Genomic DNA, 120,786 nt, shown 5'->3' on the forward strand with positions numbered 1-120,786 from the left:
TTTAATATCAATTTCTTGATTCCCTGTTGCTCATCCTCCTAATTGTTGCTGCCATGACTGTAACTATCTTCTAGGCCTCATATAATACTTCTTTTTATCTTCATGTGTCTTTGGGATTCACAACATTTTTCAGAAAACCTCATCTCATTGTTTGGCGAACTTACTTTTTCTTGGTCAATATGCACCAATAGCCCCATATCTAGAAGCGCCCCTTTGCCTACTGTCTTCATCCAACTGAAGTATATGCTTGACTTCACCCTTGAGAATAGCTTTAATCACTTCATAAGACTAATAATTTTTTATCATGCTCCAGTGGGTGAAGTGCTTAATGTTATTTTTATAGGAATCTTAATTAGTGTCTTCTGGTGAGTTCAGATGAAAGCTCTAATAGACTAATGTGTTGCTTCAGCTAAAACCAAGATAGTATTCCTCATGTACCTTATCACTGTTAGGGCTACAAGATTGTGTGAGGGCCAAGTGGACTTTAGAGATGACACAAACTAGATTTGGAATTAAGATTTAGATCCGCAACCAACCGATTATCTCGATAGACTGCAGCAGGTTAGATCACTCTCTTGGTTGAAACTAATTAAAGTGGCTCTAAGTAGCATTTATGCTGTTCTAGTATTCATACAAGAGCAAATAGATGAAGATCGACAAGTCTCTGTAACAATTGGTGTGATCTTATAACGCTAGAGGAAATGATGATTAAACTTGTTCGCATATTTGTCATACAAGAAAATAAGCATCATTGAAACTCTTGATGGATTTGCCTATTCTTTTTTTATTACGTATTACTTTTCTCTTAAGGTTGTTTTACAATGATACTGTATTCTTATTAAGAGTTGATTTATAGACAAGGAGGCCTCTTGCTCAAGTCAATCAGATGAAAAGAAAGGTCAGTTCATAAATTTAATCATCAAATCCATCAGAGAAAGTAAAGATAGTTTGACATCCTGGAATTCCTCTGGAATTCCATGAGGGAGCATGCAAGAAAGTTGAATAATATGCTGATTCCATGAAAAGCTTGACCCGTAGGGTGCTATAAAATTCGGCATCAGCTATGAACCAAGGATGATTTTATAGCAAAGGAGCCAATATATGCAATAAAAAATGATTTAGTCTCATGAAATATAATATCTCAAATGAGGAATCATGGTATATTGGAAGACATAGAGTTACCAATCATATGTCTTCAGGTCTATGTGGACATGTTTTGAAAATTTATGAAATTCACCGACTATCATGTTGACAACACCAGATAAGCCTTCACATAAGATCATCTATTGGATTGGTCTAGACATAATTATACCTTCTGTGATGGTAGATAATCAAAAAGATGATTTCTGATTTTGAAGAAATATTTGATTTATTTGCAAGATTTATGTGATAGGTTTCAAGTAGGATATCATAACGAAAGCAAATATTCTTGTTAATTCAATGATAAAAGAAGATATATATAAAGAAGAGGAGAAGAGAAAGAGGGGAGATGGAAGATTGCTTTAAGAGGTTTTAGAAAAAGTAATCGATCATTTGTCATGGTAAACATATATTGTAAGTTATCTTTTCTGATAAATATGTATGTTGCCTATTGATTTATTCTTTTGGTTTCCTTAAAAAAAAGGAAGGGATTAACTGTTCAAAAGTGGTTTGGATGCTAAAGGTCTTTTAGTTATCTTGATATATAAGACTATCTCTAAGAGTATATATAGTGAGCATAATCTCAGTGGTTACTAATTCTTCCATATCTTTCTATCATTCATATTCTAATAACTCCTCCAAGTGATTTGTACTACAGCGATGAGATCAATATATGCACCTTGCTGGTTATGATGACATAACTATATTTGTGTGCAAATGGATATTGTGGGAATGCCTTTTTCTGAGTTCAAACCTGGAATATCTAACTAGCACTTGCACTGAATAGAGGTGCTGCTCGGTACACCTAAGTCTTGCTGACAGCAAATCACTCATGTAGATTCTGGTAGAAAGCCTTTAAACTGATATGTAGAGAATATTGATATACAATTTTAAGTTGCAACACTTGATTGCTCCCTTATAAAGATCGTATTGTAGTTGCTGTTTGTAATGTTTTATATGTAAAATAGCATCTTATACGTGTTCTCTAACTTTCTCCATTTGAAAAATAAGATTTTGTCACAAAATTTCATGATTTAGGGAAATCCACTAAGTATCTTGATATTAGATCTCTAACACTCTATAACACTTAGAAGGATTTACCAATGCTTAGCACCTCTAGAAGGAATTACCAACACAGTTGAAGTTAACCCCTGCTAGTTCTTTTTCACTCTGTGTTTGTTCTTGTTTTTACCACTCTTTTGTTTTATCTTCTGTTCCTGATCCTGTGTTCGGTCTGTTGTATATATTCCACCTTCTAATAAATCTTGTGGCTAAGGGAGTTCTTATCTTCTTAGACTCCATTCTCCTCAGAAAAAAAAAATGTTTTGCACAATCATTGACCTATCTGTGATGAACTTGAATTCTTTTCTAGATATCTACTCTATCATATTGCTTTTGATCATCTTCTTATCTCAAGAAACGTAAATGTAAACTCAATACACGGCAGTGGAGCACTGGTGCTTGTATGTATGCTTGCTGCATATATTTATCCTTCACATATGTAACTTTCCCTGGAGTGTGGGATTAGATGTGTCGAAATATTGCGTTGGTGTTATTAGGTTGTCTTGTGACAGTTAATCAAAGACAGTTTGATGAATGTGGTTGGGTCCGTCTTGCTGTGGGTAACCTTATGTCGATAGGAGCATATCAGCCCCTTCAGCTGCATAGCATGCAACAAAAGCCGCTTAATTCTGTCAAAGTTTCTGTGTACAGATATTAAGATTCAATCTTATCTTACATATTTGAGGCTGGATTTTTGGAACATCATCAAGGATCGATTATTATGAACATGGAAATATCTTCTATGCTCTTCTTGCCACTTCAATGGCAGTATGCGAAAAAAATACTCAATGTTTGTGCAATACCAACATACAAGAGTATTTCATTTGTCATTTCCCCTATGAAACGAAACGATGAAAATTGCCCCATCTTTCTTCAGATAATAAAGCATGTTGCATCAGACAGACAGAGAGAGAGAGAGCTGCCACTGATTAATGGAATCATGCTTCAGACACTGTTTTGAGCGTTGAACACTCACATGATGGGGAGGGTTTATTAGGTTGCAATTAATTATATGGATTCTAACATGTCCTTGCGATTCGTTTCTCTTATATAGGTCCTTTCTTAATGTTCTAATTTCCAGATGCTGCAATATAAAGAATTGCCATATGGAGATGCTATGAAAATATTTGAAACATAGATTGAAGATCATGCTTTATCTTTTCACAAAGAAAAAAGAAACAGAAGAATATGGTCCTGCATATACTATATATGATTAAACTTAAGATTTTGTATCAAATTATTGGAAACAAGTTCTGCAGAACCAATAGAAAGTTATTTGTGGAGTAGTTCCCAAGGTATAAAGTTAATTATCCAACAATGTTTAGTGCAATAAATTCAGTGTGGAGCAATAAAGAGACACAATATGATTAATAGAAGAGTAAACAAATTGAGATTACATTACTCTTCAATTTCTTATTTTAGAAATTAATATAGAATGGCTCTTGAAAATAAGGCTACTAGTTGAGCTTTTGACCCTCCAGCAACACTTCTTATAGAAAACCTACCTGTTCTCACCTTTGATTTTCTCCATGCAGCATCTCATTTTTTATTTTCTGGACTCCGTGATCTTGGCAAGCTCTACGCCACTCTGTTGGCTAAAGCAAATAATTTTATTTCAATTGTGTCCTCATTAATGTAATTACTCCATCAAAATCACCTAATCCACCTATCATGCATCCAATTTACAAGAGAAGACTAATTGAGAGTACGAGTCTCTTGCATTAGGCGAGACCCCCAACGAGTGAAGCAAGCCTTCTTTTTAGAAATATAACGGGTTTCCAGCAAGAGATCGCTTAGCAAAATTTTAAGTCCTGTACCTAATGAAGGAAAGCCTTCAATCCCGCCCTTGGAACTACTTGCATTGCACTGCATGATGAAATACCTTATACGTAATCGATCCTTCTAAGTTTCCATTGCCGTCAGATAGTGATCATCACAAGCATCATAGCAGCAGTTTTCATGCATCATTATTATCCTTGTCGTTTCTGTTGCTCCCAGTTGCGTCATAGCCGGTAAGCAGCAAATTGGCATCAGTCTTCTGCGTTTAGAAACACTTCAACGTCAAATCAAGATTTGCCACATGATGTCTCTCAATAATTTAGGTTGGAGAATAAAAGCTTAGAAATGCCACTAGAAACGCTTGTACATTGTAATCAGCAAGAATCGAATGCTGTATCAATCAATACCCCACCTCACTAGTACGGTATTAAACAACCTCGGTACCAACATATGGTACGTAGGTCGGGTTCTAATGGCATGTTAAAGCGCTTAAGAGATACTCGGCCTGCAACAGCAGTTATTTATTCAATTGCAAAACTAGGGAAGCAAGTTCACCAATTGGGTCTTCTTCTTTTTTTCGTTTTTTTTTTTAGGTGCTAGTTACGTATCAAACTCATCCAACTACGAAAGGAGTATTAGAAATGTAATTTTCTCTTCTATGATTGTTATCCTGCCCCTTTTCCTTAGATGGTGCTATTTATTGTGCTATCAGGATTTACCTGTCATTTTTTTGGACGCATTCTCCTTGCTCCATGACAGGACACCAGGGAACTTCAAGTGGGCTTATGCGTGGGTAAAGTTCCCCCAAGTTTCGCACCTATCTCCCTTTCTCTCTGTAATATTTGTGGTGTAAGATTATTTTGGAGTTGGTCTTTAATTCAACGACCGACGGTACGAGGAGATTCCCTTGCCTGCGGTCCATCATCTTCCGGAAGATGGCCTCGTACTCCTTCTGCCATTTAAAAAATAGTAAAATAATAGTTTAACAGGAAAGGAAATCGATCAAAAATAAATAATATATCGGTGAAGGGCCGGGGGGTGCATGTTGAGAAAGAGGGAGTGGATATATCGAAGCGGTCGCTGATTTGATTTGATTGGACCCTGAGCTGGGCCCCGCCAGTCGTGCCGCCTCATGTGCCTCCCTGTCCTCCCTGCTGGCGCGGCTCCCGAGCCAATGGAACGTTTGCACGTGGCTTCGTAGGAGAGGTCAAGTACGACGTGCGGAAGGCGGTGATGGGCCCGGCTCTGCGAAGCGCTCAGCGTTCAGCGTTCAGCGCTCAGCGCGCATGTATGATCGTGCGCGCGCGCGCGCGCGCGTGCGTGTTGGGGCTTGCGTGGTGGGATCCTTTGCGTCACTCTCGTGTCATTCTGCAAAAAAGACGACACTTATTTCTGGGTAGATGGCGACCTAATTTTACTTTAAAATTAAAAAAATCAAAGCCCAAAGTTTCCGAATCTTTTTTTAATATTTGTATCATATATAGAATAATATTTTTATTTTCTGTGCGAGAAGGACTTGAAGTCGCTGACATCTGCAGCTGGAAATCTAACACGCGTTGGTTCTGTTATGATAGAACTTATGATGCCGGAATTGGTTTCATTATATGCGCATATCAGTGCTATTAAATCTTGTTTCACAGGAACCCCTCACCGCTAAAATAAACTGTTTATATCAGAATGGGGATACAGCTTTATGAGCTGAAATAATAGTTCTTTGTTCATCGTTCCTATTAATGATAAATTGGTAATTAATTAGATTTTTAGTCGCCCATAGTTGAAAGAGACCTGACCATAATTAAAGACTGGATTCGAGAGTCCGATTTTATTTACCATCCTGTAACGATCTTATCCAAAAGACCAATTGAAAAAATATTATTCAATATCTACTCAGCGAATAGCTGATGTAGGACTAAACACACGTTTGTACGGATCCTAATATACTTCCTCTGTTTAAACCATCGTGTTCTCGCTTGGCTAAGGATCCAAATCCATTTAAATTTAATCACAAATATTACAATCAGCTCATGGTCAGCTCAAATATACTTGTGTTGTATGTCTCCTAATCCATGTAGTTCATGGGTCGGATCCGCTCTGATACTATTTATAACAACTTAAAATCTCATCCAAAAAAACTAGTCGAAATGTATTATTTAGATTTTTTGATCTTGTATAAGTATCCAAGATCTACCTAACGAATAACCAATATACAACTAAATACATGCCGACATGAGTCCTCATACATCTTGTCTATTGTGCAATATTTAGGAATATAAAGCTTCAACCGGGGAGTGGTTTGAATGGCCTGCGGCTTCTGCTGCTTTGGTTGTTTGGTCCTCGCCACCGGAGTTCCATAACGAGCTGCCCAAATAAGCTCGATGTGATGCTTTAGATATTTTCTTATTTCCGGTTGTGAACTGTGCCTTCGCCCTCTTTGCTTGTTATCAAAGAAAGAAAAACCAGCAGCAGCTTGTTTGGGCTTTCAAGGTAAACCGTGTCCGAGCAAAGATGGCTAAGCCGCTCTTGTTTTCCTCCTAATCCTGCACTACGTTTATATTAAGAGAAAAAAGCCTCTCCTATGACTACTAAACCATTCACACTTCCTAAATCAATCACGAAGTGAGCACGCTAATATTAAGCAAGAGCCTGTAAATATTGCAAATGGTAGCATGGAGTCTCTTCTATGGTACGTTCGTTTCAATACAGACGTCAATTGGTCCACAAATTAAATGGCAAAGTTCTTTACAAATTGCAGTACTAGTTTCAGAGCACATAAATTACGGACTTAATTGGGATAGAGACAGGTTTGCATTCCTTCCACATCTTGCCCTTATTGACAATATTCCCATATTCTATAGATAATCACCACTAGTTCACGAGCAAGGTCTAACATAACTTATTCGTTGTATACATATACACACATACACATTTTATATGTTATTTTTTTAAAAAAATAAACTAATAATTAAAAATCAATGATTGCATGATACTATATTTTAGCATGATATAATTATTAAAATCTAGTGAATATATATATATATATATATATATTAAGATATTTAGATTGCAATATATGACACACCTTTTATTTTTTTATCGACTTGATGTATAAATTAGAAACATTAAAATACATGAATTTTTATTTTTTTGGCATAGTGTAGATCATGTTTGACAGTTTAGATCTTCAACTTAGATGGTTTATCATTGATTTAGAATTCATTACCCCTTTTTTAAGATGTTAATGTAAAGTCTATCGAATGTTATACATGTTCATTTCGAGAGGAAAGGTATCAACAATTCTCGATTCAAAATTTATAACAAAGAATCCAAGTTGAAGATCCACATCGTTTATTATAATTTATATCACTAAAAATATCTCAAAACAAGAATTCGATATTTTAGTGATCTCTAATCTATGCATTATATAGACGTAAAAATAGATGGTTTTCATCTATACATATTAAAATATGTATAGATTGAAAAATAATAAATATTAATACTTAAATCATAACAAAACATAGTCTCATATCATTTTAACCATATATTTTTTCATCCATTAGTTAAAGGCCATTAAAATTTATGATTTCTAATTTTTAATTATTTCTAGTGATATAGATTATGATCGACCTTCATTATTTATTTGGGAATTAAATACTACAAGTATAACCCTTTGTCTATGTGTCTCTCTAGGAATCAGGATGTCTATGACAAATTCAATCATTTTACAATAAACATTTGCCATGAACATTCTAATAAAAATAAAAATTACAAAATATTTTGCGAACGTTCCTCCTTGGCGGACTACAACCAACCAAAACTTTTAATAACTATGTCACCTAGATCTTTTAATTTTCACCTTATAGCCTGCTAGGTTTGTTTAATTGATGTAGAATTGTTATCTTAAAGGAGATCTTCTATACTTTCGCACATAAGGGCTCTTACATCTTAACTCCTTCATCAAGTTGCACTCCATTAGAAAAAGTACTTCCACAAGTCGGATGAAAGTCACATCGTCTACACTTATTTAGTATAGTCAAACTCAAGATACGAAGAGGCTCCTCAAGAAAAGGGAAGGTGGCGTACTTCCTAATCATAAAACTAACAAAGGATCCTATATTACGTAAGGCATCACGGAGCATTTGTACACGGTCGGTCCTCCCTTGAGATGCTTGGCCAATAGCTGCTTCGATCTAATCAAGATCCATGGTGCCTGCCATGGGGATTGTTCTTCACGGACTTTGGTGCACACTTCCAATGGCCGATTTGCCTCCATTTTGCTGCCCCTGATAAGCACTGATCGATATAATTTTTCTTTTTGTTACAATAACGTGTATGAGTGCAATAAAAAAAAAAAAAAAAAAAAAAAGGCGGATAGAAGGACGGCAGCTTGGTCCTCCCAAAGAAAACCTTCTCAATATGAGATTCCTTCGCCACGATGCCCGAGGGCGCAAAAAGACAAGCTTCCTCGGCCAAGCCATGACAATCGAACCAGTGGCCTGCGAGGTTGGAGCCCAGCACGTCGTCATCCACATCGGCCCTCGCCATGGCGGCTCGCATGGCCTCCGTGGGCTTGGTGTCTTTGACCCAAATTTTGGAGGTTTCTCTCTCTCTCAAAGAACAGGTTCCAGTCTTGCCAAAATTAGGAAGAAAATGTTACGGACCCGATCTCAAGCCGTGCAACCACGGACTACTGACCTCACGCCGCACCATTGAGAAAATCTCCATCAATGGTCCGGAGAGGAGGAGAAGAAGGCCAACGATCCAATGGCTCGAGAGCTGCAGATTGGTCTAATTATGCAGCTTCACTTCTTTAGTTCAACCAGTTGGCATCCCTCTCCAATTGGATTGTTTGGTTGCTTGGATTTGAGTTTTCTGCCTCTCTCCTTTTCTTCCTACTTTCACCTGTCCGAGCTTGCCAGTGGTATATTCTGTTTATCAACGAAATATTATGGTGAATTTCCATTGTTCATCCAGCTGCCTAATTTGAAAGCTGAGCTCTTGAACTTGGCTCAGCATGGTTAAATTCAGCAATTAAAGGGCCCAGCGTGCGTCAGGAACTGGCATTCACTTTAAAGAAGAATAATTTCGATACAAACTGATTTCAGAAATTCTAGTTTTGAGCAATGCAGAAAGAATATTGAAGATCCGAGCTACATTTTATGTATAGCTGAAACAGCAATCGAGATCACCACGGCAACAGGCTTGAACAAACATCATCACTATCCTAAGTGGCAAATGCAAGATGGTCTCAAGTTCTTACAAACATCCTGCTTCGAGCCTTGAAATTCAAAGGTCTCCAGAACTTTCAAGCTATAGACTGCAGGCACCATCGAGGTAAGATTTCTAGCAGTCAACAGCCAGCCACATATTTACTCCGCACCCAAGAATCATTTACGAATTGGTAATGAGCGAACAATTTGAAATGCTTAAATGGCCACACTCTTTAATTCTGCACTACCACCCAAAAAATAAAATAAAACAAATCAGAATAAGATTGAATGTAATATAAACTTTGGTAGGCATTTACTTGATTTAAACTGTGTAATGTAAAATGCATCAGGAGTGCTCCTCATGAGCTAATGTCTGCTTCCACAGCCAGCTACCGAGCTAAACAAGATCGCTCCATGACCAAACAGGGACAAGTGCAGGCACATCTGGCACAAAAGAGAGGAAAGATAGCAACAAATTTCGGCCATTCATTTCTTATTCACCAGACAACTAGAACAAGAGACACTTGTGAAGAGGACTTGATTATAAGATCATAGAGCATGCCTACAAAATTAAAGATAAAGAGTAAAGATGGAGTCTCAGTTGAATATTGCACACAACTTCTCACCTTTTGCCTCCAGAATGCAGCATACCAATTGCTAATACATTTCAGCAATCACTTTGTAGCAAAGGTGAGGCACGCATGTAATACAATTGTCCTTTTGGAACAATAAGACTCCGTCATTAATGTTGTCCACAATAACAACATTACAGACTGTTTATATACAACATTACCTTACTTCAGGCACATGAATGCATGACACCAACACAATCTTCTTACTGACAGAAACTGCAGCATATACAAATTATATTACTATATCTTGACCTTCACTGGAAATTCAAGAACAATCCATAGATGTCATTGACTTATTCATAGGGTCACAAAATTTAGGACATCATGACAGCACCCAAGATCTGTCATCCTCATCAACTGTTCAGCTCCAGATTGACCAGTCAAACGGCATAGAGCTTTATGACCTGATCTATTTTGGCACGGCAAACAGGGCATCCCCAATTCTTCGTTTTGATCTCCTTCAAGCATGGCATACATCCAGCCATGTGGCCGCACGGAATGCATGCCCCCTCCGCTGGGGCATCCAAACAGATAACACAAAACCCAGAAGTACTATCATTGCCTTCTTTAACTTCACTGTTCCCAGGTTTGGAAAAGCTTGAAGTACTTGCACGATCTTCTTTAACTTCGTTAGTTGCAGGTTTTATCTCTACAGTTGGCATGCTTATATCAACAGGACTGGCATCTATCGACGGATAGTGAATGGGTCCATCATAAAATATCTCCTCAACAATTGGTGGAGCAGAAGGAACCAAAACTGTGGGAGGTGTCTCATTGGATGGAACAATAATTGGAGTGTCAGGTTGGCTGGTAGTAGGCTGTGATGCACCATTACTTGGACTAACTTCAGGAGCAGCCCATCCATTGTATGCACTGGTATTTGGCTCGTTCAGATGTGCTTGGGCATTCATTTTTGAAGGTGCAGCAGCATCTGGTGAACCCCAGCCATTGTGAGTAGAACTATCAGATGCACTCCCCCAGCCATTAGTGTTGCTGGTCTGAGTAACTGTTTGGACATCAGGCACTCCCTCTGCTATAGCTGACTGAATAGAGGCATTAATGGCCATGGCTAACTCTACATCTTCCTGGTTCGATGTATGTGTGCCTGTTAATGCTGCTGATGCATATGAGCTTATTTGTGATGGGGGCGGCATGGGTCCACCTACTGGTGTTACTGGAATGTTATTATTCATCTGCAAAAAAAATTTTGCTGAACATCAAGCAAAGTAAAGGTAGTAATGCTACTAAAATGTAACAGAAAAAGAATAAACCTTTTAAAGACCTTATTATGGAAGCAATCAATCAGCAGTGACTAGAGAAGCTTCAAGCCAACCCCTACCTACATACCCTGTTTGCAACATATTTTCTGGTTCTGAGTGAAATTCCAAGATTAGTTCTTAGTCCCCATATGTTCTCTCTATTCTCGCAAGCTTAGTTGGAACAAAGTCCATCACATAATGAATTTACACTTTATGCCAGAATTTAATTGGAGACAAAAGCATCCAGTAATACTAATTCTTGGTCTGTACCAGAATTGCCCTCCTGAAATTCCTATTAGATTCTTACACTATCATTCACTTGTATCCTTAGCAGAACAATCACAAGATGTAATTACCTGAGGAATTCCTCGGCATGCATTATAGAACCACTGTAGTTGTTGCTTGTCACCTTCATTTGCTGATAAAAACTTGTACCGTGTTCCTGTGAAGAAAGAGCAAATTAAAGTTCAGAAGAACCCAAATGTCACTAAATTGCAGACAACTTTAACCAGAATAACAAACCAAATTCAGAATTAGTGCTAAAAAACAGTAAAGAAAGGTCATCTGGGCTTTATCTAGCCTTATTCTCTGTTATAATGGTATTATTAAAGAAATCACAACTAATGACTGTTAGTAGCAACTCTTATATTTGCAGAGGAAAGGTTTAGCCAACCTCAAGCTTAATAGTCAATGTTTCTGCCAAAAAGGAAGTATATGAAATAAAAAAAAATTATAAACTAAGTTGCATATACAATGAAAGCAAGATAAGTAGCGACTCTTTAAATTTCACATATTGAAACTGGCAGGTCTGAAAAGCACTAAATAGAGCATGCCCTCATGAAAACAATTGGGGTACCTAGTGTTACGCTACATTCAAGTCATGAAGACTAAGAAAAATATATCATACTAGTTACAGATGGAGATAGGTTAAGATACGTTGCAAGAAAATCCTGCTAAGAACAGGATTATTGTCAAGGAGGGTATAATCAGCCGGATAGGACTCATTGTTCAACTTCACAAATTTGCCCAACTACCTTCTCTAAGATTTATTAATAAATTCATTTTACAGTCTACCACCAACAACTTGATGGAATCCTATCACGACTACCTACACAATAATTGTATATCAGAAGATTTGCATCTTTGGTGACATAAACTAATGCAAGCAACCAGCATAGAACAGACATATTGCACTTACAACAGAGGAGAGGGGATGGATAGCGGCCCTGAATAAGTTCAAGTAGAAATATCTCTAGGGTAGGAAGAGGGGAATGGGTGGGATGTACTTTTCACCCATTTTAAATGCATATATTTGGTTCAAATTATATATTTGGTTCAAAGAGAACGCTTGAAAAAAAAATCATCTTCATAAATGTACGTTGTTAACCACCTAAGCTATTCATAACATGATCTAGTATCGTTTAATATCTTCAGGAACATGTTATGAACACCAAAATAGCTAACAAAGGGCAGATTGCTGGACGGCTGTCACAGGATGGATGATGAACACCAAATATGGATGACGATGATCCAGAGTCTTTGAAAGACTCTAATAAATACCTCCAAGGTTTACTAGATAGCAAATATGTGAAGAAAGATAGCTGAAATTTAAAGTGATAAATAATAACATAAATAGGAGCCCACTGTGTAAAGAAACAGCACATAGCCAGTGAAGTGCCTGCCTAGGCACCAACCTAGGTGCCCACTGCCCAGATCGCCACCTCACCTAGCGGGCAGGTGCCTGTGCAATGGGGTTGCCCAGGCGACCAGGCTGCTGCCTATGACAACCTTGGGGCATCATTTAGCAAAATTTAAGAAAAACAACAAGTTTAATGTAGAGACATACTAGTGGCCTTGTCAACAACAACCACAGAAGGATCTGGCTGGTTAAACTTTGGTTCTTCGATATGAGTTTTCCAAAGTGAAATAACAATGCGTGGCTTCGCAACCTGTTTGCCAATAAAAACCTTAGCAATGGAACATTAATTGTTTAAGTCATTGCATATCCTGTCGTAACTGTAGAAAAAATTAATATGGACAAACAAAAGAAAAAGTCAGTTGCGGAAAATGAGTTGCACATGTTGAACTCATGCAAATTAAACATCAAGTGAAAATTTTGTGAGCTATACGTGGTCCGGTATCAAGCAAAGTTGAGTCACACATCAATTTACGAACGGTTACTCTTAAGGCATTCTGACTCTGCTCTTATCCTACATCAGCTTCTTCTTAGGATTGAACCACAAACAACGAGCAATACTACAGAATTACACATTCTAGTTTTTTAAGGAGGAAAAAATGCAAACTGAACCACAAGAATACTGAGAGACCCCCCAAAAATGCAAATATGATTTTGAGAACATCCTGAACTCAAGACTTAATTAGCTAATTCTAGCCAAACAGAGACAACAGGGCCAATCTCATTATAGCATACTATACAGACAAACAACACTTAAGATTTGGATAGAAAATTTTGTTCCATACATAGTGGTCGATTCTGCCACACAGCATCTCTCTTAGAGTATTTGGCAATAAAAAGAACAATTCTCCAACTTATAATATCACTAAAATCCAGGCAACAAAAAGAACCTGATAGTCTAGTAGTGCTATTGTGAGATGCCTTGCTATCTTGCTGGAATCGAGGCTTCTATTATTTTTGTGATCATAGTAAACGAGAAGCTGCTGCCAGTGGACCTATACTCAGTCTAACTTGATGGTCCTAAAACCTTTGCATATTTCTTCATAAGAAGTTTCATTTGTAGGTTTGAAATGCTTGGACTTGCAAAAGTTAATTTACCTAGCTGAAGCATATGTTGATCCATGTCCAAATTTTATATAGAAGATAAGATTAAACAAAACTCCAACAGAAGTTCACTTTCCTTCAAGAAGTTGATGTTAAGAACAAACAGAAAATCAAGCAAATGAGATTCCAACAATGGAATTTCCCTAAGAGTTGAATCCCCCCCCCCCCTTCTTCCCAGCAAGTCCAATGAATTATCTGCATTTCAAGCACATTGCTGAAACTTTTCACCTATTCAAAAGGCAATATCCTAGATCTCCTTCCTCCCCACAGCATTTCCAATCCACATTTTCATCTCCTGATAAAGTTTAATTTCTCTTCCTTAATAGTTGCAATAAGGAATTTGGTCTTGTTACCTTCTTCAACACAGAATATCCAGCTTATAGCAGACCTCCTTGTGCTTTAATATTCCTGTATCAGATTCAACATTTCTTTCTAATCCCTTTCATTTAAAATCACAGAAAATCTCCTCTTTTTTAAGAAGTCCATTGTTTTTCAATTCCATTTTTTGATATTCAACTTTCTAAGTTGTGAGATAAAGTTGCAAGTATGGACTAACATAGTCATCTCAGTCATCAACCAAGAACAAATTAGGCCTTGAATAATACTGCATTAAATGGTCCTGAACCGAATTTCAGTGCTTACGAGAGGATGGTTAAATGATCTGAACAATGCTAACCAAGGGGATCGACAATGTTTTGCTACCCTTGAAAGATAAAATAATAAGCATAAGCAGAGGATCAATATGTAAGCTCATAGAAAATGTGTGAAGCAGCTAACTTGAGAGACACGCGCTCAAATGCGCAAAATGCTTAAAGCAATTTCAGGATAGAATTTTCTGCATTACTTAAACTTTGGAGTTAATTTTGCACAAACACCCAGCAAAAACAAAATAACAACCCACTTCTTCTCTAACAAAGATTAACGTATACTCCTCTTCTTTCTTTTTTAGTGGCAGATAAACTTTTAAATTGTAATTCCTCTTTCCATCCCCCTATGTATGTGGAAGATATGTACAATGCATTAGAAATGACAAGGTAGAAAGGCACCCCTTTTCCATCACCAAATAAATTTAAAATGATGTCCTCTTTTACGTCAATAAAAGCGTAAAATTTCCAGTTGTCCATATATTAAACCAAAACCACAAAGGAAAAAAATGTTTCAAGATGCACTAGACAGAACCAATAGGACTGGTGCTACTAAGCTATTGTCTCATCATCAAAGTGGCATGCATGCTACTAAGCTATTTATCTTCTCATGTACTTATACGATTACTAGAATTTTTTCCCAAGCAAAATGGTGGCAAGGAACCTCACAATAGCACTAGACTATCAGATTGAAGAAGTTCTGAATACATTAACTAAGATATGGCATCATGTACTAGTGATGCTTCAGCTATGATTTCATAAAAAATTAGTTAAACTTTGGTATAGTTCTAGTTAAACTAAAGTGTGACAGTGAGGACTTATTCTAATAGGTGTCATTTATTGGATAATGCTGATCAAGTCATGCATGTGTACTATAAGTTAAAAAAAAATTCCTTAGGCATAAACCCCTTTACATGTAGGTTCTTTTGCACATATAGCAGTAAACAGGTCCTTCTGTAATAATGAAATGGTGTAAAACAAAACCAGAACAAGTTCTAGTTCACTGAGATCAATTATACTAGGTATGTTTTTCTTAAACCCAAAACCAAGTTTCTTGCAAGTTGGAACTGATCATATATTTTAATAGAAAGATGTTTTAGGAAAATAAACAATCACTTACAGACTTTGGTAGGGGTACTCACTAAAACGTATAAATAGAGCCTAACATGGTTCGCCATAAAAATGGGTGAGAAACCAAACCCTCCCTCTAAAATTAAATAATTCAAACTCTCAAACATAATATACCTTTTATTCCATGCAACAAACAATAATATCAGGCACATCCACTATAGTAACTAAATAAAGGTGCTCATGGATGCATGTAATTTAACAAGATAAATGGAAATTTATCATTTTGTAATTTATGTTTACACAACAAGTTTCATTGGGGTATATTTGCTTCCTTTTTCATGCATACCTTGAGTACAAACCTAAAATTGCAACGTTTTGTTTGCTAATTCTCAGGCAATGAGGAGCTAACCCTAGATAGTAAAATCATGAGTAGTTATAATAGAAGAACATTTATCAGATAAAGAAAGAAGAACATCGTTTACAATATGAAATGATGAAAAGTAAATCATAAGCTGGTGCTTCTTTGTTATACCTGCAGGTCAGGATATATAGCTAACTCAAACTTCAGAGGCCTTGTCGGATTACGGGAATCGCAAGGTAAAACCACAGCCCAACTGTAAAATAAATGCAATTATGATCAGCATGTATGTTGAGCCTTTCAACGGAAGCAAAGAATTCAAATACAATGTAAACTGTAAGTTAACACAGTCCAAAATCTGGACAGCTGTCTACAATTTTTAAATTAAAAATAGATCGCATTCAAAAAGGAAACTTAAAATATATAATTGAAATATGTACAGACATTTTTCTTGACATCAGCTGTCGAGCAAATGCTTCCAAAAAGCCCGGCCCATAATGCTCCCGCAGCCAGCCAGAGAAAAGGCATATTCGACTCTGAACACAAGATACCACATATAATGTATAAACAGCATAAAACAAGAGAATGAATGATACCATACACCTAGGTTAAAATTCAAAAAGTGTCTACCAAGCATACCTCAATGGCACGGACAACATTGCAGTGCCCCTTCTCTCTAGCCAAATCAAGTGCACTGTGACAATCATCATTCATGATGAAAGGATTTGCTGAAAAAAGGTTAAGCAGGGATTCAGTATCACAAAGAATCAGCAGATAACGCAAGTTTGCTATAGAAAAATTTAAACATAATGTTTAACTAGATATACCTCCATGAGAGAGAAGTAAATGAACAGTTTGCTCGAGGCCTTTTTTTGCAGCATGATGCAGTGGTGTTCCTGCATGAGACCCTACAGTGCACAAAAGAAGCACAAGACTTTTATGCCCCATGACAAATGATCAACTGTTCCATAACTAAATAATCATATATGAGTACAATGTTTTGCTGAAGCAGAACCACTAAATACACTCTTAAAATATAATAAGGTGTCAGAGTCAGAACCTATCTGCTAACAGGCTGGCTTAATGCCTTAACATACAGAGTTAAAAAAAAAAAACTCCATAAAGTGGATCTTTAGCTTTCCTAATGTCAATAGACTAGATTTGTGGCATAATGTTTTCATATAATTAAAGCATAGATAACATATAGAGAAAGCACCTAAGTATATGTCTAATATTTACATAGAAAAAATAAACCTTAGGCAAAGTTATGTTGAACCCCAAGGTTCAAATATGCATGGACAGAACAGAAGGGAGAGAGACAAAGCCTAGAGAATAAGAATCCACAAAAATTTCTCTCCAACTATGCTCATTTCTATCACCATCTAGCTGTGCATTTTTCTGAATTCAACTAAACACTTCATGTACTTTCATCCCCTATGTTTCTTACGAAACAAAGTCCAAAATTTCATAAGACAATAAACTTTAACTAGACAATTATACTCTAACCAAAGCAACTTAGGTAAGTCCAGACTAAATTCCAACATCCTCCTTAATTCGGATGATCAATTCCATCGTATGGTAATATGGGCAGTGCTATTTTCATCACATAATACTGAACCAGTGATTGTCTCATGAAAGAATCTGCGCCATCCATGCTTCTGAAAACTTCAGAAACTTCTTTTAACAGCTGCCCACCTCTGATATAACACGTTGTGCAACCAAACTTTTGACTTGATCCAGTGTCTCGTTCCCCAGCTTATCCTGATCACGTACACTAAATCTTCTCATGTCTTTCATGTTGAAAACACTTTGGATGCATGCCTCTTCATTTAAAGAGGTTTTCCAACCACAACACATCGACCTTCTGCAATAGGATCCTTGAACTTGTCAACCAAGCTGTCATGCATTACTCCCAGTCTTAATGCATGCATAATTTATAGAATCACATTCATCATCAACAAGGAAAATATAAGGATAAAATGCATCTTCTCATAATTACTAGATGATTCACATGCACAACTGCAGTGGTCACCATTTTCATGAACCAATCTGGCTTCTCTTCTTCCTCCCTGGATCTCGTCATTCATCTTCTCCAGATATTTTCAGGCTTTTTGCTGTTTCAACCTTGAGATCTTGTCGACAACCTCATCCAGTGCTTCGTAGATCTAGGACCAGGCTACTTTGTCCTTCCAGTTTTATTGCAACACCTCCTATGGTCGAGAGAGCATTGGCACTCTAGCTCATCGACCATCTCAGCATAGCCATTCTCCACCAGATCCACTAGCTCCTCAGATTCAAGCAGGCATATCACATCTTGATGATTCATTGTGCAAGAGTTTCTTCCATTGCACTTTGGCAGCTTCCCCCAGACAATCCAATCCGTCATGATAATCTGCCTTTGACATCCAACTTGCATGTTTGACTTCACTCAACCTATCAAGCACCGCTCACTCAATCAATCATCATTGTTGTGCTGGCTAGCCCCTGGAATCTGACCAGTGGTTGAACCTGCAAGTTTAAATATGCATGCAGCAAAAAAAGAGGAAGCATACAATCCCCAAAAAAAAAATCACCTCTAGCTAGCCATGTTTGGTTCTATCAATATATGTATATATAACAGTCACTCCTCAACACAGCAGGCCAAGGCCTTCCCGCTCAAACATGAACACCATTCGGCTATGCACCTTAGATTCATCTAGAACACTTTACATACTACATACTAAATCCCTATTTTTCTTTAAATTAGGTTAGTACTTAACAATATCCTTGAACTCACAAAATGTTAAACCTCGTCCCAACAACCAAACATCAACCCAATCACCTTAGACTAACTCTAAGTTGCACTCCATCTACTTGTATGAGCTAAAAAAAGTCAAGCAATTCGAAAGTTACTTTATTTTCCTCAAGCATAGAAAAGTCACATGCACATCTTAGACACCAAGCACACTTAATGGAAAATAATTTAATTTCTTATTTTCCAATCACGAGGACCCATAGAATATCAATCGTTTTTATCTTGCACCTATAATTCAAAATAGCTTCGGTCACTAATTTGCCTCAATGAATTTCTCAATAGTTGTATAAATCTAACCAACATGTTCGACATCTCGTACCAATGCTAGACCATGAAAAATGAGTTCAAGGCAAAATGATTCACAAGCATTCAACTATTTCCTCTACACTACAATAGTGAAACCGATGCATGTATGTCCCTTCTTCTTGAAGTTGTCAATCCATCAACCCAGAAGTAAATGGCCATAGAATCACAAAGTGAGAACGAGAATAAGTCTCTTACCAGGCCGATAAGCATTCACATTGGCACCCATCTCGATTAGCGCTTTTGCAACATGCAAGAGATCATGCCTCATGCATGCAAGGATCAACGGGGTCTTCCCTTCTTTGTCTATCCACTGCAAAAAAGATTCCATCATCCAATCCAGAACTAACGCCACCCATAATTCCAAAAATATCAAAGAATCCAACATCCAAGTCCTCCAATAGAAAATACGAGTAAGCTTACCTCCAATCCGGCACCTTGGTTGCGAAGAGCCCTGATCCCTTCAATGTTGCCATAATTGACCTGCTGGTAGAGCAGCTCATCCTTGGATTGCCGCGCTCCCATCAATAATTTTCCTCGAGAACCTTAATTATGCACCAAAACAAGAGAGAAACCCCAGGAGTGGGCGCTCCCAAGGCTATCAGTAGCAAAATAACCGCTCCAAAATCCCTAATTTAGATCTTTGCGCCCTTCCAAGATTCAGCAAATTGGACCGTCCGCTGGGGTTAAGGAATCAGAAGCCAAAAGTTCCTCGAAGCTGCGAAAGATTCGAACTTTCTTCGATAGATCCTCTCCGCTTCCAAGAGAGCACCGCAGTCCCAAAATTGGAACGCTTTTCCGCAAAAATTCAGCAGATAGGTCCCTCTCTAGGGATTCCGGAGGAATCAGAACGTCGAAATTCCTTGCAACTTCGAAAGATTCGAACGCACTTCGAAACGAAACGGATGGATTTATATTTTGGGTGACGGAGGAAATTGGGGAGGAAGAAACGGAGACATCGTTCCTTAGAGATGAAGCGATCGGTCTCCTCCCAGGAAGCGAGTCCAACGGTGCGATAAGTCTATTCTTTTGAGTTTTGACCTTTCATTTTTTTCGAAACGCGGTTCTTTTGGTGTATTATATTTATACAGACTCGCCGCGTTGACGCAATTAGGGAGTTGGGCTCCGACTTAAGGCAGGCCCGGTCCATGACAAATTGTCTCGAACCTTCGGTTCCCTTGCCTGTCACCCTCGTTTCTTGTTCGGCTATGCCTCCTTCCCCCGCCTCGCTTGAAGCTCCAGAAAAGAAACCCTAGAAACGTAGGCGGCGTTGGCGGCGGCGAAGATGGTGTGCATCCGTCAGGCGACGGTGGAGGATCTGCTGGCGATGCAGGCGTGCAACCTGCTCTGCCTCCCAGAGAACTATCAGATGAAGTACTATCTGTATCACATCCTGTCGTGGCCGCAGCTCCTCTTCGTCGCCGAGGACTACGGCAGCAAGATCGTGGGCTACGTCCTGGCCAAGATGGAGGAGGACGCCTCCGAGCCGTGCCACGGCCACATCACCTCCCTCGCCGTCCTCCGCACCCACCGCAAACTCGGCCTCGCCACCAAGCTCATGACCGCCGCCCAGAACGCCATGGACTCCGTCTTCGGCGCCGAGTACGTTTCCCTCCACGTCCGTCGCAGCAACCGCGCCGCCATCAACCTCTACACCTCCACCCTCGGATACAAGATCCACGACGTCGAGGCCAAGTATTACGCCGACGGCGAAGACGCCTACGACATGCGGAAGCAGCTCAAGGTCCGCACCGCCCATCATCACGGTCATGGCCACCACCACCACCCCGGCGGTGCCTGCTGTTCCGGGGATGCGGCGAAGCCGGTGGAGGCTGATGCTGGTACTGGCGCCTCTGCCTCTGCCTCTGCTTCAGCTAATGCGGGAGAGCGAAGGGCTGGTGGCGTTCAATCGAGGTAATTACGTGGATCTTGCCGCCCATAGTTAGGGTTCTGTTCTCCTTGCTGAATTGCTGTTGCTAGTTGTCTGTATACTACTGGGAGAGCTACAACTTCTTGTTAGTATGTTCTTGATTTGGAGTTGATTCTTGGATGACTGAACCAGGAAGAAAAGACAAGTTTTCTGAAAATTTAATATGGTCCTGTATCCGATTATGTATATGATTATGCTTGTGCAAGAAGAAACTTAAATGCTTGAATATGGGTCTGGATGTTATCCTGTGTTTTTTGATATTTGGAGAATGGTTGGTTGCTAATGATTGAGCATGCTGGTACTTGTCTGTTTTCTCTGGGCGTTGATGTTCTATTAGGCTTGATGTGTTTTTCTGTACTAGATGGTTATTCTTCTTGCACTTGTTGAGTTAGGAACCAGTATAATGTTTGTTGCTATTTGTTTGTTTGGATGAAGGCTGTTGAAATTCCATTGCTGTTGGATTTTTCATGTCGACCACTTTAGCTAGGCAACACACATTAGAAAAGGATTGCATATAAATGGATTATTGAGAGATCATAGGTATTTGAAACTAGAATAACCTCAAAAATTTGAGTGAGAATAAACTTGATCCACATGGTTTGTCTCATCATCGAGAAATCAAACCTGTGAGCTTTATAACAAAGGCAGTAGAGTCAAAAAAATAAACTGGCAATGGACATTTTTAACAAATTAATTTGATTCTGTGTTATGGATTGACCATCTAAGTGGTTTTCCTTCTTAATGGTATCTAGAAAGATTCATGAAGGATGAGAGAAACATAAATATCATTTAAAATAGTTTACAAGTTACATTGTCAAATAGACTGAAGTTCATGCAACCAACTTTGTGTAAAATGAGTTCTAATCCTGTCCCAATCATCGGTCATTCATGAAATGGAATGACACCCTACATTGATTCAACTTCCTTTCCAAAGATAATTTGGAATTATTTGGCTCATAATAATCGATTTATACATAGGACCATTTATAGCATAGGAGGTTAGGTCCACTCATGTCATTGGATTAGTGTAAGCTGATCCTAACGGTCGGATTGTATGTATGCTAGCTGGTGCCATTAGATAGGGATTATCTTCTTAAACATGTCATAGCCCATTCTCAATAGGGTTGGAATTAGGCTGGGCTAGGCAACACCTTTACCCAAATAGGGCCTGAAAATTTTTTCGAGCATTGAGCTGGGCATAAGCCTGAATTTTTTTTCCCAAATCCTGGCTCGAGTTCGGGCCTGACCCGAAGTCCAATTGGGTCTGAACTGCATAAGCCTCAAAAAGTTGGGCTTGACCTGAATCGGCCTAGTTGACCCAATTTTTTTGGCTTGATTGGCCTTAAATGATGGACCTGACCTGAAAGACTCTTGGCTAAAGGTCCTAATAATGAATTTTGGAGAGGATCGGGCTGGGTTTTGGGATCGGCCATGGGTCAGAAGTCGAGCTCGAGCTTTCGGACATGCCGGAGCCATACCAAGCATCGACCCAAGCCCGGCCCAAAACTTATTCAAGCTTCATTTTTATGCTCAAGCTCGACCCAAACAATCTCGGGCTTGGGTCAATACACGACTTGAGCTAGCTCATCCCAACGAACCTCAGGCCAGCCTTAGCCCATTTCATGCCCTAATTTTCAACCCTTAGATTGTACAAGAAACTACTTTTCATTGTTTGATGGATGTGGTTCTTGATCATCATATTGTTCATGAAGTAGATATATATGGTTGGTTCATTAAGACTCTTTACCTCTAATTTTGAGATTAGATTTTAATTTTGATTGCTTATTTGTTCATGGGACCAATTTTAGCCATCATATGATCAAGATCCTTATAGTTTAAGAATCTCAAGTTGTTTATGAATATCTTATAACGTAATTGTCTACTAGGGGAAATTCCTGTTTTGTTTTCTCCTTATGTTGGCTCATCAGGACCTTTGAATTGTTGGATTATCATTTGTATTGTTGTTAAAGAAGGATCATTTATACTCCTTAAACAATCTTTAGTTAAAACTAGAGTTGGGCGGATGAAGTTGAAAGGATTTTCTAGGTGGCTGTGTGACAGGCCCATGTGCTAGAAAAGAATTTTTTTGTATAAATGGTTTTAAGGCTTGCTATGCTATGTTTCTAAATGTCAAGCAATAAAGAAGGATAAAACCAATATGGAATATACTGCAGACATGTGAATACTATGGCAAATGTTCTTTAAAACTAGGAAAGAAGTGAGGAATGAGAAGTTGAAGGTGCATGACTTGCAGTGGTTTATGATGAAATGATGGACAATGAATTGAAATCATGTGTATGCGCAACAAAGATGTGGAGAAGTCCTGGCAAGTAGTGGTGCCAAATTAGTCATTAATAATCAAGAAAGTGGACGGAACTAGGAAGGACTCGAGCTAAAATGAAAGTTGTGGGAGAATATGCAATAACACCAAAGGTGGCCCATTGATTATATGAATCTTAATAGAGCACCAGGATTTGAGGGCGAGCTTTAGTGCAATCGTACAGTTGCTCCATTGTGATCTAGATGTCGTGGGCTCAGAGCACCGAAATAGCTTCTTCGCATATGGGGATAAAACTGTGTACGTTTGACCCTCTCCATACCCCGCAGTGGCGGAGGCCTCGTGCGCTAGGACGCCATTTTAATGGGGATCAAGAATTCATAAATTGATGCTAAATAGTTGGAAGAAGGCTTGATGGTCATGGTATGTTCATGCTATTGTTCTTATATCAAAGTGAAAAAAAAATAGAGTTTCCATATCCTAAATTCAACGATTGTTCAATGCATGGTTGTTGCTTTAACTGGCTTTCATCTTAGTAAATCTTTCAACATAGCATTATTCTACTCTTTCTCTCTCATGTTCATTATGTGCAAGCTTGCTGTTACAAAAATCAATCTAATTCTTAACCATTTCAAAGCAACTTTGTATAGTTGAGCAAAGTGTTCTATGGTTTCCATTTCATATGGAGGAAAAGATTTTCCATATTGTACATGATGTTTGTGGAACTCTAGGTTCTACACAATATTTTTTTTTTTTTTTGATTTCTGAAAGATTCTCTATCTCCCTCCCCACCTCCCTACCCCCTCCTGCTGCTGCTTTTAAATGATTGTGTGCTTGGGCATTTCATCAAATTTGTGCCCTACTGGCCATTGCGAAATTTAATATCTTAGTTATTATCTCCAAGGCAGTTTGTGGATAAGATTTGATTGAAATATACTTAGTCATGAAAATCTTTGCATGGAAGGTTCTTTTGGTGCACTTAATCTAATGCCAACCTGCATATTGTCTGGTGAGATGTGATTTCCAATTGGATCCTGCAGTCGCTAGGTGTATTGTGAATTTGTGACACTTGGAAGATATAATGCAGCACTCTCAATGGGATTACTGATCTGAAGGAGATGTATGACTTCCACTTTCTTGTTCGCCGATGGGTACCCCTTGTGGCTAGTCTCTCAGCCTACCACCACTATGACAACGTCATTACCATGTAACTCTCGTTTGGAGAGATTAAAAGAGTTTGAAAAGAGAATAAAGGTGTTCATTTAGAATTCGGTGCTGTTGGTCAGGATTTGTGTATGTTCTGACAGTCCATTACATGCAGAATTGCTTATTGAATAACATGGATGCTTCGACCTCTGCAATAGGCATCATATGGTTCTAGTCATAACTGGTCTAATGAAGGAATTTGTGAAGAAACAATGCCGGACAATTTTCCATTCCTTTGAAAAAGAAAATGACATCAATGAGAAGATAATAATTGCAACGCGACATATTTATGTTGAGCTTATGGCAATTCTATATTGCTGATTAAGGTTGTGTTCCATTAGCGCATGTAATCTGATCCTAGAAATTAGATTGATGAATTGGTATGTTAAAATTTTAAATGCCAGAAATTATAAAGCTGGTTTTGGTTTTCAATTTAAAACTTGTTAAGTTTAATTTGGATTAATAGAGTGCCTAACATCTGTTAGCCCGCATCCCTAGCTCGTGCATATCAGATAGGATTAAGTCATCTGTAAGACCATCTAATCTGTATCAAAAGCAAGCCTAAAATTCATAGCACCCAAAATTCAAAGCATGGTCCAAGTGGTTTCCTAATTGTTGAAAAATATTTAACTTGTATGCTTTCATCTAACTTCCTTCAATAATTTTATTTACCTTTACGTCTTCTGTTAGCCTTTTTAAAAATGAAAAATAACATAAAAATTTGCAATGGTCGCTGACCACGTTTAAGATACTGAATTATTACAAGTGCATCACATAGGTACACATGCCATCTCAGGAAAAGGTTTGGCATGATTACATGGACTATGATGGTTAATAGCAGCAAATGAGCCTATTTCTGTCACCCTCTCCCTCTTATGCATACATGCTATCATATATTCCTATAAAAGAAATCTCCAAAATCTTTAATATGTGTCTACTGGTGGAGCCTTAAATGTTTAGAACATAATAACATCAACCTCCATATTCTATATCTAGCGCTGCTTTTTTCTCTAAGCTATAATACCTGGTGATATCTGTTTCTTGATAGTTTGATGATTCACCGAGCAATCTCTCAATCTCTTCAGGTTCATGCTGTGCCTGTGGATGCAGTTTGACTTTTCTTAGCCAAATTAGCCTTTCTGCCACTTCATTCATTGAAGGCCTTTCTTGCCCCCTAACATTCAAGCATTCGTTTGCAAGCTGAGCAGCTTCTTGAATCACATCCATGTCCCCTTCATTCTTAATTTGACTATGGGTAAGCCCTAGAAGTTGATTCTCCTTAGAGGCAGATATGAAAGTTGATGCTAGGCTTCTCTCTTCTTCAGATCCTTCAAAATAAAGTGCCTTCTTGCTGGTAAGGAGCTCCAGAAGAACAACACCAAAGCTATAAACATCGCTTTTATCTGTTAGATGGTATGTTAGTAAGTACTCAGGATCTAAGTAACCACAAGTACCTTGAACTAACGTAGCACATTGAGTTTCATCCATTGGAACTAGCATTGAAGCTCCGAAATCAGATACCTTCGCCGTGTAGTTGTCATCTAAAAGTATGTTGGAAGGCTTCGCATCTCCGTGAAGGATTGGAGCGGAAGCTGATGCATGTAAATATGCAAGTGCCTCTGCCAACTCTGAAGCAAACTTTAGATGCAGATCCAAGGAAATGGGGACTTTGTGACTCTTTTCATGGATGAATTGGAATAAAGTCCCATTGGAGGCAAATTCATAAACTATCATGGGAACTTCGACCTCCAAACAACATCCCAGGAGCTTAACCACATTCTTATGGTTGATCTGGGAAAGTATAATCATCTCCTTTCCAAATGCCTTCTTCTGCCTCTCATCAATTATCTATGATTTTTTTTATGGCAACTGTACGGTTATCTTTCAAAATTCCTTTATAAACAGTTCCACAGCCTCCATGCCCTAGGACACTGTTTTTGTCAAACTGGTTTGTTGCCTGTTCTAATTCTTCTTTTGTAAAAATCTTAAATGCTAGGCCTTGGTTTGACTTGATCTCATGAAGCAGCTGCCAGCCTCCATTTTGCTGAAAATATCTCTTTTTAACCCTCATAAGATTTCTTCTTTCATGGACCATATAAATGCAAAAGCAAATGGATAATAGAATGACTAGGCTGATGCTAATGCCTGCGTATACACAAGCAGACATTGTCAGTAGATGGAGGAAAAAGTTACATAAATAGATCAAATGTAAGTAGAAACATGAATTCATGAAACGTTTCATTGTAATAATTTTTAATAATTTTGTAATGATTACAACATTTAAGAAGTGATGTGTACCAAAGAAGGTTGTGTTCCCCGTCAAACTAACTCAATCAGTAGAAAATAGGATTTCTTTCCAAGTTTTTGAATACTAGTTCTGAAAAATTGAAAAGACATCATTCTTCTAATTTTGTAAGTGCATTTATTCAAATCCTAGATATGCAGCAATTTTAGTTTCTAGTTGGGCCAATCATTGAAATAGGGTGGAAAATCGAATGTTAAAAATACTAAATAAATAGACCTCGAAGTAAAAATAATTAATTGAACCTGAAATGGTGTTGTCCTTTCATATGAAGCATATAAGTGTTCAACTTTGTGTCACATGGACAATCCCCTCAACGAGTAAAATTGACCTGAATTTCAGGCAGCTGAATAAGATTTATGTTTACAGAGTCGTCGGAGATGACAAGCTTGTGAGGCCATATAAAATTTATCCACACGTCCTTGCTGGTGACTTAGCGTGAGTTATGTTTGGCAAGATACGATTATTTGCATTACTGTTAGTATAGAAGGAAACAGGACCGTTACATTTATTTATGATGTTAATATCTGATAATCAAACTCAAAAGTTTGCTTATGGAATGTAGAAGGTGGAGTCCAAAATTGTCAGGGACAATAAGATTACAGGTGGTGGAAAAGCCAAAATTGTATTAGTGCTTGATTGAAATACACTGAAAAAGCAGATTTAAATCACCTTTTGCAGGCAGCTAAGATGTTGCTTGGTTTTGTGAAGGGTTACTTTACAGTGTTCCTTGTTGATGGGAATGGTGGTAAAGCCTTGGTCATCTGGGTGAGCTAAAGGGTGGTGTAGGCTCTATTGAGAATGTCTGTCTTCTAGAGGTGGAAACCTGCTAGAAAACAGAGTCAAGAAGACACAGGTACGAGGATGGTTCTAATGAAGCCATATGTTTGCAGGAAGTTTATTACCACATAGTTGTGAGCTGGATAAAAGGAAAAATTGAAATGGTATACTCGGTGGCATAATACTTTCAGGTACCTGAAGATCTTTAAGACTTTGGAGACCAGATATTTTGTCATACCTGGCAGGAGACCAATCAAATAGCTGATCGACTGATAACCAGAGTAAGCACCTAAATTTATTATATAAGAGATACCTTAATATGCTATACATTAGATTTACGTAGATATCTGTTGAAGAAAGCAAGCAAAAATATTTTTCTGTGCAGATGGTTCAGAGGATGAGTTTGATTTTTGTGGTAGATAAGGCACGAAATCCTTCGGCTATACTGATGTTTTTTCATATCAGCATATCAGTATGCCTGTACTGTCATTGTAAAATAATGACAGTGCCTTGAAACCTTCATGCATTGTGATATGATGGTAGAGTATATTCGATAGAACTACAAAAAATTTGATTTTTACATTCATCATGGTAACATCAGAGTGGCCTACTGCATACAGCTGCACAGAAAATTTGGTGAATGGTGCGAGTTTGAGGTTTGAATCTGGCCTATTATCAGCCGTCCCCATGAACACCACGGAGAAGACCACGCAGAAACCAATGCTGGCCAGAAGCAAGGCACCAGAGAATTCTGACTGAGGTTAATTCTAATTTATAATACATAATATCGAGGATAAATTCTAATTAATGCCTAGTGGTGTTTCACAAAAAATAAAATAAAATAAAAGACCACCTAGTTGTGATTTAGGTTAAAAATGACTGTGGTTACTTGGTGGCAATGTATCTGCAAAAGCTAATGGCTTCAAAGATCAAATATATTATAATCCCTGACAAAAGATCAATGAAACAGCATATTGGCTGGTGACGAGACTAAACAAGTCCTTTCTCTGCGTATTGAAATCCCTAAACATTCGAATTATATTAGATAAAGAAGTCTTTTAGTTTGCTGTATATTAAACTTAACGACTTGTCAAGATGTCTGCTGAAGGGAGCACAATTGCCTTCTGGGGGCAGGTTGATTGTGTAGAGAATGAATTTGAGTTTTGTGGGAGATAAGTCATGAACTCCTCCCTTTGCTATGGCAATCTTTCTCGGGTCAATATATGAGGTTACTGGTACGCACAATTAACAATCCATCATGATACCTAGTTATATCAGAGATGTATGAGGATCCGTGTGGGCGTGTATTTAGTCCTACATTGATTATTCGCTGAGTAAATTTTTCGTCTTTATATAGAATCATAGAACCTAAATAATATTTTTCGGTTGGATTGTTGCAAATGGTATTAGAGCAGACTTGATACATAGCCTATGTGGACTAAGGGATACTGCAGCATGGGTTCATGAAGGCTGACCACGAGTCTATCGTGGTGCTTGTGATTAAATTTGAATGAATTTGAATTCTTAGCCTGATGAGAATGTTAGGGCTTAAACAGGAGGAGTATGTGAGGACCTGTGCGAGCGTGTATTTAGTTCCGCATCGGTTATTCGCTTGGTAGATCTTGAGTAGTTATACAGGATCAAGAAATCTAAATAATACTTTTCGGGTAGCTATTTTAGGTGACGTCCTGGGTTGTTACAAGATGTACATCAGAATGATCTACTGCAAAAGAGTTTCTCAAGTTTCTTTTGACTCAGCCATGCCAAAAAGAATCTTGAATTGTCTGCCTCTACTTCACAGTTTTGAGCGCGATATGTGGCCACAGCGCTACTTTTTGTGTTCTTATTCTCCCTCTTTCGAGGAAAAGATTAAGCCCGAAGATCTAATCACCTTTAATCATCGAGGAAACAAAAGATGCACCACAGAAACCCAGCTGAAGGTGCAGCGAGGAAAGGAAGAAAAGAAGAAAAAAGACATTGCAAAGCAGAAGAAGGGGCAGTGTGTGCCATCAGTATTGCTGTTTGTCTCATGGTGGAGGAGAGGAATTACCTATTACCAGCTTCACTGTCAGGGAAAGTATGTCTTTTGGGTAGCAAGTTCCACCTTTTTGAGGGTTGCCGAGCATGCCTGGTGGGCACGAACAGAAAAAATTCCCTACCGTGTTCGTGCACTCCGCAGACTCGGAGCATGGCCGCTTTTCAGTGCACTCGTCAATGTCTGCCATCCCATAATTCACGCCGTGAGAGCAGGTAATCAGTTGCTAAGAAAGGATATTAAGTTACTGCATGAGAATGAGAGTGAGAGTGAGAGAGAGAGCTGCCCACAGACCTTGGCATCCATCGGCACCGCGAGCGTAGGGATTTCCCTTGTAGCCTTCTGAGCAGTTGCAGAGATAGCCACCATTGGAGGATCCAACACAGTAACTATGCTTACTGATGCAAGCGTAGGACAGGTTGAGTTGGGCTTGCTCGCATGTCTCCTTTCCTATGGCCCAGTCCAGCACCACGGGTGCTTCCCCCTCCGGCCATCTGTTTCTATAGTAGAAATCAAGCGTAGTGACGTAAGTCGACCGGAACTCGAACCGGTCTTCCTCGAGCAGAACCGCAAAGCTGCAAGGGTTGAACTCCCGGACGTTGGAGTAGTTGAAATTGCCATCGAACCAGACGTTGTAGTAGCCGAGCCCCGTGGGAATGGAAGTCTGGCAGCAGCCAACGCCGGCGGAATGTCTTGTTCCGGCACATCGACACGCAGCCGCTCTGGTACAGATCGGTTTCGTTTTTATAACCTCCAATGTAGGCGAGGGTCTCGCAGCCGATGACGGTGAACTTGTTTCTGGTGTTGCTGAACCTGAACGACGTCTCAGTGAGGTCCAGACTCCAATCGTCGTAGCTCAAGTTGTCGCGGTTGCATTGCCAATATATGCTATTGTACATGCGAGCTTGGCCCAAGGGCAGTAATATGTCGATGACCTCGAGAGGGCCGAAGAAAGGCTTGTGGCCGCTATCATTGGTCTTGCTGCAATTTAGTTCGAAGCCTTCCCTTGAATCCTCACTTGGTTTTTTCTTCTTTTTATCGAGCATATGATGGGTCCGAAGAATGATCGAGTTATGTGGAAATTACATGGTTAGAAAATCTGTAATGAAAACTATAAACAACAGGAATTAATACATCTCTTAACCCAGAGTCCCAGTTTTACTCCTTTCTATTTGAGGTAGTTATGGTACGGTCATTAGAGGTTTAACTGCGAAATTCTAAACGATGGCTACAGTAATCTATTGATTGCTGAGACCGGGGTCTGAGGTTGTTTCCTTTTTAGCATATCAGAAAAGGACAGATGTACAAATCATATGATGGTTCCAAATTTTGTTTTTGCCAAGTGTTCGATTGCTCTAATTGATCATAGGGATGGCAAAATTTTGTCTACTTGTCCGACCCAATTGAGACAAATAATGTCAAGATAATACATCCTTGACTGAAAATAAGAGCAAGTCCAGCTCCAGGTCTGTAATTTTGGATAGTGTGGATCCAATTTTGGATTCTAAATTTTTGTAAATTCAAACAATTAATGTTCTTACCACAGTACCCTGAACCTAGTTCAAAACTGGATCAAGATTCAGATTCCCATGAAAAAAAAATAATCAAGATAATACACCCTCATCTAAAATTAAGACCAAGTCCATCTGAGCTAGGTCTCTAAATTTGGACAGTATGGATCCAGTTTGGATCCTCCATTTCAATAAATTCAAACAATCCATTCGCTTACATGGTGCCCTCGAACAGGTTCAAACTGGATCAGATTCAGACTCACAAATCCAGACAACATAATGAATAAAAATACCACGGTACTCTGCCATTTGGATCCCATTAAAAATTAATAATTTGACTAACATTTTATTAAATTATAAATTAAAATATTAAATAAAAATAAACAAAAATTACCAATTTGTCTAACATTCTATTAAATTATAAATTAAAATAAACTTTAAAAAGTTAAGCACAGATTTTTCATACTATTGAGTATAAATATAATTTATCTCTAATCTTAAAAAAAAAAATATAATTTACTCAATAATTTACGGGTTCATCCAATGCCAGAAACATGCAAAGATGGAACACAACCTGTTTAATAATATTTTTGTTTCAGATATGTGGTCATTCCCTCAACAAAGAACTATCACTGCAACGCCCTCAATCATGATCGGATCATCATAGATCATAAGCCAATAAGCAAACCATATTTACTGTAGAACCATGATTCCCAGGGTCCTGTTCATAATCATAAGCAACACAGAGAACTATAGATTTATCTCTGAACAATAACCAATACCAAGGAAAAGAAAAGGGACTCACAGATCACCTTCGCAATTGTCTAATCTTTACACATTAACACCCAATCCTCATAAAAACATACATCATCGATGCTTGCCCAACAGCCTCCTAAGCTCCATGATTTTAGTGGTTATATACAACAACAGGAGTTAGCCGAGGAAATCTTTCATTGGATCATCATGATGGATCTTCTTCATTCGGTAGGCTTCCATGTCTTCAGGAGTGACCTGTATGGTAAAATAATAAAAGAATCATGCAAGGAACCACCTCTTTACAAGAAATAGGAAATACAGAAAGACAAGAAAATACCTCATCATTCCATTTCACATTGTATTTCCGCTTTCTTTCATCCTTTTCTTCCTTCCTTCTTTCATCCTCCTGCCAAATTTGAAACACTTTCAGCATCCATAGATTAATAAAAAAAACAGAGAGCTAGATAAAAGCAAAACTCGCACTTACCTTCTTTAGAGCTTCTGCAAGCAATTTTTTATCAAGAACCAGATCATCAGGGACATCAGTTCCCCATGTAGCAAGCCTCTGCTCCTCATGCTGCACAGGTTTCTCTGTATTGCACATATATATCAGAAAGTAAGAAGAAACTTTGACCAAAATAATCACAATATCATAGTTTCGCACATATTACAAAACATATAGCATTGTAATGAAGCGGGTTTGTACCAATAGCAGCCATTTTTTAGGTCAGTTTACCCTATTGAAGAAAAAGGCCGGTCTCAGCATATAACTTCCATTCAGCTAAATCCACCTAAATTGCAGCATTATGCTAACTTAAGTTCAAACCCAAATTTTTACAGGAACAAATCTCTCCAAAGCCATATTTTAAAACCCAAAAGATTCAAACCATAGGAACAGATCAGCCAGGATAATGAAGACTTCTCTCCTTTTTTTTTCTCTTCTTCCAACATGCAACTATTATTTATTTCATGATCAAATATATAAATGTGGATGATAACATGATGTGCACTAAGGCAAATTTAATAGTATGCCAGAATATAGAGATGTCAAAGAAAATGAAACCATCTAAAGAAAGCAAAACAAAGGAACAGGTGAAAATTCCTTCTGCACCAGGAATTGATAAGGATTAATGTCTAGGAACTAACACTAAACTAGGACAGAGTATCGCGATATCAGGGCACTTCAAATCAAGGAAACAGGATGAAAGCATACAAATCTTATTTTTGAAAAAAAAAAAAAAAAAGAGAGGGGGAAAAAAGATACAAAGCTTGCTGGTGGAAAAGCAAATTATTGTGGAAGGAGGAAAGGATGGTCAGCTCCACAAGCAGTTATGATATATTGGGAACATAATGAGTTCCAAATAAGATAGTAAATTAACAAGAAAGGGAAACTAGAGGAGACTTTCATGGTATCCATGGAAAGAGAATTTCTAATGAAAGATCCGTTAAAATATAAAAGAGCATTGAAGCTGTATGGAACTAGTGCCTATAGGAGAGATTAGTTAGCAGAGGAAATGGACCCCATCAAATTGCAGACGAAACACTAGAAATTAAATATAAGAGAATGACAGGTTATCTCAAGATGTAAGAGCACCCTAGGCTTCATGATTGAAAGGAAATACAGAAACAGTGAAAATATTTTATCAAAAATAAACACCTAAGCAGCCTTGCACAATCAACATGAATTAAGACCCTCATTTGCTACTAACAGATTGAGGCAATATACATACATATATATATATATATATATATATATATATATATATATATATATATATATATATATATATATATATATATATATATATATATATATTTGGCACATTCAACACTAAGGCATTCCTCTAAAGACCTTATTAATAAATTTAAGACATCTGGCCTAATTATTTCATATCGTTATTCAAAAATTTTAAATGAGAAAAAAAAATAGACTAATCCGAGTGCATGATGTTTAAAGCAGGTCTTCTGAACTTTAAGCAATGAGTCTAAAGAAGCTAAAGGCTTTTAAAGGGAGCTTTAACTATGACAACTTGCCAGAATTAAACATTTCTGAAGGATTTTGCAACATCTCTGAAGGTTTGTCACGGAAAACTTGATACAACAATGTATTCATGGAAATTAAGACCAAGTTCAGATTTTATAGCAGAATTCCAAGTTATAGCCTTAAAGGATAGATGTCATTACCAAATATTTTTTGCTTGCCAATTCATGAAGAAATTCTAGCGAGTTAAAAAGGGTGAATGCTTCGTATGTGGGCAAATTTCAGATCATCGAGAGGCTTGATCCAAGAAAATAGACATGCTTATTATAAAGGAAAGAAGTTAAATCACATATATGTTTTGGATATTTGAAAGTTGAGAAATGAAAATATTTGAAAGGAATATGCATGCCAACCTGCGTTGACATGGTTTGTGACATGCTGGTCCCTGCCTACTTGCTGCATATCAACTTGTTTGTGCACCAATGCGAGTTGATATCAAATTATTTAGGCATGTATTCCATTTTCCCATTTTAGATTTGTTAAAAAGATCATGAAGTTTGGAACGGTAAATAGCTTTTTCCTCGTTTGGCTTTGTTTGATTAGAAATGCAATGTTGCAAGAGTATCATATTTTGTGGCTATGAAATCATGATGATAGTCTTGGTTAATCAGAAATTCCAGATGTTTTTGATTTGGTAACTCTTCTACCGACCTTCTGCGGCCTCCTTACGAGCCATGTTTGCTTTCATCAGCTCTGCAGAAGCTTCAGCAGCCTCAATTCCAGCAGACCCTGTGCAGTAGCTGTTACGAATAGTCTGTTTGCAGCATTTGTAACCCCACTGATGATCCTTCCACCATGAACCCCAAACACTGGTATGGTTATTTATGTAGACATCTTCTTCATACTTGCTCCTTGGAAGTGAGGTCTCCTGGAATATGTCATTGACATGTGATGATATGGATTAGTCACAATACGAACAAAGTTCTCAATTTTCAAAGTAAAAAGACCACGAGAATGACACATTGCAACCCAAACAAGATGGTGAAACTATTTTCAAAATGTGTCGTAACACAGATATTATAATTCTAGCAATATATCTACTATGAAAGAGCACCTTGCCTACTCTTTAAATTCAAGAAAATGGAAGAATGAAGGAAACATACAGATAGATAATCATACCTGGCCTTTTATTATTCGACCAGCACGGTCATACTCAATCTCTCTCTCACTTTGCCCAAGAAGAAGTTCCCGCGGAAGTGCCTCTTCGGATGCTGCATTTCCATATTTCTCCATGATGGTATCCTTCAATTTTGATTTCAAGTTCTCCTTGATAACCTTGTAATTCTTAAACAGTAATTCTGCTTGGGATGGGGCAGCTTGCAAATGGATATCCTGCCCCTTGTCAAAAGCTTCCCAAGCATGGACATTGAGCTGCTTGAAGTCAAGTGCTTGTCCGCTAATTCTGTTTTGGTTATCACCCTACATTACAATACAGGAATCAATGAAAAAAATGTACAATGATATACTTCTGATAACCATTAAATGGCATCAGATAAGCCAGTTTTAGAATTATTTGATACTCACTCCATAGAATTTTTCATTTGGATCAGCATCTGGTAAAGGATCCTCACGCATGGAACGGGTTTTTGGATCATAGAGGGCAGAATTGACATCTAGATTCAAAAGGTACTTTGCAGTATCCTCCCTAATACGCAAATTCCTGGAAAAAAAAATCATCAAGGCTATTAGTATATGCAACAGCTCGATTAATATAATGAAAGAAAACCAATAAATTCAAGGAACAAGAGTAGAATATGACCATTAAAAAAGCATCCTAACTAATTCTACAAAAGAGTAATGGTGCTTAATTTACCTGACTGTTCCAGTGCTTCCACCACCTGTTGTGCGTACACGTTTCTCCACTTTTGCAAAGTCCATCTGTTTGCTCTCATCGACCTTTGCCTCATCTACCTTTAGCCCATCATCTTCTTCATCCTCATCGCTAACTGCATCTTCGCCATTCTGCTTGTTGTTCTTCTCCTCTAGCTTTTTCAATTGCTGTTCTTTCAGATATTTCCGCCTGGCTTCCTCCCTAGCCTCATATTGCTCAATTACACGAGCATAAGTTGATGGATCATATCCATTCCAACGGTCGCGTTTTCCATCATAATCAAGTTCAAATGTCTCCACTTTCTCATCCGGGGCTATATGCATGTTAGTCCACTTCGCACCCACTCTCCGTGGTCTCTCCATGCATGACTTCTTATCATGAGTCACTGCCCCACAACTACAATATGAGCCAAAAAAAGGGTCAAATCTCTTCATCCAAAATAGCACTGGCAACAGTCACATGATCTAAAATAAAAACAATCATTATTTTGACAGAGTAAAGTCAAAACAATTGGCACACATTATAAGTAACTAATTATTTATGAACCTATTTCACAATGCAAATATTGATCCCAATACTGATTCCAACACATTGAAGGCAGATAAGTATAGTCAACCAAAAACCTTAACTACAATATGAGATGAAAAAAATTGTCAAATCTCTTCATCCAAAATAGCATTGGACAACAGTCACAAGATCATAAACAAAAACCAATCAACATTTTGACATAACAGCATCAAACAATTGACACGCATTATGAATAACTAACCATTCATGAACCTGTTTCCCAATGCAACATTAATCAATACCGATCCCAACATATTGAAGGCAGAGATATGTTGGTTGGGTTACTCTTAGCTCCTACCAGCTTAAAAGTTCATAATCAAGCATAGCATTAGAATAGTATTTTGTAGTCAATTGTGGTATAGCATTCCACAAAGAAGAGAATTTAAAAAAAGAAAAAAAAATCCGCCCCCACCCCCCGGAAAAAAAAAAAGCTCCCCGAACAGCTTTAAACCAAACTTTTTTTAGGAATCACCAATAGTGAACTTGGCATCTTGACCACAAGAGAGTGAAAGAGAGACTACTCACTTTTCACAAGCACCCTTTCTATATTTATCAGCCTGATAAATTTTTGCACCTCTATCATACCACGCTTTCGTGTAATTTGGATCTGACTTCCATTTCCTCTGATGCTTCAAACTCTATTGAAGAGGAAAACAATTGCAACTGATATTAAAACTCTATCAAGTAATATTTGGACATAAGCCAAATCGCACTACAGTTTTGGCAAACAAACTTACAGGCCTCTCAGCATTAAGATACCAAGGGGCAGATGACATGTACTGAGGAATATGCGGATTAATTTCCTTCCCATCTTCATCAACCTCAGCTGGGGCAAGCCCAGCCTTACGTGCTTCCTCTAGTTCAAGTTGTTTTCGATGGTCTTCTCGAGATTTAAAAGATGCTGCAATAAAGAGAACAATATATGAAGAACCTCACAGAAAGAATAAAAGATTAACAATAGATAAAAAATAAAAGATTAATAACAGACATGTTCTTATGTAATACATATCATCTCTGAATGCTCAATATTGCACCACACCACAGTGTCTTGATTGGTACATTTACATAGACGGTGACATGGACTATCGTAGTCTATATACATATGAATGATCCACACTAGACCCTGATTCCTCAAATTCATTTTGAAAGACCTGTCTTCCTAAACAACATAAATCTAATATTACTCAAGCTCAAGATAATTTTTACTCAAAAAATAAATCAAGGATTTAACTTTATATCATGTATTATGCCTGTACCAATAACAGGACAACAAAGTACAATATATAGCACCATAACATTTTGAAATATGGCAAAACAAATAAAAGAAGAGGATAAATTGCTTCAGCAAGGTTAACAGTGTCGATCATATCAGCATGTATCACAGTATATAGATGCACAAAGATACAGTGAGGTAGCGAAATTTCACACATGAAAAAGATATTAAAATGTACCGGCCAACATATATGCACTATATCTCTACAAAAGGGGAACAGCACACGTCACGAGCATTTGTAAAATAATTCTAGAAAGATCAAAGATATCAACATTTATTTATCATAGTATAGCCAACCAAGATAATCTATATTGTCCAGAAACTAATTTCTAATACCCTGAACGGCAAAATCAAGAAACAACCAGCAAAACTTTTGATTTTCAGCTTTATTCAGGGAAATGTAACCTAAAAATGTAACTTTCTCGCTTTGTTCAAGCAATCCAATTGGAGATGCGACAATTCAATACAAAATAGGCGTCAAATCCAAAGAGCTCATAACATATAAAGAATCTCTTTGCATTGTCAAATCTCTCAGAACCCACATATCTAGATAGCATTGAGCATCTCACGGATAATATGAGCAGCAATTAACCAAGACACTTGCCCTTCCAGTTGGTGGACGGATCGGGGTTGGAAAGGAAGAGCAATATTTTTTTTTCCATAAAGATGAAACATTTAGGAAGCCATCATGGTGAAGAACTATAGCATATTGGGTTTGTCAATTATTTTAACTAACATAAACCCTCAACTATCATCGTTGCATCCAAAACGAGAAGAAGGAAAAGAAACCAGAATCAAAAAAACAAAAAAACCCTAAAAATAAAGAAGTTTCCCCAATCTCAGAATATCATTTAAATCAAAGAACCCTAATTGCGCACTCTCATCATATCAGCCAACCCAAAACCATCACCATATGATAATCTCATCCACATCCAATTGTTAACAATTTAATTTCCCGAAACACGAAAGGGATTGGAGAGAAGCTTACCTGAAGCCGTCGCCATATTGGGCGTCTAACGGTGGAGCAGAAAGGAATCAAGGACAGCGAAGGAATCCGAGAAGAGGACGAGATCTGGATCGGCTGTAGCGGCGCTCTCGCAAAACCCTAGTCGCTCGTCGCCAACGGAACTCGGACCAGAACGGGAGAGATACAGAGGGGGCGATAGAGAAGAGAGGTAAGCTCTCTCTGACGCATAGAAGGCTTATAAATCGTGTATCTTTTCTCTGCTTCCGCCTCTCAACAGGCTGCGCGCAATCAGGACCGTTGACGCGTTCAATGATTGGACCTGATCTGATGATTCCGCCGCCCGCATCTCTTTTGCTCAGCACGTGCGACGCATATGGCTAGTCCGAGAGAGCACGACGATGCCTATGTGCGACGCAGACGATTTAAGCTAGGCAACATAGAGGACATCTCCTATGCGAGGTAGGTGCTAGGGGTCAGGCACCTCAATCTTGAGGGGGACTTAGCAGCAGTCGTAGAATAAATTCTATAGAAAGACCGGTGGAGAGCAGAGAACTCGCTTTTTGGCGGCATTCGATGGTCACCTCTGTTGTGGGATGGGGTTCCCAGTTTAGTCCCACATCGGGTAATCAGCGGAAAGGTCTGTGCCTTAAATGGGGGGTGCAAACACCTCTTCTCACCGAGGGCCCTTTTGTAGGACAAAACCGTGAGGGTAGGGGGCAACCTCCGCGGACCCCGCGCCGTCAGGGCTTGGGACTGTCATGGGGCCACAGCCCTGGGCGACCTCCCGCAGACCCGAAGCGGCAATCCCAGAGCGGACAATACCTCGGGGAGGACGCGGATGCTTTCCCTGCTCGCCCGGTGTGCGGGCTGGTGTCGGGGTTCCGACCCCACATCAGATGGCGCTAGAGGAAGGGCCCCGGTCACGCACAGACCTTCCCGCTGGGGGGGCTGTGTTGTGGGATGGGGTTCCCAGTTTAGTCCCACATCGGGTAATCAGCGGAAAGGTCTGTGCCTTAAATGGGGGTGCAAACACCTCTTCTCACCGAGGGCCCTTTTGTAGGACAAAACCGTGAGGGTAAGGGGCAACCTCCGCGGACCCCCGCGCCGTCAGGGCTCGGGACTGTCATTGGGCCACAGCCCTGGGCGACCTCCCGCAGACCCGAAGCGGCAATCCCAGAGCGGACAATACCTCGGAGAGGACGCGGATGCTTTCCCTGCTCGCCCGGTGTGCGGGCTGGTGTCGGGGTTCCGACCCCACATCAACCTCCTACGCTACTCAGCACATCGGAAAGATTTTTTAGGCTCAGAAGTCGAATATTGCTTCATTATTGAGTAATCTACTTTTTCTGAACAGCATTGGCTATGCTCATGCAAGATTAGTGTAAGATGTCGATGTAGCAAGAAAAGAAAAAAAAACTTTCCTCACAAAAAAAAGAGGAAAAAAAAAAACTTGACTCGGGTTTGATTCGAAGTTAAATAAATTAAGCTTGAATAGTGACGTAAACTCGAAATTAATTTGAAGGCTAAGTCAAAAAAAACTTATCCAACTTGATCAAGCATGGCTTGATTAAGCATGAAAATATATATTTTAAGTTTAGGTAGAATTAATGAATCTTGGATCTAATAGTCTATAGTCTATAGTATAGAGATTGTTACATACTTGAATATTTACTTAATTTTTGAATCCATTAATACTAATTGAGATTTATACCAAGTTTAACATAAAACTTGATTCAAGCTTTACCTAAAGATTGAAACGAGCTCATCCAAGCTTGGGTTGATTTCAAGCTTGATATCGAATTTTTAAGCTAATAAATTAGGCTGTTGCTCAGTTCGAAATAGTAATGAACAATTGAAACTTACTCTCAGATAGAAGCTCAACCAAGCATGATCCAGTCGTACCCGCATGTTTCTAAGATCTTATTATCCGATATAAGTTTTTACACTTTGGTTCAGACCATCCGGTATTTTGCACCGCAGAAAGTTGTAGAACACGGTATTATCCAAAAGAAGGGGTATGTTGCACCATAGAAAGGCGTATGTTTTTTTTATTTTTCCGGTAACAAAAGAAGGGGTATGTGTTGTACCTAAAAACAAAAAGAAAAGAAAAAAAAGAAGGGTTATGTTTAAATGCCTTATTGGCCCAGAACCTAGTCAAATTGGTTTGGAACGGTCTAAATTTTGTCGGAGGGAAATTCATACATGACCCGTTTGGTTCGCAGGAAGCATTTTTTTCTTCTAAAAATATGATTAATGGGAAGTATATTTCTAGGAAGAGAATACCTAGAAAAGTACTTTTGGCATGTTTGGTTGACTATGGAAAAGTAACAAATTTCCAAAGGGCTTATGTTTGGTTGAACATCCATCTTTCTGGAAAAGTTATCTATAATTTCTATTATACTCTTAGTAAAAATTAGATCTTTAATGCCTCTTTAATGTTTCTTTAATGCTGAAGGGCTTTTTTGAGAAAAAATAAAAATGGAGTGATTTCCGCCTAATGGGAAAGTAACTTTTCCATGTTTCTTATGGAAAAGAAATGTTGGAATCATATTTCCATTAGAATACAACTTTTCCGTTTTTCTTCTTTGAAAACTCCAATCAAATAAGAAACATCTCATTACTTTTTCGTTGAAACATGGAAAAGTTACTTTCCTATTAGGTGGAAACCACTCCATTTTTATTTTTTCCCAAAAAGGCTCTTCAGCATTAAAGAAATATTAAAGAGGCATTAAAGATCTAATTTTTACTAAGGGTATAATAGAAATTATAAATAACTTTTCCAAAAAGGTGGATGTTCAACTCTTTTGGAAATTTGTCACTTTCCCATGGTCAACCAAACATGCCAAAAGTACTTTTCTAGATATTCTCTTCTTAGGAATATACTTCGAACCAAAGAGCCCACAGCAGTACCAATTCGGTTCTCCGCCTAAATGAGTTGCGTCAGTTGGTCACCTGGTTTTCCACGCATGCTAAACCTTAAACCATGATTAGACCTTGGTAAATATTTATTAAAATCGGATAATGTTAAATGTTCTACAAAGTTTCATATAAAAAATAAATTTTTTTTCGTGTCATGCTTGATTTAGCCATTTAGGACACATAAAATTGTAATGATAAATTCACAATGTATCAGAATCATAGGAGAGGAATTAAATCCTCTCCAAATTACAGATTATTGCTCTTTGGAACTCTTTTCTCTTTCTTTACAGAGCAAACCAATACACCACCACTATAAAATTGAAAGGGGATAAAAAAATCTGAAGTTAATGTCTTCTACCCTACTTTTTTTATAAAAAAAAATCATGTGAAATCTCTCGAATCTCCATTACATGTGTTACATTTCCGGCAAAGCCTGCAAATCACCGGCTTCTAGGAATACCCTTAGCCAAAAGTCCATGTCATCGTTGTCCGAAGCCCCAAAGGAGCCGAAATGCTCGCCTAGAGGACCAGATGCTGGACCTTGTAATGCTGTGAGATCCACCGGTGCAGCACGGCTGTCCATGGATAACACCTCCGACCAGAAACTCTCATCAATCTCTGGGAATTCTTCCGAACAAAAGCTGTCTTCTTTGACAGCCACGCTGTTCGTGTTCTCTCCCGACATTGTATATGAATCGGTAGCCGTGCATGAGAAATCGCTGTATGATTGTTCTTGGGATGCCGGCAGCAGCCTTGGATCATCGAATCTTGGGTGCACCAGAGGTGTATGTTTAAATGCATCAGAATGGGTTTTTATCTTTGGTTCTTGGGCTACCTGGTTCGGCTTCACTCTCTTCTTTAGGCGTGTGTGCCACACATTCTTGATCTCGTTGTCCGTTCGCCCCGGCAATCTCGCGGCAATTGCGGACCATCTATAGATAACATGAAAAGAATTGTGTAAGACTTTTTTGTGGGGCAACAAGAATTGTACAAGACCAATTGCTTGTCAGAAGATGCAAAATTTTTGTGCAATTGGATTTTTTTTTTTTTTTTTATGAAGAGGGAGGCAAAGCCACCCAATCTTTATTAGAAAAATAAAATTTATAAAAACTATTTATAAAGGACATACTCAACAAAACTACAGGTTTGGAGTTTGATGAGCGGCCAAATACAAAACAATTTAAGATTTGTGCAGTGAGTGATCTATGGTGGACTTGCAAAGAAAGATGAATCCTTCTCGCACAAAATATACACCCCAAATTCCTATGTGTATGACAGAGCAAGAAGATAAAATATAATGCTCGAAAGTTTAACGGGCATCTACACCTATTTCTTTTGAAATATTTTAACTTGCAATTTTCGTATTCTCATGAATTATAATTAATTTTATCTTCTGCCACTACTTCTCAGTCAAAATATTTGTTAGCAGGAGAGAACAAATAAAATATTTTCCGGTCAAAATCCTATGGCTATTTGTGTCAGTCATATTTCTTGTTTTTTAAAGGAGATAATACTTTACTTGAACAGGGACAAAAGTGCTGTATTCTATGATTTCTATCTGTAAATATGCCATTGTACAAATTCCACCTTCATTAATAAAATCCGGACGGCAATTTGCCTCCCCTTACATCAAAAGAGAGAGAGAGACCTAAGCAGAGAGAGAGAGATTGAGCTGTACCTGTTCCCGATCATCTCATGCAAGCTGATGATGGTTTCCTCTTCCTCCTTTGTGAAGTTCCCTCGTTTGATATCGGGTCGCAGGTAGTTAATCCACCGAAGCCTACAACTCTTCCCACATCTCGACAAACCTACAGAATTAAAATTAAAAAGGAAAAAAGAAAGGAGCGCTGAGATCCCGTTCATCTCTAACCATAGCTCAAAACACTCACGACTCTAAAGTGACTGAAGTTTTTCAAAGACCTGCTCGCTCTCTATGAAACTCCCTCCTCTCATTCATCAAACCATCAAGGCCTCGAAAACAATTTCATGAATATTTTACGATGGTGTAAATTTCAAATCTTTTCTTAATTATATTTTCTAACGGAGCAAAATCATTTCGTAAGATTGAAGAAAAAAAAAAGCTGAAGATACCCATGCATGCATGGAAAAATATTTGCCAAATATCCCTCTCGCCAACCTCTGGACATTCTTCAATCCCTAGATAAAACCAATCAGAAATTCTGTAAGGTTCTCATCAGCGAGTTCGTAATTACCAGCTTGTTTCGGCAGCGCACGCCAGTTCGCATGGCCGTATCTCTGAATGTAAGTAATCAGTATCTGGTCTTCTTCTGAAGTCCATGGCCCCTTCTTCAGACCCATCTTCTCGCAGCAAGGAGCCCTCACCATCTTCTCTATCTTCGTGAAATCCGAGAGCTTTTGGAAAGAGCAAGAAGCCCCTGTAAGCTTGGAGCTATTTATCCTTGGATCGAACACTACGGTACAAACGTGCTCTAGTTCAAGTTCCGGCAACTTCCTTTGAAGGAGGGTCCCTCCAAACGAGCGTGCGCGCTGTTAATAATGTCTCTGTGGAATTTCTTAACTATTTATTGACACTGGTTTTGGTGGAGGGACAGCCCGGGCCATGGCATTTCTTATCGCAGCAGCCTGGGGAATGGACCAAGTCCGGATGCCGGCGGCGTCCATCATCACTATCGGTGTGCCTCCCCGTTGATCCGGGTAATCCAATCAAAGCACTCATTTGGATATTTTTTAACACTTTTGTTTGCACCAGAACGAAGAAGGATTCAGCCTCAAAATGGTTGAGATGAGGCATAGCGGCCATTTCATTTATTATTTAAATCAATCAAAACAAATCTCGTGCAGCGTATTGGCAGATCCAGGTTAAGCTACATCATTCAAATGAAGCATTAACGGTAAAATATCAAGTTAATTGTCTCGGTCAAACTTTGCGTGTAAAGAATCTTGGAAGCAAGTCGAAACTATTGTTATCACCAATCATTTAGACTTGGTCGAACCTACTGGCTTGGGTGGGTTATATAAGTTTGTACTTAAAATTCTTAGATAATTGGACATAGACTAAATCCAAATTCGTGTTTACGTCATGATTAGTTTGGTTCTATCAATCCGCTGGCACCCCTAAATGGACCTAAGCTACGAAGCTGGAAGATCCAATATTATACAATTACGAAAAGTATAAAAGACAATATAATTGCATTAGTTCCTCTTTGTAATCATTTATATACACTACAAAAAAGCAATAAGTACCGGGGAACATGTTCTAAATACAACTAGAATATTCTTTGTTTCTCAAAATACCAAAGTATATATTTTGGGAAAACAATGGTTAGGTTTTGAGTATATGATATTTGAAGTGCCATGAAGAAAAGATACAAGATAAGTGTTCCACAAAATAAAGATCAAGTTAGAAATGGAATTCATACAAAAGGGCGGGGAGGTGTTGGGTTGGAAGTGGGTCATGGAGGATGAGCTAGAATGACGTTCCAAAATAGTTTAAACTTTTGCGGCATAAGCTCGAATGGTCTCATCAATAAAACAATATCTAATATAAATCAATAAACTAGGAGGGTAGGGAGGTTGAAAATTTTGATGGAAGAATTAATAGTGACAATGTAATTGAATGGCAAGCAAGACAATATCGAAATCCATATTTTTTTTCTTTGTTCGCTAGAGAGAAAGGCTTAAGAGCATTCTTTTATGATCGAGATGCATATTATGAATTTCAAGTTGATGTTTTAACCTTGTCGTTCTTTTCTTTCTCTTTTTTTTAAAAAATATATATATATCTCCACTCTTAGCTTTCTCCTACTCGTCTTAGGTGAAATATCTTATCACTAAACCAGCTAGAGCTTGCTATACCATTTAACATAATGTCGTGAACGGGAGATGAGGCCCAGAAAATATAGAATTATTTATGATTTTTTATGCTTGTACGGTTGAGGGGTTTAAAAAACACTGGAATGAGTACTTTTCCTGTACTGACGGCTGGTTCTTGTAAAGATATTGGCATCTCCAAGCCCGGGGATTCCAAAACCTAGAACAAAAAAAAATGGTGGTCTGTGCAGGCGACGACGACATGGTCTAATGGTCAGAATAATGTGGGATGGGCCAGGATAGGTTTGGGCCTGTCAATATTTTTTTTTTCCTATTGAATAATGTAATGTAACACAAGACGGTGGGAACATTTTTTTTTTTTTTTTTTTGTTACTATTTAACAATGTAATGGAACACAAGACATTGATCAATTTGTGGGAATATTTGGGGGGCTCAATAGGAGAAACTTTACTGAAGGTAGTCGGAAGCTGCATCACCGTCACCCTTCATTAGTTGTTGCCTTCCTTTTGTGACTTAGTGCTTGTTTTCCTGGCCTTGTCAAAGATTATGACTTGGTTCTTGGTCCAACGGCACTGCCTTATTGGCTAATTTTAACCAAAAATGCCATCAGGATTTTTTGCATGCGCTGTACAGTGTCATGCTTCTCTGAATGGCTGCCATCAAAAGATAGACGCATCTAAGAATATACATTATATATGATAAGATATATATATATCATAGGGTGTTCATCTTTTTATGGTGGCCATCTATTGCTGCATAACATTTTATGGTGCAGAGAGCATCTGTGCCCTAGACAAAAAGGTAGAGATCTTTATTTGATATGAAAAGTTTAGTAATATCAGATCGAGGGTGGCGTACAGTGGTCGAAGAAAAGGGTGCTGTAGGCTTGGATTAGAACACGCCTTTGTACTGCTATTTGGTGCCCTGTGCTTGTCGTGTGGAAGGAGATACATAGGACATTGCAGCTGAGCCCCCTAGTGGCGAAGGGGGAAAACGGCTACTTAATCTTCCTCTGATCTCTCTCTCTCTCTCTCTCTCTCTCTCAGAGAGAGAGAGAGAGAGAGAGAGAGAGAGAGAGAGAGAGAGAGAGAGATGAATTATTCAAACTGGTTGAGAGAGAGAGAGAGATGAATTATTCAAACAGGTTGAGAGAAAGAGAGATAAATTATTCATTATACTGGACAATTTCTGAACTAAGCATCTGTTTTTTCTTCCCTTCGCCAATATTTTTTTTTCAGATTTTGTTGACTGCACATGCACATTTTATATAAGGCGCCATCGTACCAAAAAAAATAGGTTGAGAGAGAGAGAGAGATGAATTATTCAAACAAGTTGAGAGAGAGATGAATTATTCATCATACTGAACGATTTCTGAACTAAGTGTCTGTTCCTTCTTCTTTTTGCCAACATTTCTTTTCAAATTTAGTTGGCTGCACATGCACGTTTTGTATAAGGCGCCGTCGTACTTTAAAAAAAATAGGTTGAGAGAGAGAGAGAGGGCTGAATTATTCAAACAGGTTGAGAGAGAGATGAATTAATCAAACAGGTAGAGAGAGTAAGAGAGAGAGAGAGACAGATGAATTATTCAAATAGGTTGGATTACGTTTTGCTATCCGATAAAAGGATTGCATAACGTGTATCAGGAAAAAAAAAAAGATTGCATTATGATTATCTTGTGACGCAGATTCCGAGGATGAAAGATAATTTTTTTAATGAGTCTAATGAGTTCCATTATAATTATCATTCAAGATTCATGGAAGACTGTGTTCCAAATTTGAGGGAGTTTCCTTCGGAAGAAATCAAATTTACTCCTTCGCCATCCAAGGGCGAATATGAGAATTTCTACTCACCATTTCTCTGATGGTTCATAGCAGGATTCCGTCGTTAATTGGTGGCCGTGGGGGAGCGGCAAAGAGTCCTTCGGAATGTGCTCTGGGGAAGGAAGTATTGGTCGAGATATAAAGTCTGGTGTTTTGTGCGCATATTTCATTGGACTTCCATGATGTGGAAGCACTATAGGTAATTGAAGGCTTGAGTGGCATTTCTGCAGATATGGATCTTTTTTTTTTTTTTTGAAGTAAAGGAGCTTTCAAATTCCCATCTAGAACACCAAAAAGGTTGAGTTATGATTTAAACCACTAGTTAGACGACTTGAGGATGAAAGTTAGAGACATGAACGCATTGGAGATGCAGAAATAGACTGCAAAATCTTGCCAAGAACTGGGTTAATTGGCTAGAATCAAAGCTAGAGACCTGAATGCATTAAGGCTCGTCTTCTTTTGTTCCCTAGAATTGTCGATATTCATCTTTTGACAGTAGATTACTGTAATGGGAGTTTTTTTTTTCGTTTTTGGAAAAAAAAGGGAGAGTTGAGGTTACCCCACACCCCCACCCCCCAGATTTCATTATCTAAATGAAATCAAGTCAAGAGAGGGATTGTAAATAAAAAGAAAAAAAAATCAACAAAGGGATTGTAAATAGTAAGGTCCCTATATAAACACTTAAGATTTTTTGAGCGCACAACCAATATAAGACTAAAAACACCACTCTAGGATCATGCTAAAGATCCAAATCTAGTTAAATTTAATCACAAATACACCATGATTAGCCTATGGTCAATCCCAAATGGCCTATATCATAAATATCCTCTAATCTATATGGGCCTTTCCAGATATCATTTATAACGGCTAAGGATCGCATCCAAAAAGACCTACTAGAAAGGTTATTTGGGTTCGCTAGCTCTAGACTAATATCAAGATCTCTCCAATGCACAACTGATTTAAGACCAAACAAATACTCAGCTGGTCAGTCTTAAAGTATTTTACGGTTAGCCATAAAGTCCACCAGCAATCCCATAGTTGTTATGCTTTAGAGATGTGTAACAGAAATATATGTGCAAGTAAAATTTAAATAATATATGTGCAAGTGAAAATTAAGTAGTGTAACACTTTAAAAATGATCTGTCTCAGCTTCAACCATGCCTTGCTCTTGTCAGCTGAGTATATATATTAAATAATAGGCTTTAGGAATGAAAGCATGTGTCCATATTTGAAAATTTTGCAAGTAAACACTTTGATAACCAAACTAATCAAGGATACAGGATTATCTTCTAATATAAAAAGATCTTAAATATTATGAGCATGAAAAGTTCAAAATTCAAAGTCAAAAATGCTTATGTTCATTAGGTCGCACCCTTCTCCTTGGAACAAACACTTGGTAGAGGTTTTGGGTATACATTTGATTGCCTTATCTTTCAACTTAGGAATCCAAAAAAACAAAGATAAGAAGATTGACAAAGTTTATCTCTTGTTTAATTACACTAAATATATACAAAAAGAAATCTTAAAATGATACATCTCTGGCATGTGCTAAGTGGATACAGATACTCAAATTAGATGTTGCCCCATCAAAAGAAATGGGCCATATAGTTATTTTGAAGTTTGAGGTTGATTACCATTCAGAAGAGTTCATTCAAGCTTTTTTAGGTCCTATTTGGGATTGCTCTTGGTAGTTGAGTTTTACTTAGTAGAGTCTTTAACAGAAAAAAGTTTTTTGTTGTTTAGAAACTATATTTTCAAAGTGTGGTATGATTTATATATTTATTTGGTAATGAAACTTAGAAAGTGCTTTTTAATATGATAAAATCACAATATAAAGCATAGCATAATATTGTATAGTATAGTATAAGAAAATATAATATCATATATTATTACATAATATAATATTATTACATAATATAATATTATTATAAATGATAAAATATAATATGATATTATAATATAATATGTCATAATATTATAATATATTATAATATTAATATAATGATATAATAATATTATTATATTATATTGTATTATATATTATAGTATAACAATATAATGGTATGATATAATAATATATTATTACATATTAACATATTATTACAAAGTAAAATATTATTACAATCTAATATAATATTGTAATATAGTATTATTATAATATAATGTAGTATAATATCAATAGTGTAGTATAATAATATAATAAGAAATGATATGATATAGTTATGCATTATTATATTATTATAATAATATAATATAATAATATAATATGTTAACATGGATATTTTAGTCATTATGAAAATTTAATTAAACCAAAAACAACTGCTTGACCTCCAGGAAGAGCTTTTAGAGGGGGAGCTCTAAAATAGGTGTTTTATCCCAAGTAGATATTTTTCTGTTTAACCAAAAGTTTTCAATTTTTTACCAAACACCAGTAAATGACTCAAAAGTGCATTAGGAGAGTTGGCTTTCCAAAACATGTTCCCAAACAGGGCCTAAGACTTTGTTCGGCGCAAGTTCCTAGAGGTTCCTTCATATTAAGGGCTAATCAACTGCTTAAAATTTGAAAATGCAGTTCTTTCTCCACGATTTGGTGAATTTCTCTATTTTATCTAAGAGGGTGGCTTTGATCTTCAGTCTTGATTCAGCTATAATCTCCATAACATCATTTCAATAATTACTCATGTATTATGCAAAGATTAATTTGCTCACTCAAGTATTGCCATTTCTAACAAAATGAATAAGCCTTCAAACTGATTGTTTCATACAAATTTCATTCATTTGAGAAAGGCTAGCGGTTGCAAATGCTTGTTTCCTTCTTTCTTCTTAACTTGTCATTCAATGTATATCTTAAATCATTGAAGATATACTATTTTCATTGGTCTGAAAGAAGATTTGCTTCATTAAAATTTTGAAGTTTGATCATCTTACACTTGAATTTAGGATCAAGGTCACAAATTTGATCCCAAAGGAGAATATGTCAGAAATTGGATTCCTGAACTTTCAAGAATGCCAACTGAATGGATCCATCACCCATGGGATGCTCCAAGATCTGTAATATAAGCTGCTGGAGTTGAGCTAGGTATTAATTAGCCGAAACCCATCATAGAACTTAACACAACTCTCCAGCGCCTAGATGATGCTGTCACCATGATCTTGGAACTGGATAGAGCTGCAAGAGTTGCAAGATTAAGAGGCACTAATGAAGTTGTGGCTGACAATCTCATTGGTATGAATTATTTGGACATTCCAAAGGTTGTTGTGAAGGTGCATGGTATCTTGCGCAAGTTTATCTCTTGGTCCCATCTACTAATTAGGTGCTCATTTGTCTATAGTTTATGGACAACAATTAAAGTGCAGCTAAATCTGAGAGGATGACCTACCAACATTAGTGATCTGTGGGCCAAATAGAGAAACAGAAAATTCGAACAACTAGTGAGAAAAGTTGCGGATCAGTTGATTGCTGCTGTCTTTGGGAAATATGGAATGAGCAAAATGCTCGAATTTTTTTAAAGAAATCAAGTTCTATTTATTATGTTTTTTAGAAAATTTTATCAACCTTCTTCAATTGGAAGCATTTGTGCTCAGAGAAGTTGCTTGACCCTTATTTCAAACTTGGGAATAACCTCGCAGCATTGGCGCCAAACGTTGAGAGACGCTGTTCTATCTTTTAAAAAAGGCTGACTCACATTAGGATGCAGAGCTTATATAGTTGCACATTCAAAATATAAAGATCCTTCAAAGTACTTATGAGATTGTTAAATTTGTTGAATAGTTTAATAGGTATACTTACAGATCACTACCTTTTGTAAAAGTTTTTTATTATTTTTTTTATATTTTTTTTTTGCAAATCCTTTATAAATAGTTTTTCTGTAAACTCTATTTTTCTAATAAAGGCCGGGTGGCTTTGCCTCCCTCTCCATCAAAAAAAGGTTCATCTCTTGGTAAAAGATTTCCAGGGTGGCTTACAGCCTCCCTTATTATCAAAAAAATGAAAAAAAAAAGAGAGAGATCAAAGAGTTCCCTTTGTTCACAATCTAAAGAAGTTCATCCAACAAGGAACTGAAAAATCTAAATGGTGTGAGAGACGGAAACATGTTGACTTAAATAATCACGTGGACATGATAGACACGTCAAAAACGGACGAAGACTCGCGTTCTACAGCAGAAACATCATCTGCTAGGAATGATAGCATCATTGAGAGTATATATGTGGTCCCAAATTCATGTTTTTCTTCATCAGAAGTAAAACCTTCACATGATAGTGGTTCCTTCAACCCACGTAATTCAACTGGATCTCCTTCTGTGTGTCCATGGAAAGAAGAAGATGGCATCGGGGATGAAAAGGCAATCTCGTTTCAGAAATTGATAGGTAGAGCAATAATTAAGCGCACCTTGTTCCAGCTATAATTGCACGAGCAATACTATAAGCACTTTGCCACTCGATTAAATTCTTGTCGAATGCTATCCGGGCAGGCTCAAAACATTTTCCATAACAGTAACTTATCGGACTCATCTATCTAATTTAAAATTGTCTAATCAAGACAATGGTTGTGGTTCTCTTCCTTGAGGCAATGGTTGAATATATACATCTCAAGCAATTGTTCTTTGTGTCTACTTCTGTTCTTTGTGCGATATGATTAATTAATGGCTGTTTTTTTAGGAAGGCAACAATGTTGATGCAGCAGCATTAAGGGCTTGAGACCATGCAAGAAATCTGCTCAACGGCAAACAAATAAGACAGATCACTTCATGTCGTGTTTGTAAGCGATGCCTATTATGTTTTTAATTAGTGATTTTCTTTTATTAAGCTTATATACAAACCACTCTGTATCCCATGCATTCTCTGATTGAAACTGCGGTATGCTGTGAGTGAGATCACGAAGAAGGCCCCATTTCTCAGCTTCCTCCTGTATCTCTGAGTTTGAGATTAGTGCAGGCAACTTAATGACAACAGCTATAGCTTGACCGTCAATATATGGATTTCCGGAGCCCGGTGAAACTTTTGTGCTCCATTCAGCACAGCGACAACCCCCAGCGTTACGGTTTGGACCACATTATTATTATTATTATTATTATTATTATTATTATTATTATTGAACTGGATGAGCAGAGAGCTGGTTGAAACGGGGTGAAGACGGGACTCAATCCGTGTTGGTACCGAAATATATAGTTTTGGTTTCGGAGAAAATTAACCACATAATTTGTAAAGTTGTTGTTCTATTTATCATAGCAATTAGCATGCATGCCTTGCCCTTGAGGAGCATCATTGGAGCTTCAGCGTGGATCTTCAGAAGGTTACAGAAATGGGACTCCGAACGGCCCATGAGAGCCGTCCTTCGGACACTCGGCCCTTTTTGGGCTTGCCGGTGATGCTGAAATGAACACTAGGTTCCGAGAACTGAGGCCTGTTAGGAGAAACATCCACCTTCGCCCCTTGGGGTTCCTCGATCTCCGCCTCCTATGCTTCATCAGGCTCCCCGACGTCCGTGCGATACTCTTCTTAATTGGCAGCCGTGGCACACCGGATGGCAGTTCTAGTGATGATGGCTCGAACCACTCGATCTGCAAAGCCTAGCGCACAAATGCCTGGGATGTAGTCCTCCGGCTGAAGGTCATAAACCAGGCCTGGATCATTGGCCGCCGGTGGCTTCGCATGTCCGGCGCCCGCGGCGAAGAGGACGTTCTGGTCGGCGGACGTCGTGAACCCTTGCCATGGCTGGTTCGTCACGATCATGGCGGCCCTGACGACCTCGCCTTTCTTCTAGTTGTCGATGTACCCCGTCCCGCACGAGTCACGACAGCGTGAGCTGCGTTTTCTTGATGCCGGGGCGCTAAATACTAATGGAAAGGCGCGCAGCTTCGGCGGTCCTTGATTAAATTGAAAAGATCCAAAGTGTTACAATGTCTTATTTGGGTGCAAAGACATGGATGTTGGATGGTACATGACAGGCGACAAAATAGAATGCCGGAGAGGATCAAGCATTGGATTCTTCTCGCTGGTAAAGGCGGCTGCAGACATATCGGACTGAATGCTGTCCATGATGACGAAGGATGGCTACGTGCCTTTGGCATACGCCAAGCATGTGAGGTGAAGCTCGGACGTGGTAATTAAAAGGAGCAAAGGAATTTTGGACATCCATAAAATGAACAAGCGCGAAGATGGTGGACGCTTCTTGTGCATATATGAACAGCTCTTGCCCCGTGGGATGAGAAGTTTGGTAGCAATTTCTAAAGCTTGAACCAATTCCTATGGTGATGGATATAAGCGCAATTATTCACAATCTTTACTTCTCTATTATATTGTTCAATATGTTCACCGATAATATTACTATGAGTTCGAAATAATGTGATGCACGAGGGATGGTAGATCACCATATGAGCTATTATGTGCATGTGTGTGCACATGAAAAATTAGGAGAGATAATTAGTTATTGGATCAAAATTAATGTATAACCTGTTGTTCATTTAAGGATTTAAGGTAGGAGAAGGAATGCTCGGACCATGATCTTTCCTTCCCTCGGTGTTTATTCTCCTATCTTTCTCTTTTCCCAGTAAACCAAGCTTGAATTGACATTAAGTCGAGCTCGTCTTGATGACCTTAGTTCCATGTTGAGCTGACTTTCACTAGTTTGATAAGAGTTTGAAATTCAAATTAATTGAGCTCAATCTAGAATATCAAGACAATTGAAATAAGCACTTATTTCTCTTGATTTGAAATCAAATTCACTTGAGCTTGATCAAATGACAAATGAGCTCAGCTTTATCATCAAAGTGAAGCTTTCAAGCCAAGATTGATCAGGCCTCATTAGCCAGGCACCAAGGGCCCGTAGCACACAACAACGCCGAAAAAACATCTCCAAAAAAACCATCAGATGCTTTTTCGTTCCCAAGGATTCAAAAGAACTTAATTTTCATGAAACCCTGAAGTCATTGCCTAAGGCTTCCCATTAAGAAGACTGAGGCAAAAGCATTAACTGGCGAATTACATTTTTTAATTTGGTTAGGAGCATAAGAAGCCACCATCTTCTCCGTCAAGAATCACACCCAGAACCATGAAAATCCCAAGGTAGACAGCAGTTGTTTGGAGAATTCGACAAAACCACGAGCAAGAGAAAGTCCCATTAGCCTAATAAAGATTTCACCATTAGTGTAAACAAACATATAACCTACTAGCTGGTTATACTCCATTTCCATTAGAATCCCAAGGTAGACAGCAGTTGTTTGGAGAATTCGACAAAACCACGAGCAAGAGAAAGTCCCATTAGCCTAATAAAGATTTCACCATTAGTGTAAACAAACATATAACCTACTGGTTATACTCCATTTCCATTAGAAAGAGACTCTATGTCCAAACTTTGGATAACTACAACCAACTTGAATTTTATATATATATATATATAGTATCCTTACATTTAGGAGACTGCTATTGCAGCTCACTAGGCTCAACTGCTAACGGCAAGCCCAACCCAATCAATTAACGGGCTACAGTAATCAAAACCAGCCCAGTCCGGGCCACTAGCGTTAGCCCAAGCACCTCAAAAGCGTGCTGGCCCAACTTATTAACGCACCCAAATAATAAGAATAAAATAATCCCCACTTGACAAAGTTGCAGCCGTGACAAATCCTTCACGATGGGAACCCAGCCTATAACACCTTCGTTCAATAAAATGAGGTCATTCTTTATGCCCAACCTATATATCCTCCTCCAAGAAAATGAGGAATGTGAGACAACGAACGCATGGACCAACAGCATACAATGATGTCACAACAGTAGAAGTAACACAAGGAGATTGCCGAATTGATAAGGGGAAAAATAGCAAGGGAGAAGATGGGAAAAAGGAGAGTTAATATCACGTTTGTCCTCGGTCAACCAGCTACCATTCAATTCGTTACAATTCCCTCAAAAATGAAAAAAAAAATCCAACTCACTACAAGCTTGACCATTTTTTTACACTCGAGTGAACATTGCCCCATTTTATCTTCCTATTTTGTGGGAATTTTTTCTACCCTACTGTAACTCCTTCCTCCTCCAAGGATCTAGAAGTTTTGAACAATTCCGAGAAAGTAATATACTGCCAAAACGACCATATGCAGCGATCGATCCTGATGCATCGGTCCTCTCCATTCTCGGTCACGACGTCACGGTTGGACCACAAATAATACAAAAAAATTAAGACATTTATATAGATATGTCTACACTAACAGCCGAACCTAATTAAATACTACAATTTGTTGAGGTATCTTGGTCCAACCAAATTGAATAGCCGTATTTAAATGGAGAATATATACTCCATAATGCGCTTGAAACCTTGGACTCAAACTGCGGGCATTGCACCAGGCGTCAGGGCCTACGTATCCATGATGTTTTAAAATATAAAATGTATCAATAGTTGAATTATATGATGCTACCTTTTTCTTGCTGGAATCATAGTGCTTCGTGAATAGCGCCGTCTCGGGCACGGGGAAGATGTCACAAAAACAGAGATTAAAGTTTTCTCCAACCTGTCTTAATCGCCTGATCAAAGTCCAGAAGATGCTCAAAGCGGTTCTTTGACTGGATCACCTTATTAGTCAGAAAACAAGTTTAGACTTAGATCTCAAAAAATTACAATATAAGTATAATTTCAATATAATAAATCTGGTTCATTCTTTGGCCTCTCAAATGTTGAAGACATTAAAATGACAGTGATGATTCATTCAATTGATACAATTTTATTATGAATCTTTAATCGTGCCAAACCTCCAGGCTCCAGCTCGTAGTGTGGTATTGCTAGAGTCCATGTTACAAGGCCCTAGCCACAATTAAATAGTAAATAATGCTAATTGTTTATTCAAATTATATTATTTTATGTGCGTAGACAAAAATTATTCTGTTTCGAATATCCACATAAGGGAATCCTCTGTAGATAGCTCTGTTTATGAATCAAGGTCGCAACCTATTTTAATTTGGTTCTGGTAGAGCTTGTGGGCCTAATTAGATTTTGTTGGACCTGAAAAGAACCTAATATTAAGTTAGCTTGTGCACAAGGCAGACGGATGAGCAACCCAATCCAAACTAGAACATAGCCCGAACCCTATCCTGCATTTTGCTCTAGATGCTCCAATCCAGACGCCTTATCCTTGGCAATTTGATGTACGAAATCTAACTTGATCAAACTCTATTAAGCCTCTTTTTTTTTTGTTCCAAAGTAACCAGGTCCCATTTTTGATCCAATCAAAATTATGTTCCGCTTAGAGAATAATCACACTATGGAGCCGAGACAGGTATAAATTGGGTTGGTTAAATTGTCAATTTCAGGTTAAATAGCAAAAAACAAAGATATGTATAAATTGAACCTGACCTGGTCCGTCCGAGCTGTACTGAGTTTTAAAATAATATTTTCAAATAAAAAATATAAAATATGTAACTACTCCCGTTGATGATCTGCGAGAAGGAGAGCTCCAGGGAGCAGACCGAAATCCTGAGACGGGCTTATCAGCTACGGTTGATAGCTCCGCGGACGTATCGCGTCCCTTACACAGCTTATATTATAAATAAAGTGGCCATATAAAGTGACGCGCCGGCTCCACTTCTCCGTTAAGTACTTAATTTCCTTCACCTCGGCAAACAAAAGAGGGAGCGAGCCACCGTCACATGGGCTTGTCGTGAGAACGTGGTGGCCATCGGATGATCCGAATAAAGCTAATGCTTCCACGTGTGCTCATATCCTTCGGCTTTTCAATCTTTTCGTAGCTTTCGTCCGGAAGGTCCCCCCTCCGGGCCCACAAAACGGCCGAAACCGTCTCCTGAAGGCCGTTACGACACCGGCCTCTCACGTGCTCCTAGCTCCAATCCATGCGGGGGACAATCGGATCCAACGGTCCGTATCAAGACTGCAGCCGTAGGAGGTCATCTAACGGGAAGGCATCGCTTTCCGGAACTGCTCGCTCTCAAAAGCGAAACTAACCGGATTAATTTGCGACACATGTCCAACTCTCCTCGATAAACTCCTTTTAATTAGTTATGTTAAATAATCCATCTCGCCACTGAGAGTACAGTATTTTCGGTGGGCGATTCTGCCATACAAATTAAGCTATGCTAACCTGCTATTAACCTTTTTTTTATTATTATATTATCAGATTATGAGATTACCGAGTACTCTAAATTTAGTTCGTGCCAAATTGAATAAAAGATAGTGGCATTTTGGGAATAAAAGTAAAATCGAACTTACCTGGAAGGCGGAAGAGTCCTCCTCCAAGTCCGCCCGACGGCTGTTTTATATTTGGAGCCGTCCGATGGATGTGCCAATCACACCGAATACGCTCCTGCATAAAAGCCGGTCACCTGTCACCGTGTAACCGCAAGAGAGAAATTGTAGCTCGGTTAGAGCGATGAGCGAGGAGCTGAGGCGGGAGTACGAGATCGGACCACAGATCGGACGGGGGAGGTTCGGCACCGTGTACCGGTGCGTCTCGGCGGAGACTGGCGAGGAGTTCGCCGTGAAGTCCATCGAGAAGGCCCTCCTTGCCGACACCATCGACCGCGAGTGCGTCGAGCGGGAGGCCAAGATCGCCGAGCACGCCGCCGCCGGGAACCCGCACGCCGTCCAGGTGGAAGCCGTGTACGAAGACGAGGCGTGGCTCCACGTGGTGATGGAGCTGTGCCCCGGGCCTGACCTCTTCGACCGGATCAGCGGGCGGGAGGCGCCGCTGGCGGAGACGGAGGCGGCGGCGGTGATGGCGCCGCTGATGGAGGCGGTGGCGGTGTGCCATCGGCGGGGGGTGGCTCACCGGGACATCAAGCCGGACAACGTGCTGTTCGACGGGTGTGGGCGGCTGAAACTGGCGGACTTCGGGTCGGCGGAGTGCTTCGGGGACGGGCGGCCGATGAGGGGGCTGGTGGGGACGCCCTACTACCTGGCGCCGGAGGTGGTGGCCGGGAGGGACTACGACGAAAAGGTGGACGTCTGGAGCGCTGGTGTGGTGCTCTACATAATGCTCTCCGGGATGCCGCCCTTCTACGGCGACACGGCGGTTGAGATCTTCGAGGCGGTGCTCCGAGCCAACCTCCGGTTTCCCACGCGGATTTTCCACACCGTCTCCCCGATGGCCAAGGATCTCCTCCGCCGGATGCTCTGCAAGGACATTTCGCGAAGGTTCTCGGCGGAGCAAGTCCTCAGTATGTCTCCTCCTCCTCGCAACCCCTTTTCTTTCTTCATCTCTGCGTTCCGATCTCTCTTTTCTAGCGCTTCTTCCTTCGATTTATCCGGTTTTACTTCGCTTTCTAGGGTTTCTTCTCGGATCTCGCTCGTTCTTTGAAAACCCTGCTTCTTGGTATTGAAAAATAAATAAATAAAATATGTGCGACCATTCGTCGCTCCGATTTGTCTTGTGATTTTTCCCCTCTCTTGGTTTATTTTTACCTGCGGATTTTTTTCCTCCTCCTTTCTGTTCCCCAAGGTCTTTTTTTTTTTTCTTCTAATTGTATATTTTTGAAAAAATTGATTTGTGCTCCTCTTAATTACGTCTTGTTTTTCTTAAAATTTCAAAAATCTCAGGGCATCCGTGGATAACCAGTGGCGGGGGACTGAGAGCGACAGAGGAGCCAACCTAGAAGGAAGATTAAAGGCGGTGAGCGCGGGCTTTGCGTACAAAAAATATGCCCCATTTTTCTTTTCCAGAAGGGGCTCCGGGGTTTGAAATCTCGTCTTGATGGGAGATAAGGATGGGATTTTTTTTCTTATCTTTTCGATCTCTTTAACGTTTGAGTGTATATATTTTTTTGCTCCTAAATGAAAGAATAAAGTAAAGCATCTGTAAATTGTTTTTTTTTTTAAGTGCTGCGAGTTATGCTGGTATTGTATCATGTAAAGAGATCCAAGTACATGGAATTTTCTTTTGCTGTTATTTTTTTTTTTTTTTTTTTTTGCTGAAAAAAAGGGGTAGGGGGGAGGAAGGGACAAGCCCACCCCCGCGTAGCAGTCCCCACTGGGCCCCGCCCCGCCAGGAGAATGTTCGATGCGGGCAGAAATGGCCGTGTGTTGGGCACCCCGACCGGTTTTGCTCATACCCTCTCCACCCGTGAGTCCGGCTCAGCTACTCCTCTGAGCTTTGGCTCGAGTCCCACGTGTGAGTACATCACACCCGGCACCATCCCGGCTACTAGCAGTTCAAGAGCGGTCCTACACCACAAGTCCAAGCAGTGGCCAAAGTAGTAAGCTCCGATCCATAATTTAATCGTCGCCGCAGCGATTCAAACTTGGGACCTTGTGGTTAGAATTGCTGCCCAGTACCACTAGGCTACCACCTTGGTGGCTTTTGCTGTTATTTTCGTCAAAGGTTTTTGTTGCAATATTCGTGAATTCGCTTTTTTGCTTTAATTGTTCGACCGGCCACGGACAGGGGGGGAACGGATGGCATATTCGATGGTTTATGCTATCCTTCTCTCTCTTTGTTCCGAAGTTGCGGGACAGCGTGCAATTTACAAGCAAGATATGAAACGTGAAGAGGGAGGGGATTGCAGTTTGACCGTCCTACCTGAGTGATAGGCGTGGCTGCTTATTCTCCCTCGATCACTCGTTAGCAAGCATTTTGGACTATGTATTCCTTCTAAATTCTTGAAGAACGGCGTAAGAAATTACTAATCTGTAGCAATTCATGTATGCAAGTCCACCTAAAATAATAGTATTTGATTTCCACTGAGACCATTATGGTAGAGAGGACTCTGCATGAAGCAAATTCTTGTGACTTGGTTGGTCGTCCAAAATGCATATTCAAAGGTATGATGTTCAATGTCTCACCTACAATCCCCCGAAAAAAAAAACCCCCTAAAGTAGACTCTCAACAAGTTGAAATTTTCAAGAAAATTGCACATCAAACGATCGTCAAGAGGATGACATATAAGGGAGGAAGATTATAATGACCTTTTTGTTTAATTTAAAAAGGAGAGTAAATAAAAAAAATACTTGAATAGATAGACGGATTATGGCTATTCATACTTCTTCTTGCATAGATACCATATAATTCATGACATGATGATCGTGCCTCGTTTTATTTATATTGCACTTGTCGAAATTTCTTTTTACATATACATCGCACGTCAAAATTTAATGCTGCAGAATCCATTAGGTTATGCCAATTATATTTCAAAAACCTAATACATTGGCCAACTCTAATCCATTTTTTTTTTAATTTTAATGTTTGGTATAAAAAGAAACCCGCTAAGCATGCAACTGGCACAGAGTTCAATTTTTATTTATTTTAATTTTTAATAAAATGTGAGATAAGTTGCCACTATTTTGTTTTATAAAAGAAAATTTCTAACAATATTTTACTAAATAATAAAACATACTTGTTAGGTTATAGTACTGTAGTTCTGTTTATGCTACGGGCTGCACACCACAATCACCCACTCCATGCCCATTTGACGTGGTGCTGACGTGGCGCCCAATACCTTGTGAACTAGAGCAACTCAATCCCACGAATTAGGCTAATTACCTCCTACCACATATAACAAAGAACAGAGTAAGGAATATAGTTGTGCAGCAAATTGTTACTCTATGTCACTTATATATTACCAACGTCATGGTCCATATCACGACTGATTGGTATTGTTTTTTTTTGTGGAGAAGATAGAGGGAAGAAGGTTCGAGTGGTCCAAATATCATTTCGTCGATGGGCTGCAGGAAAGGAGATGAGGCATGACTTTGTGCACTTTATTTTGTCGTTGCATGAAACATGCATGTCTTTATTCTTGACTCACCTTAATTTGCTTTACAAATCAACACATTTCTTGCCTTACCTATTGTGCTGCATCTAAATGGAAGTTGCCGTGGGGCAATCAAAGACTGTACGTGGCAATAGGGCCTATAATAGATCCTCCGTTGGAGACCTTGGAGGATAGCACTAAGGTTTGCTCTTGATTTACCACGCAAAGATTACTCCTTTTGTGGTCGTGTCATTTGTGCGTGGCATCCAATTACTCCGTGAGCTGATGGTGTATGAGAGGCCAATGTAGCTTGGTCCTGATGAAGACTTATTATTTGTCAATTATATCACAATTCATGACAATTATTACACCTGATCGTCTAACAAGAGAATCTTTTTTATTGCGGAAGGTGCCTACGGATAATTTGTCAAAATCATACACAATCTCATTTGATATAATAAATTTAGGTAGCCTTACTATGAGAAGAACACTCCTCCATATCTTTCCATTCCTCCTTTATAGTTTCAAAATAGACTATGTTGGTCACAAGTTCTCTATAGATTCCGTTCCAAATCTAGGAAAGCACCATGGTGTTGCAATATTGCCATGCATCAAATGTTACCGAACTTTTGTTAGGCTTTTTAAGCGAGCTATCAATAAAGCAAACTTTAGTCTTGGCTAAGATAGCAGTCTTCTTGGCATGTCCCCATAGAGGATAATTATCACCAATAAGGAGTTGAGCGACAAGGACCATAGCTGGGATATGTGAGCGATGAAGAAAGAACGGTGTCGTTACATTAATACCATGATGGCCATGATTGTCGGATGGAAAATAAATGGCTAAGGACAACAAACACCGAGTGGATGATAGGAGAACTAAAAAGAGGGGTTGATTGATCAAGAAAAAACCTGCTATGATACCATAAAAATTTGTATGAAAAATGAGATTTAAATTTTTTGTTCTATTCATGGCACTAGTGTGCTCATATACAAGTTGAGTCTATTGACTATGAGAACCATATACAGTAGAACACAACAACAAAATCTCATGCTCATGGAAAAGATACTAGGGACCCGATTTAATATAATACAATAGCAAAAGCCCATGATTTGGTGCAAGTATTAAAATTGAATATGACAATCGAATCTCATGATTTTTGAAAATTGCTCTAAGCTAACATCCTAAGATTGTGCATACAATATTTAGTAGCTATGATATCCAAGATCGTACATACTGTAATGGGCAAGATTGTGCATGATTTTGGCAATTGTAAGTAAAATTTCTCTTATTTTCCAAGAGAAGAAATAGAAGGCATTGCAAGTCAATCGATGCAAACTCTTGAAGGCACTACCATGGCTGCTTTGTGTTTTAATAAGCACAGTTCTAATCACTCCAGGAACAAACAAGGAGGTCGTGGCCATCGAAAATAACCATACTATGATTACTATAATAAACTTGGTCACATATGTGACGCTTGTTACAAATTACATGGCTGCCCAAATCGCCACGGAGGAACCAAACTTTCTACTCCTACTGCAAATCATGTAGCTAATAGTGAAATTCCTCTTAGCCTATTTATTATGGCTCATATTAGAGTAGTATGCCTAATTGCTATCTTTATTAAACACTAATAAACCACCACTTCCATCAACATGATAGGTACTTCCCATGACATGAATAATTAACACAAATGCTTCTAACCACCTGGTTTCTGGCTCTAATCTTTTTCTTTTTTTTTTTTTATCACTCGAACCTTTACCAACTCCTCAATCCGTTAAACTACCTATTGGGGATATAGTTCGAATAACCCAAAAAGGGACTATCAAATTGTCCCCTTCTCTTTGAGTTAAAAAATATTCTTTGCATACTCACTTTCAATTTAAATTTATTAGTCATTAATAAGTTTACTAAAATATATAATTACATTGCTATCTTTTTTTTCAACTTCTATATTTTTCGGAACCTGTCAACGAGAAAGCCGATTAGTCTAGGTAATGAAAAGAATGACTTTACCACTACAATGGTCTTTTCTCTCCTAGTTCTCAACTTACTGTACCTAGTTGGTTCTTTGGTACAATCGTTTGAGTCATCCGTCCACTCCAAGATTAAAAGTTTTGGTCCAAAATATTTCTGTTCCTCTTTCTATTTTTTAGAATAAAATAGATTCTTGTACTATTTGTTCTCTAGTTAAACAATTTAGGGTTCTTTTTCCTGTAAGTATTTTTGTTACTTTCTCTATTTTTGAACTTATTCAAATGGATATTTGGAGAGATTATTCTATTCCATCTCTTATTGATGCATATTATTTTTTAACAATTGTGGATGACTTTTCATATTGCACAGGAATTTTTCTCATGCGATTCAAACACGAAATATTTTATTTACTTTAAGAAATTTATTGCTCTTGTAAACAACCAATTTTGTCATAAAATTAAAATTGTTAGAAATGATAAAAGGATGGAATTTATGGATCATTGATTGCAAACATTTTTTGATTCTTTAATAATTATTTATCAAATATCTTGTGTTAGCACGCCACAGTAAAATAGTATTGTTGAGCGCATATCTCATGGTGTATAAAAAAATAATGTACAATCTCTTGCTTTATCATTAAAGCCGAATATCGATCAATGGTCTCGACTATGTATGAATTAGTCTGGCTCAAAACTTTACTCTCTGACTTGGTTATTCACCATCCTTAACCAATGTTTTTCTATTGTGATAACCATGCCTCACTTCATATTGTTGTCAAACCTATATTCCATTAGCTGACAAAACACATCAAAATATACTATGATGTTGTCCAAAAAAAACTATAAGCAGGTACAATCCAAACGAAGTTTCTTTGAAGTGACAACCAGCATACCAATATTTTTACTAAGGCTTTGGGCCATGATTAATTTTTTTATCTGCTGGATAAGTTGGGTGCTAACAGATCTATACATGCCAACTTGAGGGAAAGTGCAATTGACAAATTTATGCAGAATCTTACCTATTATAGTATGCACCATCTTGGATATCCCAGCTGCCATATATTACATGCACAATTTTGATATATCAGCTTAGAGCAATCTCCAAAAATCATGGAATCTGATTGCCATCAAATCATGGGATTTTGCTATTATATTATACTATATGTGGTTCCAGTATATTTTTCATAACCATAAAATTTTGTTGTTGTATTCTACTATATTTAGTCCTCCGAATCAAAGGGCTCAACTTGTATATAAGGCACGGCATTGTCATGAACTAAACAAGAAATTTAAATCTCATTTCCAATGCAAATTTTTCAATTATCGATCTCTGCAACGGTGGTCAAATGCATAGATGTTACAATTTCATGGCAACTAATTACATAAATTGTGACTCAAAACCATTTGTCCTACTCATAACTTACACATAAATCAATATTTGCTTCAAACAATTGTCCAGAAAATAATGTCCCTTGATCTAATCCCACAGAAATATTTCTTTCAGGCATCAATTAGGATATTAAGATTCTCCTATGGTTCCAAGGATATTAGCTTCCATATGGTGGGGTCAAATATTTAAATGGTGGAATTAAGGTTGAATCCCAGGTATTAACGCCTTCAAAAACTTGGCCCTCAATTTCAGGAACCTAGCTCTAAATGGGCGAGACAAGGATCAATAAAACCACTCTCAAATAATTGCGACAACTCGAATGATTGGGAAAATGCTAGACGAAAATGATCATTATATTATATATGCATCGGCAAAAACCTTGTAAAGAATTTGCTTTTGGTCTTTTGAGATCTTTGCTGGATATCGTTTGTGCTTTTGTCGCAGCCAGAAGGTGTGTTATAGTCCTTTTTCTTCTTCTTTTCTTTTCTTTCTTTCTTCTTTTTTTCTCCTTCTTCTTCTTCTTCTTCTTCTTTGCTGAAGCGGATGTATTATACATGGCGGGTACGGATACACCTAAAAAAGTTAAAGGTTAACAATTTTCGGAGCACTTCGGGTAAGTCCTCCTCCCCTAGTTACAGGGTTTCCTCAGAATAGTTAGCCACATAAGAGGCTACATAATCCACAGCCCCATTGATTTTATAATACACATGCTTAGCCTGAACGGCCATTCCTCCACATATCATAATTTGAATGTTTTTGAGCAGTAAGTGGCTGTCGATCCATATTATAGTCCTTCATGGCTGGACTACGTGTTTTTCATACCTTACTAACTCCAAAATAAAAAACAGGGTTCAGTTTGACCATACTACATTGTTCTGATAGGCGTGGGCTCTTATCTCTCTTCTCTCGCACACAAGTTAGGACCTCGGGGGTTGTAGTTTCTTTTTTTTTTTTAAAAAAAAAGGTATTGACTGCGGGTGTAACGCTGAAAAGCTCCTCGCCAGGATTTCGGCTGACATCTAGCATTACATGGATTCAAGGGTCAAATGACATTACATGACCAAATTAAAGGGTAGAAAAAATGATGCCGCATGACCTAGGGGACCATGAAATGTGTCTCTTTTTCATTGGGCAACCTCAACTTAGAAAAAAACTGCATCATTTAGATTGGATAATATCCATTTGGGCGCATTTTTATATTAAAATCTATTCGGATATAAATAGAAATATGAACATTCAATTAATATTTATATCCATCAAAGAAAAAAAAAATAAAAATGGATAGATAATTACTCGATCTATAGCCGAATATTCCATTTTATTAGCAATCTTATTTAATGTCATATAACATTCAAGAATTTCTAAGAAAAATATATGACCATATTAACATGCTATAAATCTGATTTACCATCAATCCAATAACACCTTTGATGCTATGGTCATAAAGTTTAATTATCCAACTTATATTCATACTTATATTCATATTTTCAGTATCCATTTAAAATACATAAAAATATTAATTTTTATATTTAATTAATATTTATATCTATATTCATATTCGTTCAATAAAATAAATATGAATATGAATATATAGATATTTAATTTGTATCCTTTTCTGTTTCAATTAAAAAAAAAAAAATTGTTAGCTAGTGAAGGGGTCGCTGTCACAATTCCCCAATACTTAAAATGCATTAAACACCCTTGTTTTAATGCATGCATGTCTCTGTCTCTTTTGCTTGATTAGAAAAGGCAAAAGGTTCTAGTACTCCAGAAAAACCCTCTAGGCGTCTTGGGGCCTTCATCTATATAGAAGGGAAGATGAGGTGTGACATTGAGTACCTGATTTTTTTCCTTGCATTAAACATTCATATGGAGGGGTGCGAGATTATCCTTTGCTTAAAAATTCAGAGTCTTTGCCTTAACGTACCAGTCCCAAACCTATTATTAGATATGCCCTCCTTCGACTTGCATCAAAGTGATACTTGCCTGATGGCTTTCAAGGATAACTGGAACACCCAAAGTATACAGATTTCAAAGCCTGACATGTTCTCAACATGTTACACCCGATTAATGCATCACAATCATTAAAACCAATCAACTAACTATAAAACTTTATTATGGAAATTGTTCGGAAATCTACTTATGTCACCCAAAGTATATCCTTTTCTGTAAAGCTCTTGGCGGTTTGAACCATGATGGTGGTGCTCTCAAGTATTTGAGCTAGACAACTTTAACAGCTGCTGCTATTTTTAAAAATAAAAATTAAAAAATAAAAGTGACCAATTACACGCAGAAGACCCCAAATTATTATCAGGATGTAATGTATTTTAACTCTATGATTGCTTCCACAAGTCACGCAATCCGTCCATGTCCATTTGTCGCACGTCAGGATCGAATTTGCCCCCATCACGCCCCATGCGTCCTTACGTACCATCTTTGTAGCTTCTGATGTTCGTCCGCTAGCGTGATCTCAGATTACCAAGGGAAAAAAAGAACTTCAGCATGCTATAAAGTTTAAGCAGCATGAACCATCAAAATTATCATGATAGATGCTTGAAAGGTACTTCAAGAGGTAAAGAAACACCTCATGTGACGTGTTCTTATCAATGAGTGCCGCGAAAGCGTTCTTTCACCGACTTTGGCAAGGAACTTGATGAGCATGTTAGGACTCGATGGAGACAGATGGGGAGGGGTAGTTCTAAATACACCCCCCCGATTGCTCAGGACACCCCCCAAAAATTAAAAAAAAATTAAATACTCTCTACACCCCCCCATTTGCTAAGGACACCCCTAAAAAATTAAAAAATCCTAAATTACCCTTCACCCTCCCCACCCCCTCACCTAAATTGCTCTCTACACCCCCCAAACCCCCCCCCCCCCCAACCCCGCTCTTCCCCTCCAAAACTCCACTCCAGCCGGCTTCTCCCTTCCCCCCAAAAAACTTCGCCTCAAGAACCTCAAGCACCTCGCCGGCGGCCAAACCCCCTCCGTCTCCCCCTTCTCCCTCGCCCAAAACCCCCCCGTTCCCCCTTCTCCCTCTCGTCGCCGGCATTCTCCCCTTCTCCCTCTCGTCGCCGGCATTCTCCCGGAACCACCTCCCCAGCCATCTCCCGAGCAACGAGCACCTCGCCGGCGCCTCCACGACCACGTCGAGGTAGCTCCCCGCCCCCCCGCCTCCAGTGCTCCGTTCGGCACTGGATCGCCGAACAGAAGGGTTCTGTTCGGCTGAACAGTGCCGAACAGAAGCCCTCTGTTCGGCAACACTCAACCGAACAGAAGCCTTCTGTTCGGCTGCACGGTGCCGAACAGAAGCCTTCTGTTCGGCTGCACGGTGCCGAACAGAAGCCTTCTGTTCGGCTGCACGGTGCCGAACAGAATGGTTCTGTCCGGCTCTGAGCAGCCGAACAGAAGCCTTCTGTTCGGCTCTGTGCAGCCGAACAGAAGCCTTCTGTTCGGCTCTGTGAAGCCGAACAGAAGGCTTCTGTTCGGCACTGTGCAGCCGAACAGAAGGGTTCTGGTGCGTGCCGTGCTGAATTTTGTGCCGAACATTTATGTATGCAATTGAATTATTTTCTTTGATATAGCCTAACATTGAATTTCTATATTTTCAGACATGGATCCCCGTCCCGCCAGAGTTAGACCTACGGCGTCAGCTAGGAGACGTCGTGCTAGGATTGCTTCTCCCGAGCCTGCTCATATGCCATCGGACTCTCCTGAGTCAGAGCATGATGATATGCCCGCTAGGGGCGAAGACGATGAGTCCGTTGGACCATGTCCAGGAGGTCCAGAGGATGAGTCCGTCCTGATCAGTTTCAGGACGCATATAGCAGCTTCCATCTGGAGGCAACAGGTATTGTTTATTTGTTATAGCATTATATTTTGTTTATTGATGTTTTATAAAGTAGTAGTAATTATACATTTATATTACAGGAACGAGCTCCACTAAAGTGCATGAACCATACTGCCAAGGTTGGTGAATGGAAGTGGTGGTCTTCAAACCAACCAAATACCAGGTTCAGAGCACTATTGAGGCAGTCGGGCCTCGTAGAGTTAGTACAGTGCTCTTATCGATTCATCGATAAGATTCTGATTTCGGGCTTCGTAGAGAGATAGCAGCCCGAGACGAACACCTTCCATATACCATTTGGCGAGATCACTATCACGTTGGATGATGTATCCGCCATTTTAGGGATTCCTGTCGCAGGTTCCTCAGTATCAGTTTCTCCTGAGAGGATGAGTGATCGGGATGCTGAGGAGCTACTTGTGGAGTTGTTGGGGGTGTCAGCTGGAGACGCGCGTCAGGAGGTACTGTCATCGCGCGGTCAGTCTGTGAGGATGGAGTGGCTGAGGACTCAGTTTCACTCTGTATCTGATAGAGACAGGCAGCAGAGGATAGAGTGTGCAGCACGAGCCTATTTGTTATTTTTGTTAGGCTGCACACTCTTTGCTGATAAGAGTGGGACCAGGGTGCCTATAGCGTATCTGTGTTTACTGCGGGATCTGGATAGGGTGAGCACATATGCCTGGGGTACAGCTGCCTTAGCATATTTGTATCGGCAGTTGGGGATTGCGTCGAGGTCATCAGTGAGACAGATCAGTGGTTATATGACGCTTCTGCAGGCATGGATTTATGAGCATTTTCCAGCACTCAGTCCTCACCCGTCGCTCGAGTATACTGATGCCAGTCCCCGCGTGCACCGCTGGATGCCCGGTACTCCATCCCGTACCACGATGGACCATTTAGTGGTTCTACGTGAGTCATTGGACCTTTTGAGCATCGATGAGGTACGTATCATATTACCATTTGCTTGTGTTTGTCAGTACATTTAATATGCGATATAGTATAAAACTGAAATGGACCTTTTGTTTTACAGGTTATTTGGGATCCCCATCATCGGCTTCGGGGAGATCGCCCATATATACCCGTCGCATTTTTTAGTGGCTCCATCAAGTGCCTTGATATCGTAGAACCCTATCATCCAGAAAGGGTTCTTAGACAGTTTGGTCGTATTCAGACCATCCCTCGAGCGCCACTAGCCCCTACGCGAGCCAACAGAGGTTCCACAGCAGGCTCGTACCGGATACATTACTCCTATATGGATCAGCTTTGGGAGCGGTGGGAGGACCACGTGCTGAGCCAGGCGAGCAGGAGCCACCCAGTTACCCGGCCATCAGACAGCGTACCGGGATACATGGAGTGGTATCTCCGTATCACGCACGTTGCAGTTCAGCCTCCTCATCTGCGCTCGAGTACTCATTCTGGAGCTAGGGGAGGTCATGATGATGCTGACATGCACCGGCGGCGTAATGCAGCTGCACTCGGTATCAGTACCGACATTGTACGGATGGGTCCCTCAGAGGCTACGTCACTAGGTGCCGGGCACCTATATGATGCTATTTCTCAGATGCATCAGGTACTTCTGGGTGATGAGCCTGGCCCGAGTACAGCACCCTCTCATTTGGATCCAGGACCCTCTCATTCGGACGTACAGCAGTACACGCGTCGACGATGGCGTCATAGGGATTGATGATGGAGCCTTTGTAATCTTTGTAAAGCCTTTGATATTAATGAAAAATATATATTTTTGGTACATTTACGTGTAATCTTTGTAAAGCCTGGCCCGTTCTATTTTACATAAATATAACAGTGCACATAACAATCAATCTAACAATGCGAAGACAGATATTTTTTGATTTATATTGATGATGGAGTTTCAAAAATTGTACATATATAAACAATCAATCTAACTCTACTGTCTTGCCTCCACCTCCCCCTGAGGAGATGGAGTCCCGTGGGGGGTTTGACCCTGAATCTGATACGACTGATGTTCTGCCTCCACCTCCCCCTGAGGTACCTCCAAATGTTGTTCCAATCAAAGCTGACCCTGGACAAAGTTCCCCTCCAAAAAAGGCAGCAAAGCCTAAGAGGGTGCCAGTGGCAAGACCTGGCCTTGCAAGGAGAGGGCAGCCGATTAACCTCTTAACCAAGAACATCACAGAGCCCTCTTTTCCAACAAATGTGTTAATCATCTGCTCAAGCTTGTCACCGTTAAGTTCTTGAACATCAGAAAGGTCTATTAGTTCCCCTGTTTGATTTGTTTGCTCCCACCAGCTCTTAAGTATGTTTCTGTTTACATCTGAAATCTCAACGGAAACAACAGTCGTCATATGTATTCCCAGCTGATGATGGAGTTTCACAGTACATGACTCTAAGAGCCCCAAAAAATTTACAACTTTCAAAAATTGTACATATATAAATAATCAATCTAACTCTACTGTCTCGCTAATTATAACATTAGGTGAGATGCTCTCTTTGAACTGTTGAATCCGTGCTTCATATGAATTTTCCCATCCGGTAGCACAAGGAAGATGATATTTTCGCCAGTTGGTCGCTACTGGCGGAACGGGATGTCCCGGCAACAAGAACACCTTCAAAATTAGAAATAAGAAAATATTAATAGCTACAAAATTATAAATAAGCAAAATTAAATAAGCAAAATTAAATATTCGCAAGTGTTGTGAACGTAGTACCTCAACAAAATGATTTCCATTTACGAATCCGATAGCGATATCTTTGCGGGATAGAAGAGGTACTGGCACAGAACGGAGAGGTAGGAAGGTCAGACATTGTTGCAACGAGAGATGGTATAGGACAACATTATAGCAGGATGCTATAAGATGACCCATGTCCGGCATAGTCATCCATCTGTCATATGGTGGACAATCATCATAATATGATAATGCATGAGTGATCTCAGCAATCGTCCCTTCCACACCATATAATGTGCGATAGTGGTCCGAATGACATTGCAACTCTTGCAATAAATCCTTCCTAACACGCACCCAGTCATCTTCTCCAAATCCCAGTAAGTCAGCTATTGCCCTAAATCCGCAATTCCCATCAGCTTTTACATCCTTGATATGCTGGATGTATGGTCTCAAGGCAGAAGGAATAGCATCAATATAGATAATGGGCGTATGTGACTGGGCTCTAGTACGAAAAATCTGCAAATAATATCAAATGATAGAAAATATGTAACAATGGCAGAACATGTCCCGTATCGGCACATCTCGGCACGGCACATCCCGTATCGGCACATCTCGGCACGGCACATCCCGTATCGACACATCTCGGCACGGCACGTCCCGACATGTCCCGTATCGGCACATCTCGGCACGGCACGTCCCGACATGTCCCGTATCGGCACATGACATACCGGCACGGCACGGACCGTCCCGTAGACGTTGTGATACCTATTGTAAGGAAATAAATATTTGGTACTTACCTTTTGCTTGGGCCGTCTCTTTTGAATCTGAGTAGATGGATTGCGGATGGTAACTTTCTCAACACCAGGTGAATAACTATCCTGTCCAGATAGAACCAACTCAAACGCAGACGGGTCACGTCGAGTAGACGTATCAACCTTCAGTGAAGCGCGCCCACGTGAACCGGTCTTCCGTTTTGCAGGCTCTAAAAGAGGTGTACTATCTGGACTTGCAATCTCTCGTAACTTCTTGATCATCTGCAATTGAGAAGCCCCATCTAACTTCTTGAATCGTAGCGCAATCAAATCTAACTCTGCATCACAACTCAACTGAATTGGCTGCACGGGGGGGGTAGGCAGAATATCAAGTTTCCTCCAATGAGGATCTATGCAGTCGAGAGGAATGGGCCGACCTTCCACCCTGTACCGCGCAATCTGGTGAGCACATGGTATACCATGTGTGCGTCGAATAGCGCACCCACAATTTGAATCATCAAACCCAACTGAATTGGCTCGTTTCGATTGGGCGAGGACATGATTTAACGCACTTATAGATATGAAACCTCGCAACTCTTTGAATTCAGCTGGCTTGAAGTTGTGCTGCACTACCAATAAACTCTTCTCCAATGAGGCTTTAACAGAGCTGTGCTGCAACTCAATCAATCCATGTATTCTAGTCCAAGATGACTCGAAACTTCCTTGGCTTGATCCAAGCTGCTTTTTGAGCTTTGCATGTGCACTCTCGACCCTAGTAAACAAATGAAAGTTAGATATAAGAATTGAGGCAAATTAAATTTAAATGAGTCTTTATTTGTGATACCTATTTGTCGTCACATTTCCGTAGTGCCTGCATGTATCAGTCCACGCCGCAACAAATCTTTCCTTGTATTTGCTCAGCCAAGTATCTGACACATACTGTAGTGCATCTGGATAGGTACCGAACTCTCTCTGTAGTGCACTCCAGCGATCATTATACTCGTCTTCCGTGGAGGACAGCACTAGTACATTCCAACTCATAATAAATTTATCCCATTTCTCCTTCAATTCGAAAATTTTTTTGCACTTGGCCAAAACATTCCTACTAATATGCCATCTACATAATAAATGTCTAGCAGTAGGAAATACTCTATGAATTGCATTCATCAAAGCCAAGTCTCTATCTGTAACAATCAACTCAGGCAAAACATCATCAGCTATGACACTGCGCAATCTCTCTAATGCCCAAGTATAGCTTTCTTCCCCCTCAGAATTTAAGTATACAAAAGCAACTGAAAATGTCATGTCAGTAGATGTCACCCCCACAATCTCTAAGAGCGGAAGACGATACCTATTCGTCTTGTACGTGCAATCCATTATCAACACACGGGGAAATGCACGGAACAAATCAATGCTGCCAGGGTGTGCCCAAAATAAGTCATGCACAACATCCGTATTAGTACAATTCCTATGCCACTCAATATATTTAGCCTCTGATAATTTACCTAATAGATGTTGCATTTCAGACCTCCCGGCTTTCTCTGCAACCTTAAACCGTTGACGTACATTGTAGATAGTCTTGATAGTCGTAACATTGAGGGCATCTCTTTCCTTCAATGTGGATAATATGTCCTTTGGACGAACCAAACTCTTCGACATATCCACTAACAATTCCGTCTCCTGCTCAGATAATCTCCCTGCATATGAGTGCCCCTCCAGATTCTCTGCAGCGGGATGATTGTGCACTCCACATACGACCAGTAATATCCAATCATCCGCAGTATCCAATTTCTTTCCTCTTAATGCAAAAGGGCATCCACACTTCTTTGTCCCACAGGCAGTCTTTATTCGCTTTTCTTTTGTGGTTCGGTACGTCCCACCCCTCTCACAACCTAACGTAATTCTGGGTTTCTTAGAAATGGTACCTGCATCGGATGATTTGATTACAACAACAAAACCATTTCGCCTCCCAGCTTCACGACACCAATTACACAAGTCCTCTCTACTCTTGAAGATCTATACATTAAACAATTTATGTAAGTACACAGTTGTAAAAATAGCTCGCTAAACTAATACAAAATTGCACAATATATTATAATACCTCGTAAGTTGTAAATTCGCTTGTGTAATCCAGTACAAATTCTGATCCAATTATACTAGATTCGGTTGTAGCATAGCCCTACATATAAAATAATTTATCATCAAGAATTAATGAATCAGAGGATCTGTTCGGCACAAAATTCAGCACGGCACGCGATTTGGCACGAGAAGGCTTCTGTTCGGCTACAGAGTGCCGAACAGAAGCCTTCTGTTCGGCTGCAGTGTGCCGGACAGAAGCCTTATGTTCGGCACTGTGCAGCCGAACAGAAGCCTTCTGTTCGGTAGAGCGTTGCCGAACAGAAGGCTTCTGTTCGGCACTATGCAGCCGAACAGAAGCCTTTTGTTCGGCGATCCAGTGCCGAACGGAGCACGAACCGTGAAAAAAAAAAACTTTCGAAACAAGGTGGAACACGTACCTTTGCGGCCGATTCTTCGTCCCAAATCACTAGTTGCTTGTCCATGCTTCGAATGGGGCTTAAATCTCCTTCAAAGATCGCCTAAACGATGTAAATGGATCGAGGGGTTTAAGGGGGGTTTGAGGGGTGGTTTTTTTTTTCCTTTTCAAAACGAAACGGAGGAGGAGATGGAGGAGGAGGAAGGGGGGTGTACTGAAAAAATTTCAAGGGCAATATGGTAATTACACTAAAGGTTAGTTTGGGTATTTTTTTTTTGGTTTTTGGGGGTGTCCTGAGCAATCGGGGGGGTGTATTTAGAACTACCCGATGGGGAGGCGTGCCACTTCTCTTCATCCATTTATTTTTGATGCGAAAAGAACCGTACGTGCCATCTTTAAGTTTGTGGGCCATCACCTGTCACTCGTGGGGAGTTTTCCAGTTTACGGGACCCCAGACCAATTGATGAACCCCGCCATCATCTTTATCTTTAAGTTGTGGGGTCCAGCTGAACTGTTGTACGTTTCGAAAGGAACGTGAACCAAAACTTCTGCCAGCGTCGCCCGTACCAGAACTTTTGCAAAATTTTCACGTCACCTTGATGTTTCTAGTAGGGAATAGAATTCCATTATCCATCTACGATCTGAGTTCCTTCTTCGACGTCTAGGGCACCGGGCTAGGTTTTAGCTGAGCCAACCCAACCACTGTAAATTAGGTCGGGTGACATGTAGAGAACATTGGCTGCATTGACTACCTAATTCACCCACATCAGCCCTAAATAAGCATCATGATTTATTAAAAAAATATAATATTCATATGTATACATCACAATGTATTATGTAAAATGGAATCAGATTAATTGAAGAACTGCAAACGCAAATAATTTGCATCACAGCCACCTTGTCCAGGTCAACGATTTAGAATGCACAACTGGTGTGAAAAATCGTCACGAGTCGGACAATTACTGATATATTTAAACACATTTACCACTTTAATTCAATAACCGAAGAGACATAACTGTGAACAATAACAGAAGAAACGCAATCGACAATAACAGTTGCATCATTCGTTTGTCCTCCGCTGCTGTTCCTTGAACAAGTATGCCAATAATTCGTGAATGACTAAAGAAATTACGCTTCTTCATATAATTCTTGATTAAATTAATCGTCTCAAATAATTCAGCGAATAATTCAGGCAAAGAAAAATAAATAACAATATAAAACTTTTGTTTATCAAAATCTAGAAAATATTTTTACTATTTCCAAATTGCCGAAGGTTTTACAGCTTACCTTCAGCTATCATTCTACTCTCTTTGTAGCTCGCCTTCATCAAATGCTCGAACATCCTAGGCCCCAACAGCATGGAGACTCATTGAATCTTGTGGTTTTCATACAAGACAACTCTCACACATTTTGGGCATGAAGATGCTTAGAGGGAGTTCCCTCGGCCTTCTTGAGGAAGCGGATGGAAAAGGGCAAAGAGTTCTTGATTTGTGCAGCCAATAAAATATCCCAGTGCTCTCTAGTCTTTTGCTCCCAAGAAAAGCAGACCATTCCAAAAGATGTTCCCAGGGGCTATATGATTGTGTATGTGGGAGAAGAATGCAAGAGGTTCACCATTAGAATCACCTTTCTTGAGCATCCGTTATTCCAGGAAGTGCTTGATCAAGCTAGGGAGGAGTATGAATTCAAGCCTGACTCGAAACACTACATATCCTGCAATGAGAACATCTTCTTTGACATTCTTCATTGTGTTGGTTCACAGCAGGACCAACGGTTCTTCTGGCCGTGTTGCTAAAGGTTTGATCTTTCTCCATTCCTCTGTTCCCCGTATAAAGGCCTACATAAGAATCTAAATGGCATAACAAACAATGCATTCATTATGTCAATACATAACATAAAATGCCAAGCAGCGACGCTCTGACTCTTGGAAGAAGAAACAATTATAAGCTGAGATTCAGACACAGGAGTTGTGAAATTTTTGATGTAACACAACAGGGGACTAGAAGAAAAGGTGCACAATAAAAGAAAAAGAGCAAATGAAAATCAAAAATGAAAATTAGTACGTGAAAAGAACTAGAATGACATGTTAAATCATCCATAAATGAGTTCTGCAAGTAACATAGCACAGAGAAGTAAAACAATAAGTTTCTATCTATTACATTATGTTCATTGATCTGATGACTTCAGAACATTATCCCACACTATCAGCTAGTTCCCATGTGTTAGTAATGATTTTGATCAAGAGTCTGCACAATGTTTTGCACTCACCTGTCTTCTCATACAATGAAAGATATATGATAATAAATCCTTGTACCCTAAGAACCATCTATCATACAGAGCTTGAAAGATTTCTCAACAGAATTACCGTTTGTATATTCTGAGACCCATTCACCATTTATACCTTGACAGATTATAAGATTTTCCCAATAAACACTTGAGATTCCCTTTTATAAAACAGCCATGTAAAGGTGTAGATTACATTACCATCCTCAAATATTCAAGGGCCTATTTGGCATCGCTGCTGTTTTCGTGCTTTTGTTTTTCTACAAATTAGTGGAAATATCAAATGGAGATTGATGTGAAGGAAAGCATTTGCTCAAACCTTCTGCCATTACTTGCTTCAATTTTCACTCTTGTTTGAAAGTAATAAATCTTTGCGACCAAAAGCTCCAAAGACGTTATCACTTGTTTCATCGTACATGTTCTTCAGTCTAATTCATTTTTCTTCTTTAGTTTTTGAAAACAAAATCAGAAAACAAAAGTAATGCCAAATGGGCCCTAAGTCACCGAGCTTCAAATTTTTTGAGTCCTTGCAATATATATTAGCTTACACATACCCCCACCCACAAAATAAAAGGAAGGAGAATAATACTTAATACCAACTCTACAGTTTCTGACATTGTGATACAAATCTCAAATTTGGAAAGCTGACAATAAGCGATCAAGGATACCTGTGAACCATTCAGAAGTAACAATTCAGTTCAGTACTTCACAAATGTCAAAGCTTGAGTTCCCTGTTAATAGCTTGCAAAATAATATATAAGATATTAAAGCTGAAACAGCTACATTTGTAGGCATCACATATTTTCTGCAGCACAGTATAAACTTACATGCTAATTATAGAAAGAGAATGGTTCCCAAACATGAAAAGATCTACTAAGATTTGTACACATTACTCCTCAATCGAAGTTTGAGAATGCTACTAGATCAAAGTAGACAGCAGGACTGTAAATACAGAACCAAGATTATTGTTTCCATTGTACGAAAATCTTCATTAATAGTAAATTTAAGATTTGTCAAATTACCACAAACAACTGAACAATGTGCTATTTGAGGTGCATGGCCATTATTGGCCATAAGATATGTTGCATTTTGAGAAAAATGTCTTTTCTCAAAAATTTACATCATAGTTATTTTATAATCAGACAAAAAAGCAAAAGGATTCCAGATAATCCAGTCAAAACCTATTTTATTGATCTGGTCAGGCCTAATTTGGCATAAAAAATAATCAGTAAAATGATCGAATGTTGCAGATGGCTAGACACATAAAGTATATTACTTCATGAGCAAGGCACATTGGTGGTCCACGTGGTTCAAGCCATCATTCATCATAAAGAATGTACAATATGGCAGGAGATGTCATATTTGTTGAAGCATGGAAGTGCGGCATCTCTCTTGCTTCTATAGAGATGCCTTGGCAAGGAACTTGTCAAGGAATCCTTCAACGCAATGGATTGTGATCCAGGCCCACAGAAATAATTTGCTCCTCTCTTTCCAGAATCCATTATTTAGATTTTTTTCTTTCACTAATAAGTGTTGGCACATAAGTTCCGCGGCCAGAAGCAGCTGTGTTGTACATGCAGAAGTCATGAAATTATTTTGCCGAAGACACTCTTCAGTTGTCCTTCTCTTGTTCCCAGTGACACTTCGAACCACAAGAAACATAAAAAAAATTTAATCAATCCATCAAATTTTGTACTAGCTCTTGATTGCCTTAGCACTTCTACACCAAAATTCTGAAATCAAAACCAAGATTTTTGGTGTTGGCTAAAACCAATATGAATTTGGTGAATACTGACTTAAGACCAAATATATTATTGTATAGATGGCCAAGTTGAGCAAACCTTTTGAGTAGAATTTCAAACTTGTTCTATTCAAATCCAAGAAGCATTCTGTTGAGATTGAACTAAGATTTGCAAGTCGTGAGATGATATAGAAGCTTTGCAATGTTGAGCTCCAAATCTACATGAAAAGTTGTGTTTTTAACATAGGTTGGGCTATCTGATGCAGGTAAGGATGGAGTCCACCTCTCTCACAATGTCAAAATACAACTAAAAGTAGGACAATATGGGAAGCTATATGAATCTAGGGGAAAAGCTGAAACTAAATAATGAATAGTAAAGGATAAATAAAGGTTGAAAGGACGTTAGGTGAATTTAATGTCCACATCGTGACATCGATGGGAAGACTAGTTGCACCTCCGGTTCCTTCCCAACCTTCAGCCTCACACATCTAATCTTCCCAAGGCTTTGATGAAGGAATCCAAACCCTCACATGCCATCCTCTTGAATCCACAACCTCACTGCCATTTTCTTCATTGCCACACATGACATGAGTGACTCAAGAGAACTCAAAGATCAATTCAAATTCACTATGAAAATTGTAAAGAGTACATGGCTCACCGTAATATCTTAGACTGCATATATAAATTAGGACTTTTGGGTGCCTTAGAACTTGATGCATTATGAAATCAAACAAAAGGAATAACTTGACTCCAACTTACAAATGGACTCTAGAGCATTCGACACTAAGCTATGGATGTTCAATGTTCGAACATAAAGATTGGAACGTCAAATGCCTCCAACTCCAATCCACCTTCAAATGTTAACGAATGGTTGACACCACGTGGATAGATCATGAGCCTAAGCTAACCCATCAGATCAATTCGATGCAAAAATTGGGGTGCAGGATCTGGATTTCTTCCTCTGGTGCCCTCACTCAGAACTCATTTACATACAGTTTGATTTTACTTTGTTATCAAACAATAAAATAATATGTGTGTGTATATATATATACTCTAGAATGAGGTCAAAATGTTTTTTAAACCTTTCAGTTTTGAAAATTTTCAATTGTTCCAGCATAAAACCACCTATACAAAGTACACTAAAGATTCTAAATATATCCAAATAAGTTCTTCACTTCATCATATTCTGATTTTACTATTATTCATATTTTTTAAAACTTTTAGACTGGTGAAAGTCAATCTAAAACTGCCAAACTGGTAAAAGTCAATCCACCTTGCTGCAAAATAGAATTATCAATGAAACTACTAGAAAGTAAGACTCCACCAAATGAAACATGCAAATACTTAACCATCATCATAAACCAACTAGTCAAATCCCCACAAACCACTATCTCCAAGCACTTGATTCAAATGGACTGACCCAGCATCACCAATATAAGATGGCATCTTTACTTCCCACATCCTGCCACAACCTCCTTACTCCTTAGGTAGTGGTCCATGTTCCACATCGATAAATCCACTGCAAACATAATGGACACTGCAGTGTTGACGATATCTCACACACAGAACATCACAAGAGTCACACAAGTTAATCAGCGCTTAAAAGAAAAACTAGAAAAAGATGATAAAAGGAAGATTGTAACAAATGTTGCACTCTAATGTGCATTCATTCTATTCCCAAATTGGTATTTGACATACCATAACACTGAGAATTCCTAACGTTTTTTATGACATACCATAACGCTAAAAATTCCTAATGATATTTACCCAAGAGACTAGACTGTCATTACTTGCATATGGATCTAGTATTGATGAATATGGTATAACCAGAGGAAATTATTTGAACATTTGTAATGATTCCACCCACAAACCTATTATGAAGCAGGGTCGCTATCATGGGATATTAATACAACATGAGACGGATACTCCAAAATGGTAAATTTTAAAACAAATAGGATATAACATAGCTGTGTTATCGTAATAAATAAATATATATTGTTCATGTATATGTGAAAAAGCATCCATAAAGCAAAATGATCTATCACAATAATGAAGTCCATATTCTATAGAATAACAACAACTACAGCAAACATGATTTAGTCATTTATTCAAATCCATGCACTATAGAATATCATCAACATCACAAACTCTAAAATCAAGCATCCATCATCGAAAGGTTAACAATCATTTAAAGAGTGAAAGCCCTTCCTCTTATTCATAGAGATATTTGGGAAGTATCCTGGTTCCATATTTTAATTTTAAAAAATAGGATGCATTGAATAAGTATGCAAGAAATCCTAGCCATATTTGACATAACAGATATGAACAGGGATGAACTTTGAGGATGTGCTTCCTAGCCTCAAAGGGAACTTTCTTGTTTATTCTTCCTTCTGTAGTAGGAATGTTCAGAAACCAACTCTTTAGCCTAGTAGAAGCGCCCAATTCCAGTTTTTGCAAACTCAACAAAGCATGATCTCCGAAAAAAGGGTTGAACAATAACTCTCAAACTCCTTATCCTTTGCCCTCAACCACTGCCAATGGTTTTAAACTTCAAATATTGCCAAAAACTCCCTATGAAATTATACTAGTTATATTTGAAAACTTATAACTATGACGAATGCCGTGCCTAATAGATAATCATATGGTGGTCCTGAATCATCAAGCACAAAATGGATATGCATGCAAAAGTCACTAAAAGTAAAGAATTTGGAAAATCTGTTAAATACAACCAAATAAAACTGAATGATGTGGCTCCCTAGTATAAAGTAAATCCTTATAGAATTTGAGACATACAATTTGGCGTACACAACCTAGAGTAGTAGCATCACATAATGCACGAGTGCACTTTCTCTATACCCAAAAATACTTATCAAAAGGTGTTCCAATTAGCAGATTGCAGTAATCAACAACTGCTGAAGTAGGAATGTCTTACATAAAGGGAAATGCCTACTTTGACATGTAATATGTAAGCGAATACCGATCAAAGATTTGAGACTTGAAAATACTGCCCCCAAACAGGCCATAGCATATCAGACAAGGACCGGTACAAGGTAAGGTACATCACGATTTAGCAAACCAAGCCTGAACTTTGCTATATCATACCCTATCTAAAAGTACCACCTTGTATTGCATTGTACTGAGGTGTATCAACCTTGCACTGGTCGATACATCTAATTTTTCTGTTCAATTGTACCAACACATACTGCTCCCATATCGCATGCCACGCCTTATTGGCATGTGATAAATATGGGCCCATACCTTGACATTTTAATCATTGGTGTCAATATTATTTGGACACTTTAGAGAAGTGCCAAGCCTCTAATTGTTCTCAAGTATTGAATGCAGCTGCCCCCAAAAATCTTAGCATGACACAACATATATATATGTATGCATCTATTTATAGATGTGTGTGTGTGTGTATCTACATGTATATGTGTATGTATATATATATATATATATATATATATATGTATGTATAACCCTATAAGCCACTGTTTCCATGCTTATCCGAAAAACATAAAATAAAAGGAGGAGAGAAGATATATGATCTCTAACAAACAATACAATAAAACAACCATGAGTGTGCAAATTGTTTAAGCTATTGCTTAGGTATATTTCAAGTTTCCAACACTTGAAACCAAGAAATTGACAAGAAGTGCCAAATGTTGGCACTCTTTTTTGATATTAACAGGCACTTCAAAGTGGAGTGTCTAGTTGTGCTCTATCAAGTCCTATTGTGTCCAAGTGTCCAAAGGTCTTGACACTTACAAAAAGTTTAAAAATTGAATGTCCAAGTGTCCATGTATCCAACATAATGACCCAATGCACTGAATCCCTACTTTGCTCTCTCTGATCATTTTTACTAGGTTTCCAGAAGTTCTCAAAATATATATAACTCTTTGATCCTTATTGGAAAACAAACCCTTGAAACAATCTATATCCCCTTTAACAAAAATCAAAGGAGCACAAATCAATTTTTAAAACATTGTCGATGGTAGATTAGCAACCAAAGGGCACCTAGCATCTAAAATCCTGATAAGTGCCTAGAGAACAAGGTGGCCCAAAAACAATAAATTGAAAAATTAATAACAAAAACCTGAAAACTTACAAGTCAAATATGAAAATATAACACATCCAAAATATGATGTATCGAGTTTTCTAATGATCAGTACCAACTTAGCAACATCTGATATTGGCTCATATATTGGTCTCATCCTCTGTAAAACATTAAAGCAAGCACCTAGGCGGCCAAAGCATGAGTAGTTTAAAACATCACATAAATATTTCCATTATTTACCCTCCAATTTTCCAAGTATAAGTTACAAATATGATGACTTTAGATGTGTTCTAAAGGGAAAATCATAAAGAGCTCTACAAAGATAAATTATATGAAGATTAGTGATGGATTCAGCATATTTGTACAGAGACGACTCTGAAGTATCATTCGCCCACCATTAGTGTACATTTCCTCATTCTAATAAATCGACAATGTGCACACAATCCATTCCTTTCAATATTGTGCATACAAGATCACATTCCCCACCTCATCATTAAAGAATCTATTACAACAGCATAAAGGAAAGAACTTAGAAGATGGCATTTCAATTGCAAATAAAATAACAAAAGAGACATTGCTGGTACCTCAAGTATTTGCCAACAGCTCCACCACCACAGTCATCTGAGGCCATTGATACATTCCTCCAAATCTTGCCTTCCAAACCTCCTACCTTCCAATTCCCCCTCCCTACACCTCGCTGCAAAATAGAATATCAGCCAGACCACGATGAAGTAAACCTCCGCCACCGAATGAAACACCTCCGCAAAGAGCCTCCCCCCAACCATCATGGCAAATGTCCTCCCAAGATTCCCACAGGCCAGTGTCTCCAAGCACTTGAGCAACAAAGCCTGGGCTGGCATCATGGATATCAAATAGCACCCTTCTCTCACCGCATCTCGCCCCCGCCTCCTCAAATTGTGGTCTATGATCACCACCCATGGAACAAGCGCAAACACAACAGAGACCACGGTGTCGAGCAGGGCCCAGACGAAGAAGAACCCCGAGAGAGCCTCATCACGGGGCCCGGACCATGGGTTCAACGGCGATAGGTAGAAAGGCATGAGTTTGACCTTCACAAAGAGCTTGAAGAGCTCGTTCTGATCCCTGACGTCGGCGAAGAACCAGATGCAGAGGAACTGGACCAGGGCGTCCCTCGCAGCCCACCGCAAGAACACGAACCCCGTGAGCCGCCAGATCCCCACTCGAGCGCCGGAATAGATGGTCCCGGTGATGGAGACCGGCTTCTGGAGGAGGGAAGCGGTGACGGCGACGAAGACGACGCCTAGGGCGCAGGTGTAGGAGAGGATGAACCCTAGGATGGCGAGGGTGTGAGTGGAGGAGAGTAGGGTGAGGAGATAGAGGATCGCCGTCGCATCTTGGCGGTCCAGGTCGAGTCCGCGTCCGAAGATCCGGAGATCGACGGCCTGGTCCCGGTCGCCAGCGGCATCGTCGGCACCGCCTTCGCCATCGGGGAAGGAGAAGAGGAAGGGGGAGGAAGGGAAGTCCGGAACCCTTATCTTGACGGATTTTGGGAATCTCGGAAACCCCAGGGAGCCGTCGACGAGGAAGAGGCGGACGGGGGCGGGGAAGGAGACGTTGGAGGAGGAGGCCGGCCGGCGGGAGGCGCGGCGGTCGCCAGCGGCGGAGTCGGAGAAGAAGTCTTCGTCGAGGGTGCCGACGCGGGTGAGCTGGAGGAAGGGGCGGCGGCGGGGAGGAGGACGAGGCGGGGGGCGGTGGCGGCGGAAGAGAGGCGGGAGAGGAGGGAGCGGACGGCGGGGTCTCGGTCGGAAACGGAGGCGAGGCGGAGAGTGCCGGCGAGGAGAGCGGAACGGAAGGAGAGGAGGAGGAGGGCGGCGAGAAGAAGAGCTGGGAGGGCGGCAAGAAGCAGAGACCAGGACCGGCGGAGCACGTGACCGGCCGTCCGGAGGTCGAGCCGCGGCGGACCGGCGTCCACCATGGCGATTACGTCGGCCGGGCGGACGCTCGTGTCGGCTTATTTCGGGAGTGGATTTCCTCCCCACTGGACCCTTATGTACCTGGAGTCGGGGAAGGAGATGAGGCTAACACCGTCAACGTGGGATACTTTCGTGGACAAGAATGTCCTTGTAACTCTGCGAACTAACCTTCGGACCGTTTGGTGGTACTAGCAAAATTTTCAGATATTTGTCGAGGGTACGCTGGGTAAATAACTTGAACTTTGGTGGTTTTCTTGATGGTTCCTATGCGATTATCGTGGGCTTCGCCGGAGGACAAGTCGTACGTTATCATGAAATTAGTACAGAGTTCCTCATATTCATTTCTACGCGGGTTCCCCCGATCTTTCCGAGCGCGATCGTAGGCGAGGTCTGCACGGTGGATTTGCCTACGTTGCCGCAAGACATCTGAGTACGACCTCATACCATCTGGGCTCAACCCTGTTGACTGTTGTACCGTCTGGCCTGATCCACCAAAACTAACTATACGGAGACATCCGAGAGAATTTTGAAAACCGTATAAATCCTCACAATAGGTTTAGTTCAATTTCATATGATTATTGCGTTTAGGATGAAGCAGAAATTAAGCCCAAACAGGTAACTTTGGAAAGAGAGAATGGACACCGGATGTTACTCGTATAAGACTCCTTGAGCGGTTATAATTCTGGTCAAGAAACACAAGGAAAATTTGGATTTGTTGTCCTGGAAGGAGAAGGCATTACTGATCAATAATTAGCAGGCTGCATCACCCTTTCAACCAAGAACCGTTGGTTGACGGGATCCACCTGAATGGACGGTAGGTTATTTAACTGGACGGAACCTAGTAGCTGTTGTATAATTCTTTCCTCTCTCTTTTTAGTTCTCGAAAAAAAACCCCGCGAACAGACAAGGACGAGGAGCCAAAGGGAAGAAAGCAAAGGGAAAAGAAACCAAGCCATGGGCGACTCGTTTGGTATTTCTCCCTTACTTCCCTCTTCCAATAAGTTTGAATGCTATTACGACTTCCATCGTGCACCGATCCGACTTCGTTCTGATGCCTGGTTTATAGGTAGGAAAACATTCAACTGGAGGAATGAGGGGATCTCTTCCCTTCGAGATCATGAAGCAGAGTATCATTGCACGGGGCTTTTCCATGCCAAGAGCTACAGATGGTAACTTCAAGTGCTTTTGCTTTTCCTTTATTAGGTGAAGCCTAACCAGTGTCCATTGAGAGAATGAAAGGATGGTAAACCTAAAACTATACAAGAGCTAGTGCAGAGATAATAAAGCAAGAAGACAATATTGAGTTTCTTCACTTAACCTCGGTCGTCGTCCAACAACTGAGAAGAATTTCGTTGCTTGTCGATGAAGACTTGAGAGTCCCTTTCTTATCAAACCTTCTACCTAATAACCAGGAGCGCCCTATCCCAACCTCTTCGGAACTTTAGCTAGAATAGGATCACTTCAACAAGTCAGGCACGGCAGAGATCCCTACCTATCTGACAAAAGCTCGATGTCCAAGTCGTACCGCCAAGATACAATGTGTAGGCGTACTCTTGTGACGGTTTATTGTACTTACAATATATCTTACACACTAAATAACCATTTTTAGTCAATTATCTGTAATGGTTGAGACGTCTTTTTGAAACCAATTCTTCCTGCCAAGGAAAAGTAGATCATTTTCAAAAAAAAAAAATTGGTAGAAAATGAAAATAAACAAATATATATTCATTTTATTCTTTTGGATATTTTTTAGAATTTTACTACTTAAAATAATCATTGGTGACGATAAATTCTATATTTTTCCCTACATTATATAGAGCATTGCTTGCAATCTTTTTAAAGATAAATGTTAGAAGATTTTAATTTATACCACAATTATAATGTAGATTCATGTGATCATAGTAGTATTTGAAGTGAAAAAATTTTCAACATATATACATACTTTCTAGATTATAATTAATTCTGAAACCGCCAACCAATGGACTACTTTGATGAACACAACGAATAGTCTAGAAAAGGCATGAAACAAATTAAGAAAAATAGCCATAATGGCAAGTGTGTGTGTGTGTGTGTGTGTGTGTGTGTGTATATATATTATAATTAATTTTTTATACTTCTTATCTTTTTGATATATTTTAACTTTGTTCTCAGGCCCAACAATCTAATTAATGATCCAGAGATCTGGCCTCTTGGCCGAGTAGTTCCCCTCGGTTAGATGACCCTATCATGGATAACCAATAAAAATTGACTCTCAACTTCCTTAGGAATTGGTGCAAACCAAAGGCGCTTGACAATATATATATATATATATATATAACCGACTTAATTGTCTCACCAAGAACTAATTCAAATTGTGGTGATCCCACATATGTTTGGATGAATTTATAGAGGTTTAAAAAGAAATTGTAGGATGATACCTTCAAGAAAGATGAAGACTTTTGAAACAATTCCATTACATTTTAGATATCTATATGTAAACATATGTATATGTATATGCATATCTATATATATACATATATCTATGCATCCATATATGTATGTGCATGTACATATAGAACGTCTTGATATTTTCTATGAAGACAATGCTTCTAGTCAATTTGATGTTAGTAGTTAACTACTGATATGGACACACCCAATATGAATTTCAATTATCAAAAGTACAATAATGCATAGAGAGACATTGTTATTCATCTTTAGGGCATTACACCTGAACTATAAGAACCTAGCTCTGGAAATTCAGAACAGGCTGCCATTGCCATACCTTGATGGCAAATAGGAATACTTAGTACACAATCAAGAAGCCTCAGAAAATAAAGCAACAATGATATCTGGATGGGAACAAAAGAGTAGGATGGTTTGGCTCTGGCATCTATGAATAGTCAAAGATGCCTACTCAAAATCAGGCTTCTCTGGGTGAGTGCAGCCTGACCTTTGAATTATAACATTTGCTGCATAGCACCCAGCTCTTACACAGTCCTCTATACTCCTCTCTTGGACCAACTGGGACAGAAATCCTCCGACAAATGCATCACCTGCCAAAGTTTTCAAGTAAGAGATAAGAAAACAGATTATCAAGCAGAAAATATGATTTAGAAACCAATAAACATAGGACAAAAAGGAACAGAAAAGGCAGCATTAGTCATGTCCGCAATTTTAAATTGTCACAAAACAATCATCTCATGCTCAAAAAGAGGGTTAGCAATTTGTCCTAGTGCAATGATGTCTGACATGTTCCTTTCAATAACAACCATGGATGCTACCTAAGATGTAGGAAATACCTGCACCATTAGTATCGACCAGCTTCTCCTTTGGTAGCACGATCACAGGAAACTTTTTCACCTGTTGCCAGGGGTTCACAAAAGGAAAGGCCATGAGAAGACATTCATAATCCCCAAAATTCCAATAATCATGACAGCAATAACCCTACACATTCTATCAGACACTCTGCAAAATCTCATCTCATAAATAACTTCACTTTCATGCCTTAGGCAAAGTATAGTAAAATATCAACAATGTCCATAATGTTGCAAGATTTAATGTGTTGGGCAAGAAAACCCAATCAAACAAGATGAACAATTGAACATGGTAGAGACAAGAATGTTGAGACAGATATTGAGTATATGAGAGGGGGATGACAAACTCATGGAGAACCAACCGAGATGGGTAGGAACATGGCAAGAGGCATCTAAGAAGCCCTGGTAATGAGAGTAACTCGAACTTGTGCTGCAACAGTCATGAGCAAGATTCAAACCAACAAAGATTGTAGTTACACAAAATACTTGGAAAGTTTACAACAAAACCAGGGTAAGCTTTATAAGAACATTATGTGAATAACGATTTGAAAAGCTTCCTGGAAATAGTTGGAAGAAGGATTGACAGTCATGGCTATGGATAGTGCTTCAGTTGTACCATGGGCAAATTTATAGGCATCGCATCCGTTTGATCATTAATAATGTATTTCTCCATACTCCTTGTTTTACTTTTTAATGCAAGTGCTTTTAAGAAAAATTAATAGCTACGCAACAAATTTGCAGGAAGGTTGAAATAAACATGCAAAATGCTAACCTTTCCATCATCAGCAACTATGACTGGATCACAACCTTGGGTGATAACAGTAATCCTCTTGTGTGTCCCAGATGCCTTGGGAAGTGCAGAAATCTTCAGAGCAATCTCCTCAACATTCTTGGTCTAAGAATGATTGATAACCTATCAGAACGTATCTCTAACAAGAAAAGTAAAGAAAATAGAAAAGCTTTTACCTCCCAACCACGAACTTTAGCAAAGGTCATTGCTTCTGTTTCATTCCCAAAGAGATAGTCAACATACCTGAGGTCATGAATAAAATAAAATGGTTGTAATGATCCTTTAACATTTTTGACCAATGTTTTAAAATCTGGTCAGTGAACACATCAGAAAGTGGCTGGTTAGCTTTACCCTAGTCCCATGCTAGTTCAGTCAGTCAGAACAGCTTGAATTTGTCAACAATAAATCAGAAAAGGAAAAGAAAGATCCAAGAAGATCTCTTTTTAAGTAACTTTCAAAACAACCATGTCTCTACTTCACCATGTGAGAAAAGATGTCTACATGTCATGCTAAATCAACAGTCAACAAAGGGATCCAGAAACTGTTTCTGACATCTGATAGTAAGGATGAGCTACTTACGGTAAAGTTTTCTCCTGGGCATCCTGGAAAAACTCACAAATAAATGTAGCAGAAAGGTTCATCATAAATACCTGCAAAAGAAAGAGCATGATGTAAGGGACTGAATGGTGTAACTCCAGTAGTAAAATACATGAGAAGCCTAATGATGAAAAAGGAAAATTACCTTGTTCTTTGCTGCAGCATGCTCAGCAACAAGTTGAATGGACTCCGGAGACACCGTCAGGAAAAAACCAGCAATATAAATATACTTTGCCTTTTCAACTGACAAAAGTAATACAATTAATGGAAAGTTGATGGAAACTAAACTAATGGGTTGGAACAATTAGCAGAAATTAATCATGTGCCCTTTCTTCAAATACAGAACCAGACTTCGAAGATGATTGAAGAACCATCTGTTACTTATGAGACTATTCAAAAGGCAGTTCAGGAATGCAGTTCAATAGGTAGGAAGGTTTCACATCAAAGGTTTGGTGTGTACCAAGTCTAGGTTCCCATCACGTTCCAAACAATATATTTTAAATAATTAAAAGCTAAAATCATCTATGCTTTACTTTGAGAAGTTTATGAACAATTACATGCTTCAAAACTTAAATCATGAACAACAAGCACTTGATGGATAAACCTTATAACAATGATTAACTTAAATTGAAAAGACAGTCAAATCCAAAAAAAAATTTTCTTTCGGTTCCATTAAGCTATAGAAGAAACTTTCATATATTAAGAGGTCAGAAGTTCAAAGGTATATAAATAAAACTATTATTATATGTATATAAATAAACCACATAATTAGTTGGATCGAATCGGATCAGGTCTAAAAATCTCAAAGCTAGACGGGACCCAAAAATTTTGATGGGTCTAAATTTGGACCCATATTCCTCAGCAGGTTAGAGTTATGTCCATGTAGGGACAGGGTCGAGTACCGAGTTTGCGGGTTGGAGCGACAACCCTATCAAAGATGGTGGCAATGGTGACAAAGAGTTTCCACAACAATGGTGGTTGCAGTAGCAGTAGTAGCTATCGCTGCTTCTGCATAAGCAAAGACCATGCTAGTGCAAGCAAAACAGTAGCTACAATGGTTGCAACAACTGGAGCAGTGTTGGCAACAACGGCAGCACCACCATTAGTACCAATAATGGTGTGACTACAAGACTGCAATGTGGTAGCGAGATGGTGGTATTGACTACAAGAAAGGTAGTAGTCATGGTAGCACAAGAAAAGTCGCAACTGTGGCAGCAATGGCAATGTGGCAAATGACGATGAAGGGGGTGATAAAGTTGATAGTTTGCAACAATGTTGGTGGCATGGGCAGAAGCATTGGTTGTAGCACTGTCGTTGGCAATAAAAACAGCGCATATAAGGACCTCAAGTTGTAGCACTTCTCCTAAAGCTGTGAAACTGAAAGTGAAGAAAACTTCTCATATCTTCAATTTTATTCCATCGATATTGTGCGCATTTTGGCAAAAAATGTAGGCAAGCTTAGAAGAAACACAATGTGATGCATATTTTCCTTTTCCTTTTTAATTATATTTGCACAACCAATTATGTAAAAAAGGTCTCAATCCCTCACCATCCCCACCCCCTCCCAACCAAAAAAAAAAGCAAAGCAAAACTAAAGATCCTCCAATTTTTTTCCTTTCCTCACTTCCCACCATAAGGCAAGGGCTAAGGGTAAGCATGCTCCATGATTCTTTCCTTTTAACAAAGCTTCAAATTGTCATGGACTATCATCAACTACAGTTCTTTGTAACCTAGTTCAGATTACTAAATTTAGATATTAGATGCCAAATGAAATGACATTGTAGGAAGAGTTGACAGACTCCCTCCTCTTGCATATAGAGGAGGAAATCACCCTTTTCCTTAATTAAGCATTTACAAAAAATCAGGGGTTATCAGCACCACAAAAGCTTTATTCAAGTGAGAAGCAGCAGGGTTCCATATTTGCTTGCAAGTGGGAAACCCCCTAAACAGCTAGGAATGACATTTACAAATCTCCTTTTTATCTTGTTTCTGCCTTAATTTCTCCATATCTTCCAAAGGCTTGATGTCCTCAAGCTATACAAGAAATTCATGCATTCATATCAGTGACACGTACTTGAAATGAATACATAAATAGATATTCTAAGGACCAGATTCAGAGAGCAGAAAGTTACCTAATGCCCAGTTTTCAGGCTTCTTTAAATGATCTGACTTATAACAATTTGCTGCAGATAAATTTGCAGCAAGAGACCTATTTATCATAAAAAGAACAATGTCATTATATATCTCGAAGACAGCAAGCACAAGCACATTCAACTACTGATATTCATAATTGCATATGTTAGAAACCAAACAAATGAATAGACCATTCAGATATTAAACTAATATTCACAATATAGCTCCTTGAACAAGAAAGAGACAGTGAATTGATATTATATAAAGTATGGATTCAGTGGGAATGTTCCTTGTGGACAACTTTGATACGTATATGGTACCTGGCAGACTAACACTAGGTCCCAATCCATGTATTTCACTGATACATGCAAAAAGGAACTAAAAACACGTGGAAGGTTTCATTTGATACCAAATCAAGGTCTACCACATGCACCATTCTTCAGTATGCAATCAATATTGTAAATGAAAATGGAATAGTGTTTAGAGCATCAGATATGGGGAAAAAATTATAACAAGATATGTATCAGAAAGAAAAATATAGCGACAAAGCTGAATTAGAGTGTTCATCTGCTGGGTAGGGTTAGAGATACAAAAAAGAGTCATTAAGGCCCGTCAGTTTTGTGGGCTGACCTAGGATTCGACCTTTTTAACCTGCTAGATAAATTGATGTCAGTATACACTTTCCTGAAACAATATTGGATTAGGTTGAGCCTTAAGTCAAAATTTGGTCACTTTAAACAAAAGCTGATGACTGGCAAGACCACCACCAGGCACAAAGATAGAGGTGATATTTGTTGGTGCAATTCATGGAGACAAAAGTTAATGATTTTAGGACCTGAGCCATAGATATGCCAGGCATATGACAAGTAGAGATATATGTCATAACCATAATCATCTAGCCTTTTCGCAACTATTTGGGGTTGGCTAAGGATATATTTACATCTACAAGAGATATCTGTCAACCTAGGAACCTGACAGAAAATCCTAACAAAAACTTACCTTTCACCACCAACAACACAAACAGCACATGTGCCAGTTGGAGCAGTCTCATCCTCATAATAGTGACCCTGTTTGATAGTCATGGAAAAAATTATTTGAGCATAATCCAGTGGCAGAAAAGAGCTGAAGAATATAAATTCATAGGTAAGAAGAAGAAGAAGAACTTACACCAACACCTGAATCTTTTGCCTTTTTCTTCATTTCCTCTCCAAACTTGTCCTTTCCAATGCAACCAATATAACTAGTTGCACCAGGAATTTGAAGCATCCACTGCAAAAGGATATGTGAACAATGATAACCCTTCAATATTAGATTTTAGTGTGTTCATGGTAAAGCATACCTGAGCAACCCTGATCGAATTCTGGGTAGCCCCTGGGCAGATACATAAAGCATAGGACTAGAATGTTAGAACATAGTACTACACATCAAACCAAACCCCATTTCCTCCCCCCCCCCAAAAAAAAGGAATAAATAAAAGGTAAAGAATGAACATTAGCAAAGCCAGAGCATTACCTCCAGCTATGTATTCGACATTGTATTTAGTAGCTAATTCATCATACCTGAGGCCAAAAGTTTAGAGCAGCAGAGAACAGGTCACAACAGAATACAGATTAAAAAACAAAAAGATAAAGCGATTCAAAACCTCTTAAATATTGTCATTTTCTAATTCCAAGGAAAAGAACAAAAGTTAAAAGCACATGGAAAGAATGTTAAAGAAACAAGAACTACAGTAAAATAAACTGAGTCAAGAATGGCATGCCTTCATCTATTGATATCACCAGAACTATGCAAAAATGCCATGTCATTTTTGACTTAGTGATTTAAAACTTACATAGGAATATGCGTTTCCTCAGCAAGAATTGCATTGTTCAACTTGATATCATATCTGGAATGGAATCAGAAATGTGAGTTCTCATAGTCATGAAAGTCATAATGCTCTGGTACATCATATAATTCTCTAATTAATGTAAAATATATTTTATATAATTAAAATTTTGTCCCTGGAAAAGGATATAGATACTTGCTAGCTCCATAACACTTAAAAAATATGCAGAAAAGGAACTTCTAAAATAATTTTCTAAAAAAAATCCTAAGAGTGATATAGAAGACAATGTAAATGGCAATAAATGCAAAGAAAGTTCAAGAATCAAGATTTTAGAAATTTAACTAAACTTATAAATGAGCTCAAAGAAACATGCATATCTAGATAACAGGAGCTCTAAGCTCTAGAGAAGAGCACAAAGAACCATAACTGTATTCAACAAATTCAGATCATAGAATATTTGAAAATAAAACGCACAAAGGAAACACAAAACAACCAACACACCACCTGATCACAAAAACACACAACCCACTAAGGTCAAGCTAATGTGGCTCACACTACAAACACATAAAATAGCATGAAGGGACTAAAATTAAAAAGGAAAGATGAGAAAACAAAGAAACGGAAGGACTGAGCTGTTCATGGAAAATTATCATAAAATGTGATTTTTTTTTTAACATGTTACTACAATAAAAGAATTCATGTAACCAGCCTTAATAACCTCAAAAAAAGCACTAATAACAGAAAAGAAAGATAAACTAAAAAGCCACATCAGTGCACCTATAGAACAACAAAATCCTCATAATAATCAGGGGAGAGAAAAACTAAAAACTATTCACTATCATTCACAAGATTTCAGATAGAATTGATATGCAGTCTGCAATACTAAAATCCAGTAATAGCTAATCAAGTAAAGCAATCTCAGCATGTAAACGACTAAAATCCAGTAATAGCTAATCAAGTAAAGCAATCTACAAACTCATCATAACAGAACGTATAAAAGATTTATAAAATAATAACCATCATACACTGTCCACAATATTTGGAACTTAAAGGAATGCCAATTAACTATCCAATTTACCCCAGATTAGTTTGAAAACCAGAAATTTCAATATCCAGACTCTCAATGAAAAAGCTCAAAGAATCAAGAATTATATATTAGAAAAACTGATGGACATAAAACAAACCATATTTACCGCGAGAGTTAAGTATACAATCAAAGTCTCCTTGTTTCCAGGAATAGGAGACAAAACAAGAGAAAGAAACAGGTTGTGCTATTACTGCTTCTAGAAACACGGACATCAGCAGAAAAGGCCAAATCTAAAGAGAATCATCAAAAAAGAAACTAAAGAAAATGCATAAAATAGAAAAGAATAAAATCAACTCGTTGGTATGCCATGACATCTTCAAAATCCATGAGACGCCTCATCCATTCGCATCACCAACACTTCAAGAAAGATCATATGATCTGACCTTCAGCTCTACAAGATAAATCCAAAGAACAAGGACAGTTCTTTACTGAAACAGATCAAGAAGCCTAGAATTTCGAACTCGTCCAACATCACGAAACCACAAGCCACAGATCTCAGAACAAGATCCATGGTTCATCACTTGCCCAATAAGCTAGGGTCTAGGATCTCGATGCACTCCTGTCGAAATCCGTGACCAAGAAGCAGATGAAAGAACCAAAAAATTACAAGGAACGCTAAAACCCATGGAGCTACGACGAACTAACGTTCAAGAAATCCGTGACCATAAATCAGATCAAGGAACCAGAAATTTCAAGAAACACACAAACCGAAGAAGTGAGCTACCAAGAACAGATCAGAGCACGAGATCTAAGATTCACCAGTTGACCGACGAGCTAAGACACATGATCTTTAAGCATGAATCCAATCAAATAACCAGACACTCCGAGAAACAGTCAAATCGACAGCATCAGCTATCAAGAACGGGTCAGAGCACGAGATCAGAGAGAGTTTGGTTACTTTTTGAGGAACTCCTCGTCGACGACCGCGGAGATGTCGAGAAGGGGATTCCCCATCCCAAGGAGAATGCCTTCGTAAGCCATTCCGGAGAGCGAGCGAGCGAACGAAAGAGATGAAGGAGGCGCAACAGGGGATCCGAGGCGCTCAGTGCGCGAGATGATCGGGTATTTAACTATTTATAGGAGGGGAGGATGAGGGGTATCTTTCTCTCATCTACCGTCTGGCTCCGCGGGAGTGGGTGGGTGGGTGACTTGGAATCTCCCGGCCATTAAAGACGTGCCGTTTGGCAGAGTTGTTGGCCGCAACGTTTCTGAAGTGCAGCTGTAAGAGATTTTATAAAAAAAAATTATTTACTGTTTAGTAATTATATTTTTAAAATATTATAAATTTTAATATATATTTAATAAATAAATTGAAAAAATATTTTTATTATGATAAAATGATAAAAAAATATTTTATAGTATTATACAATAGATGTAATAAATATAATATATATTAATATACAAATATATAATATAGTATAACATTACTATAATATAATATAATATTTATTATAATATAATAATATAATATTGTATACTATAGTATAATATTATAATAGAATATAGCATAACTTTAAACTCTAAATTCTAAATCCCAATTCAGCCTGTCCATGTAAATAATTTGTCTTTCGATTGTGTTTATAGGACTATGAGATCCTCGTTGTATTATCGGCGGATGTCATGAGTGAAATAAACAACATCATTCCCGCCATCACGTTCATCTCCGCTCTTAGTCTTCTGATTACATTATTTATGGCTTAAAAAAATCTCTAAAGAATAAGTTGACATTCGTTTTTCTTAGTTGTAACAACTTGCATAAAATTAAAGTACCCGGCTACTTTGTTACTAACAGTCTTTCAATTCTTTTCTTCACATGCTTGATAACAAATTTTTTTTTTTCCAGAAAGGAAGAGGCCATACCCCATCAAGCCATTTGGGCCTAGGTGGGATTCGAACCTAGATCATTCAGTATCACTGCCAGTAACTTAACTAAGTTTATCTTTTACTGTAGTTTGTCATTTAGACCTTCATTTGGCTAAGTTAGGATAAAGATATTATTTTACCAGCTTAATGGTGATTAACATTCACCACATGTGATAACTCATAATGTGCTTGTTTCTCTCCTTCTTTTTTTTCTTGTTTTTTTCTCTTTTTCTTAACGGGAGGCTGTAAACCAACCGAACTTCCCCTTTCAAATATGAGGCACAAGGCCCTGCAATCACTGGCTGTTGGATTGGAGGGGATTACCTGAACTCGGCAATATCCACAAGGAAGTATAAACGCTTTCCAATAGTGCTTTGCCTACAACTACTAGCATATTTAGTGCTTGTGAGAAGCATCATTTGAGGATTCATTAAGTAAGAAAATAAATCTCATATCAAATTACTTTATTTGGTTCTAAAAGATATGTGAGAGATGGTAAACTAAATGATGAATCACATGCCTATTTTATTAAGAAAACAAATAAAATAAATATAGCTAGCAGATGGAATTTTTTTTCATACTAGATTACTGAGTGCAGGTAACCTTAAATTATTATTACTTGATGAAAACATTTCTCCTTTTTCGTCAAAGTTTATAAATACCTCCATTTAATATTGTCAATCCCACACCGGTCCCAACTCTAATTTTCTATCTAACGATTTAACTTTTGTTCTAAATTAATCAGTTAATGATGTGGTTGTATTTAAATATATTTACTTAATAAGCAATTAAAAGTACTAAAATTATTTATAATACAAAATATTTTCTAAATATATATAATTAATGAAAAATATTTATTAACTCATATAGATATATTTCAGTATCCTAAATAGCATATATTTACAACTTTTATATGAATAGGCCATAAATGGCCAACAAAATATTATTATTTAAATTATTTATTTGAAAATATTGTTGAAAATTTGATAATATTTTTATATAAGATTACTTCCAAATGGATATAATAATACTTTTTTATGCCATTTTGGAGTAAATATTTGACTAACGAAATCTGATAAAATTTATTTTCTTCCTCAATTATTTTTTAAATCGATAATCTGACGCATCTCAACCAATAACTTCTGAGAGAGGTTCGAATAAAGGCATGCGGTAGATTCCGAATATTCAAAAGCACACGAAGAACATTTCAATCGAAGCACTATTATTTAGGTAATTCCAATATAAGGCATCGGTCACATAAATATTCCCATACCTCGTTCCTACTTTATAACTGTTACTTTCTGTTTTAATTGAGATAATAATAGCTGTTTTTTTTGGGCTTCCCCCTTCTCTCTCTCACTCCTTGGATTCTTCTCCCCCTTACCCTCCCTCCCCCATGGTGACTTGTTAGATGAATTCTGTATCTAATACTGGTCTCGAACTTTTATTTTCCCCTTGTTTATTTCAGCGGCCTTCAACTGCGTCTTGGAGCGTTGAAGGAGGAAGCAGTCGGACAGGATGCGGTTCTTCCATCGCGTCAAGGTACAGGATCGATCGTTTAACGGTCCATATGATTCTCTTTTTCATTTATTTTGATCATTTGTTTCTATGTCAGCATTTGATGATTGTTTCTTTTTCAGAAAGAAAAGGAAAGGAACCAAATTTTTTGTGATTTACTCACTAGATCCCTTGCTTGATGAAAACCTCTCATGGGTTTCTGGACTGTGTCGGGCTGATTTGTCGGCTGCCTTGCTTGATGAAAACCTCTTGCGAGATAGATTTTCTTTTTAACCGGCTATAGATGCATATAACTCCTGTTATTCTTAGTAGGTATGGTATTCCTGTTGGATGTAATTCTCAATGGGAGGCATGAAGTTGATTTTGTTCATTCTTCTTGTTAGAAAAGAACATGGCATTTATTGTTATATTTCTTGTCAAAGTTAGCATTTCCAGAATGCTTATATATAGTGTCCATTGATTGGTGATTTGTGTTATTTCTTGAACCATTTACTGCTGCTTCACAATTTAGGGCAAGTGTTCAGATTGACTCATGATGCACGCGTTCCTACATTAGATGGCCATTAATTTCTATCACAAACTGATCTATGGCATGTTCAGATGGACTACCTGTTACAATAATTTGCGATTCACTTTCTTTTTTCTTTGCCCAAAAGCACCTATTGAATTCAAAATGTCAATATCCATATGTTGTTTGATCATTCAAAACTTTGATCCATTCCTTCTCAAATATTATGTTTCATCCTTGATTTTATGTCTCAACCTAAAATTTAAAATCCATGTATATGAGGAATGGTTTCAAAATATTTCTGGTGGTTAACTTGTATGCATCAGGGGGGAACTAATGTATGCAACTTAGGAGTCAACATCCAGGCACAACTTTAGATGTCAGACATTTTATACCTAAGTCTGGCTTGAGTTTGATATGAGTGTGTGATATGCTTAAATCATCTGATCAAGCCATATGCTATTCTTAGGTTTTCTTTGGTCAAGCTTGCACTTTAGCTGATGTTACCTGTAAACATCATTGGAAGATCCTATTCGAGGTTACATCCCCTTATCCTATTTCATGCCAAACTTACAGGGAATTGTTAAGGATTTTGATTAGTATTTTTAGCTATATAACTCCAGTTCTTACTGTCAATAACATCTTCTACCTCATTAATTGTTTCATTTGATTTTCCTTATGTCACATTTCTTGAAGCTGTTTAAAGTGGCGGTCATGGCAGTCCAAGCACTTGGAGCTACTATGGACCTGGACCAATGCATGGCCTGTGGAGCAAGGCTGAGCATGCCTTAGAAAGAATAAGCTTTGGAACTTGGCCAGGTTTCAAATTCATGGCATGCAAGACCTTAGACTGGTCTGCCAGAAAGACTACTTGATACTTTGAAATGTGCATTTACATTTATTTTTATCGAATACATTAAACTAGAGAATCTGGGCCAACCATTCAAGGTAGATGACCCAGATTCAAAAATCGAACACCTAATCTTTATAAGCTTGCTCTTCCACTTCCTTCTCTCCCATCTCTTCAGCTGGTGCTCTCCACCACAGTGGTACCAAGTGGACCACTCACCCTGTAGCTTTCTTAACACTATCGATGATTATGGGATAAATTTAGAGGCATCATCGACATTCTCGAAAGTGATAAAATTTTCATCTTCAGTAAAATATGATCTGTATTATGTTATCATAATTTTGATTACCATGATGACCCTGTGTCTGGATCATTGGATTTTTACTTTTTTTTTTCCCCATAGCCTTGATATCAAGGAAAATCGGCAGTACATCTATTTGATTCCTGTCTACTTATTTCAGGAAAACAAGCTGCAATTTCACCAGGAGCGGGCACCATTTCAAAATGGGATATTTCAATCTGCCATTGTTGGGAATAATAGATCTTTCTTCCGAAGCATAGCAACAATACCATTTCACAATCAACCTTCCATTGTTGGGAATAGATCTTTCTTCCAAAGCATAGCAGCAATGGGTCAACCAGAGGTATCTTTGGGACAAGAGAGTTCTGCCTGCCCTGACATAGATCGGCCTCAACGCCTTAAATTCAAAAGGCTTGATTAAACAGCAAAGCACATCATGAATGTAAGCCTAACGAGGTGGATGGCAAATTGTTTTATTTTAGCATTTTGCTGTCCTTTTTGGTTCATGAAGCTCGATAATTTTCAGCTTTTACTGGTGTGTGAACGTCCAATTTAACATAATTTGAAGGCAGTGATTGGAATTATTAACCCAGTAGAAGGATATAGCTGTTCTTAGTATCTCTAACTCTTATAATTTCTGGTATTTACAGATTTTAGATAAAGAAGCAGTGGAAAAAGTATGTGCTGAAAGAAGAGAGATTCCTGATGTAAAGCCTGGATCTATCGTTCAGCTAAAAGTGGTATGACATTCTTTATTAGTTGATTCCCTTTTGTTCTCTCTATTGATCTATGATTCGAACACGAAGTGCCTGAGAACAAAAACGCCGAGTTTCAGTTTGAAAAGGCATTGTCATAGCGAGGCAGAATGCTGGTCTAAATACAACATTTAGATTGCATATACTGGTGGCTGGTGTTGGGGTTGAATCTGTTTTTCCCTTGTGAGTAAAAATTCTCAGGCATGTTTTTAGTTCTTATACTACGTATCTTAGTCACTGATATGCGTGCATTCATGTGCTAAATGGGCATTTTTTGGCAATCATTTTTGACAGATACTCTCCGAACATCAAGGAAATGAAGGTCCTAGATAAGAAGAAAGTTAAGAGGGCCAAACCTTATTACCTCAAGGACAGGATGAATGCGCTTAAGAAATAAATGATTATTTTTTGGTCATTTCTTGTATCCTATATCCTTTTTTATTTCCCAATTTGTGTTGTTCTAACAATTCTGACCTTGTGCACTGGCTGTGATCATAGAGGGATATCGCCCAACACATTTTCTAAAATGAATGTGGCATAGCAAGCTGAGGTTATCTATCATTCACCTGGCTGCAGGTTTATGTTAATGTGCAGTTAACTAGCTGCTTCTAATCACAAAACTGTTAGCTTAGCAGATTATGGATGAGGCTCAGATATCCTCCCCCCCCCCAAAAAAAAAAAAAAATTTTTTTTGCTATGAATCTATGATTTTCTTTGTTGTGTTGAGTAAATCATGATCATTCATATCCTTCATCCTAAATCAATAATACAACATGGTGAAATTGGATTGCTAACATAAACAAAAGAATAATATCAAATTGATTTCTGAAAAATACTTCTCCAAGTACATCTTGGAGGTAGAGCTAAAATTATATTAGATACAGATTGGAAATATGGATACAGATACTAATCAGATGTAAATATATAATTTATATTTATTTTAAACGAATATAGATATAAATTAAATGCTGAAAATATTTATATAAATATTGTTATAAATCATATAATTAAATTTTATGACCTTCAAAACAAAAATATTATTATTATATATATTTAAAAAAATTATGAATGCTATATAAAATTAGATTTAATTATAAATAAAATCAGATATTTAATTATTGCTCGGATAGTTATATATCAATATTTAAATCTTTTTTTTTATCATGGAGAAGAATACGGTAAGGGAGTCATCCTAACGGTCCATAAAATCCGCTGTGCGTACGGCGCCTGCCAAAGGTTTGCTTCATACGTCTGTGCAAAAAGAAAACGGAGATTAGAACGGCGGTTCCGGTGGGGTTTAGATATCGAACCCCGTCGCCTCTCTCTCTCTCCGGATCCGATGGCGAGAGAAGAGCACCCGATTCCTCGGCCGTGGATCCTGGAAGCCGTTCCCCTCCTCGTCGTCGTCCTCATAGCCGCACACGTCTTCGCCCTCGTACGTCCGCCATTCCCCCCTTCCCCAAATCCCCTAATCCCTGTCTCCTTCTTGTCATCTCTCTAACCCCTTGCCTTTCTCATCTTTTCTCGTCGTGTTGGTGTGTTAGGGCTACTGGATCTATAGATTAGCCACCGATAAGCAGCCCCAGCGAAGCAAGGCGCATTGACGAACTACAATAATTCTCACCCCGTGAGTCCCCTTTCCGTTCCTCATTTTCCCTTTTGATCGTTTCTCTCTCTATCGATTTTTTTGGTAAAGTTTTCTTCGTATTAGTCAAGCAATGCCTGATTGTCTCTTAGCAAGGAGAGTTCTCAAGGGAGCCGATGATGATCCGTTAGCTCTCGAGCAGTTGGAGTTAGAGTAAAAATCTGTACAAATATGTGGTCATCATGTTCAATTAACTGTGTAGTCCCTCGTATTTCGTTTTAGGTTAAACTTAATGGTGTGGATGTGCATTTGTTCTTTTCTGGATAATCCATGGCTTATTTGTTAACGGAAATAGTTCTGGTATTTTCTTTTTGTTCTTGTGGTAAAAAATTCTACAAATCCTTAAAAGCTTTCTTGGAGATAATCTTTTTAAAAAAAAAAAAAAGAAAAAAACTTGTTAATCTTATCAACAAAGTTCATGCATTTGATTTGCTTCTGAAAAGATGTGAACAATTTTATCATTCAGCATTATTTTTGTGGGTTTATACTAAAGTACATGAAGTAACTTCTAGTTCATTAGCATATATCATTATCAAATTGCTGTTCTGCTTATAAACAATCATATATGGCTCTTTTAAGACTTTCAATTGCTGCAAGATATATATTTATTCAGTAAATGCTAATTCAATGTTCCATGCCCTTGCAAGACTATGATGCCCAAATGGTGATGAAATACTATGCTTCACCATTAATCTAGACCAGAGAATTAGTAGTCTTTAGGTCTCTAATTTTTCTGCTTGATTGAACGATATGTATATACAATCATTGTTACGGAGCCATCAATGTTAATCCTTCACTAATATTAGACACCCTACACTTGCATAAAAAGCACGAATTTTAGCATTACAATTAAGCAATAGGAATATTTGACAACCTTGCTACACAATGAATCAATAAATGTGGCACAGTAGGTTTATCAAGAGGGTCAAGGAAGGTTGGCTTGCAAATCTGGAGATTGATGCTGCATTTTTTTGTCTCAATTATGTGCATTCAAGTGCCAATTTTACTGTCAAATATATTTCATTCATGATAGACAGTGATGGGTCTAGTAGTCCTGGTCTAACAATTCCATCACTTGGAACATTTTTGGCACGGTACGACTACAAATTCATTGTGAGTTATCCTGGATGCCTTCCTCTGATGACTTCCAAAACCAATAAACTAAAGCTGTAGACATCATATTTCTCCATTATCCTTGTATGCGACCTCTGTAAGAATGCGTCAAGTTTAGTAGATATCCTAAAGAAATTCTGAGAAACATTCAGACTAATGGCATTGTTCCTTCTTACCATGTCCAATTCCATGTCCCTTTGATGGTCGCTTATGATTGAAGACAGGCTTCTCACACCCACAAATATAGATTTTTTTTTTTTTTTTTGCTTTAAGGAAACCCATAAGTTCATAGACTAAAAACATGAATTGACTGATACCCAAAAAAACATGAATCGACTGATACCCAAAAAAACATGAATCGACCATGGGGTACTGAAACCATAGAGTTTCACAATGCTGCGGTATTGGGTTTCTGTTAGTACTCTTATCTCATTTCTAAATCCTTCATCATTGAGCATTTCTCCACTTTCCCAGGGATGAAATCTTCTCACAGCTGCTGCCTGATCTGTCTGTGACTTCATATACTCTCCTATTCCAGCACTGTGCCAATGCGATACTCATTATTGAAGTTATCTGTAGGCTTAATGATGTCTTCAAAGACAGTCGTGTACCATCATAGTTCCATATTGAAAATAAGTTTCCAATTTTAATGTTTGCAACCTGATTTTGCTTCGCTCTTCGACTTGGTTGGAGAAATGAGTGAATACTGAAGCTTGTGAATGGAAGAAACATGGGGAAATATGAATGCAGACCATCGGAATATCCCTACTCTTGCAATTTCTGTTGTTTTTGTTGGGTTTCTTTGATGAGAAAGGTCCTGTAGCTCAAAAATGAGACCTATGATCCCAGCAAAAACATCAGTGGGAAGTGTATATTGTCTCGGTGTAGCTCATCAAGAGCAAGGTTAAGCTGGCCTGAGAGCCTCTTGTGTGAGACTGGTCAGGGAGTCCAAGTTCTCAAAATATTCGGAGATCCCTCCACTTAAGGAAGTCGCTGTTGAGGTCTAAAATATCGAGCTCTGATGTGTTGCCTGGTGGTGGTGGTATTAGGCCACACAAATTAGGTTTAGAACATCGAAATCTTTCCATTTTGTCGCCCAACAGCTCTGCTATTAAGCCACTCAAGCTATCGAAAGAAATGTCTAAGGCTCTTCATTGATGGTCCTACCTGTGAGGATATTGAACCTGAGATTTTGTTCCTGGGGAGGTTTTAGAATCATCAGGTTTTCAAGGTTTCCTATCTCTGGTGAGAATTTTCCAATACATGAAGGGATCGGGCAAGATTGATGATTTCCGGACAATAATAGGCTCATTAAACCTCCCAGGTTTCCTATCTCTAAAATGATTGCAAGCTGAGAGGTTGAGGTCTCTGAGCCTTGGATGAGTACCGATGTGGGGTAGGATGTTTCAAGATACAACCGACGAGGCTGGGAAAAGAAGAGAAGCTGATGAGGTTACGACCAGTAACCTTGTAATCCCATATTGGATAAGTTTATTGTCAATATGACTTCAGAGCACCGGTTTGTTGGAGCTGGCGGAATTGGAGAGCAACCATGCATGCAGAAAAGTAAATTCATTGGAGAGGGAGGGGGGCTTCGTGCCCATTTCGGGAGAGCTGCTGCTTCTGATGTCTAAAACAGTAGCAGCAACTAGGCACGGGATTGCCAACGAATGAGCAAGGGAAAGCCAAAGCTTCTTATCCATTGTTCTATTCAATCGCTTCTAACTGTAGTGGATGAACTTCAATTCAGATTTTCAGAATTCTCACCACCTCTCTTCTCACTGGCAAGGTAGCTGAAAACTTATTCGTAGTAAATTACAAGGAAGAAGAGGTCTAGAACTCGATCTGGTTACTAATCTTTTCTAATTGTACCATTTATTATTGTTAATTATAATGCTGGATCTTTTCTAAAAGATGATTTCCAGTGTCCTAATATTTGAAGAATTTTAGGAGACAAAATCTCCTTGTTAAGAAAATAGTCCTCTCCCCTGCAAACTTCTTCCCAGTGGCTATTGTATAAGGTATATTTGGTGAAGAACTTCAACTGCCCTTAATCTGCTGTCTGTTATCACTCTTTCGAACTCATGTTCTTCTTTCCTAGTTGATGCTCCATTTTCCTTCCTTGAGGCCCCTTTTGCTTGTACTATTTTGCTCGTTATCTTTATCACATTTGATGGGTTTTCCTTTTTTTTAAATTTCAAAAGGAAAATAGTAAAAAATATGCTTCAGCAATTGACTAGATCAATCTAATGCACAGCTATATTCCGAAAAGGAAATTTTGTAAAAAAATCTAATGCAGTGCTATTTCGCTAAGGCTGTCATCGAGAGTCTCATGGCTGGCTCACTGAGGTCAACTTTCAACTTCTAGCTGTCATGAGGAAAGGTCTTTGATCAATAGTCTGAGCAAAATAATTCTTGTAAGGATTTTTGGGACTTCCATGTAACGCATATAAAAGGGAGGCAAACAACAAAGTCGTTTCTGCAGATTCTGGTCGGTGGTATATCGGATAAGAAATTTCCTTCAGAACTTTGTATATGGGAAATGCGTCCATTCAAATACAGTGCAATGCTTCCTACGCCCCGCCACCCCCCAAAACAAAAAATAAATAAAGAGGAATTGGATGTTGGATGAGTGCCTACTTATACCATAGCATTCTAGTGAGAGGAACATACAGATCAAACATACAATATTGCTCCTCAATGCTGATCATTTCAAAGCATCATCCTATTAGACATGCAGCAAGAGAGTATCAGGATCAGGCAACACACTTTCCGTTTGCAGTAAGGGGTGCGAGCATGGACAATGCTCAGGCTTCAGTTGCCAGGGGCTTGCAAGGCCCTTAGCTTAGCTACCTAGGACTGGCAAATTTTTTAGTAGGCTAAAAAGTACTTTTTGACACTCCAAAAATACTTTTTGATTTTTTTGATTGTATAGTGATGTTGGGTAAAAAATCGAAGAGTTATTTTGACTTTTCTAAAATGTCTACGTGGAAAAAGTTCTATTTTAGAACTTCTCCCCAAAAGTGCAGCCAATGTTGGAAAGTTGTTTAGGTTTTAATAATTTTTTTGATGACCAAAATGCCTACCAATATAGCTCATCATCATGTCTTATATTATATCATATCATAATATATTATTATATTATAAATATAATATAATAATAAATTAATACAATATTATATTATATTATTACATTATAATAGTATAATATATATATTATAGTAATACTAATTATAATATATTATATTTCTATATTATATTATAAGCATAATATAACATATCATTGCAATCATAATATTATATTATTATTATTATTATAGTTATTATATGATAATATCATATATAATTATTATAAATATATTATAATATACTATTAATAATATAACAAGATAATATATTAGATTATATTACATCATATTATATTTTATTATATGATTATATTACAATAATATTATATTGTTATAATATAAACATATAATATAATATAATATTATTACATTACAATAATACAATCTAATATAACAACTCTACTTTTTGAAAGTTCTATTTTTAAAAACTCTAAAAGCTCTACTGTCAATAGCAATCCCAAACATGGCTTTACTGGTCTTGGATAGCCACCAAACACTAAAAAGGCTCGAAACTTGTGTTGGTGCTGAGGATCTGTGCTCGTAAAATGGAAAAATTATTGTGTGCATTGCATACATGGCCATATTGGTGCAAGCTACCAATCATCGAGATTCATGGGCGTGGGTTCGATTCATCATGCACTTATCTTTGTCATTGGCACACTGCAATACACCATGATGATTGCTTGTGTGCACCGGTGTGGCCGTGCATACAGTATGGCTGCGCACTCGTCTTAGTGATTGGCACACCGCAGTACACCATGGTGATTGATTGTATACACCACCGTGGCCTCCCCCACCACCACCCACCAAAAGTCTAAGCGAGAATCCAGATCTCTTATATTAGGACAAGAAATTATCGACTCAAGTCAAATTGTAAACCCCCCCCCCCCCCCCCCAAAACCACACACCAAAAGCCTAAGCGAGAACCCTTATATCGACTCAAGTCAAATTGTAATCCTCCCCCACACCAAAAGTCTAAGCCAGAATCCAGATCTCTTATATCAAGACAAGAAATTATCGACCCGCCGCCACACACCAAAAGTCTAAGCGAGAATCCAGATCTCTTATATCAGAACAAGAAATTATCGGCTCAAAATCAAATTGTAAATTGTCACATAATGAACCTTCAAGTCATCTGAACAGATTTTTGGCTATATTTAAAAACCTTTAATATGGTTGAGAAGGTCCCTTCTAATCCTTTTTCATCACAGTACGAAGGCGGAATTTCAGGCAAGTGTAAATTTTTGGCTATATTAAAACTCCCTTAATATGGTTGAGAAGGTCCCTACAGATCCTTTTTCATCACAGTACGAAGGCGGGATTTCAGGCAAGCATAATTCCTAATGCCATCTTATAGTATTGGTTTGAATAGAAGGCATAAATATATCGATCATATAGGGTGTGCCTCCCGCGTACTGAGAATAATTATTGTCGCTGATCTGCCAGCGAATGCTAGCTGTATCTGTGCGAGCGACCGGAAATTTAGCAAGCGTTTTGACTTAAAAAACTCTGAAAGGAACATTGCATCCGGCATGCGCTATCATAATGAAATGCCTTCAGGCCTTTTGCTTCCAAAATTTAAATAACTCATGTCTTAAACTTCGTCATATTATTTTTCTACGAGCAAGAACCGCTAATTTCTCTCTTAACCAAGCAAGCTTGCAGGCAACAAATCATAGCTCCTATTGAACTTTGTAAATAAATTCAACAAACTGCATTTATGTATCTATATGCTACATTTGTCCTTGCATAACAAGAAGTTATGCATTCTTAAAACTCCACAGACATGATAACATTGATAAAACAGAACAAAAAGAGTTCAAATTAAAGAAAGAACATATGCTAAAAGCAATACAAGATGAGGTTCGCATGTCAAACTAGGTAAGAGCCAGAACATCTGAGAGCTCGAGGGTGAAGGACAATTCCATCCTCCCCCAGCGGCTTCTCCATCCTAATGCAAGGGGAGGGGAGCACCATCCCACCCCTTCAAACACTCGAGAAGAGGGTCGATCACCATCCCCCTGCTGATGGCCACAAACACCTTGTCGAACTCCTCTCCCGGAGACCGTACCTTCTCGCCTGTGAGATACCCGGCACCGAGCTCCTCCCTCACAAACCTATACAGAGGATATGACCTGCACTCCTTGATCCTGTTCTCGATCGGCAAGTTGCCGTTCTCAAACGCCACCCTCGTCGCCTCCACCTCCTTTGGCAGAACAGCTTTGAGCTCCTGCTCGAAGGCAGTTATCTTTTGGAAGATGGAAGTGCTTGCATCCTTTTCCTTCTCACCGTTGTTCAATGCATGCTCCACGAGCACCTGCCTTAGCTTCTCCATCAGAATGTAGGTCGAGCTGCAGGGGTCATCGGCGTAGCTAAAGACATACTCTCGATCGATAACTTTGATCAAGTCCTTCTCGCAGAACCTTGATGGGTGGAGCTCGCCGTTCACGCCCGTCGTGAGCACCCTCTTAGCCACTTGGCTCGCGGTGTTCTTCACGGTGTTCTTCAAGTTCTCCTCCAGATGCCTCAAATCGATGGCTTGGCAGATTGCTACCAGGTAGGTGGAGGACATGAGCTTCAGGATCTCCACCGCCTCTTGCGTCTTCCTTGCAGAGATCAAGCCCAGGGAGTTGACGTCCTGGTTGTGCTGCTCTGCACTCTGGACGTGGTTGGTGACCGGGTTCCCAAGGAATTGGAGCTCCGAGCAGTAGGCTGCCATCGCTATCTCCGCACCCTTGAAGCCATAGTCCAAGCTCGGGTTCCGGCCGCCGGAGAGATTGGATGGCAGCCCGTTGTTGTAGAAATCGTTGACGAGCTCGGAGAACTGGGCGAACATGAGCTTCCCGATGGCGGCGATCGCCAAGCGGGTGTTGTCCATGGAGACGCCGACGGGAGTACCCTGGAAGTTGCCTCCATGGAGGGCCTTGTTCCTGGAGACGTCGATGAGGGGGTTGTCGTTCACCGAGTTGATCTCTCTTTCGACGGACTTGGTCGACGACCGGATGACCTCGATCTGGGGGCCGAGCCACTGGGGCGAGGTCCGGAGGGCATAGCGGTCCTGCTTCGGCTTCTGGAGGGGGTCGAGCTCATGGAGCTTCTTCGCCATCTTCATGTAGGAGCTGCCGTCGAGAACATGCTCCATGATGGCCGCCGCCTCGATCTGGCCCGGGTGGTGCTTCAGTTTGTGGGTGAGGTGGTCGGTGAATTCCGGCTTCCCGTTCATTACCTCGCAGAAGATCGCCGAGAGGACCTCGGAGAGGAGTGCGAGGACGTTCGCTTCGAAGAGGACCACGGAAGCCAGGCCGGAGCCGACAGCGGTGCCATTGACAAGCGCCAGGCCTTCCTTGGGCTGCAGCTCGAAGAAGCTGTGGGGAATTCCGGCGAGGCGGAAGGCCTCCGTGGCATCGATCGGTTGCCCGGTGGGGCCGATGGCCACGGCATTGGGGCGCCCGCTGAGGATGCCGGCGATGTAGGACAGGGGCATGAGGTCGCCGGAGGCGGTGATGCTGCCCCGGAGGGGGACGCAGGGGGTGATGTTGGAATTCAGGAGGCTGCTCATGGCCTCCAAGATCTCGAACCGGATGCCGGAGTAGCCCTGGAGGAGGGTGTTGATCCGTACCAGCATCGCCGCCCTCGTCGCATAGGGGGGCAATGTGTGGCCGGATTCCGGGCCGGAGCCGAAGATTCCGGCGTTGAGGAATCTGTTTCAACAACCATTAACGTCAACGAGGCAATCAGTAACTGTTTAAAGGATTCTAAAACAGACAATAAACACATATATATGTATTATTATTATTATTATTCTTAGTGCAAACTTTGCTTCGCCTCATCGATCGGTGACCAAACCAAGCAAATATCTGAAGGGCACTATTCGGCTCGTGTCAAGCTATAGACAAAAAAATAGCTGGAAGAGACCCACTTAGATGTCGCATATCATTACCTTTCATGCGACCTGTTGCTTTACCCTTAAAATATAAGAAAATATTGCAACCAAGTCGACCCATCCGTTTACTATAGCGATTACACCCAAAAAAAAAAAAAAAATCAAAATAAAAAATCACATAAAAAAATCAACTCGTCCATGTACGTTTTATTCTACACAATCTGGCATGTGCTGGAACAGCCGGAAATCACGCGTAATGCATTGCGCTGTTGCCGTAATTCGTTCGGAATTGTTTGCTCGAGACTTCCCGCATTGGGTGCGGGCTCGGTTGGTGGATTGTCGTTTCCGGGAACAATATTACAATATTTTAATCCTCACCCCTCGCATCTTAATATCTTATGGTTTTAGCCTTTGTAGAGGGATATGTCTCCTGCTGAAAAGCCAGGGTTCGCAGCGTTTTGATCCACTAGTCCCACCTTCCCCACCAAATTAAAGTAGGAGCAACAACATAAAAAAAAAAAAAAAAAAAACGCACCGTGCCAAGAAGTGTGTCCCCATCCCTCTTTGTTATTCTGACTCACATGCAGCATTAATTCAATGGGTCCTTAATGCAAGCAACTACCATCCACCCCTCGGACCATCGGTCCATCATCCACTTGGATGTTAGATCGCAGGGGACTATCAGATCTCGCCAACCTACCTACCCAACCTAATAATGGGTCCAAAAGATAATGTTAAACCCGCATCCGACCCTAATTGCTGAATCCTACTTGATTTTGATTTGACGCAGACGTGGAAAAGTAACGCGTTGGTGCAATTGTGGCCTATAATAAAGTAACACGTTAGTGGAATTTTGGCCTCTAATCTCGCTCATATCCTCCAATCATGTCGAGCTTGGATCTATTAAACATGCAACCAACCCGTTCGTGCACCTACTTGTCAACACATTTGATGGTCATGACTATGGGCAAGTGAATTTCACTCTAATTGTTACTTGGGAAACGTTTCCCTCTCTAGCTTTCTTCGCATTAATCGTAACCATCTTTTATTCTTAATAGAATCAAATACATCACGTAAGTTGCATGCCTCCTATCTAATTTTTAGATTGAAAAACTTTTGAAAAAAAGATTAAATTGATAGAAATAAATAATATTTTAGTAGATAAATTAACGTTTTAGACAGCGAAGGAATCGCTCTAGTTATTTTTTTACCTCAGGACCAAACTAGTTATTGGACAGGAAAAATTGTGATAGGTGTACCTGATTAGAAGAAGTTTGGCTGACTTCTCAAACCAGTATTTTCTCGAGAAGAAGAAAACAAGTTTCTTAACTTTTCAGTAAATATATATTTCTGTGCGTAAGTTTCTCTATTACAGAAAGAGAGAGAGAGAGAGGGAGAGGGGGGTTAGGTAATAGTGACCTGATGAGCTCCTTCTGAAGGGCTCCTCCTTGCTTGGTCCTCCGGTGAGAGGTGGCGCCGAATCCAGTGGTGACCCCATAGCTATCGGTCCCGTTGCTCATGCTGTTCATCACCCACTGGCTGCTGGCCTGCACCCCATCCCTCGATGCCTCCGACAGCTCCACCCTCACCGCCGACTCCGCCATCGCCACCGCCGCCACTTGCGATATCTTGAGAGTCGCGCCCTCGAGCCTCACCGCAGGCTGCCTGAACTCCTCCACCATCCTCTTAACCTCATCAAGGTGGCTCCCGGTCAAGGCCTCCGCTGCGGCTGCCCAGTTCAATGGGTCCTTGATGCACAAGCCGTTGACGGCGCCATTGGCATTGCCGTTCTCGTGCGCAAACTCCATGAGAGGCCGTTCGATTATAAAGGGATCTCGAGGAGGAAATGGAAGGGAACGTGAGGAGCGGAAAGAGAAGAGGAAGAGGATCGGATGAGATTAGATCCGTGGAAAAGTTCTTCCCGGGGGGGGGGGGCGAGGCGGCGAAAGGAAGAAATCTTTTTCCTGAGGAGGGGAAGCGGACCGAGGGAGGCCTTAAATAGAGGCTCGGGTGCCATGGACGGAGCTGGGTGGTTGGGGGGAGGGAAGGGGGTGTTAGTTGGAAGGCCCCTTGGACCGTTCGATCGGGGCGCCACCGGACGGGTGGATGGGCCGACACGCGTCGGGCGTGCGGGGTCCGAACGCGGTGCCGTGGCTCCCACTCGTCAAAGCTTGGGGTTTTGGGGGTTTGGTAGGAGGAAATGTAAGCATCCCGTCATTTTGATTTTTTTCTCCCCTCGCAACGTTTCTCGATGATCTCTAGGAATTGGGAGAGAAACTTATCGCGCTACGACCAAATCAATGGAAAATGACACGAGAAATTCTAAGGAAGAGGATGGCCTAAAGCTGACACGACAGATATCTACAAATAAATGGAAAAAATGAGAGTTAGGTCTTTACTTAGCTGTAGTCAAATTATTGGAGCATGATCGAAAACTTAAGATTTTAGACTTCGTGGAATAATGAATTAATAATATTAGATTTAATTAAAAGCTTGCGAGAAAAATATATTAGATTTAATTATTTTAATAATGATATAAAATCCAAATAGTTCAGGAGGAATAACTAATTTTCTTGAAAATAAATATTGCAATATTTTTCTTAAAAATACCTTCTCATTTGAGAGAAATACCTTCATAACAATCTTGACCTAACGTTCTCTTGGAAAGCATTATTTTTCTTTAGTTTTTTCAAAGGAAATTCTTTGCTTCCTAGAGGGTAAATTGGTCCGGCATCAATAAAGATATTAAAGAAACAAGGACGGGGATAAGACTAGGGCGGGCCGACGGGCCAAACCCATCTCATGGGGTAGATCGAGTCGTGAGGAAACATTTCGTCAACTTGAAGACTGTTTTGTTCCATTTTATGTACGTTCCGATTAATACCTAAAACTGCACCCTTGCTGTGAGCTCAAACATAATTTTAACCGGGATCTTGTCAGAAATAAAATAATTAAACATGACATCATATTTACCATGGTTAAATTTCGGATCCTTTCTGTTCTTCTCTACTCCTTTTAGTTTTGAGTTTTTTTTTATCTAAGCTCTTCTCATGTCAATTTCTGTATATGCTTTGTGTATGCACAGAAGGAATAAATCAGTGGAATTCACTATTGGGATGCATGCAAAATAAGGGTTTTCTTCTCTCTTTTTTTTGTATCTTTCTAAATAAAAGCGCCGGATTGCATGGGCAAGCGTACAAAATGAAATCTTTCATTCGGTGAACATCAGGGGTCCCAATGTCACTATTCACATGAACATCATACGCTTGGACGATGACAAATTGTAACAAGAAAAATACTGTGATTAGTTGCTTAGTCCACCTCAACCGTCGTTCAAGACCAATGAAGGATGCCATTGATCCATTTTTTTGAAACTCTTAATTAAGAACCAGCAATCTATCTTTGTCACAATTAAGCCAATAGAATATTTTCTTGCCAGACTTGTAGCTATACCTCTTTATCTAAATCAACCATTCAAGAGGGCGACACTATCAAAATTAATCTTAATGCACCCATTTTAAGGTGACAAATTAATTATGAGATGGATTTATGATAATGAAACAATTATTGCATGACCTCAAAAAGAATTACCCATTTGATACCAAGATGGTAGGGAACAATAAAAAAGGAGCCCACAAAAAGTAGAATTATCGAATAAGCATCGCTCGACCTCCAAAAAGAAAACCTACTAATTAAGAAATTTGTTTAGTAATGTTTCTTCACATGAAGCACCAAACTCTGTGAAAGCCATTACCAAAATGGAAGCTTAACCTAATTGTCTTTATTAATGCTTCCGGCGACCATCATTTGCTCAAGCATAGTAAGCTTCATTAGTTAAAGTTATTGATAGATGTGAACGAGTCATCGCTAATTAGAACTTAATTTGTAGCTTAAATCTGACTCGAACACTGATTTAAGTATTCCTTCTGTCCAATTATTAAACCATCACTATTTTACATATTGCCATGCAAATTGTACTTTTGATTTAGTCTTGAGGTGGTAAGTAGATGGTTGCAATCAAGACATTAGCATCCATTCAAAATATTTAAACAAAACACTCCCCAGTGTTTGTTGAACGAACACCGGCCGTGATCTGCAGTTCCTTACCAACCACACCGCGCTGGGAGTTAGGTAAGGAATAGCCGGCAACTCGCCTTAAGGCAGGAGAGAAATTCCTGTGGAGATGAACTCCAATTTCTCGTGCATAGTATAAGGAGTATGCATGAGAAACTATATATATATATATATATATATAAAAGAAGTTGGAAAGCATATCTGGAAGCCGTTCGAGCCGACCCATTTTTTTTAAAAAAAATGTTTTTGAGAATACAGGTTGACCCAGTTCAATTGAAGTTTCCTGGCAATATTCTAAAAATTAATTTTCTTTCTTTATATCTAAAATATAAAGAGATGTTTCTTTTATGGAGAAAAAAAAGAAATCCTTAGGCAGGCCCGGTGCTTAATTTTATATTTGTTTTTTTCTTTAGAAATTCTTTGGAGAATTATTAGTCCTTAGTTATAACAAGAAAAACCAATAAAAAAACCCTGCATCGAAGTTTAAGAGGAAACTCTCATGACCGAAAATTTTTGCATCATGGCTGATCTTGCATGAAGAAAGATTTGGCGTGGCGAGCAGCCCCCTTTAAAAAAAAAAAAAAATCTTAATGTAATCTGCTATCGATTGGATATGCATGCGATGTGTAACATGCATCCAGTACAACAAACATGTATCATGGCACATTAAGATTTAAGTGGAGTTATGACGGGCGCGCACATGGTCGGATTGTTTTTAGTCAACTCATTTAGGTAGGTAAGAACTAGGGTGACCCGAAGGGTGACCCGAAGTTTTATAATTTCGAATATCAGTAATGTTTACTCTCGATTGATTTAATAAATTTGATTTATCAAAAAAAAGAAAAAGTGGTGGTAGGTGTGTAAGAACCTCCGACCAACCCAACGTGAGAGCTTCGTCAAGGATGATAGAAGTTTGAACAGATTCCTCGGAGACTAGTCTTTCTACAGTGCCTGGGGTTTGGTGTGGAGTGCCCTCTACCACCGGACACCTAAAGCCATGTGATGCACAGCGAAAAGGGATGGTAAGATAGAATGGCCATTGTCCTTTTTGGTGGAAGGGAGCGCACCATAGGTTTCCTCCTCGAGTCAACCCTATATTTTTATAAGCCAAAATATAAAGATAGTAATTTATAATCCAATCTATAAATTTGACAAGCGAACGATCTATTTTAAGTAAATTTGGATTTGATATAAATGAGTTTGGATCTTAAATGGATCAACCTGTCTAAACCTGGTTATTAAATGGATTTGGTTCATGTTTAAACTTTTGATCTATTTACTTTGTTTAATAATTAGGTCGGATTATGATCCGATCCGTAAAATATGTTTAAAATCTATTTCCAATCTGTTTCTAACCTGTTTAACCCAAGCTACTTAACCTATTTAACCTGATTACACCCATTTAATCCGTTAAAAATCCGTCTAAGTTGTTTAGCATGTTTAATAAATGAATTATATGGGTTTGGTTTAATTACATGAATAAATTGGATTCAGGTTTGATATTTATACTTGTTTAATAAATAAGTCGGATTTGCGTTGATGAATTTTTGATTAAATCCGCATCCAACCCGACCTGTATTTGATTAAAATTCGATTAATCCGACCCAATCGGATTGTCACCTCTATTTAAATATCTTTCCCTCATCCCATCCCATTTATTTGGGGTTTCAAGTGGTCCTATCGGGATATTTATAATTTTTTTTTTTTTGCTTTAAAGTTGAAATAAGTGATGCTGAAATAGAACCTAATTAGAGAAATGGAAGAAAAGCTTGGGTAAGCTTATTAAGAATTTAGACTTGGAGCATACATGGCAGCTTCTTCGTCTCATCTGCACCACACATTTGCCCCCACATTCTTAGGGTACGTGTGTGTTTTTTTTCCTCTCTCTCTTTTGATTGGAGTAATTTTTTTAGATATCATGTTGTACCTCACGCTGCTATTTAAGAAGTTGGGTAGCTCTCATGGAGGGTGGACGAGGGAAGGCCCAGGCGTACGTCCATCAAGAGGAAGATCCAGTCCACATATTTCACCAGCCCTCCATTCGGTGGGCCCTCCGGGGTTTGGCAAACCTATGTACATCTTTTCATTTAACATATATAGGGGTTGGTAGGTATGTAATCGCAGAACCCAATATGGACGCTACTTACTAACTTTTCATGGTGCATGGCTTCTAGCACAAATACAAGGGCGACGCACGAGGATTAGCTGTCTCACTGTTTTCCGTGCCAAAACGATTCAAAACTCCCTTATAGCTCGTCCTCGCTGGCATTTTTTACTCGTTTTTTCTCTTGAAGGAGACCTCTCTCTCCCTCTTCGATCTCGGGATCTTCTTTATCACTTTCTGCATTTAAGAAACTATAACCCAACCCACATGCACTATATATATATATATATATATATATATATATAACGGTGCACTGTATCAATCACGAGCACCTATAATTGATGAAATGCACCACGACGTAGCGCACATGATATAAGATATAACTTTATATATATATATATATATATCTAAAAGATAGAGGACTGAGGACTGAGTTGCCAATTTTTTCCCCACAATTCATGGATCATTGGGTCAGGGACATGTTTAAATTGTCTCAAATATCTGCATAACTCTCAAAATGGTCGAGCAACCTCCACAATATTTCATAGCAGAAGCTGTACGAAATTGGTCCACATTACATAGAATGTAAAACAAAAGATTAAGTTAAAAAATATAATTAACATAACTCCAGAAATGGAGTTCATCAAATTTAATAATCATGCTGACCGGCCGGGTAAGACCAAGTTGTGCGGAAATGTCTCGAGTTAATACCAGCTGTCGGAGTACTTCTTGAGATACGCCAAAGCGGGACATTTCCCGTTACCAACCCTATGGACGGCAGACTTGGACCACTGATTTACCTCCAATAGTAGGTCTTCTTCATTTCAACGTCTGATTTCTGGTGAATTTGGGGGACCCGGTGATTTAATGAAGTGTATACCGAGCGAACGAGAGGGGCTTGGAGTTTGGACCCGGCCGATTGCTCCGTTTCACGTGTTATGGCATGATGACCAAAAGGTCGGTCTCTTTAGTAGTTTGGGTTCAGACACATACGTCGACTCCAACGCCGGTCCGGTCGTCATTCCCACGTGTGAAGTCATCTTGCCTGCTTGGTGGAGTCTTTTGATTAATATGTCGTCGAAATACAATCAAATTCTGTCTTTGATCGATTCTAATATAGTTGTTGCCTATTTAAATCGTGTCTTCGTTTTCATGCAAGAGTATTTTCAAATAACTTACAACAACGGCTCTCATTTTATGATTTTTTTGACATCTTGTGATCTTTATAAATCAATATTTATCTCATCACTGGCCAACGTTGCTGTCGATTTGTGCTTTTTGTGTGTTAGATAATGGCATATGATCCGGTTGGATGCCTTTACAGTTGTAGATCTGGACTTATCTGGATTTAATCTTCCCATAAAACCCTAATCCCCTCCATTGAAGTATTAAACTATGAGAATAATGTTTTGCCGGACAGCGACGTAATTTAAAAACCATGGCGACGGCAAAATGCTCTTGCGTGAAAAGTTTGCCAAAGAAAGACCATAAGATGACAAGAATCTCGCGCCCATTTAATTTCCACGAGATATGCGAACAAGGGCACTCGCACGAGACGTGTAGGTGATGAGATTAGAATACGAAAGTAATGATTCATCGTCGGAAATAATGGAAATCTATATCCATGGTTTAATATGGCCTGGGCGCTGAAGTGGGTTAGGTGGATGGCGAGTTGGTGGGACTTTGCACCGAAGTAGCTGAGAACTTGTGTCTCAAGACCACAACAACAAATCTTTCTTGCCTTTCTCCCTCAATATTGCCGCCAAGAGAGACTCTACAAGCTTAAAGACCATCAATAAAATTTTACATGTCAACTTTTGTCGTAGCAAATGGGATGACTATTCGCGCGACTCAGCCTCCCACACTTCACAGCCTTTGAAAAAATATTTTACCTACAAACGGCTATATATATTGTTGCTGGAAATTGGACCCGGGGGCGGCCGCGAACCGAGGAAGAGGAGCTCCGGCGAACATTGGCGGGCGGCGATCCGTCGGCAAGCGGCGTCCTCCGTGGGGGGCCTGCAAAAAGCCGGTGGCCGGGGTTTCCGGCGCCGACCCTCCGATGCTTAAGTCAGAGGGGGGCTTAATTTTGGAGAAGGAGAGGGACTGTATTTCCAAATCCGAAGCCTCCCTTGGGAGGAAGAAGCCTCCTCTTTTTAGAGGGAGAAGCTCCCCTTTTATAGGGAGAGTGGCAGGGTTACCTGTGATGTGACTGGACGAATTAATGGGTTACCGTCACGATTGGACGTGGGCGTGGAAGTAATGAGTTGCCGTGGATGGCCCATTCCCATCATGGGAGATGGCGTGCAGCCAGAGTTTGCTTGAGGCGCACAGTGCAGTACATTCTTGGGAATGATGAGGCGTTGACAGTCGTAGCAGAGTATGGTTCCTAATTAATATGTCGTGGCGTGGCCGGCAAGTAAAACATGGTGCGGTAAGGCTGCTGCAGGGGATGGCCGCAGCATATAGACGACGAGGTCGGCCTTCTGATGTCAGCTCAGCCTTTTGGTCTCGGCCTGCTGTGCTCGGCCTTCTGTGCTCGGCCTTCTGAGCTCGGCAGCCTTCTGTGCTCGGCAGCCTTCTGGTTCGGCCTTCTGTGCTCGGCAACATGGATGAGCTCGGCTTGCATGAGCTCGGCTCGGCCTTCGGAGCTCGGCTCGGCCTTCTGGCCTTAGTCTTCTGAGCTCGGCAGCCTGGATGAGCTCGGCAGCCTTCTGAGCTCGGCTCGATCTTCTGAGCTCGGCCTGCATGATGAGCTCGGCCTGCATGGTGAGCTCGGCTGCCTTCTGAGCTCGGCTTGCATGATGAGCTCGGCCTGCATGGTGAGCTCAGGCTTGTTGTCAGATTTGGCGCGCTTTAATTGTACGTGTGGGGTGGTCTATTTTTTCCCCCAACATATATCTTTATTTATAAAAGTATTATAAAAAAATAATCTACAAGAATAAAATCAGAAAATTGAAAATAACTTGATTGGATCAAGGTGTGTGACATACACTGCTCTAAAAACGTGATTCGCCCCCTATGTCTATTCCACAAAAGAACCCCAGAGGGGCCCTTCTTCAAGGCTGGTGTCCCGTGTTCGAATTAATAGCTATATGCGCTTAACACACATGCTTAGGACTCGCTTATTTGAGAGATCGTTTCCCACGCCCAGCTCCGCCTTGCCTAGCGGCGTTGGTTTCCTTTTTCCAAATAAAAGATGTCGCTCAGGAAGCTCGTTTTCAAAGCCCATACTTTTGACACCCTTTTCTATTGAAATCCCGCTCCTTGGGACCACAGAGCTGCGAAGATGGGGGGGCTCCTGCGGGTCTACCATTGGCCATTCATTGGGTTACTGGTTCCCGCACGGTCGTCCATCGGCTTGACCACAGTACGGATTACCGGATCGATAGACTTAAGACACGACCCTGCACTGAGATAGTTACATTACTAACATTTTGAATTCACTGCAGAACGAGAAGACTAGGAACAAGGAAGAACAAGCATTGCCGCTTTCCTGCATTACTCCGTCTGTCCATATCAGTTTTGCAGCTTTATGACGATTTTGTCTCTAAAGTAGAATAACCCGGCTCAACCCGATCCTCCTCTAACGAGCACGATTGCTGGAGACGTTTGACCCGACGGACTCCTTCAGATGCTTAAAACAGAAGAAAAGATAAAAAAACAGAAAGTTGAAGAGTGAAAGAAATTCTGTGTCTGTGGAATAAACTCTCGAAAAACAGAATATCGGTGAGAGAGAGAGAAAGAGAGATTGGATTCTTTTTGGGTTAATCCTAGAGGAGTCTATTTATATATTCTATTCGAAGACTGAAGAGACACGATGGTTTCAAAAATAAGTAATAATTCGGAAACAATGTACAACTCTGCTAAAAGAAGTAACTCACAAAAGAATAAATTAAAATATTTAAAATAACTAAAAGTTAGAAGATAAATTTTTTTAAAATTAAAATGTGCGAAAGAGCAGGCGAGCGATCCCGTCGGCAACTTGATGCCACTAGCATTTGATACGTGCAATGTGCATGACTAATAATGAATAGTTATGATACCATAAAATACGATGTGTTTGACGGAACTAGGTATACAATTGATGATCGGGATCCCATCGCATGCAGCAGCATTACAAGAAAAACCACTATTTTGGCAGCAAAAGTTGTCGCAAAAAGTCGAAAAACCATCATCCGTCATAAGATTTTTGGCGTGACAAGGTCGTTGCATATGCCTCTATTGCAAAAACTGTTGTGATGACCAAAAAAATATCCTTCACAAAGGCTTAAAAGTTTCTTTTTGACAATAATATGCTATCAGAAATAAGCTTTTTTTTTATAACGAGAACTCTTATTAAAAAAAAGCCTGGGTCTGTTTTTTTACCTTACTAAATAGTATATACAGTCACATGTCTCTTCTTTAAATACATTATATAGCCCAGCTGCCTAGCTGTGATAAAACCTGGTGATGACTTCATTCTTTCATCTTTTGGTTGGATTGGAGTTGAATCTTCAAGAAGCTACTTGTTTGCTGGGGAAGAGTTCTGAGAATATAACGATGAGGAGAAACTACTGCTAAAGGTGTAGTCTTGAGTACAAACGCATGAAGAACCAGAGGACCCAATCAAAAAAAAAAAAACCCTCCAGTTTTTAGCTCTCTATTTAAGCAACTATGCATGACTAGATATGTGCGCAACTTCAAATAGCATGTGCTGACAAAAATGGTTGCAGGAAAACACATTCAGATTCTTTACTATGATAATTCAAGTGTCAAATCAGCGTTCAAGTTTTCTTAAACCGTAAGGGCTTTTACGAACCACAAATCTAAGGCTTACCCTTCCTGGAGTGAGGAGAGAGGTATCCTTGGGTACGGAGTTGTTTTAGATCATGACTTGTCGAGGTTGGGTAAGAGCTTCAGAATGCCAAGAGTGATGAGATGAACAAAACACTAGGTTTAGAGAGAAAATCCAAACTGATATCCTGAAAAATCATGGATTTCACAAGCATCAAGCAACCGCACCTCTCTGTCTCCTCCCCTCCTTTCACATTAATTAGTCCTAAAATGAACGACAGCATATACACATACATCACGCTATCTATGAAGAGAACCTTGTGTTTTATATTAAGATTTAAAAGGATATGCACATACAAACGCAGAACTAGACATATGTGAATCTCTCAGAATTGAAGTACTCAAAAGTCCTTTTCTTTCTAGAGCTGGCAAATTTTGATTGAAAGCATTCAAGGGCAAGGTTTTGACATATGGACCATAAAAACGGGAGAGGTTCTGCTGCCAATCACCTCTTCCCATTCCTGAGTAGCATGTACCAAACTCTAGTTTGCCCTGAACTAACAAACAACCCTGAAAAACAGCGATGCTCCGGATCAAGGAGTAAATTACAACATATCCAGTGCTTGGTTTGAAAAGAAACTTCC

The 120,786-nt window shown here is 39.2% G+C and overlaps 8 protein-coding genes, 2 long non-coding RNA genes and 1 pseudogene across 14 annotated transcripts; 4 read left to right on the top strand and 7 right to left on the bottom strand.

Annotated features, from left to right (window-relative positions):
• Positions 1–9,725: 9,725 nt before the first annotated feature.
• LOC103703941 (probable E3 ubiquitin-protein ligase XBOS34) lies at positions 9,726–20,101 on the bottom strand. The gene is made up of 9 exons (XM_008787019.4): positions 19,473–20,101; positions 19,248–19,362; positions 16,780–16,860; positions 16,592–16,680; positions 16,397–16,488; positions 16,127–16,208; positions 12,926–13,028; positions 11,436–11,521; positions 9,726–11,013 (listed from the first exon to the last, which is right to left on the bottom strand). Exons 1-9 carry the CDS (start codon positions 19,572–19,574, stop codon positions 10,201–10,203), a joined length of 1,563 nt encoding a protein of 520 aa, XP_008785241.2. The 5' UTR covers positions 19,575–20,101; the 3' UTR covers positions 9,726–10,200.
• A 77-nt stretch (positions 20,102–20,178) lies between these two features.
• Positions 20,179–21,280, top strand: LOC103703942 (N-terminal acetyltransferase A complex catalytic subunit NAA10). Its single transcript, XM_017841983.3, has one exon. The coding sequence runs from the start codon at positions 20,335–20,337 to the stop codon at positions 20,965–20,967; it is 633 nt and encodes a 210-aa protein (XP_017697472.1). The 5' UTR covers positions 20,179–20,334; the 3' UTR covers positions 20,968–21,280.
• Positions 21,281–24,001: 2,721 nt separating this feature from the next.
• On the bottom strand, positions 24,002–28,880 carry LOC113462529 (annotated as a pseudogene).
• A 2,875-nt stretch (positions 28,881–31,755) lies between these two features.
• LOC103703943 (pre-mRNA-splicing factor SLU7) lies at positions 31,756–38,746 on the bottom strand. The gene is made up of 10 exons (XM_008787024.4): positions 38,548–38,746; positions 37,024–37,187; positions 36,812–36,924; positions 35,702–36,115; positions 35,413–35,548; positions 35,008–35,307; positions 34,540–34,756; positions 32,335–32,438; positions 32,185–32,253; positions 31,756–32,102 (listed from the first exon to the last, which is right to left on the bottom strand). Exons 1-10 carry the CDS (start codon positions 38,561–38,563, stop codon positions 32,025–32,027), a joined length of 1,611 nt encoding a protein of 536 aa, XP_008785246.1. The 5' UTR covers positions 38,564–38,746; the 3' UTR covers positions 31,756–32,024.
• Positions 38,747–41,733: 2,987 nt separating this feature from the next.
• Positions 41,734–43,791, bottom strand: LOC103704008 (transcription factor MYB30-like). Its single transcript, XM_008787120.3, has 3 exons — positions 43,659–43,791; positions 43,124–43,253; positions 41,734–42,377 (listed from the first exon to the last, which is right to left on the bottom strand). The coding sequence occupies exons 1-3, from the start codon at positions 43,789–43,791 to the stop codon at positions 41,861–41,863; spliced, it is 780 nt and encodes a 259-aa protein (XP_008785342.2). The 3' UTR covers positions 41,734–41,860.
• A 13,567-nt stretch (positions 43,792–57,358) lies between these two features.
• LOC103703944 (phosphoenolpyruvate carboxylase kinase 2-like) lies at positions 57,359–58,967 on the top strand. Its single transcript, XM_008787025.4, has 2 exons — positions 57,359–58,235; positions 58,615–58,967. The coding sequence occupies exons 1-2, from the start codon at positions 57,449–57,451 to the stop codon at positions 58,668–58,670; spliced, it is 843 nt and encodes a 280-aa protein (XP_008785247.1). The 5' UTR covers positions 57,359–57,448; the 3' UTR covers positions 58,671–58,967.
• Positions 58,968–74,979: 16,012 nt separating this feature from the next.
• Positions 74,980–83,957, bottom strand: LOC103703945. The gene is made up of 3 exons (XM_039126963.1): positions 83,692–83,957; positions 82,529–83,659; positions 74,980–75,712 (listed from the first exon to the last, which is right to left on the bottom strand). The coding sequence occupies exons 1-2, from the start codon at positions 83,899–83,901 to the stop codon at positions 82,562–82,564; spliced, it is 1,308 nt and encodes a 435-aa protein (XP_038982891.1). The 5' UTR covers positions 83,902–83,957; the 3' UTR covers positions 74,980–75,712; positions 82,529–82,561.
• Positions 83,958–86,522: 2,565 nt separating this feature from the next.
• On the bottom strand, positions 86,523–94,687 carry LOC103703946 (adenosine kinase 2-like). Its single transcript, XM_008787031.4, has 13 exons — positions 94,523–94,687; positions 92,544–92,597; positions 92,225–92,271; positions 92,052–92,083; positions 91,880–91,981; positions 91,712–91,779; positions 90,712–90,788; positions 88,725–88,822; positions 88,562–88,632; positions 88,159–88,225; positions 87,965–88,087; positions 87,178–87,238; positions 86,523–86,931 (listed from the first exon to the last, which is right to left on the bottom strand). Exons 1-13 carry the CDS (start codon positions 94,603–94,605, stop codon positions 86,789–86,791), a joined length of 1,026 nt encoding a protein of 341 aa, XP_008785253.2. The 5' UTR covers positions 94,606–94,687; the 3' UTR covers positions 86,523–86,788.
• A 1,958-nt stretch (positions 94,688–96,645) lies between these two features.
• Positions 96,646–99,984, top strand: LOC103703947. 5 transcript variants are annotated; one of them, XR_003385014.2, is made up of 6 exons: positions 96,646–96,717; positions 96,956–97,029; positions 97,128–97,317; positions 98,825–99,106; positions 99,315–99,602; positions 99,714–99,984. It is a non-coding gene; the product is annotated as an uncharacterized LOC103703947 (long non-coding RNA). The 5 variants fall into 5 exon arrangements; XR_003385012.2 differs by lacking the exon at positions 97,128–97,317; XR_003385013.2 differs by lacking the exon at positions 96,646–96,717 and having other exon boundaries at positions 96,738–97,029.
• A 552-nt stretch (positions 99,985–100,536) lies between these two features.
• Positions 100,537–101,367, top strand: LOC103703949. Its single transcript, XR_001879243.3, has 2 exons — positions 100,537–100,854; positions 100,964–101,367. It is a non-coding gene; the product is annotated as an uncharacterized LOC103703949 (long non-coding RNA).
• Positions 101,368–106,990: 5,623 nt separating this feature from the next.
• Positions 106,991–111,153, bottom strand: LOC103703950 (phenylalanine ammonia-lyase 2). The gene is made up of 2 exons (XM_008787032.4): positions 110,608–111,153; positions 106,991–109,006 (listed from the first exon to the last, which is right to left on the bottom strand). The coding sequence occupies exons 1-2, from the start codon at positions 110,994–110,996 to the stop codon at positions 107,257–107,259; spliced, it is 2,139 nt and encodes a 712-aa protein (XP_008785254.1). The 5' UTR covers positions 110,997–111,153; the 3' UTR covers positions 106,991–107,256.
• Positions 111,154–120,786: the final 9,633 nt, after the last annotated feature.

This window comes from Phoenix dactylifera, chromosome 5, assembly GCF_009389715.1.
Source record: "Phoenix dactylifera cultivar Barhee BC4 chromosome 5, palm_55x_up_171113_PBpolish2nd_filt_p, whole genome shotgun sequence".
Taxonomy (NCBI): domain Eukaryota; kingdom Viridiplantae; phylum Streptophyta; class Magnoliopsida; order Arecales; family Arecaceae; genus Phoenix; species Phoenix dactylifera.

Coding starts and splice junctions, on each gene's coding strand:
- LOC103703941 (XM_008787019.4), bottom strand. CDS start 19,574: ATGGGAGCGCGGCAATCCAAGGATGAGCTGCTCTACCAGCAGGTCAAT. Junction 19,363..19,472: donor ACCAAGGTGCCGGATTGGAG/GTAAGCTTACTC, acceptor TCTTTTTTGCAG/TGGATAGACAAAGAAGGGAA. Junction 13,029..16,126: donor CTATATATCCTGACCTGCAG/GTATAACAAAGA, acceptor ATTGGCAAACAG/GTTGCGAAGCCACGCATTGT.
- LOC103703942 (XM_017841983.3), top strand. CDS start 20,335: ATGGTGTGCATCCGTCAGGCGACGGTGGAGGATCTGCTGGCGATGCAG.
- LOC103703943 (XM_008787024.4), bottom strand. Junction 32,254..32,334: donor TTGCAGAAGCTCTAAAGAAG/GTAAGTGCGAGT, acceptor CAAATTTGGCAG/GAGGATGAAAGAAGGAAGGA. Junction 32,103..32,184: donor ATGTGAAATGGAATGATGAG/GTATTTTCTTGT, acceptor TTTACCATACAG/GTCACTCCTGAAGACATGGA.
- LOC103704008 (XM_008787120.3), bottom strand. CDS start 43,791: ATGGTGAGGGCTCCTTGCTGCGAGAAGATGGGTCTGAAGAAGGGGCCA. Junction 43,254..43,658: donor TGCGCTGCCGAAACAAGCTG/GTAATTACGAAC, acceptor TTAATTCTGTAG/GTTTGTCGAGATGTGGGAAG. Junction 42,378..43,123: donor CATGAGATGATCGGGAACAG/GTACAGCTCAAT, acceptor TGTTATCTATAG/ATGGTCCGCAATTGCCGCGA.
- LOC103703944 (XM_008787025.4), top strand. CDS start 57,449: ATGAGCGAGGAGCTGAGGCGGGAGTACGAGATCGGACCACAGATCGGA. Junction 58,236..58,614: donor CTCGGCGGAGCAAGTCCTCA/GTATGTCTCCTC, acceptor CAAAAATCTCAG/GGCATCCGTGGATAACCAGT.
- LOC103703945 (XM_039126963.1), bottom strand. CDS start 83,901: ATGGTGGACGCCGGTCCGCCGCGGCTCGACCTCCGGACGGCCGGTCAC. Junction 83,660..83,691: donor GCTCCCTCCTCTCCCGCCTC/TCTTCCGCCGCC, acceptor CCGCCTCGTCCT/CCTCCCCGCCGCCGCCCCTT.
- LOC103703946 (XM_008787031.4), bottom strand. CDS start 94,605: ATGGCTTACGAAGGCATTCTCCTTGGGATGGGGAATCCCCTTCTCGAC. Junction 92,598..94,522: donor GACGAGGAGTTCCTCAAAAA/GTAACCAAACTC, acceptor ATTCCATTCCAG/ATATGATATCAAGTTGAACA. Junction 86,932..87,177: donor GGTCGATACTAATGGTGCAG/GTATTTCCTACA, acceptor AAACTTTGGCAG/GTGATGCATTTGTCGGAGGA.
- LOC103703950 (XM_008787032.4), bottom strand. CDS start 110,996: ATGGAGTTTGCGCACGAGAACGGCAATGCCAATGGCGCCGTCAACGGC. Junction 109,007..110,607: donor CTTCAGAAGGAGCTCATCAG/GTCACTATTACC, acceptor TTGTTGAAACAG/ATTCCTCAACGCCGGAATCT.